At 48.9% G+C, this 144179-nt stretch overlaps 3 protein-coding genes across 6 annotated transcripts; 2 read left to right on the top strand and 1 right to left on the bottom strand.

Moving 5' to 3' along the window:
• Positions 1 to 61363: 61363 nt before the first annotated feature.
• LOC142589815 (uncharacterized) lies at positions 61364 to 63069 on the top strand. Its single transcript, XM_075701393.1, has one exon. It carries the CDS (start codon positions 61531 to 61533, stop codon positions 62812 to 62814), a length of 1284 nt encoding a protein of 427 aa, XP_075557508.1. The 5' UTR covers positions 61364 to 61530; the 3' UTR covers positions 62815 to 63069.
• Positions 63070 to 67954: 4885 nt separating this feature from the next.
• LOC142589813 (transmembrane protein 130) lies at positions 67955 to 110224 on the top strand. Of its 4 annotated transcripts, none has more exons than XM_075701391.1 (9): positions 67955 to 68249; positions 77873 to 78160; positions 80461 to 80615; positions 85579 to 85741; positions 89646 to 89730; positions 90797 to 91014; positions 102487 to 102608; positions 104698 to 104892; positions 106546 to 110224. In XM_075701391.1, exons 1-9 carry the CDS (start codon positions 68141 to 68143, stop codon positions 106546 to 106548), a joined length of 1338 nt encoding a protein of 445 aa, XP_075557506.1. In that variant the 5' UTR covers positions 67955 to 68140; the 3' UTR covers positions 106549 to 110224. The 4 variants fall into 4 exon arrangements, with proteins under 4 accessions (XP_075557506.1, XP_075557505.1, XP_075557504.1 ...); XM_075701390.1 differs by having other exon boundaries at positions 104698 to 104927; XM_075701389.1 differs by lacking the exons at positions 102487 to 102608; positions 104698 to 104892; positions 106546 to 110224 and adding an exon at positions 94090 to 97444.
• A 5034-nt stretch (positions 110225 to 115258) lies between these two features.
• On the bottom strand, positions 115259 to 139062 carry LOC142591319 (uncharacterized). The gene is made up of 11 exons (XM_075703646.1): positions 138928 to 139062; positions 136701 to 137072; positions 135403 to 135720; positions 134761 to 134914; positions 134130 to 134219; positions 133555 to 133799; positions 132631 to 132709; positions 131507 to 131748; positions 129188 to 129415; positions 123599 to 123742; positions 115259 to 115924 (listed from the first exon to the last, which is right to left on the bottom strand). The coding sequence occupies exons 1-11, from the start codon at positions 139060 to 139062 to the stop codon at positions 115571 to 115573; spliced, it is 2361 nt and encodes a 786-aa protein (XP_075559761.1). The 3' UTR covers positions 115259 to 115570.
• Between the last annotated feature and the right edge of the window lie 5117 nt (positions 139063 to 144179).

Raw genomic sequence — 144179 nt, 5'->3', positions numbered from 1 at the left:
GCGTGCACCACCTCATACTAACGTTTGCTGAGGCAGAGCCACCACGAGACACAGCGTTACGTTAGTTGCATAGACGTGCCGAGGTTTATTAGGGTCTTCGAGTGATAGCCGTAAACACAGCGGCAGCACCGATAGCTCAGCTGGACGGGCGAATTGGCCGCGCGACATGCGATGGCGACGGCTCTTTGTAGCTTGCCAATCTTCTGGCTCCGAGACACGCGATGACGATGGAACTGTCTAGTACCGTTCTTTCTCCTTACTGCTGCTGCAAACACCTCCGCCAGGTTTCCGCGAGCTGACCTCTTTAAAGCGTGCACCACCGCATACTAACGCTTGCTGAGGCAGAACCATCTTTGCTAGACGTGCCCAGGTTTCTTAGGGTCGTCGAGTGATAGCCGGAAACACAGCGCCAGCACCGATAGGTCAGCTGGGCGGGCGAACTGGCCGCACGACATGCGATGGCGACGGTTCTTTGTATCTTGCCGATCTTCTTCTGGCTCCGAGACACGCGATGACGATTAAACTGTCTAGTACGGTTCTTCTTCTTTACAGCTGCAGCAAACACCTCCCCAAGAACGTTCCTCAAGCGAACCTCTGTAAAGCGTGCACCACCACATACTAACGTTTGCTAAGGCAGAACCATCTTTGCTAGACGTGCCGAGGTTTATTAGGTTCGTCGAGTGATCGCCGGAAACACAGCGGCAGCACCGATAGCTCAGCTGGACGGGCGAACTGGCCGCGCGACATACGATGGCGCCGGCTCTTTGTAGCATGCCGATCTTCTTCGGGATTCTAGACACGAGATGACAATGGAACTGACTAGTACCGTTCTTCCTCCTTACAGCTGCTGCAAACACCTCCGCAAAGTTTCCTCGAGCTGACCTCTGTAAAGCGTGCACCACCGCATACTAACGTTTGCTGAGGCAGAGCCATCTTTGCTAGACGTGCCGAGGTTTATTAGGGTCGTCGAGTGATGGCCGGAAACACAGCGGCAGCACCAATAGCTCAGTTGGACGGGCGAACTGGCCACGCGAAATGCGATGGCGACGGCTCTCTGTAGCATGCCGATCTTCTGGCTCCGAGACACGCGATGACGATGGAACTGTCTAGTACCGTTATTCCTCCTTACTGCTGCTGCAAACACCTCCGCCAGGTTTCCGCGAGCTGACCTCTTTAAAGCGTGCACCACCGCATACTAACGCTTGCTGAGGCAGAACCATCTTTGCTAGACGTGCCGAGGTTTATTAGAGTCGTCGAGTGATAGCCGGAAACACAGCGGCAACACCAATAGCTCAGCTGGACAAGCGAACTGGCCACGCGAAATGCGATGGCGACGGCTCTTTGTAGCATGCCGATCTTCTGGGTTCGAGACACGCGAAGACAATGGAACTGTCTAGTACTGTTCTTCCTCCTTACAGCTGCTGCAAACACCTCCGCAATGTTTCCTCGAGCTGACCTCTGTAAAGCGTGCACCACGGCATACTAACGCTAGCTGAGGCAGAACCATCTTTGCTAGACGTGCCGAGGTTTATTAGGGTCGTCGAGTGATAGCCGGAAACACAGCGGCAGCACCAATATCTCAGCTAGACGGGCGAACTGGCCACGCGAAATGCGATGGCGACGGCTCTTTGTAGCATGCCGATCTTCTGCATTCGAGACACGCGATGACGATGGAACTGTCTAGTACCCTTCTTCTTCCTTACAGCTGCTGCAAACACCTCCCCAAAAAGGTTCCTCAAGCGGACAACTGTAAAGGGTGCACCACCTCATACTAACGTTTGCTGAGGCAGAGCCATGAGAAGACACAGGGCTCCGTTAGTTGCATAGAGGTACCGAGGTTTATTAGGGACGTCGAGTAATAGCCGGAAACGCAGCGGCAGCACCAATAGCTCAGCTGGACGGGCGAACTGGCCACGCGAAATGCAATGGCGACGGCTTTTTGTAGCATGCCGATCTTCTGGCTCCGAGACACGCGATGACGATGTAACTGTCTAGTACCGTTCTTCTTCCTTACAGCTGCAACAAACACCTCCCCAAAAAGGTTCCACAAACGGACAACTATCAAGCGTGCACCACCTCATACTAACGTTTGCTGAGGCAGAGCCATCACGAGACACAGCGCTACGTTAGTTGCATAGACGTGCCGAGGTTTATTAGGGTCTTCGAGTGATAGCCGTAAACACAGCGGCAGCACCGATAGCTCAGCTGGACGGGCGAACTGGCCGCGCGACATGCGATGGCGACGGTTCTTTGTAGCTTGCCGATCTTCTTCTGGCTCCGAGATACGCGATGACGATTAAAGTGTCTAGTACCGTTCTTCTTCTTTACAGCTGCTGCAAACACCTCCTCAAGAAGGTTCCTCAAGCGAACCTCTGTAAAGCGTGCACCACCGCATACTAATGTTTGCTGATGCAGAGCCATCTTTGCTAGACGTGCGGAGGTTTATTCGGGTCGTCGAGTGATAGCCGGAAACACAGCGGCAGCACCAATATCACAGGTGGAGGGGCGAACTGGCCACGCGAAATGCGATGGCGACGGCTCTTTGTAGCATGCCGATCTTCTGGCTCCGAGACCCGCGATGACGATAATACTGTCTAGTACCGTTCTTCCTACTTCCTGCTGCTGCAAACACCTCCGCAAAGTTTCCTCGAGCTAACGTCTGTAAAGCGTGCACCACCGCATACTAACATTTGCTGAGGCAGAGCCATCTTTGCTAGACGTGCCGATGTTTGTTAGGGTCGTCGAGTGATAGCCGGAAACACAGCGGCAGCACCAATAGCTCAGCTGGACGGGCGAACTGGCCACGCGAAATGCGATGGCGACGGCTCTTTGTAGCATGCCGATCTTCTTCTGGCTCCGAGACGCGCGATGACGATGTAACTGTCTAGTACCGTTCTTCTTCCTTACAGCTGCTACAAACACCTCCCAAAAAGGTTCCACAAACGGACAACTATAAAGCGTGCACCACCTCATACTAACGTTTGCTGAGGCAGAGTCATCACGAGACATAGCGTTACGTTAGTTGCATAGACGTGCCGAGGTTTATTACGGTCTTCGAGTGATAGCCGTAAACACAGCGGCAGCACGGATAGCTCAGCTGGACGGGCGAACTGGCCGCGCGACATGCGATGGCGACGGCTGTTTGTAGCTTGCCGATCTTCTTCTGGCTCCGAGACACGCGATGACGATGGAACTGTCTAGTACCGTTCTTCTTCCATACAGCTGCTGCAAACGCCTCCCCAAGAAGGTTCCTCAAGCGAACCTCTGTAAAGCGTGCACCACCGCATACTAACGTTTGCTGAGGCAGAACCATCTTTGCTAGACGTGCCGAGGTTTCTTAGGGTCGTCAAGTGATAGACGGATACACAGCGGCAGCACCGATAGCTCAGCTGGACGGGCGAACTGGCCGCGCGACATCCGATGGCGACGGCTCTTTGTAGCTTGCCGATCTTCTTCTGGCTCCGAGACACGCGATGACGATGGAACTGTCTAGTACCGTTCTTCTTCTTTACAGCTGCTGCAAACACCTCCTCAAGAAGGTTCCTCAAGCGAACCTCTGTAAAGCGTGCACCACCGCATACTAATGTTTGCTGAGGCAGAGCCATCTTTGCTAGACGTGCCGAGGTTTATTCGGGTCGTCGAGTGATAGCCGGAAACACAGCGGCAGCACCAATATCACAGGTGGAGGGGCGAACTGGCCACGCGAAATGCGATGGCGACGGCTCTTTGTAGCATGCCGATCTTCTGGCTCCGAGACCCGCGATGACGATAATACTGTCTAGTACCGATCTTCCTCCTTACAGCTGCTGCAAACACCTCCGCAAAGTTTCCTCGAGCTGACCTCTGTAAAGCGTGCACCACCGCATACTAACGTTTGCTGAGGCAGAGCCATCTTTGCTAGACGTGCCGAAATTTATTAGAGTCGTCGAGTGATAGCCGGAAACACAGTGGCAGCACCAATAGCTCAGTTGGACGGGCGAACAGGCCACGCGAAATGCGATGGCGAGGGCTCTTTGTAGCATGCCGATCTTCTTCTGGATTGGAGACACGCGATGACAATGGAACTGTCTATTACCGTTCTTCCTCCTTACAACTGCTGCAAACCCCTCCGCAATGTTTCCTCGAGCTGCCCTCTGTAAAGCGTGCACCACCGCATACTAACATTTGCTGAGGCAGAGCCATCTTTGCTAGACGGGTCCAGGTTTATTAGGGTCGTCGAGTGATAGCCGGAAACACAGCGGCAGCACCAATAGCTCAGCTGGAGGGGTGAACTGGCCACGCGAAATGCGATGGCGACGGCTCTTTGTAGCATGCCGATCTTCTGGCTCCGAGACCCGCGATGACGATGGAACTGTCTAGTACCGTTCTACCTACTTCCTGCTGCTGCAAACACCTCCGCAAAGTTTCCTCGCGCTGACCTCTGTGAAGCGTGCACCACCGCATACTAACATTTGCTGAGGCAGACCCATCTTTGCTAGACGTGCCGATGTTAATTAGGGTTGTGATAGCCGGAAACACAGCGGCAGCACCACTAGCTCAGCTGGACGGGCGAACGGGCCACGCGAAATGCGATGGTGACGGCTCTTTGTAGCATGCCGATCTTCTTCTGGATTCGAGACACGCGATGACATTGGAACTGTCTTGTACCGTTCTTCCTCCTTACAGCTGCTGCAAACACCTCCGCAATGTTTCCTCGAGCTGGCCTCTGTAAAGCGTGCACCACCGCATACTAACATTTGCTGAGGCAGAGCCATCTTTGCTAGACGTGCCGATGTTTATTAGGGTCGTCGAGTGATAGCCGCAAACACAGCGGCAGCACCACTAGCTCAGCTGGACGGGCAAACTGGTCACGCGAAATGCGATGGCGACGGCTCTTTGTAGCATGCCGATCTTCTGGATTCGAGACACGCGATGACGATGTAACTGTCTAGTACCGTTCTTCTTCCTTACAGCTGCTACAAACACCTCCCCAAAAAGGTTCCACGAACGGACAACTATAAAGCGTGCACCACCTCATACTAACGTTTGCTGAGGCAGAGCCATCACGAGACACAGCGCTACGTTAGTTGCATAGACGTGCCGAGGTTTATTAGGGTCTTCGAGTGATAGCCGTAAACACAGCGGCAGCACCGATAGCTCAGCTGGACGGGCGAACTGGCCGCGCGACATGCGACGGCGACGGATCTTTGTAGCTTGGCGATCTTCTTCTGGCTCCGAGACGCGCGATGACGATGTAACTGTCTAGTACCGTTCTTCTTCCTTACAGCTGCTACAAACACCTCCCCAAAAAGGTTCCGCAAACGGACAACTATAAAGCGTGCACCACCTCATACTAACGTTTGCTGAGGCAGAGCCATCACGAGACACAGCGTTACGTTAGTTGCATAGACGTGCCGAGGTTTATTAGGCTCTTCGAGTGATAGCCGTAAACACAGCGGCAGCACCGATAGCTCAGCTGGACGGGCGAATTGGCCGCGCGACATGCGATGGCGACGGCTCTTTGTAGCTTGTCAATCTTCTGGCTCCGAGACACGCGATTACGGTGGAACTGTCTAGTACCGTTCTTCTTCATTACAGCTGCTGCAAACGCCTCCCGAAGGTGTTTCCTCAAGCGAACCTCTGTAAAGCGTGCACCACCGCATACTAACGTTTGCTGTGGCAGAACCATCTTTGCTAGACGTGCCCAGGTGTCTTAGGGTCGTCGAGTGATAGCCGGAAACACAGCGCCAGCACCGATAGCTCAGCTGGGCGGACGAACTGGCCGCACGACATGTGATGGCGACGGTTCTTTGTATCTTGCTGATCTTCTTCTGGCTCCGAGACACGCGATGACGATTAAACTGTCTAGTACCGTTCTTCTTCTTTACAGCTGCTGCAAACACCTCCCCAAGAACGTTCCTCAAGCGAACCTCTGTAAAGCGTGCACCACCACATACTAACGTTTGCTAAGGCAGAACCATCTTTGCTAGACGTGCCGAGGTTTATTAGGTTCGTCGAGTGATCTCCGGAAACACAGCGGCAGCACCGATAGCTCAGCTGGACGGGCGGACTGGCCGCGCGACATACGATGGCGACGGCTCTTTGTAGCATGCCGATCTTCTTCGGGATTCTAGACACGAGATGACAATGGAACTGTCTAGTACCGTTCTTCCTCCTTACAGCTGCTGCAAACACCTCCGCCAAGTTTCCTCGAGCTGACCTCTGTAAAGCGTGCAGAACCGCATACTGGCATTTGCTGAGGCAGAACCATATTTGCTAGACGTGCCGAGGTTTATTAGGGTCGTCGAGTGATAGCCGGAAACACAGCGCCAGCACCAATAGCTCAGCTAGACGGGCGAACTGGCCACGCGAAATGTGATGGCGACGGCTCTTTGTAGCATGCCGATCTTCTTCGGGATTCTAGACACGAGATGACAATGGAACTGTCTAGTACCGTTCTTCCTCCTTACAGCTGCTGCAAACACCTCCGCAAAGTTTCCTCGAGCTGACCTCTGTAAAGCGTGCACCACCGCATACTAACGTTTGCTGAGGCAGAGCCATCTTTGCTAGACGTGCCGAGGTTTATTGGGGTCGTCGAGTGATGGCCGGAAACACAGCGGCAGCACCAATAGCTCAGTTGGACGGGCGAACTGGCCACGCGAAATGCGATGGCGACGGCTCTTTGTAGCATGCCGATCTTCTGGCTCCGAGACACGCGATGACAATGGAACTGTCTAGTACCGTTCTTCCTCCTTACTGCTGCTGCAAACATGTCCGCCAGGTTTCCTCGAGCTGACCTCTTTAAAGCGTGCACCACCGCATACTAACGCTTGCTGAGGCAGAACCATCTTTGCTAGACGTGCCGAGGTTTATTAGAGTCGTCGAGTGATAGCCGGAAACACAGCGGCAGCACCAATAGCTCAGCTGGACGGGCGAACTGGCCACGCGAAATGCGATGGCGACGGCTCTTTGTAGCATGCCGATCTTCTTCGGGATTCTAGACACGAGATGACAATGGAACTGTCTAGTACCGTTCTTCCTCCTTACAGCTGCTGCAAACACCTCCGCAGTTTCCTCGAGCTGACCTCTGTAAAGCGTGCACCACCGCATACTAACATTTGCTGAGGCAGAGCCATCTTTGCTAGACGTGCCGAGGTTTATTAGGGTCGTCGAGTGATAGCCGGAAACACAGCGGCAGCACCAATAGCTCAGCTGGACGGGCGAACTGGCTGCGCGAAATGCGATGGCGACGGCTCTTTGTAGCATGCCGATCTTCTGGCTCCGAGACACGCGATGACGATGGAACTGTCTAGTACCGTTCTTCCCCCTTACTGCTGCTGCAGACACCTCCGCCAGGTTTCCTCGAGCTGACCACTTCAAAGCGTGCACCACCCCATACTAACGCTTGCTGAGGCAGAACTATCTTTGCTAGAAGGCCTCGGTTTATTACGGTCGTCGAGTGATAGCCGGAAACACAGCGGCAGCACCCATAGCTCAGCTGGACGGGCAAACTGGCCACGCGAAATGCGATGGCGACGGCGCTTTGTAGTATGCTGATCTTCTTCTGGGTTCGAGACACGCGAAGACAATGGAACTGTCTAGTACCGTTCTTCCTCCTTACTGTTGCTGCAAACACCTCCGCAAAGTTTCCTCGAGCTGACCTCTGTAAAGCGTGCACCACGGCATACTAACGCTTGCTGAGGCAGAACCATCTTTGCTAGACGTGCCGAGGTTTATTGGGGTCGTCGAGTGATAGCCGGAAACAAAGCGGCAGCACCAATAGCTCAGCTGGATGGACGAACTGGCCACGCGAAATGCGAGGGTGACGGCTCCCTTTAGCATGCCGATCTTCTTCTGGATTCGAGACACGCTATGACAATGGAACTGTCTAGTACCGTTCTTCCTCCTTACAGCTGCTGCAAACACCTCCGCAATGGTTTCTCGAGCTGACCTCTGTAAAGCGTGCACCACCGCATACTTATATTTGCTGAGGCAGAGCCATCTTTGCTAGACGTGCCGATGTTTATTAGGGTCGTCGAGTGATAGCCGGAAACACAGCGGCAGCACCAATATCTCAGCTGGACGGGCGAACTGGCCACGCGAAATGCGATGGCGACGGCTCTTTGTAGCATGCCGATCTTCTGCATTCGAGACATGCGATGACGATGGAACTGTCTAGTACCCTTCTTCTTCCTTACAGCTGCTGCAAACACCTCCCCAAAAAGGTTCCTCAAGCGGACAACTGTAAAGGGTGCACCACCTCATAATAACGTTTGCTGAGGCAGAGCCATGAGAAGACACAGGGCTCCGTTAGTTGCATAGAGGTACCGAGGTTTATTAGGGACGTCGAGTGATAGCCGGAAACACAGGGGCAGCACCAATAGCTCAGCTGGACGGGCGAACTGGCCACGCGAAATGCAATGGCGACGGCTTTTTGTAGCATGCCGATCTTCTGGCTCCGAGACACGCGATGACGATGTAACTGTCTAGTACCGTTCTTCTTCCTTACAGCTGCTACAAACACCTCCCCAAAAAGGTTCCACAAACGGACAACTATGAAGCGTGCACCACCTCATACTAACGTTTGCTGAGGCAGAGCCATCACGAGACACAGCGCTACGTTAGTTGCATAGACGTGCCGAGGTTTATTAGGGTCTTCGAGTGATAGCCGTAAACACAGCGGCAGCACCGATAGCTCAGCTGGACGGGCGAACTGGCCGCGCGACATGCGACGGAGACGGCTCTTTTAGCTTGCCGATCTTCTTCTGGCTCCGAGACGCGCGATGACGATGTAACTGTCTAGTACCACTCTTCTTCCTTACAGCTGCTACAAACACCTCCCCAAAAAGGTTCCACAAACGGACCACTATAAAGCGTGCACCACCTCATACTAACGTTTGCTGAGGCAGAGCCATCACGAGACACAGCGTTACGTTAGTTGCATAGACGTGCCGAGGTTTATTAGGGTCTTCGAGTGATAGCCGTAAACACAGCGGCAGCACCGATAGCTCAGCTGGACGGGCGAACTGGCCGCACGACATGCGATGGCGACGGTTCTTTGTAGCTTGCCGATCTTCTTCTGGCTCCGAGATACGCGATGACGATTAAACTGTCTAGTACCGTTCTTCTTCTTTACAGCTGCTGCAAACACCTCCTCAAGAAGGTTCCTCAAGCGAACCTCTGTAAAGCGTGCACCACCGCATACTAATGTTTGCTGAGGCAGAGCCATCTTTGCTAGACGTGCCGAGGTTTATTCGGGTCGTCGAGTGATAGCCGGAAACACAGCGGCAGCACCAATATCACAGGTGGAGGGGCGAACTGGCCACGCGAAATGCGATGGCGACGGCTCTTTGTAGCATGCCGATCTTCTGGCTCCGAGACCCGCGATGACGATAATACTGTCTAGTACCGTTCTACCTACTTCCTGCTGCTGCTAACACCTCCGCAAAGTTTCCTCGAGCTAACGTCTGTAAAGCGTGCACCACCGCATACTAACATTTGCTGAGGCAGAGCCATCTTTGCTAGACGTGCCGAGGTTTATTAGGGTCGTCGAGTGATAGCCGGAAACACAGCGGCAGCACCAATAGCTCAGCTGGACGGGCGAACTGGCCACGTGAAATGCGATGGCGACGGCTCTTTGTAGCATGCCGATCTTCTGCATTCGAGACACGCGATGACGATGGAACTGTCTAGTACCCTTCTTCTTCCTTACAGATGCTGCAAACACCTCCCCAAAAAGGTTCCTCAAGCGGACAACTGTAAAGGGTGCACCACCTCATACTAACGTTTGCTGAGGCAGAGCCATGAGAAGACACAGGGCTCCGTTAGTTGCATAGAGGTACCGAGGTTTATTAGGGACATCGAGTAATAGCCGGAAACACAGCGGCAGCACCAATAGCTCAGCTGGACGGGCGAACTGGCCACGCGAAATGCAATGGCGACGGCTTTTTGTAGCATGCCGATCTTCTGGCTCCGAGACACGCGATGACGATGTAACTGTCTAGTACCGTTCTTCTTCCTTACAGCTGCTACAAACACCTCCCCAAAAAGGTTCCACAAACGGACAACTATGAAGCGTGCACCACCTCATACTAACGTTTGCTGAGGCAGAGTCATCACGAGACATAGCGTTACGTTAGTTGCATAGACGTGCCGAGGTTTATTAGGGTCTTCGAGTGATAGCCGTAAACACAGCGGCAGCACCAATATCACAGGTGGAGGGGCGAACTGGCCACGCGAAATGCGATGACGACGGCTCTTTGTAGCATGCCGAACTTCTGGCTCCGAGACCCGCGATGACGATAATACTGTCTAGTACCGTTCTACCGACTTCCTGCTGCTGCAAACACCTCCGCAAAGTTTCTTCGAGCTAACGTCTGTAAAGCGTGCACCACCGCATACTAACATTTGCTGAGGCAGAGCCATCTTTGCTAGACGTGCCGATGTTTATTAGGGTCGTCGAGTGATAGCCGGAAACACAGCGGCAGCACCAATAGCTCAGCTGGACGGGCGAACTGGCCGCGCGACATACGATGGCGACGGCTCTTTGTAGCATGCCGATCTTCTTCGGGATTCTAGACACGAGATGACAATGGAACTGTCTAGTACCGTTCTTCCTCCTTACAGCTGCTGCAAACACCTCCGCAAAGTTTCCTCGAGCTGACCTCTGTAAAGCGTGCACAACCGCATACTGGCATTTGCTGAGGCAGAACCATATTTGCTAGACGTGCCGAGGTTTATTAGGGTCGTAGAGTGATAGCCGGAAACACAGCGGCAGCATCGATAGCTCAGCTGGATATGCGAACTGGCCGCGCGACATACCGACGGCTCTTTGTAGCATGCCGATCTTCTTCTGGCTCCGAGACGCGCGATGACGATGTAAATGTCTAGTACCGTTCTTCCTTACAGCTGCTACAAACACCTCCCAAAAAGGTTCCACAAACGGACAACTATAAAGCGTGCACCACCTCATACTAACGTTTGCTGAGGCAGAGTCATCACGAGACATAGCGTTACGTTAGTTGCATAGACGTGCCGAGGTTTATTAGGGTCTTCGAGTGATAGCCGTAAACACAGCGGCAGCACGGATAGCTCAGCTGGACGGGCGAACTGGCCGCGCGACATGCGATGGCGACGGCTCTTTGTAGCTTGCCGATCTTCTTCTGGCTCCGAGACACGCGATGACGATGGAACTGTCTAGTACCGTTCTTCTTCCTTACAGCTGCTGCAAACGCCTCCCCAAGAAGGTTCCTCAAGCGAACCTCTGTAAAGCGTGCACCACCGCATACTAACGTTTGCTGAGGCAGAACCATCTTTGCTAGACGTGCCGAGGTTTCTTAGGGTCGTCAAGTGATAGACGGATACACAGCGGCAGTACCGATAGCTCAGCTGGACGGGCGAACTGGCCGCGCGACATGCGATGGCGACGGCTCTTTGTAGCTTGCCGATCTTCTTCTGGCTCCGAGACACGCGATGACGATGGAACTGTCTAGTACCGTTCTTCTTCCTTACAGCTGCTGCAAACGCCTCCCCAAGAACGTTCCTCAAGCGAACCTCTGTAAAGCGTGCACCACCGCATACTAACATTTGTGAGGCAGAGCCATATTTGCTAGACGTGCCGAGGTTTATTAGGGTCGTCGAGTGATGGCCGGAAACACAGCGGCAGCACCAATAGCTCAGTTGGACGGGCGAACTGGCCACGCGAAATGCGATGGCGAGGACTCTTTGTAGCATGCCGATCTTCTTCTGGTTTCGAGACACGCGAAGACAAGCGAACTGTCTAGTACCGTTCTTCTTCCTTACTGTTGCTGCAAACACCTCCTCCAGGTTTCCTCGAGCTGACCTCTGTAAAGCGTGCACCACCGCATACTAACGCTTGCTGAGGCAGAACCATCTTTGCTAGACGTGCCGAGGTTTATTAGGGTCGTCGAGTGATAGCCGGAAACACAACGGCAGCGCGAATAGCTCAGCTGGACGGGCGAACTGGCCACGCGAAATGCGATGGTGACGGCTCTTTGTAGCATGCCGAACTTCTGGATTCGAGACACGCGATGACGATGGAACTGTCTAGTACCCTTCTTCTTCCTTACAGCTGCTGCAAACACCTCCCCAAAAAGGTTCCACAAACGGACAACTATAAAGCGTGCACCACCTCATACTAACGTTTGCTGAGGCAGATCCATCACGAGACACAGCGCTACGTTAGTTGCATAGACATGCCGAGGTTTATTAGGGTCTTCGAGTGATAGCCGTAAACACAGCGGCAGCACCGATAGCTCAGCTGGACGAGCGAACTGGCCGCGCGACATACGATGGCGACGGCTTTTTGTAGCATGCCGATCTTCTTCTGGCTCCGAGACACGCGATGACGATGTAACTGTCTAGTACCGTTCTTCTTCCTTACAGCTGCTACAAACACCTCCCCAAAAAGGTTCCACAAACGGACAACTATAAAGCGTGCACCACCTCATACTAACGTTTGCTGAGGCAGATCCATCACGAGACACAGCGCTACGTTAGTTGCATAGACATGCCGAGGTTTATTAGGGTCTTCGAGTGATAGCCGTAAACACAGCGGCAGCACCGATAGCTCAGCTGGACGAGCGAACTGGCCGCGCGACATTCGATGGCGACGGCTCTTTGTAGCTTGCCGATCTTCTTCTGGCTCCGAGACACGAGATGACGATGGAACTGTCTAGTACCGTTCTTCTTCCTTACAGCTGCTGCAAACGCCTCCCGAAGAAGGTTCCTCAAGCGAACCTCTGTAAAGCGTGCACCACCGCATACTAACGTTTGCTGAGGCAGAACCATCTTTGCTAGACGTGCCCAGGTTTCTTAGGGTCGTCGAGTGATAGCCGAAACACAGCGCCAGCACCGATAGCTCAGCTGGGCGGACGAACTGGCCGCGCCAAATGTGATGCTCTTTGTGGCATGCCGATCTTCTTCTGGATTCTAGACACGAGATGACAATGGAACTGTCTAGTACCGATCTTCCTCCTTACAGCTGCTGCAAACACCTCCGCAAAGTTTCCTCGAGCTGACCTCTGTAAAGCGTGCACCACCGCATACTAACGTTTGCTGAGGCAGAGCCATCTTTGCTAGACGTGCCGAGGTTTATTAGAGTCGTCGAGTGATAGCCGGAAACACAGCGGCAGCACCAATAGCTCAGCTGCACGGGCGAACTGGCCACGCGAAATGCGATGGCGACGGCTCTTTGTAGCATGCCGATCTTCTGACTCCGAGACCCGCGATGACGATGGAACTGTCTAGTACCGTTCTACCTACTTCCTGCTGCTGCAAACACCTCCGCAAAGTTTCCTCGAGCTGACCTCTGTAAAGCGTGCACCACCGCATACTAACATTTACTGAGACAGAGCCATCTTTGCTAGACGTGCCGAGGTTTATTAGAGTCGTCGAGTGATAGCCGGAAACACAGCGGCAGCACCAATAGCTCAGTTGGACGGGCGAACAGGCCACGCGAAATGCGATGGCGAGGGCTCTTTGTAGCATGCCGATCTTCTTCTGGATTGGAGACACGCGATGACAATGGAACTGTCTATTACCGTTCTTCCTCCTTACAACTGCTGCAAACCCCTCCGCAATGTTTCCTCGAGCTGCCCTCTGTAAAGCGTGCACCACCGCATACTAACATTTGCTGAGGCAGAGCCATCTTTGCTAGACGGGCCTAGGTTTATTAGGGTCGTCGAGTGATAGCCGGAAACACAGCGGCAGCACCAATAGCTCAGCTGGAGGGGCGAACTGGCCACGCGAAATGCGATGGCGACGGCTCTTTGTAGCATGCCGATCTTCTGGCTCCTAGACCCGCGATGACGATGGAACTGTCTAGTACCGTTCTACCTACTTCCTGCTGCTGCAAACACCTCCGCAAAGTTTCCTCGCGCTGACCTCTGTGAAGCGTGCACCACCGCATACTAACATTTGCTGAGGCAGACCCATCTTTGCTAGACGTGCCGAGGTTAATTAGGGTTGTGATAGCCGGAAACACAGCGGCAGCACCAATAGCTCAGCTGGACGGGCGAACGGGCCACGCGAAATGCGATGGTGACGGCTCTTTGTAGCATGCCGATCTTCTTCTGGATTCGAGACACGCGATGACATTGGAACTGTCTAGTACCGTTCTTCCTCCTTACAGCTGCTGCAAACACCTCCGCAATGTTTCCTCGAGCTGGCCTCTGTAAAGCGTGCACCACCGCATACTAACATTTGCTGAGGCAGAGCAATCTTTGCTAGACGTGCCGATGTTTATTAGGGTCGTCGAGTGATAGCCGCAAACACAGCGGCAGCACCAATAGCTCAGCTGGACGGGCAAACTGGTCACGCGAAATGCGATGGCGACGGCTCTTTGTAGCATGCCGATCTTCTGGATTCGAGACACGCGATGACAATGTAACTGTCTAGTACCGTTCTTCTTCCTTACAGCTGCTACAAACACCTCCCCAAAAAGGTTCCACAAACGGACAACTATAAAGCGTGCACCACCTCATACTAACGTTTGCTGAGGCAGAGCCATCACGAGACACAGCGTTACGTTAGTTGCATAGACGTGCCGAGGTTTATTAGGCTCTTCGAGTGATAGCCGTAAACACAGCGGCAGCACCGATAGCTCAGCTGGACGGGCGAATTGGCCGCGCGACATGCGATGGCGACGGCTCTTTGTAACTTGCCAATCTTCTGGCTCCGAGACACGCGATGACGATGGAACTGTCTAGTACCGTTCTTCTTCATTACAGCTGCTGCAAACGCCTCCCGAAGATGGTTCCTCAAGCGAACCTCTGTAAAGCGTGCACCACCGCATACTAACGTTTGCTGAGGCAGAACCATCTTTGCTAGACGTGCCCAGGTGTCTTAGGGTCGTCGAGTGATAGCCGGAAACACAGCGCCAGCACCGATAGCTCAGCTGGGCGGACGAACTGGCCGCACGAGATGTGATGGCGACGGTTCTTTGTATCTTGCTGATCTTCTTCTGGCTCCGAGACACGCGATGACGATTAAACTGTCTAGTACCTTTCTTCTTCTTTACAGCTGCCGCAAACACCTCCCCAAGAACGTTCCTCAAGCGAACCTCTGTAAAGCGTGCACCACCACATACTAACGTTTGCTAAGGCAGAACCATCTTTGCTAGACGTGCCGAGGTTTATTAGGTTCGTCGAGTGATCGCCGGAAACACAGCGGCAGCACCGATAGCTCAGCTGGACGGGCGGACTGGCCGCGCGACATACGATGGCGACGGCTCTTTGTAGCATGCCGATCTTCTTCTGGCTCCGAGACACGCGATGACGATGTAACTGTCTAATACCGTTCTTCTTCCTTACAGCTGCTACAAACACCTCCCCAAAAAGGTTCCACAAACGGACAACTATAAAGCGTGCACCACCTCATACTAACGTTTGCTGAGGCAGATCCATCACGAGACACAGCGCTACGTTAGTTGCATAGACATGCCGAGGTTTATTAGGGTCTTCGAGTGATAGCCGTAAACACAGCGGCAGCACCGATAGCTCAGCTGGACGGGCGAACTGGCCGCGCGACATGCGATGGCGACGGCTCTTTGTAGCTTGCCGATCTTCTTCTGGCTCCGAGACACGCGATGACGATGTAACTGTCTAGTACCGTTCTTCTTCCTTACAGCTGCTACAAACACCTCCCCAAAAAGGTTCCACAAACGGACAACTATAAAGCGTGCACCACCTCATACTAACGTTTGCTGAGGCAGATCCATCACGAGACACAGCGCTACGTTAGTTGCATAGACATGCCGAGGTTTATTAGGGTCTTCGAGTGATAGCCGTAAACACAGCGGCAGCACCGATAGCTCAGCTGGACGGGCGAACTGGCCGCGCGACATGCGATGGCGACGGCTCTTTGTAGCTTGCCGATCTTCTTCTGGCTCCGAGACACGCGATGACGATGGAACTGTCTAGTACCGTTCTTCTTCATTACAGCTGCTGCAAACGCCTCCCGAAGATGGTTCCTCAAGCGAACCTCTGTAAAGCGTGCACCACCGCATACTAACGTTTGCTGAGGCAGAACCATCTTTGCTAGACGTGCCCAGGTGTCTTAGGGTCGTCGAGTGATAGCCGGAAACACAGCGCCAGCACCGATAGCTCAGCTGGGCGGACGAACTGGCCGCACGACATGTGATGGCGACGGTTCTTTGTATCTTGCTGATCTTCTTCTGGCTCCGAGACACGCGATGACGATTAAACTGTCTAGTACTGTTCTTCTTCTTTACAGCTGCTGCAAACACCTCCCCAAGAACGTTCCTCAAGCGAACCTCTGTAAAGCGTGCACCACCACATACTAACGTTTGCTAAGGCAGAACCATCTTTGCTAGACGTGCCGAGGTTTATTAGGTTCGTCGAGTGATCACCGGAAACACAGCGGCAGCACCGATAGCTCAGCTGGACGGGCGGACTGGCCACGCGACATACGATGGCGACGGCTTTTTGTAGCATGCCGATCTTCTTCTGGCTCCGAGACACGCGATGACGATGTAACTGTCTAGTGCCCTTCTTCTTCCTTACAGCTGCTGCAAACACCTCCCCAAAAAGGTTCCTCAAGCGGACAACTGTAAAGCGTGCACCACCTCATACTAACGTTTGCTGAGGCAGACCCATGAGAAGACACAGGGCTCCGTTAGCTGCATAGAGGTACCGAGGTTTATTAGGGACGTCGAGTGATAGCCGGAAACACAGCGGCAGCACCGATAGCTCAGCTGGACGGGCGAACTGGCCGCGCGACATGCGATGGCGACGGCTCTTTGTAGCTTGCCGATCTTCTTCTGGCTCCGAGACACGCGATGACGATGGAACTGTCTAGTACCGTTCTCCTTCCTTACAGCTGCTGCAAACGCCTCCGCAAGAAGGTTCCTCAAGCGAACCTCTGTAAAGCGTGCACCACCGCATACTAACGTTTGCTTAGGCAGAACCATCTTTGCTAGACGTGCCGAGGTTTCTTAGGGTCGTCGAGTGATGGACGGATACACAGCGGCAGCACCGATAGTTCAGCTGGACGGGCGAACTGGCCACGCGACATGCGATGGCGACGGCTCTTTGTAGCTTGCCGATCTTCTTCTGGCTCCGAGACACGCGATGACGATGGAACTGTCTAGTACCGTTCTTCTTCCTTACAGCTGCTGCAAACGCCTCCCGAAGAAGGTTCCTCAAGCGAACCTCTGTAAAGCGTGCACCACCGCATACTAACGTTTGCTGAGGCAGAACCATCTTTGCTAGACGTGCCCAGGTTTCTTAGGGTCGTCGAGTGATAGCCGGAACACAGCGCCAGCACCGATAGCTCAGCTGGGCGGACGAACTGGCCGCGCCAAATGTGATGCTCTTTGTGGCATGCCGATCTTCTTCTGGATTCTAGACACGAGATGACAATGGAACTGTCTAGTACCGATCTTCCTCCTTACAGCTGCTACAAACACCTCCGCAAAGTTTCCTCGAGCTGACCTCTGTAAAGCGTGCACCACCGCATACTAACGTTTGCTGAGGCAGAGCCATCTTTGCTAGACGTGCCGAGGTTTATTAGAGTCGTCGAGTGATAGCCGAAAACACAGCGCCAGCACCAATAGCTCAGCTAGACGGGCGAACTGGCCACGTGAAATGTGATGGCGACGGCTCTTTGTAGCATGCCGATCTTCTTCGGGATTCTAGACACGAGATGACAATGGAACTGTCTAGTACTGTTCTTCCTCCTTACAGCTGCTGCAAACACCTCCGCAAAGTTTCCTCGAGCTGACCTCTGTAAAGCGTGCACCACCGCATACTAACGTTTGCTGAGGCAGAGCCATCTTTGCTAGACGTGCCGAGGTTTATTAGGGTCGTCGAGTGATGGCCGGAAACACAGCGGCAGCACCAATAGCTCAGTTGGACGGGCGAACTGGCCACGCGAAATGCGATGGCGACGGCTCTTTGTAGCATGCCGATCTTCTGGCTCCGAGACACGCGATGACGATGGAACTGTCTAGTACCGTTCTTCCTCCTTACTGCTGCTGCAAACATGTCCGCCAGGTTTCCTCGAGCTGACCTCTTTAAAGCGTGCACCACCGCATACTAACGCTTGCTGAGGCAGAACCATCTTTGCTAGACGTGCCGAGGTTTATTAGAGTCGTCGAGTGATAGCCGGAAACACAGCGGCAGCACCAATAGCTCAGCTGGACGGGCGAACTGGCCACGCGAAATGCGATGGCGACGGCTCTTTGTAGCATGCCGATCTTCTTCGGGATTCTAGACACGAGATGACAATGGAACTGTCTAGTACCGTTCTTCCTCCTTACAGCTGCTGCAAACACCTCCGCAAAGTTTCCTCGAGCTGACCTCTGTAAAGCGTGCACCACCGCATACTAACATTTACTGAGGCAGAGCCATCTTTGCTAGCCGTGCCGAGGTTTATTAGGGTCGTCGAGTGATAGCCGGAAACACAGCGGCAGCACCAATAGCTCAGCTGGACGGGCGAACTGGCCGCGCGAAATGCGATGGCGACGGCTCTTTGTAGCATGCCGATCTTCTGGCTCCGAGACACGCAATGACGATGGAACTGTCTAGTACCGTTCTTCCCCCTTACTGCTGCTGCAAACACCTCCGCCAGGTTTCCTCGAGCTGACCACATTAAAGCGTGCACCACCCCATACTAACGCTTGCTGAGGCAGAACTATCTTTGCTAGACGGCCCCGGTTTATTACGGTCGTCGAGTGATAGCCGGAAACACAGTGGCAGCACCCATAGCTCAGCTGGACGGGCAAACTGGCCACGCGAAATGCGATGGCGACGGCGCTTTGTAGCATGCTGATCTTCTGGGTTCGAGACACGCGAAGACAATGGAACTGTCTAGTACCTTTCTTCCTCCTTACTGTTGCTGCAAACACCTCCGCAAAGTTTCCTCGAGCTGACCTCTGTAAAGCGTGCACCACGGCATACTAACGCTTGCTGAGGCAGAACCATCTTTGCTAGACGTGCCGAGGTTTATTAGGGTCGTCGAGTGATAGCCGGAAACAAAGCGGCAGCACCAATAGCTCAGCTGGACGGGCGAACTGGCCACGCGAAATGCGATGGCGACGGCTCTTTGTAGCATGCCGATCTTCTTCGGGATTCTAGACACGAGATGACAATGGAACTGTCTAGTACCGTTCTTCCTCCTTACAGCTGCTGCAAACACCTCCGCAAAGTTTCCTCGAGCTGACCTCTGTAAAGCGTGCACCACCGCATACTAACATTTGCTGAGGCAGAGCCATCTTTGCTAGACGTGCCGAGGTTTATTAGGGTCGTCGAGTGATAGCCGGAAACACAGCGGCAGCACCAATAGCTCAGCTGGACGGGCGAACTGGCCGCGCGAAATGCGATGGCGACGGCTCTTTGTAGCATGCCGATCTTCTGGCTCCGAGACACGCGATGACGATGGAACTGTCTAGTACCGTTCTTCCCCCTTACTGCTGCTGCAAACACCTCCGCCAGGTTTCCTCGAGCTGACCACTTTAAAGCGTGCACCACCCCATACCAACGCTTGTTGAGGCAGAACTATCTTTGCTAGACGGCCCCGGTTTATTACGGTCGTCGAGTGATAGCCGGAAACACAGCGGCAGCACCCATAGCTCAGCTGGACGGGCAAACTGGCCACGCGTAATGCGATGGCGACGGCGCTTTGTAGCATACCGATCTTCTGCATTCGAGACATGCGATGACGATGGAACTGTCTAGTACCCTTCTTCTTCCTTACAGCTGCTGCAAACACCTCCCCAAAAAGGTTCCTCAAGCGGACAACTGTAAAGGGTGCACCACCTCATAATAACGTTTGCTGAGGCAGAGCCATGAGAAGACACAGGGCTCCGTTAGTTGCATAGAGGTACCGAGGTTTATTAGGGACGTCGAGTGATAGCCGGAAACACAGCGGCAGCACCAATAGCTCAGCTGGACGGGCGAACTGGCCACGCGAAATGCAATGGCGACGGCTTTTTGTAGCATGCCGATCTTCTGGCTCCGAGACACGCGATGACGATGTAACTGTCTAGTACCGTTCTTCTTCCTTACAGCTGCTACAAACACCTCCCCAAAAAGGTTCCACAAACGGACAACTATGAAGCGTGCACCACCTCATACTAACGTTTGCTGAGGCAGAGCCGTCACGAGACACAGCGCTACGTTAGTTGCATAGACGTGCCGAGGTTTATTAGGGTCTTCGAGTGATAGCCGTAAACACAGCGGCAGCACCGATAGCTCAGCTGGACGGGCGAACTGGCCGCGCGACATGCGACGGAGACGGCTCTTTTAGCTTGCCGATCTTCTTCTGGCTCCGAGACACGCGATGACGATTAAACTGTCTAGTACTGTTCTTCTTCTTTACAGCTGCTGCAAACACCTCCCCAAGAACGTTCCTCAAGCGAACCTCTGTAAAGCGTGCACCACCACATACTAACGTTTGCTAAGGCAGAACCATCTTTGCTAGACGTGCCGAGGTTTATTAGGTTCGTCGAGTGATCACCGGAAACACAGCGGCCGCACCGATAGCTCAGCTGGACGGGCGGACTGGCCACGCGACATACGATGGCGACGGCTTTTTGTAGCATGCCGATCTTCTTCTGGCTCCGAGACACGCGATGACGATGTAACTGTCTAGTGCCCTTCTTCTTCCTTACAGCTGCTGCAAACACCTCCCCAAAAAGGTTCCTCAAGCGGACAACTGTAAAGCGTGCACCACCTCATACTAACGTTTGCTGAGGCAGACCCATGAGAAGACACAGGGCTCCGTTAGCTGCATAGAGGTACCGAGGTTTATTAGGGACGTCGAGTGATAGCCGGAAACACAGCGGCAGCACCGATAGCTCAGCTGGACGGGCGAACTGGCCGCGCGACATGCGATGGCGACGGCTCTTTGTAGCTTGCCGATCTTCTTCTGGCTCCGAGACACGCGATGACGATGGAACTGTCTAGTACCGTTCTCCTTCCTTACAGCTGCTGCAAACGCCTCCGCAAGAAGGTTCCTCAAGCGAACCTCTGTAAAGCGTGCACCACCGCATACTAACGTTTGCTTAGGCAGAACCATCTTTGCTAGACGTGCCGAGGTTTCTTAGGGTCGTCGAGTGATGGACGGATACACAGCGGCAGCACCGATAGTTCAGCTGGACGGGCGAACTGGCCACGCGACATGCGATGGCGACGGCTCTTTGTAGCTTGCCGATCTTCTTCTGGCTCCGAGACACGCGATGACGATGGAACTGTCTAGTACCGTTCTTCTTCCTTACAGCTGCTGCAAACGCCTCCCGAAGAAGGTTCCTCAAGCGAACCTCTGTAAAGCGTGCACCACCGCATACTAACGTTTGCTGAGGCAGAACCATCTTTGCTAGACGTGCCCAGGTTTCTTAGGGTCGTCGAGTGATAGCCGGAACACAGCGCCAGCACCGATAGCTCAGCTGGGCGGACGAACTGGCCGCGCCAAATGTGATGCTCTTTGTGGCATGCCGATCTTCTTCTGGATTCTAGACACGAGATGACAATGGAACTGTCTAGTACCGATCTTCCTCCTTACAGCTGCTACAAACACCTCCGCAAAGTTTCCTCGAGCTGACCTCTGTAAAGCGTGCACCACCGCATACTAACGTTTGCTGAGGCAGAGCCATCTTTGCTAGACGTGCCGAGGTTTATTAGAGTCGTCGAGTGATAGCCGGAAACACAGCGGCAGCACCAATAGCTCAGCTGGACGGGCGAACTGGCCACGCGAAATGCGATGGCGACGGCTCTTTGTAGCATGCCGATCTTCTTCGGGATTCTAGACACGAGATGACAATGGAACTGTCTAGTACCGTTCTTCCTCCTTACAGCTGCTGCAAACACCTCCGCCAAGTTTCCTCGAGCTGACCTCTGTAAAGCGTGCAGAACCGCATACTGGCATTTGCTGAGGCAGAACCATATTTTGCTAGACGTGCCGAGGTTTATTAGGGTCGTCGAGTGATAGCCGAAAACACAGCGCCAGCACCAATAGCTCAGCTAGACGGGCGAACTGGCCACGTGAAATGTGATGGCGACGGCTCTTTGTAGCATGCCGATCTTCTTCGGGATTCTAGACACGAGATGACAATGGAACTGTCTAGTACTGTTCTTCCTCCTTACAGCTGCTGCAAACACCTCCGCAAAGTTTCCTCGAGCTGACCTCTGTAAAGCGTGCACCACCGCATACTAACGTTTGCTGAGGCAGAGCCATCTTTGCTAGACGTGCCGAGGTTTATTAGGGTCGTCGAGTGATGGCCGGAAACACAGCGGCAGCACCAATAGCTCAGTTGGACGGGCGAACTGGCCACGCGAAATGCGATGGCGACGGCTCTTTGTAGCATGCCGATCTTCTGGCTCCGAGACACGCGATGACGATGGAACTGTCTAGTACCGTTCTTCCTCCTTACTGCTGCTGCAAACATGTCCGCCAGGTTTCCTCGAGCTGACCTCTTTAAAGCGTGCACCACCGAATACTAACGCTTGCTGAGGCAGAACCATCTTTGCTAGACGTGCCGAGGTTTATTAGAGTCGTCGAGTGATAGCCGGAAACACAGCGGCAGCACCAATAGCTCAGCTGGACGGGCGAACTGGCCACGCGAAATGCGATGGCGACGGCTCTTTGTAGCATGCCGATCTTCTTCGGGATTCTAGACACGAGATGACAATGGAACTGTCTAGTACCGTTCTTCCTCCTTACAGCTGCTGCAAACACCTCCGCAAAGTTTCCTCGAGCTGACCTCTGTAAAGCGTGCACCACCGCATACTAACATTTACTGAGGCAGAGCCATCTTTGCTAGACGTGCCGAGGTTTATTAGGGTCGTCGAGTGATAGCCGGAAACACAGCGGCAGCACCAATAGCTCAGCTGGACGGGCGAACTGGCCGCGCGAAATGCGATGGCGACGGCTCTTTGTAGCATGCCGATCTTCTGGCTCCGAGACACGCAATGACGATGGAACTGTCTAGTACCGTTCTTCCCCCTTACTGCTGCTGCAAACACCTCCGCCAGGTTTCCTCGAGCTGACCACTTTAAAGCGTGCACCACCCCATACTAACGCTTGCTGAGGCAGAACTATCTTTGCTAGACGGCCCCGGTTTATTACGGTCGTCGAGTGATAGCCGGAAACACAGTGGCAGCACCCATAGCTCAGCTGGACGGGCAAACTGGCCACGCGAAATGCGATGGCGACGGCGCTTTGTAGCATGCTGATCTTCTGGGTTCGAGACACGCGAAGACAATGGAACTGTCTAGTACCTTTCTTCCTCCTTACTGTTGCTGCAAACACCTCCGCAAAGTTTCCTCGAGCTGACCTCTGTAAAGCGTGCACCACGGCATACTAACGCTTGCTGAGGCAGAACCATCTTTGCTAGACGTGCCGAGGTTTATTAGGGTCGTCGAGTGATAGCCGGAAACAAAGCGGCAGCACCAATAGCTCAGCTGGACGGGCGAACTGGCCACGCGAAATGCGATGGCGACGGCTCTTTGTAGCATGCCGAGCTTCTTCGGGATTCTAGACACGAGATGACAATGGAACTGTCTAGTACCGTTCTTCCTCCTTACAGCTGCTGCAAACACCTCCGCAAAGTTTCCTCGAGCTGACCTCTGTAAAGCGTGCACCACCGCATACTAACATTTGCTGAGGCAGAGCCATCTTTGCTAGACGTGCCGAGGTTTATTAGGGTCGTCGAGTGATAGCCGGAAACACAGCGGCAGCACCAATAGCTCAGCTGGACGGGCGAACTGGCCGCGCGAAATGCGATGGCGACGGCTCTTTGTAGCATGCCGATCTTCTGGCTCCGAGACACGCGATGACGATGGAACTGTCTAGTACCGTTCTTCCCCCTTACTGCTGCTGCAAACACCTCCGCCAGGTTTCCTCGAGCTGACCACTTTAAAGCGTGCACCACCCCATACCAACGCTTGTTGAGGCAGAACTATCTTTGCTAGACGGCCCCGGTTTATTACGGTCGTCGAGTGATAGCCGGAAACACAGCGGCAGCACCCATAGCTCAGCTGGACGGGCAAACTGGCCACGCGTAATGCGATGGCGACGGCGCTTTGTAGCATACCGATCTTCTGCATTCGAGACATGCGATGACGATGGAACTGTCTAGTACCCTTCTTCTTCCTTACAGCTGCTGCAAACACCTCCCCAAAAAGGTTCCTCAAGCGGACAACTGTAAAGGGTGCACCACCTCATAATAACGTTTGCTGAGGCAGAGCCATGAGAAGACACAGGGCTCCGTTAGTTGCATAGAGGTACCGAGGTTTATTAGGGACGTCGAGTGATAGCCGGAAACACAGCGGCAGCACCAATAGCTCAGCTGGACGGGCGAACTGGCCACGCGAAATGCAATGGCGACGGCTTTTTGTAGCATGCCGATCTTCTGGCTCCGAGACACGCGATGACGATGTAACTGTCTAGTACCGTTCTTCTTCCTTACAGCTGCTACAAACACCTCCCCAAAAAGGTTCCACAAACGGACAACTATGAAGCGTGCACCACCTCATACTAACGTTTGCTGAGGCAGAGCCGTCACGAGACACAGCGCTACGTTAGTTGCATAGACGTGCCGAGGTTTATTAGGGTCTTCGAGTGATAGCCGTAAACACAGCGGCAGCACCGATAGCTCAGCTGGACGGGCGAACTGGCCGCGCGACATGCGACGGAGACGGCTCTTTTAGCTTGCCGATCTTCTTCTGGCTCCGAGACGCGCGATGACGATGTAACTGTCTAGTACCGCTCTTCTTCCTTACAGCTGCTACAAACACCTCCCCAAAAAGGTTCCACAAACGGACCACTATAAAGCGTGCACCACCTCATACTAACGTTTGCTGAGGCAGAGCCATCACGAGACACAGCGTTACGTTAGTTGCATAGACGTGCCGAGGTTTATTAGGGTCTTCGAGTGATAGCCGTAAACACAGCGGCAGCACCGATAGCTCAGCTGGACGGGCGAACTGGCCGCACGACATGCGATGGCGACGGCTCTTTGTAGCTTGCCGATCTTCTTCTGGCTCCGAGACACGCGATGACGATGGAACTGTCTAGTACCGTTCTCCTTCCTTACAGCTGCTGCAAACGCCTCAGCAAGAAGGTTCCTCAAGCGAACCTCTGTAAAGCGTGCACCACCGCATACTAACGTTTGCTTAGGCAGAACCATCTTTGCTAGACGTGCCGAGGTTTCTTAGGGTCGTCGAGTGATGGACGGATACACAGCGGCAGCACCGATAGTTCAGCTGGACGGGCGAACTGGCCACGCGACATGCGATGGCGACGGCTCTTTGTAGCTTGCCGATCTTCTTCTGGCTCCGAGACACGCGATGACGATGGAACTGTCTAGTACCGTTCTTCTTCTTTACAGCTGCTGCAAACGCCTCCCCAAGAACGTTCCTCAAGCGAACCTCTGTAAAGCGTGCACCACCGCATACTAATGTTTGCTGAGGCAGAGCCATCTTTGCTAGACGTGCCGAGGTTTATTCGGGTCGTCGAGTGATAGCCGGAAACACAGCGGCAGCACCAATATCACAGGTGGAGGGGCGAACTGGCCACGCGAAATGCGATGGCGACGGCTCTTTGTAGCATGCCGATCTTCTGGCTCCGAGACCAGCGATGACGATAATACTGTCTAGTACCCTTCTTCCTTACAGCTGCTGCAAACACCTCCCCAAAAAGGTTCCTCAAGCGGACAACTGTAAAGCGTGCACCACCTCATACTAACGTTTGCTGAGGCAGAGCCATGAGAAGACACAGGGCTCCATTAGTTGCATAGAGGTACAGAGGTTTATTAGGGACGTAGAGTGATAGCCGGAAACACAGCGGCAGCATCGATAGCTCAGCTGGATATGCGAACTGGCCGCGCGACATACGATGGCGACGGCTCTTTGTAGCATGCCGATCTTCTTCTGGCTCCGAGACGCGCGATGACGATGTAACTGTCTAGTACCATTCTTCTTCCTTACAGCTGCTACAAACACCTCCCAAAAAGGTTCCAGAAACGGACAACTATAAAGCGTGCACCACCCCATACTAACGTTTGCTGAGGCAGAGCCATCACGAGACATAGCGTTACGTTAGCTGCATAGACGTGCCGAGGTTTATTAGGGTCTTCGAGTGATAGCCGTAAACACAGCGGCAGCACCGATAGCTCAGCTGGACGGGCGAACTGGCCGCGCGACATGCGATGGCGACGGCTCTTTGTAGCTTGCCGATCTTCTTCTGGCTCCGAGACACGCGATGACGATGGAACTGTCTAGTACCGTTCTCCTTCCTTACAGCTGCTGCAAACGCCTCAGCAAGAAGGTTCCTCAAGCGAACCTCTGTAAAGCGTGCACCACCGCATACTAACGTTTGCTTAGGCAGAACCATCTTTGCTAGACGTGCCGAGGTTTCTTAGGGTCGTCGAGTGATGGACGGATACACAGCGGCAGCACCGATAGTTCAGCTGGACGGGCGAACTGGCCACGCGACATGCGATGGCGACGGCTCTTTGTAGCTTGCCGATCTTCTTCTGGCTCCGAGACACGCGATGACGATGGAACTGTCTAGTACCGTTCTTCTTCTTTACAGCTGCTGCAAACGCCTCCCCAAGAACGTTCCTCAAGCGAACCTCTGTAAAGCGTGCACCACCGCATACTAACATTTGTGAGGCAGAGCCATATTTGCTAGACGTGCCGAGGTTTATTAGGGTCGTCGAGTGATGGCCGGAAACACAGCGGCAGCACCAATAGCTCAGTTGGACGGGCGAACTGGCCACGCGAAATGCAATGGCGAGGACTCTTTGTAGCATGCCGATCGTCTTCTGGGTTCGAGACACGCGAAGACAATGGAACTGTCTACTACCGTTCTTCCTCCTTACTGTTGCTGCAAACACCTCCTCCAGGTTTCCTCGAGCTGACCTCTGTAAAGCGTGCACAACCGCATACTAACGCTTGCTGAGGCAGAACCATCTTTGCTAGACGTGCCGAGGTTTATTAGGGTCGTCGAGTGATAGCCGGAAACACAGCGGCAGCACCAACAGCTCTGTTGGACGGGCGAACTGGCCACGCGAAATGCGATGGCGACGGCTCTTTGTAGCATGCCGATCTTCTTCTGGATTGGAGACACGCGATGACAATGGAACTGTCTAGCACCGTTCTTCCTCCTTGCAGCTGCTGCAAACACCTCCGCAAAGTTTCCTCGAGCTGACCTCTGTAAAGCGTGCACCACCGCATACTAACATTTGCTGAGGCAGAGCCATCTTTGCTAGACGTGCCGAGGTTTATTATGGTCGTCGAGTGATAGCCGGAAACACAGCGGCAGCACCAATAGCTCAGCTGGACGGGCGAACTGGCCACGCGAAATGCTATGGCGACGGCTCTTTGTAGCATGCCGAACTTCTGGATTCGAGACACGCGATGACGATGGAACTGTCTAGTACCCTTCTTCTTCCTTACAGCTGCTGCAAACACCTCCCCAAAAAGGTTCCTGAAGCGGACACCTGTAAAGCGTGCACCACCTCATACTAACGTTGGCTGAGGCAGAGCCATGAGAAGACACAGGGCTCCGTTAGTTGCATAGAGGTACCGAGGTTTATTAGGGACGTCGAGTGATAGCCGGAAACACAGCGGCACCACCGATAGCTCAGCTGGATGGGCGAACTGGCCACGCGACATACGATGGCGACGGCTTTTTGTAGCATGCCGATCTTCTTCTGGCTCCGAGACACGCGATGACGATGTAACTGTCTAGTACCGTTCTTCTTCCTTACAGCTGCTACAAACACCTCCCCAAAAAGGTTCCACAAACGGACAACTATAAAGCGTGCACCACTTCATACTAACGTTTGCTGAGGCAGATCCATCACGAGACACAGCGCTACGTTAGTTGCATAGACGTGCCGAGGTTTATTAGGGTCTTCGAGTGATAGCCGTAAACACAGCGGCAGCACCGATAGCTCAGCTGGACGGGCGAACTGGCCGCGCGACATGCGACGGCGACGGCTCTTTGTAGCTTGCCGATCTTCTTCTGGCTCCGAGACGCGCGATGACGATGTAACTGTCTAGTACCGTTCTTCTTCCTTACAGCTGCTACAAACACCTCCCCAAAAAGGTTCCACAAACGGACAACTATAAAGCGTGCACCACCTCATATTAACGTTTGCTAAGGCAGAGCCATCACGAGACACAGCGTTACGTTAGTTGCATAGACGTGCCGAGGTTTATTAGGGTCTTCGAGTGATAGCCCTAAACACAGCGGCAGCACCGATAGCTGAGCTGGACGGGCGAACTGGCCGCGCGACATGCGATGGCGACGGCTCTTTGTAGCTTGCCGATCTTCTTCTGGCTCCGAGACACGCGATGACGATGGAACTGTCTAGTACCGTTCTTCTTCCTTACAGCTGCTGCAAACACCTCCGCAAAGTTTCCTCGAGCTGACCTCTATAAAGCGTGCACCACCGCATACTAACGTTTGCTGAGGCAGAGCCATCTTTGCTAGACGTGCCGAGGTTTATTAGAGTCGTCGAGTGATAGCCGGAAACACAGCGGCAGCACCAATAGCTCACCTTGACGGGCGAACTGGCCACGCGAAATGCGATGGTGACGGCTCTTTGTAGCATGCCGATCTTCTGGCTCCGAGACACGCGATGACGATGGAACTTTCTAGTACCGTTTTTCCTCCTTACTGCTGCTGCAAACACCTCCGCCAGGTTTCCTCGAGCTGACCTCTTTAAAGCGTGCACCACCGCATACTAACGCTTGCTGAGGCAGAACCTTCTTTGCTAGACGTGCCGAGGTTTATTAGAGTCGTCGAGTGATAGCCGGAAACACAGCGGCAGCACCAATAGCTCAGCTGCACGGGCGAACTGGCCACGCGAAATGCGATGGCGACGGCTCTTTGTAGCATGCCGATCTTCTTCTGGATTCGAGACACGCTGTGACAATGGAACTGTCTAGTACCGTTCTTTCTCCTTACAGCTGCTGCAAACACCTCCGCAATGTTTCCTCGAGCAGACCTCTGTAAAGCGTGCACCACCGCATACTAACATTTGCTGAGGCAGAGCCATCTTTGCTATACGTGCCGATATTTATTAGGGTCGTCGAGTGATAGCCGGAAACACAGCGGCAGCACCAATAGCTCAGCTGGACGGGCGAACTGGCCACGCGAAATGCGATTGCGACGGCTCTTTGTAGCATGCCGAGCTTCTTCTGGCTCCGAGACACGCGATGACGATGTAACTGTCTAGTACCGTGCTTCTTCCTTACAGCTGCTACAAACACCTCCCCAAAAAGGTTCCTCAAGCGGACAACTGTAAAGCGTGCACCACCTCATGCTAACGTTTGCTGAGGCAGAGCCATGAGAAGACACAGGGCTCCGTTAGTTGCATAGAGGTTCCGAGGTTTATTAGGGACGTCGAGTGATAGCCGGAAACACAGCGGCAGCACCGATAGCTCAGCTGGATGGGCGAACTGTCCGCGCGACATACGATGGCGACGGCTCTTTGTAGCATGCCGATCTTCTTCTGGCTCCGAGACACGCGATGACGATGTAACTGTCTAGTACCGTGCTTCTTCCTTACAGCTGCTACAAACACCTCCCCAAAAAGGTTCCACAAACGCACAACTATAAAGCCTGCACCACCTCATACTAACGTTTGCTAAGGCAGAGCCATCACGAGACACAGCGCTACGTTAGTTGCATAGACGTGCCGAGGTTTATTAGGGTCGTCGAGTGATAGCCGGAAACACAGCGACAGCACCGATTGCTCAGCTGGACGGGCGAACTGGCCGCACGACATGCGATGGCGACGGCTCTTTGTAGCTTGCCGATCTTCTTCTGGCTCCGAGACACGCGATGACGATGGAACTGTCTAGTACCGTTCTTCTTCCTTACAGCTGCTGCAAACACCTCCGCAAAGTTTCCTCGAGCTGACCTCTATAAAGCGTGCACCACCGCATACTAACGTTTGCTGAGGCAGAGCCATCTTTGCTAGACGTGCCGAGGTTTATTAGAGTCGTCGAGTGATAGCCGGAAACACAGCGGCAGCACCAATAGCTCACCTTGACGGGCGAACTGGCCACGCGAAATGCGATGGTGACGGCTCTTTGTAGCATGCCGATCTTCTGGCTCCGAGACACGCGATGACGATGGAACTGTCTAGTACCGTTTTTCCTCCTTACTGCTGCTGCAAACACCTCCGCCAGGTTTCCTCGAGCTGACCTCTTTAAAGCGTGCACCACCGCATACTAACGCTTGCTGAGGCAGAACCATCTTTGCTAGACGTGCCGAGGTTTATTAGAGTCGTCGAGTGATAGCCGGAAACACAGCGGCAGCACCAATAGCTCAGCTGCACGGGCGAACTGGCCACGCGAAATGCGATGGCGACGGCTCTTTGTAGCATGCCGAGCTTCTGACTCCGAGACCCGCGATGACGATGGAACTGTCTAGTACCGTTCTACCTACTTCCTGCTGCTGCAAACACCTCCGCAAAGTTTCCTCGAGCTGACCTCTGTAAAGCGTGCACCACCGCATACTAACATTTACTGAGGCAGAGCCATCTTTGCTAGACGTGCCGAGGTTTATTAGGGTCGTCGAGTGATAGCCGGAAACACAGCGGCAGCACCAATAGCTCAGCTGGACGGGCGAACTGGCCACGCGAAATGCGATGGTGACGGCTCTTTGTAGCATGCCGATCTTCTTCTGGATTCGAGACACGCTGTGACAATGGAACTGTCTAGTACCGTTCTTTCTCCTTACAGCTGCTGCAAACACCTCCGCAATGTTTCCTCGAGCAGACCTCTGTAAAGCGTGCACCACCGCATACTAACATTTGCTGAGGCAGAGCCATCTTTGCTATACGTGCTGATATTTATTAGGGTCGTCGAGTGATAGCCGGAAACACAGCGGCAGCACCAATAGCTCAGCTGGACGGGCGAACTGGCCACGCGAAATGCGATTGCGACGGCTCTTTGTAGCATGCCGAGCTTCTTCTGGCTCCGAGACACGCGATGACGATGTAACTGTCTAGTACCGTGCTTCTTCCTTACAGCTGCTGCAAACGCCTCCCGAAGAATGTTCCTCAAGCGAACCTCTGTAAAGCGTGCACCACCGCATACTAACGTTTGCTGAGGCAGAGCCATCTTTGCTAGACGTGCCGAGGTTTATTAGAGTCGTCGAGTGATAGCCGGAAACACAGCGACAGCACCGATTGCTCAGCTGGACGGGCGAACTGGCCGCACGACATGCGATGGCGACGGCTCTTTGTAGCTTGCCGATCTTCTTCTGGCTCCGAGACACGCGATGACGATGTAACTGTCTAGTACCGTTCTTCTTCCTTACAGCTGCTACAAACACCTCCCCAAAAAGGTTCCACAAACGGACAACTGTAAAGCGTGCACCACCTCATACTAACGTTTGCTGAGGCAGAGCCATGAGAAGACACAGGGCTCCGTTAGCTGCATAGAGGTACCGAGGTTTATTAGGGACGTCGAGTGATAGCCGGAAACACAGCGGCAGCACCGATAGCTCAGCTGGACGGGCGAACTGGCCGCGCGACATGCGATGGCGACGGCTCTTTGTAGCTTGCCGATCTTCTTCTGGCTCCGAGACACGCGATGACGATGCAACTGTCTAGTACCGTTCTTCTTCCTTACAGCTGCTGCAAACACCTCCGCAAAGTTTCCTCGAGCTGACCTCTATAAAGCGTGCACCACCGCATACTAACGTTTGCTGAGGCAGAGCCATCTTTGCTAGACGTGCCGAGGTTTATTAGAGTCGTCGAGTGATAGCCGGAAACACAGCGGCAGCACCAATAGCTCACCTTGACGGGCGAACTGGCCACGCGAAATGCGATGGTGACGGCTCTTTGTAGCATGCCGATCTTCTGGCTCCGAGACACGCGATGACGATGGAACTGTCTAGTACCGTTTTTCCTCCTTACTGCTGCTGCAAACACCTCCGCCAGGTTTCCTCGAGCTGACCTCTTTAAAGCGTGCACCACCGCATACTAACGCTTGCTGAGGCAGAACCATCTTTGCTAGACGTGCCGAGGTTTATTAGAGTCGTCGAGTGATAGCCGGAAACACAGCGGCAGCACCAATAGCTCAGCTGCACGGGCGAACTGGCTACGCGAAATGCTATGGCGACGGCTCTTTGTAGCATGCCGATCTTCTGACTCCGAGACCCGCGATGACGATGGAACTGTCTAGTACCGTTCTACCTACTTCCTGCTGCTGCAAACACCTCCGCAAGGTTTCCTCGAGCTGACCTCTGTAAAGCGTGCACCACCGCATACTAACGCTTGCTGAGGCAGAACCACCTTTGCTAGACGTGCCGAGGTTTATTAGGGTCGTCGAGTGATAGCCGGAAACACAGCGGCAGCACCAATAGCTCTGTTGGACGGGCGAACTGGCCACGCGGAATGCGATGGCGACGGCTCTTTGTAGCTTGCCGATCTTCTTCTGGCTCCGAGACACGCGATGACGATGCAACTGTCTAGTACCGTTCTTCTTCCTTACAGCTGCTGCAAACACCTCCGCAAAGTTTCCTCGAGCTGACCTCTATAAAGCGTGCACCACCGCATACTAACGTTTGCTGAGGCAGAGCCATCTTTGCTAGACGTGCCGAGGTTTATTAGAGTCGTCGAGTGATAGCCGGAAACACAGCGGCAGCATCAATAGCTCACCTTGACGGGCGAACTGGCCACGCGAAATGCGATGGTGACGGCTCTTTGTAGCATGCCGATCTTCTGGCTCCGAGACACGCGATGACGATGGAACTGTCTAGTACCGTTTTTCCTCCTTACTGCTGCTGCAAACACCTCCGCCAGGTTTCCTCGAGCTGACCTCTTTAAAGCGTGCACCACCGCATACTAACGCTTGCTGAGGCAGAACCATCTTTGCTAGACGTGCCGAGGTTTATTAGAGTCGTCGAGTGATAGCCGGAAACACAGCGGCAGCACCAATAGCTCAGCTGCACGGGCGAACTGGCTACGCGAAATGCTATGGCGACGGCTCTTTGTAGCATGCCGATCTTCTGACTCCGAGACCCGCGATGACGATGGAACTGTCTAGTACCGTTCTACCTACTTCCTGCTGCTGCAAACACCTCCGCAACGTTTCCTCGAGCTGACCTCTGTAAAGCGTGCACCACCGCATACTAACGCTTGCTGAGGCAGAACCACCTTTGCTAGACGTGCCGAGGTTTATTAGGGTCGTCGAGTGATAGCCGGAAACACAGCGGCAGCACCAATAGCTCTGTTGGACGGGCGAACTGGCCACGCGGAATGCGATGGCGACGGCTCTTTGTAGCATGCCGATCTTCTTCTGGATTCGAGACACGCGATGACGATGGAACTGTCTAGTGCCCTTCTTCTTCCTTACAGCTGCTGCAAACACCTCCCCAAAAAGGTTCCTCAAGCGGGCAACTGTAAAGCGTGCACCACCTCATATTACCTTTGCTGAGGCAGAGCCATGAGAAGACACAGGGCTCCGTTAGCTGCATAGAGGTACCGAGGTTTATTAGGGACGTCGAGTGATAGCCGGAAACACAGCGGCAGCACCGATAGCTCAGCTGGATGGGCGAACTGGCCACGCGACATACGATGGCGACGGCTCTTTGTAGCATGCCGATCTTCTTCTGGCTCCGAGACACGCGATGACGATGCAGCTGTCTAGTACCGTTCTTCTTCCTTACAGCTGCTACAAACACCTCCCCAAAAAGGTTCCACAAACGGACAACTATAAAGCGTGCACCAACTCATACTAACGTTTGCTGAGGCAGATCCATCACGAGACACAGCGCTACGTTAGTTGCATAGACGTGCCGAGGTTTATTAGGGTCTTCGAGTGATAGCCGTAAACACAGCGGCAGCACCGATAGCTCAGCTGGACGGGCGAACTGGCCGCGCGACATGCGACGGCGACGGCTCTTTGTAGCTTGCCGATCTTCTTCTGGCTCCGAGACGCGCGATGACGATGTAACTGTCTAGTACCGTTCTTCTTCCTTAGAGCTGCTACAAACACCTCCCCAAAAAGGTTCCACAAACGGACAACTATAAAGCGTGCTCCACCTCATACTAACGTTTGCTGAGGCAGAGCCATCATGAGACACAGCGTTACGTTAGTTGCATAGATGTGCCGAGGTTTATTAGGGTCTTCGAGTGATAGCCGTAAACACAGAGGCAGCACCGATAGCTCAGCTGGACGGGCGAACTGGCCGCGCGACATGCGATGGCGACGGCTCTTTGTAGCTTGCCGAACTTCTTCTGCCTCCGAGACACGCGATGACGATGGAACGGTCTAGTACGGTTCTTCCTTACAGCTGCTGCAAACGCCTCCCGAAGAATGTTCCACAAGCGAACCTCTGTAAAGCGTGCACCACCGCATACTAACGTTTGCTGAGGCAGAACCATCCTTGCTAGACGTGCCGAGGTTTCTTAGGGTCGTCGAGTGATAGCCGGAAACACAGCGCCAGCACCGATAGCTCAGCTGGGCGGACGAAGTGGCCGCACGACATGCGATGGCGACGGTTCTTTGTATCTTGCCGATCTTCTTCTGGCTCCGAGACACGCGATGACGATTAAACTGTTTAGTACCGTTCTTCTTCTTTACAGCTGCTGCAAACACCTCCCCAAGAACGTTCCTCAAGCGAACCTCTGTAAAGCGTGCACCACCGCATACTAACGTTTGCTAAGGCAGAACCATGTTTGCTTGACGTGCCGAGGTTTATTAGGTTCGTCGAGTGATCGCCGGAAACACAGCGGATGCACCGATAGCTCAGCTGGACGGGCGAACTGGCCGCGCGACATACGATGGCGACGGCTCTTTGTAGCATGCCGATCTGCTCGCTCCGAGACACGCGATGACGATGGAACTGTCTAGTACCGTTCTTCCTCCTTACAGCTGCTGCAAACACCTCCGCAAAGTTTCCTCGAGCTGGCCTCTGTAAAGCGTGCACAACCGCATACTGGCATTTGCTGAGGCAGAACCATATTTGCTAGACGTGCCGAGGTTTATTAGGGTCGTCGAGTGATAGCCGGAAACACAGCACCAGCACCAATAGCTCAGCTGGACGGGCGAACTGGCCACTCGAAATGGGATGCTCTTTGTAGCATGCCGATCTTCTTCTGGATTCTAGACACGAGATGACAATGGAACTGTCTAGTACCGTTCTTCCTCCTTACAGCTGCTGCAAACACCTCCGCAAAGTTTCCTCGAGCTGACTTCTGTAAAGCGTGCACCACCGCATACTAACGTTTGCTGAGACAGAGCCATCCTTGCTAGACGTGCCGAGGTTTATTAGAGTCGTCGAGTGATAGCCGGAAACACAGCAGCAGCACCAATAGCTCAGCTGGACGGACGAACTGGCCACGCGAAATGCGATGGCGACGGCTCTTTGTAACATGCCGATCTTCTGGCTCCGAGACACGCGATGACGATGGAACTGTCTAGTGCCGTTCTTCCTCCTTACTGCTGCTGCAAACACCTCCGCCAGGTTTCCTCGAGCTGACCTCTTTAAAGCGTGCACCACCGCATACTAACGCTTGCTGAGGCAGAGCCATCTTTACTAGACGTGCCGAGGTTTTATTGCGAAGCAATACTACTTTAGGTCCCACTTCAGCCCGTTGCGTGGCGAGGCGGTGGTAGGTACCACTGACCTTTAGCGTGACCTAGAGTGACGTCACACCAGCTGTGTAAAAACGGGACCCCATCTCACGCCGTAGCGAGGCGAGGCGATAGCCACCAACGGCGGCCTAACTCCCGCTCCTCTCACCAGGGGCGCTACAGTCACTATTGCTTCGCAATCACCAAGCTTAACCAAGCTAAGCCACGGCCGTTGTTTTAGGGTCATCGAGTGATAGCCGGGAACCCAGCGGCAGCACCGATAGCTTAGCTGGAAGGGCGAACTGGCCGCGCGAAATGCGATGGCGACGGCTCTTTGTAGCATGCCGAGCTTCTTCCGGCTCCGAGACACGCGATGATGATGGAACTGTCTAGTACCGTTCTTCTTCCTTACAGCTGCTGCAAACGCCTCCCCAAGAAGGTTCCTCAAGCGAACCTCTGTAAAGCGTGCACCACCGCATACTAACGTTTGCTGAGGCAGAACCATCTTTGCTAGACGTGCCGAGGTTTCTTTGGGTCGTCGAGTGATAGCCGGAAACACAGCGGCAGCACCAATAGCTCTGTTGGACGGGCGAACTGGCCACGCGGAATGCGATGGCGACGGCTCTTTGTAGCATGCCGATGTTCTTCTGGATTCGAGACACGCGATGACGATGGAACTGTCTAGTGCCCTTCTTCTTCCTTACAGCTGCTGCAAACACCTCCCCAAAAAGGTTCCTCAAGCGGACAACTGTAAAGCGTGCACCACCTCATACTAACGTTTGCTGAGGCAGAGCCATGAGAAGACACAGGGCTCCGTTAGCTGCATAGAGGTACCGAGGTTTATTAGGGACGTCGAGTGATAGCCGGAAACACAGCGGCAGCACCGATAGCTCAGCTGGATGGGCGAACTGGCCACGCGACATGCGATGGCGACGGCTCTTTGTAGCTTGCCGAACTTCTTCTGGCTCCGAGACACGCGATGACGATGGAACGGTCTAGTACCGTTCTTCCTTACAGCTGCTGCAAACGCCTCCCGAAGAATGTTCCTCAAGCGAACCTCTGTAAAGCGTGCACCACCGCATACTAACGTTTGCTGAGGCAGAACCATCTTTGCTAGACGTGCCGAGGTTTCTTAGGGTCGTCGAGTGATAGCCGGAAACACAGCGCCAGCACCGATAGCTCAGCTGGGCGGACGAAGTGGCCGCACGACATGCGATGGCGACGGTTCTTTGTATCTTGCCGATCTTCTTCTGGCTCCGAGACACGCGATGACGATTAAACTGTTTAGTACCGTTCTTCTTCTTTACAGCTGCTGCAAACACCCCCCCAAGAACGTTCCTCAAGCGAACCTCTGTAAAGCGTGCACCACCGCATACTAACGTTTGCTAAGGCAGAACCATGTTTGCTTGACGTGCCGAGGTTTATTAGGTTCGTCGAGTGATCGCCGGAAACACAGCGGAAGCACCGATAGCTCAGCTGGACGGGCGAACTGGCCGCGCGACATACGATGGCGACGGCTCTTTGTAGCATGCCGATCTGCTCGCTCCGAGACACGCGATGACGATGGAACTGTCTAGTACCGTTCTTCCTCCTTACAGCTGCTGCAAACACCTCCGCAAAGTTTCCTCGAGCTGGCCTCTGTAAAGCGTGCACAACCGCATACTGGCATTTGCTGAGGCAGAGCCATCTTTACTAGACGTGCCGAGGTTTTATTGCGAAGCAATACTACTTTAGGTCGCACTTCAGCCCGTTGCGTGGCGAGGCGGTGGTAGGCACCACTGACCTTTAGCGTGACCTAGAGTGACGTCACACCAGCTGTGTAAAAACGGGACCCCATCTCACGCCGTCGAGAGGCGAGGCGATAGCCACCAACGGCGGCCTAACTCCCGCTCCTCTCACCAGGGGCGCTACAGTCACTATTGCTTCGCAGTCACCAAGCTTAACCAAGCTAAGCCACGGCCGTTGTTTTAGGATCATCGAGTGATAGCCGGGAACACAGCGGCAGCACCGATAGCTTAGCTGGAAGGGCGAGCTGGCCGCGCGACATGCGAGGGCGACGGCTCTTTGTAGCATGCCGATGTTCTTCTGGCTCCGAGACGCGCGATGACGATGGAACTGTCTAGTACCGATCTTCTTCCTTACAGCTGCTGCAAACGCCTCCCGAAGAAGGTTCCTCAAGCGAACCTCTGTAAAGCGTGCACCACCGCATACTAACGTTTGCTGAGGCAGAACCATCTTTGATTGACGTGCCGAGGTTTATTAGGGTCGTCGAGTGATAGCCGGAAACACAGCGACAGCACCGATTGCTCATCTGGACGGGCGAACTGGCCGCACGACATGCGATGGCGACGGCTCTTTGTAGCTTGCCGATCTTCTTCTGGCTCCGAGACACGCGATGACGATGTAACTGTCTAGTGCCGTTCTTCTTCCTTACAGCTGCTGCAAACATCTCCCCAAAAAGGTTCCACAAGCGGACAACTGTAAAGCGTGCACCACCTCATACTAACGTTTGCTGAGGCAGAGCCATGACGAGACACAGCGCTCCGTTAGTTGCATAGACGTGCCGATGTTTATCAGGGTCTTCGAGTGATAGCCGGAAACACAGGGGCAGCACCGATAGCTCAGCTGGACGGGCGAACTGGCCGCGCGACATGCGAGGGCGACGGCTCTTTGTAGCATGCCGATCTTCTTCTGGCTCCGAGACACGGGATGACGATGGAACTGTCTAGTACCGTTCTTCTTCCTTACAGCTGCTGCAAACGCTTCCCCAAGAAGGTTCCTCAAGCGAACCTCTGTAAAGCGTGCACCACCGCATACTAACGTTTGCTGAGGCAGAGCCATCTTTGATAGACGTTCCGAGGTTTATTAGGGTCCTCGAGTGATAGCCGGAAACACAGCGGCATCAACGATATCTCAGCTGGATGAGCGAACTGGCCGCACGACATGCGATTGTGACGGCTCTTTGTAGCATGCCGATCTTCTTCTGGCTCCGAGACGCGCGATGACGATCGAACTCTCTAGTGCCGTTCTTCTTGCTTACAGCTGCTGCAAACGCCTCCCCAAGAAGGTTCCTCAAGCGAAAATCTGTAAAGCGTGCACCACCGCATACTAACGTTTGCTGAGGCAGAGCCATCTTTGATAGACGTTCCGAGGTTTATTAGGGTCCTCGAGTGATAGCCGGAAACACAGGGGCAGCACCGATAGCTCAGCTGGACGGGCGAACTGGCCGCGCGACATGCGAGGGCGACGGCTCTTTGTAGCATGCCGATGTTCTTCTGGCTCCGAGACGCGCGATGACGATCGAACTCTCTAGTGCCGTTCTTCTTGCTTACAGCTGCTGCAAACGCTTCCCCAAGAAGGTTCCTCAAGCGAACCTCTGTAAAGCGTGCACCACCGCATACTAACGTTTGCAGAGGCAGAGCCATCTTTGATAGACGTTCCGAGGTTTATTAGGGTCCTCGAGTGATAGCCGGAAACACAGCGGCATCAACGATATCTCAGCTGGATGAGCGAACTGGCCGCACGACATGCGATTGTGACGGCTCTTTGTAGCATGCCGATCTTCTTCTGGCTCCGAGACGCGCGATGACGATCGAACTCTCTAGTGCCGTTCTTCTTGCTTACAGCTGCTGCAAACGCCTCCCCAAGAAGGTTCCTCAAGCGAAAATCTGTAAAGCGTGCACCACCGCATACTAACGTTTGCAGAGGCAGAACCATCTTTGATAGACGTGCCGAGGTTTATTAGGGTCCTCGAGTGATAGCCGGAAACACAGGGGCAGCACCGATAGCTCAGCTGGACGGGCGAACTGGCCGCGCGACATGCGAGGGCGACGGCTCTTTGTAGCATGCCGATGTTCTTCTGGCTCCGAGACGCGCGATGACGATCGAACTCTCTAGTGCCGTTCTTCTTGCTTACAGCTGCTGCAAACGCTTCCCCAAGAAGGTTCCTCAAGCGAACCTCTGTAAAGCGTGCACCACCGCATACTAACGTTTGCTGAGGCAGAGCCATCTTTGATAGACGTTCCGAGGTTTATTAGGGTCCTCGAGTGATAGCCGGAAACACAGCGGCATCAACGATATCTCAGCTGGATGAGCGAACTGGCCGCACGACATGCGATTGTGACGGCTCTTTGTAGCATGCCGATCTTCTTCTGGCTCCGAGACGCGCGATGACGATCGAACTCTCTAGTGCCGTTCTTCTTGCTTACAGCTGCTGCAAACGCCTCCCCAAGAAGGTTCCTCAAGCGAAAATCTGTAAAGCGTGCACCACCGCATACTAACGTTTGCAGAGGCAGAACCATCTTTGATAGACGTGCCGAGGTTTTTTAGGGTCGTCGAGTGATAGCCGGAAATACAGCGGAAGCACCGATAGCTATAAATATGCTGCACTTAATAACAGTGGACGCACAATAATCTTATTTCCTTCATCTCTGGCGCCAAAGCTTCACCGGCAGTTCGTGCCCCGCGCATCTTTCTTCACGACTTTCCGTGCCAATTTACTTTGATGGAACGGTGGTAGTACAAATTAAAGATGAAAGGAATGCCATTTGGCCGGCCAAGCGTTGTGGATTAGCGCGTAACTGGTGGTCCATCAAATAACCAAAATGGTTGCTAAATCTGTAAGACAACTGCATGCAGGCGAAGGCGGCGGAAGTTTAGACGTAACTGTAAATAAATCAGGTAATCAGCAGGCATGTAGGTTTCCTTCATGGTGAATAGCGCTTAAGTGAAGATGTCGACAGCAAGGCCTTTGTCCAATCAGGGGTCTTGTAATATGTTATTGAAGATGACTGCAATGGTCGTTCCATCTCTATAAAAAAACAAAAAAAAATACGCGCTGTCTGCCTCGATCATAAGGCGGGCTGCTAAAGGAGCAAGGACGTATTCGCTGTGAGCTTCCATGGCGGACGCTAGGATTCCTCGCAAACGTATAGGTCATCCTCATAACCCCACTCTTTAGAGAGCAGCCATGCGCATGAATGCTTCCTAGAACAAAGCTTCTAACACGTGGGATGACGGGCTATAAAAATCAATAAAATAATGCCCTCGTCTTCGAGTGTGCACGTTCTGAATAGTATTTACACGCATGAATTCGTGGTTGATTTCCTTCATCACCTGACGTAGCGCTCTGTACTCTTTCCGGAATCTAGATGGACGTGAAGTACCTACCACCTGGAATGGGAAGTCAAAAACAACATCTCCCTACCAATGGCCATCTCATTTGAATTAGGAAGGAACATCGCCAACTAAGACGATCGCAAGTGGGAGAATGACACAGGATGGCGCTTGTCCTGTGTCGTTCTCCCCACTTGTGATCGTTTCAGTTGGCGCTCTTCCTTCCTAATTCAAGTATAGATCATCTAGCCCAAATGAATGTTGGCCATCTCATTCACTATGCAAGCCCGCCTTTACAAGCCGGCAAAGCCAGGCGATGGACCTCTGGCTTACGAGGCCTACCAAGAGTGCCAGAATGTCTCCGGCGACAGCGACGCACCCCCAGCCACGGTAAGCTGAGTGACACAGTTGCAACCCCCTTCTCACGATACACCATATGAGTGTGTATTATGCAAGTTAGGTTAGGTTAGGTTAGGTTAGGTTCTGAGTGGGATTCTTATTTAATTACCAAACCACTTTGCACCTGCTGTGGTTGATCGGTCTATGGTCGAACTTTCTGAATGTGCGGCGCAGCAAGAACTCGGAGCATAGTGTTCCAGTATGTGCTTTTACAGAAGACAACGAAGAGAACAAATGCACAATTACCGGCTGCGACGACGCGATGTTACACAGTCCTCTCCACTCTGGTGGTGACGTTGGTTGTTCCAACGTTCTATGACATGCGGCGCGGTGTGGTCTTTATTATAACAATGTGATAGCAATGTCATGTATATATTCACCATTGTTCAAACAACGCGCATGAAATTTCTGAAACATTGTCAAGATGCGACTACAAAGTGATTTTTTGGAATTGCGTTATTGGAGAGAAACGCACTTAAAATGATTCGACGCAGCAATCTGACGAGTTATTATGCAAATTAGGCTGATTAACGTTCTCATTCGAATGAGCGACATGGTTGACTCCAATGCAAGACCTGAAAACCGTTATCCGGGCAGTTTATGACTTCTGTCTAGACATGACAGATGTTGACGCTGGTAATTTCTGCAGCGTAAATAAATTCCGGCAAAAGTCGTCTTGAAACCGATATTGATCTGCCGGAGAGCGCAACCATCGCTGTCTTTAGCACACTCACACGAGTCACATGAGTGCCTCACCATCGCGCGCACGTAGTAGGTGTCGTGATCAAGCCGCAATCACGCTGTCTTCATGGCGTGGCACTGAATTAGTGCGAGGTCATAGTGGCAGTCCTAGGCTGAGCAAGCACAAACTCAGGACAAGCGATGGCACTGTGATGCTGCCTGCTTTACGGACAGACAGACCAGATCAGCTCAGTGTAATAAACAAAAAGATTGATTGATTGATTGATTGATTTATTGATTGATTTATTGATTGATTGATTGATTGGTTGATTGATTATGTATATGTTTTGTGTTGTGTGCACGTGAGGACAACTGAAAATCTGGCTATTTGTCCTAGGGTTGCAGTCCCCTATCGAAGATGCTCTGAAACATGCGCTTGGGACCCAGCAACTATTGGGTTCTTGCGCACTTCGTTGTCCTCATTGTTAATAATAATCATAACAACAACCGCCAGAGACCGTGGGATCTGCATTTAACCTTTTCTTTACAATATCTGGCGAGGATGAAAAATAACGGTCGTATATACTTTGCAGTTCAAGCTACGCCAATGAACGCAATATCCAAAATTCGTAAACTAAATCCATCAATGTATCAAACGGGGAGTAAAACGATGTTGCGTACTTTGCATTTGACTATGTCGATCCTTTCTGAAGCCGACATTGAAATTCAAAATCTTCAATAAACACTATTATTCGCAAACCTTGCGTGTTCAACGTTTGCTCATTCCAGATGCTCAAAACAGACGCCCTTTTGCAAATTGATGTAACTGTGTGGTCAGAAAACTTGGACGTTTAGTAAAAGTAGCTTCTCTTCGGCACTGCAACTTCTAATCGCAGCTTTGCGGAGGCTCTTACGACGCAGATTTCCGTGATCTGAGCCGTGAGGCAGCCGTGATGACGGTCAACACTGCTAAGGAACGCTCGGCTACATTTGAGACTGACGGAACACTAAAAGAAAAGGTAAGCAGCCACTGGGATATTCTCAGAGGTCAGTTAGTTGATGGTCATTGTAGAGCTTCTTACCATTCCTACAATCTTACAAACGCAGCTACTGCCTTAGACAACCAGGAGTCACCTAACGAAAGTAAGAGAAATAGAGACGACAAATTGATTGCAAAGGATGGAAACAAGAAAATTTATAGATTTTTACAATGGCGCCATGGAAGAAATCAGAAAAGAGAATTTCTGCGATGTCACAAACGCTAATTTTGCTATTTTAAGCCGTATTTGGCAGTCTGTGGACAAAACCATACGATAGCAAATATTCTCAACAAGGTGAGCCAGGCGGTTTCGTGTAGAACATATCCGAAGGCTGCTCAGGACGCTGTAATGGAATGCCAAGATAAGCACGCAGCCAAAAGCGTAGGAAACGCCCGCCTTTTAGAAGCGTTGCCGTTCAAAGCTGATGAAAGCGTTAGCTGATCAGCAGTGGATAAACTAAAGTCGTTTAGATTATGGAAGGAAAACAAAAAAAAAATTCGAGGGCACCTGAGCACTTCTTTATGAGTTGGGAATGCCAAAGCGTTAATGTCGTACTTAACGCCGCTGTGCGGGCCATCGAGTTTTCCGCTGCGAGTAATGTACCATAGCGGTACGTGCTGCTCGGGCCAGCAAGCAGCAGCAGCAGCAGCGGGCGGTGTCAACGCCGCATACCACCGACACGGCGACGCGTGGCGGAGAAGCCCTCTCTTCTCACGCAACACCTGCGCGCTACTGCAGGTGTTCGCTTTCGCCCGTTCTGCTCCGTCGAGGCGCGCTCGTGACGTAGGCGTCGCATCCAATGGGAATCTTGGTGCCGTTTCGCTGCTACAGGCGCCGCCGGCTTTTTCGCTCAATGGTCCATTTGACGCTTTCGCACCAAAAGGCTAGGAGGTGATGAAGTCGTTGCTGTTGCAGACGTGGCTATAGTTCTAAAATAAAGCAGACATAGGCGAAGTGCTGCACTGCAATAGACATAGTAAAACTCCATTAGCTCAAGCATACTTCGTGACTATGGAACGCTGTGCCTTGTTTCAGTTAACGGGGATGCTACTAGAATGATACATCGTCACCATCCATAGAAATGTTTCTCGGACGTAAAGATGCATTTGGCGACTGCGGTTCCGCCTCTCAAAGTGCAAGAACTTTCGCGAAAACAGCATCTAATTTTTTTTTGGTTTCTTTATTCATACGTAACAACACGTTTTATTAAACATAAGCGTGCTTTACTACATAATAAGACGTCTTTATAAAACGTAAGTGCGTTCGCCGGGCTTTAGGGTTAGGTAAACGAGGAGAGTACCGACGTGCCGCTAATGAAGTGACGACAACGTGCGCGCTAACAGTTTGCGAGTTTAAACTGTAATAAACTGTACGCCTCCCTTTCCTAGGATGATTGTTCTGGAGTATTTTTAGACGAGGTATTATGGAAAATATATCAATGGAGGGCAAAGGATTTTCTCTTGATATCATTGTGCGAAAGAGTATCAGACAACACCGCGCCAGGCAGACAGAGCCGGAGACCAAGGACCCCAGCCACGTAAACTCTGTGTCATAGCATTTCATACATTTACTAGGAGGAACTGTGGCCCTAGTGTCTACGGGAGCTGCAAGCAGTGCTGTTCACAGTCAGCATTCGAATGATGGTTAGTTCATGGCCTTGCCTAAATTTCGTGCTTCAGGCTTTAAACGGCTGCGTGACTTTGCAAACTGATCACTTGATACAGTGCACTGCGTTATATAAATACATTAATAAACAATTAAAATTATCCGACTGCAGAAGTTCAATTGGGACCTCCAGTACAGAAGCCTGATATTGAAACCATCACGCCACGGCGCATGTGTCGACTAGCGGGTGTTCGGCGATATACACAGTGCATTGAGATGCTTGGCGCGTTTCGATGGGGCTACCTCGACAAGTGGAACCGCAGAAATTAGTAGCCATTATGCATATTCGCAGAGCCTTAGTGCCTTGTGCGATTAGAAAAAAGAGGACAGCTTTGAAATTTAGGCCAATAAAGGCAGATAAAACGCAGTAAACGAAGCCACAAGTATACGTCTGAAGCCACAAACACGATCGTCAGACAAATCTATGTACTACCCATCATTCCCATGGTGACTGAACAATCACAGTGCATGAAGTCCCTCTGGTGGCATCGCAGAACGACCTCCACTGGGGTACTGCGGAAACCAATTAAAGCCAAGTTTCCTTAGCAAACGGCATTACGGTCTTCGCTGACTATGGCGGCGTTGGTGGCGGCATTGAAAATTTACTGAGTTTAGTGTATTTGGAAAAATTAAAATGCAGTTTAGTCCTTCTTCAATGATAAATAATTAGGTACGCCCTGTCAAAGCCCACGATGTCACAAGTGAGTTGGTGCGGAAGCTTGAGAGCGGTGGCACGACGCGTTTTTTTCTTCAAATTTTGCTTCCTTTCTGACTTGAGCCTCATCTTTTGGCAAGAGTCGATCGTCATTTCGCTATTCCGTTATCGTAATTTATTAAAACAGCATGATGTTCTTCTAAACCCCCATAGTGTTGTAATAGTCTGTCTGTAAGTTACCTTGCATTGTTTCCTTTTTATGGCATATGCTCAAGCTCTTCTTTTTCCAAAACACGTGCACTTCGAAAGCGTTTTCAGTCATGTTATTTCATAATTAGCACGTGAAAACTTTATTTACGCGCGCAAACTAAGCAATATATATGCATTTGTCATTGACTCAAACGGTGCAGTATGAAAAAAAGAAGATTCTTTAGTTTTCCCTGCTTAAAAATCAAACCTTCAGCGAGCGATATTTCGAAAACGTGGTATTTAAACGCTGACAAAGTGCTGCCGTTTATGTAGTATAGTACAAGGACCGAATCAACGCGGCCTTACTACACCGAAGGAGAGTTTCCACCTATGTAGCAAAAAACAAAGAGAGCAGTAAGCACCACTTTCGAGTGCTATAACACTGCAGCCACGTATGCAGTAAAAGGAAACTAAGTGAACTAAGAAACTAAGTCAATGGAAACTAAGCGAACGCGGTTCTTTCGCCCGACTCACTTTGAAAACGCAAGTATTGCCACCTGCGAGCTTTGCTTTGGTTGATCTGAGCTCGTCCGAAGCCGTTAATCAGTATCGCGTTGGCGAAGTAGGCTCGTCCATAACGCTTAAGGGGCTGGCTACGTGTGTCTCTAAAATTCCTGACATCACACCGCCGCTGCCGGCTTAGCCGCGAAATTCAAACAACTGAAACTCTCTATTTGTCCCGTTACGTGGCACTTTTAAGAGCAACGCGAACACTGGCGACTCGTCTTTTGGGGCAGAACATAACCGCTTGCAATTTGTAATTAAATACGACGTTGTCGAGAGTCAATGTACACCTTAAATGGAGCATACTTTCAATCTGCTTGCGTCCAAACAGAGTGATCGAAAGTACTCTGTTTGGGTTGTACGACAACACTACGCTCTTAAAAACAAGTTTGCGCCCTTTGGTGCTTATTTTTTCCCACAACAATAATCGTCGTCTATCTCTCCCGCACTTCCTTTCTTTAACGCTGTGCGCCCGGTACTTCCAGGTCAGGGACGGCCTGCGCTTTTTCGGCGTGACTTAGCATTCTCGACAGGAAAGTAGCGCGCAGTTTTGAAGAAAGGAAACGCAAGCAACGCAGATTACGATTATCGTTGTGAGAAAACATAAGCCCCAAAGGGTGCAAACTTTTTTAAGAGTGTAGAAAATGGAGATAAATAAACGACCAACGGTTACAATACCAAAAAAGGAGTCTCCAGCGTTCTCTTCCTTATTTTCTAAGAGTGCGCTTGTAGAGAAGCTGTTTTACTACGAAAAATTGCACGTAGAGAGTCTCCAAAGCATATTCACCAGTCCAAGCAGATCTTTAGAGTATAAGATGGGTCATAGTGAGGCTACCTGTTGCGCACACACGTGTTATACACAGCCTTTCAAACCGAAGTCACCGGTGGGAAAGCCGAAGCCGTCCCAATCCCTGCTGTACGTCGCCTTGACGAAGTGCAAGTCTTTAGATGTGATTGTTTCTTGTTCAGGCATCCGCATCCGATCTGCAAACTTTATCACGCTGGAGCTAGCAGGGTCTCTATTTATTCACGATGCCGTGATCCTTTATAGAATCGTATGAAGATGCCATGTCTTGATACCCCAGTGACACCTGCCTCATTAAAGGTGTGCAGGGCGAGGGAGGCGTATCCCAACATTTCATTCGGCATCGCAGTCTATGACGTAGACTATGACGTGGCTGACAGCGCGTACCCTCCGCTGCGCATTCGAGCTGGCGACTTCATGCGCGTCGAAACGCTGAAGATGTTGCGCGATTTCATGCGTGACAAGTTCACGAACGCCAGCAGCTTAGCAGACTGCCTGCGAGTGTCTTAGCGGTGGGCTGTCGGGCCACAATGCAGTGGCAGTGTGTGGATTCTGTTCAGGACCCTTGTTGGTGCCACGGTCTTGTAAATAAAAAAAATGTGCCTGGAACTGGCACGAGTACGCAAGTGACCTCGATTCTGCACACGGCAGCTGTGTCATTGAAACATTAAAAGCATTCCACATTATAACTTATTCTGGCGTCGATAGGTGTTCGGGGTGCTTTTCCCGATTTTTTCGTAGCGTGTGTCTTCCAGGTTGCTCTCGTGTTTCATGTAATAGTTGTGTAATAAATAAGGTAACCCACCGTAGAAGTAAACGTTTAAAAGCAAGACATCGGAGCCGAAACATTGCTTGTTTCTCATAAAGTCGCATTTTAAAGCGAAAGCTTTACTCGCCGCGAACTTGCGATTTCGCCGTGGCGGTGCTCCGAGGAGGCACATTACGTCACAACGCGCGCCTCGCCGCGGATATTTCTCTCTCTCTCTCTCTCGCTCCCTAGTCACTACTGCGCATGCGCCACTAGTAGCACCGAGCCACAGGTGTTCCGCCGCTGCGCAGCGTCGCGCCTTTCCGCCGCCGCCGTTTGGTATGACGTCACACCGCGTTCCTCGTCGTTGCGCCCGCCTCCGCTCGCTTCGCCAGCTGCGTCGCATGCCTGATAACACGTAGGAGTATTGAAAAGGAGAGCTCGCATGCGCCGCAACCACAGTTGAGGCGGCGGTATGGACGGGGGCAACTCTGATAAGCAGGAGGAGGCCTGGAATCGTCATCGGAACGAGATGAAGAGGAAACAAATCGCCCAGGAAACAGACGAACGACTGGCTAAACGCCGCAACATAGCTAGACAACCAGACTAACCTGGACTTGGAATCAAAATTAACCAAAGCTAACCATGGTATGCCTTAGCTTTCGCTACGTATATTCTGGCACAGCCGAACTAAGCCACTGCCATTTTTTTTGTTTTCGGTGCCCGTGTTGTCTACGCAGTTATGTCATTACCATCTTCGACCAGACGTGTTTTCATCAAAGTATAAGTTTTATTGTCAAATTTTGTTAAGAGACAAGCGTATATGTTTTGGATGTTGTTAAGGAGCCGTCTTAGGAGGTACAAGCCTTAGCCCGGTCATAGCGACATGTTCAACTGTAAGTTTATGCCGCAGGACTAGCCAGTTGTATGCCCCACTAAAGTCTCCGCTAGTGTATGTCTTTCACTGCCTGGTGTGACGTAGTGTTGCTGATATTGGTTTCGTGAGGCACGGTACACTAGCCACAAGGGAGATAATTGTTGTCTTTGTTGCTGTTGTTTGTCAGGGTCGTCGCCATCAACAAGCTAAGTCAACGGTTACGATCGACGTTGTCATCTATAACGTAGAAAATGTGAGAGCGACAAAAAAAAAATTTTGTGGACGCTTAAGCTTGGCCTTTTAAGAGTGGAACGCGATACCATTCAAAGATCCCTGGCTGCCTCTCACGGTTCCCGACAACTGCAGCTTATGTAACCGTAATGTTTGCTCGGAAGCCTTGCCGGCGAACGCCATGCAAAAAACCGAGCTTTCTGTTAGAAACGCGGCCACATGCGTGGGCCGATCCTGGGCATTGTGCCCAGCTGCGCCAAGAACATTACGTCATTTTCAGGTTTCTGTTATTGTTTCGCCCTTTTAATATTTCAGTCTGAGAAAATTTAACATAAAAGCCATGCGCTGCCGGTATTTTATTTCATGATCGACGTTTCTTTGTGGGCTATCATACTCAAAATTCCGATAAATAACTTTGCCAAGAATGAACGGCAACGTATGAGCAAGTATGAACGGCAACGTATGAGACTAATTCAGGAGGATCTCAATAACATAAATGAGTGGTGTCGTGCATGGCGCATGGAATTAAACATTAGAAAGTGTAAGACTATGAGGATTTCTCGTACTAACGTCATCTGCCCCACCTATACGCTAAATAACATCCCACTAGAATGTGTAACGTCATATCGATACTTGGGGGTTCACATTGCCAGCAATCTATCCTGGAAAACTCACATTGATCACATAACATCTAAGGCCACTCGCACGCTGGGATACTTTCGTCGAAAATTTTCTCAAGCACCATCATCACTAAAACTCTTATTGTACACAACTTACATTCGCCCACAACTAGAGTACGCGTCATCAGTATGGGACCCCGGTTATGACACCCTCATAGACTCTCTAGAGGCAATACAAAATCGATCAGCCCGTTTCATTCTCACCAACTACCAAAGAACTGCGAGTGTCACTAACATGAAAGCTCTCCTTCACCTCCCGCTGTTATCAACCCGTAGAAAACTATCTCGCATATGTCTTTTCCATAAAATCTACTACCATAACACATATTTACGCTCTATCTTTGTCCAACCCCCACCATACATTTCATCTCGCATAGACCACCGCCAAAAGGTAAACATTCCGCACTGCAACACCGTCGGCTTTTCATACTCATTTCTTCCCCAAACGAGCAAAGATTGGAATAATTTACCCGCATTACTTACAAGCATTATTGACACCAATAACTTTAAAAGCACACTTCAAAGCTTCATGTTATAAATAATTGTTGCGTTTGCTTGTTCTGTATAATAACTGCTTTTATGCCATTGTTTTACATTATTGCTTGTATTTTTATATCGTATGTTCTTTCCTTTCTTTATTTTGTTCCGCCATGTATTTTTGCCACGCTCACAAGTTTCTATTTACCATTCTTGTTTTTTATACGATGTTTTTTGCCATGTTGTTTGCCTTCCCTCCTTATTTTGTGATTGCCTCTGTATTTACTTACTTTGCCCCTCCCCTCTGCAATGTACAACCGTACCTTGAGGGTATGATAAATAAATAAATAAATAAATAAAAAAAAACTTTAGTTACAGAATGGTGTGGCAATATAACCCGCATATACCGCATGTCACATAGCAAGGCGTGGCATATACATATACCTAACTACAGAGGGCAATTTTCCTTCATGGGACGCCGACACCCACAGGCGACACCGGACGCCGACACCGGATGCCGACGCCGGATTTTATGCGGCACGGGGCCCTTAACCCTATCGCGTTAAAATGTAAATTCAAAAAGAAAGTAAGCAAGCATGATACACGTCAGCAGGGCAATGAATTGGTTTCAATAGTGTAGCCGCCACAGCCGTGACCTAGTTGTAGTAGAGCACCCGCCTCGACTGCCAGAGGTCATGTATTCGATTGGAACTGCCGCCGGACACCCACGGGTTCGTATGGGCACAAGCGTACTCCAGCAACACCAGCTAGATTTTAGTATCTAGGTGGTGTTGACTCCAGCCTGGCGTTCGGCTTCCTTCAGGGATCATGCGCCTAAAAGAGGAAGGAGCCTGCGCCCCGATTTCCCGTCGAAACTGTTGTGAGCCCCAAAAGAATTGATCCACCATCTAGACCCCGCGAAAGTGGATGGCCAGCGAAGCTGTTAGAAAACCACTCAAATGCCGTCTGTGGGGATATGAATTGTTTTATTGTTCTGTCTAGTCTTAGCCCGACACCGTTGTTGAGCATTACAATTTTGCACTCTTCGACGCTCATCGTATTCACGCTGCTCTTCTGGAGTCTTAACATTGCGTGGCCTTTCCATAGCTGTTTTGCAATAACTGAATGAGTTGCTAGGCAGGTCTCCCTTTCACATATGAAGTTTGGTGACGTCGCTCACTGGTTCGTATGCTGCTATTGTGCCTTTCTCATAGGAGCAGCTTATGCAACCGTAATCTTTACCGAGAAGCACACGCGGGGAGAAGGACCAGACAGACAGACAGACAGACAGACAGACAGACAGACAGACAGACAGACAGACAGACAGACAGACAGACAGACAGACAGACAGACAGACAGACAGACAGACAGACAGACAGACAGACAGACAGACAGACAGACAGACAGACAGACAGACAGACAGACAGACAGACAGACAGACAGACAGACAGACAGACAGACAGACAGACAGACAGACAGACAGACAGACAGACAGACAGACAGACAGACAGACAGACAGACAGACAGACAGACAGACAGACAGACAGACAGACAGACAGACAGACAGACAGACAGACAGACAGACAGACAGACAGACAGACAGACAGACAGACAGGCAGGCAGGCAGGCAGGCAGGCAGGCAGGCAGGCAGGCAGGCAGGCAGGCAGGCAGGCAGGCAGGCAGGCAGGCAGGCAGGCAGGCAGGCAGGCAGGCAGGCAGGCAGGCAGGCAGGCAGGCAGGCAGGCAGGCAGGCAGGCAGGCAGGCAGGCAGGCAGGCAGGCAGGCAGGCAGGCAGGCAGGCAGGCAGGCAGGCAGGCAGGCAGGCAGGCAGGCAGGCAGGCAGGCAGGCAGGCAGGCAGGCAGGCAGGCAGGCAGGCAGGCAGGCAGGCAGGCAGGCAGGCAGGCAGGCAGGCAGGCAGGCAGGCAGGCAGGCAGGCAGGCAGGCAGGCAGGCAGGCAGGCAGGCAGGCAGGCAGGCAGGCAGGCAGGCAGGCAGGCAGGCAGGCAGGCAGGCAGGCAGGCAGGCAGGCAGGCAGGCAGGCAGGCAGGCAGGCAGGCAGGCAGGCAGGCAGGCAGGCAGGCAGGCAGGCAGGCAGGCAGGCAGGCAGGCAGGCAGGCAGGCAGGCAGGCAGGCAGGCAGGCAGGCAGGCAGGCAGGCAGGCAGGCAGGCAGGCAGGCAGGCAGGCAGGCAGGCAGGCAGGCAGGCAGGCAGGCAGGCAGGCAGGCAGGCAGGCAGGCAGGCAGGCAGGCAGGCAGGCAGGCAGGCAGGCAGGCAGGCAGGCAGGCAGGCAGGCAGGCAGGCAGGCAGGCAGGCAGGCAGGCAGGCAGGCAGGCAGGCAGGCAGGCAGGCAGGCAGGCAGGCAGGCAGGCAGGCAGGCAGGCAGGCAGGCAGGCAGGCAGGCAGGCAGGCAGGCAGGCAGGCAGGCAGGCAGGCAGGCAGGCAGGCAGGCAGGCAGGCAGGCAGGCAGGCAGGCAGGCAGGCAGGCAGGCAGGCAGGCAGGCAGGCAGGCAGGCAGGCAGGCAGGCAGGCAGGCAGGCAGGCAGGCAGGCAGGCAGGCAGGCAGGCAGGCAGGCAGGCAGGCAGGCAGGCAGGCAGGCAGGCAGGCAGGCAGGCAGGCAGGCAGGCAGGCAGGCAGGCAGGCAGGCAGGCAGGCAGGCAGGCAGGCAGGCAGGCAGGCAGGCAGGCAGGCAGGCAGGCAGGCAGGCAGGCAGGCAGGCAGGCAGGCAGGCAGGCAGGCAGGCAGGCAGGCAGGCAGGCAGGCAGGCAGGCAGGCAGGCAGGCAGGCAGGCAGGCAGGCAGGCAGGCAGGCAGGCAGGCAGGCAGGCAGGCAGGCAGGCAGGCAGGCAGGCAGGCAGGCAGGCAGGCAGGCAGGCAGGCAGGCAGGCAGGCAGGCAGGCAGGCAGGCAGGCAGGCAGGCAGGCAGGCAGGCAGGCAGGCAGGCAGGCAGGCAGGCAGGCAGGCAGGCAGGCAGGCAGGCAGGCAGGCAGGCAGGCAGGCAGGCAGGCAGGCAGGCAGGCAGGCAGGCAGGCAGGCAGGCAGGCAGGCAGGCAGGCAGGCAGGCAGGCAGGCAGGCAGGCAGGCAGGCAGGCAGGCAGGCAGGCAGGCAGGCAGGCAGGCAGGCAGGCAGGCAGGCAGGCAGGCAGGCAGGCAGGCAGGCAGGCAGGCAGGCAGGCAGGCAGGCAGGCAGGCAGGCAGGCAGGCAGGCAGGCAGGCAGGCAGGCAGGCAGGCAGGCAGGCAGGCAGGCAGGCAGGCAGGCAGGCAGGCAGGCAGGCAGGCAGGCAGGCAGGCAGGCAGGCAGGCAGGCAGGCAGGCAGGCAGGCAGGCAGGCAGGCAGGCAGGCAGGCAGGCAGGCAGGCAGGCAGGCAGGCAGGCAGGCAGGCAGGCAGGCAGGCAGGCAGGCAGGCAGGCAGGCAGGCAGGCAGGCAGGCAGGCAGGCAGGCAGGCAGGCAGGCAGGCAGGCAGGCAGGCAGGCAGGCAGGCAGGCAGGCAGGCAGGCAGGCAGGCAGGCAGGCAGGCAGGCAGGCAGGCAGGCAGGCAGGCAGGCAGGCAGGCAGGCAGGCAGGCAGGCAGGCAGGCAGGCAGGCAGGCAGGCAGGCAGGCAGGCAGGCAGGCAGGCAGGCAGGCAGGCAGGCAGGCAGGCAGGCAGGCAGGCAGGCAGGCAGGCAGGCAGGCAGGCAGGCAGGCAGGCAGGCAGGCAGGCAGGCAGGCAGGCAGGCAGGCAGGCAGGCAGGCAGGCAGGCAGGCAGGCAGGCAGGCAGGCAGGCAGGCAGGCAGGCAGGCAGGCAGGCAGGCAGGCAGGCAGGCAGGCAGGCAGGCAGGCAGGCAGGCAGGCAGGCAGGCAGGCAGGCAGGCAGGCAGGCAGGCAGGCAGGCAGGCAGGCAGGCAGGCAGGCAGGCAGGCAGGCAGGCAGGCAGGCAGGCAGGCAGGCAGGCAGGCAGGCAGGCAGGCAGGCAGGCAGGCAGGCAGGCAGGCAGGCAGGCAGGCAGGCAGGCAGGCAGGCAGGCAGGCAGGCAGGCAGGCAGGCAGGCAGGCAGGCAGGCAGGCAGGCAGGCAGGCAGGCAGGCAGGCAGGCAGGCAGGCAGGCAGGCAGGCAGGCAGGCAGGCAGGCAGGCAGGCAGGCAGGCAGGCAGGCAGGCAGGCAGGCAGGCAGGCAGGCAGGCAGGCAGGCAGGCAGGCAGGCAGGCAGGCAGGCAGGCAGGCAGGCAGGCAGGCAGGCAGGCAGGCAGGCAGGCAGGCAGGCAGGCAGGCAGGCAGGCAGGCAGGCAGGCAGGCAGGCAGGCAGGCAGGCAGGCAGGCAGGCAGGCAGGCAGGCAGGCAGGCAGGCAGGCAGGCAGGCAGGCAGGCAGGCAGGCAGGCAGGCAGGCAGGCAGGCAGGCAGGCAGGCAGGCAGGCAGGCAGGCAGGCAGGCAGGCAGGCAGGCAGGCAGGCAGGCAGGCAGGCAGGCAGGCAGGCAGGCAGGCAGGCAGGCAGGCAGGCAGGCAGGCAGGCAGGCAGGCAGGCAGGCAGGCAGGCAGGCAGGCAGGCAGGCAGGCAGGCAGGCAGGCAGGCAGGCAGGCAGGCAGGCAGGCAGGCAGGCAGGCAGGCAGGCAGGCAGGCAGGCAGGCAGGCAGGCAGGCAGGCAGGCAGGCAGGCAGGCAGGCAGGCAGGCAGGCAGGCAGGCAGGCAGGCAGGCAGGCAGGCAGGCAGGCAGGCAGGCAGGCAGGCAGGCAGGCAGGCAGGCAGGCAGGCAGGCAGGCAGGCAGGCAGGCAGGCAGGCAGGCAGGCAGGCAGGCAGGCAGGCAGGCAGGCAGGCAGGCAGGCAGGCAGGCAGGCAGGCAGGCAGGCAGGCAGGCAGGCAGGCAGGCAGGCAGGCAGGCAGGCAGGCAGGCAGGCAGGCAGGCAGGCAGGCAGGCAGGCAGGCAGGCAGGCAGGCAGGCAGGCAGGCAGGCAGGCAGGCAGGCAGGCAGGCAGGCAGGCAGGCAGGCAGGCAGGCAGGCAGGCAGGCAGGCAGGCAGGCAGGCAGGCAGGCAGGCAGGCAGGCAGGCAGGCAGGCAGGCAGGCAGGCAGGCAGGCAGGCAGGCAGGCAGGCAGGCAGGCAGGCAGGCAGGCAGGCAGGCAGGCAGGCAGGCAGGCAGGCAGGCAGGCAGGCAGGCAGGCAGGCAGGCAGGCAGGCAGGCAGGCAGGCAGGCAGGCAGGCAGGCAGGCAGGCAGGCAGGCAGGCAGGCAGGCAGGCAGGCAGGCAGGCAGGCAGGCAGGCAGGCAGGCAGGCAGGCAGGCAGGCAGGCAGGCAGGCAGGCAGGCAGGCAGGCAGGCAGGCAGGCAGGCAGGCAGGCAGGCAGGCAGGCAGGCAGGCAGGCAGGCAGGCAGGCAGGCAGGCAGGCAGGCAGGCAGGCAGGCAGGCAGGCAGGCAGGCAGGCAGGCAGGCAGGCAGGCAGGCAGGCAGGCAGGCAGGCAGGCAGGCAGGCAGGCAGGCAGGCAGGCAGGCAGGCAGGCAGGCAGGCAGGCAGGCAGGCAGGCAGGCAGGCAGGCAGGCAGGCAGGCAGGCAGGCAGGCAGGCAGGCAGGCAGGCAGGCAGGCAGGCAGGCAGGCAGGCAGGCAGGCAGGCAGGCAGGCAGGCAGGCAGGCAGGCAGGCAGGCAGGCAGGCAGGCAGGCAGGCAGGCAGGCAGGCAGGCAGGCAGGCAGGCAGGCAGGCAGGCAGGCAGGCAGGCAGGCAGGCAGGCAGGCAGGCAGGCAGGCAGGCAGGCAGGCAGGCAGGCAGGCAGGCAGGCAGGCAGGCAGGCAGGCAGGCAGGCAGGCAGGCAGGCAGGCAGGCAGGCAGGCAGGCAGGCAGGCAGGCAGGCAGGCAGGCAGGCAGGCAGGCAGGCAGGCAGGCAGGCAGGCAGGCAGGCAGGCAGGCAGGCAGGCAGGCAGGCAGGCAGGCAGGCAGGCAGGCAGGCAGGCAGGCAGGCAGGCAGGCAGGCAGGCAGGCAGGCAGGCAGGCAGGCAGGCAGGCAGGCAGGCAGGCAGGCAGGCAGGCAGGCAGGCAGGCAGGCAGGCAGGCAGGCAGGCAGGCAGGCAGGCAGGCAGGCAGGCAGGCAGGCAGGCAGGCAGGCAGGCAGGCAGGCAGGCAGGCAGGCAGGCAGGCAGGCAGGCAGGCAGGCAGGCAGGCAGGCAGGCAGGCAGGCAGGCAGGCAGGCAGGCAGGCAGGCAGGCAGGCAGGCAGGCAGGCAGGCAGGCAGGCAGGCAGGCAGGCAGGCAGGCAGGCAGGCAGGCAGGCAGGCAGGCAGGCAGGCAGGCAGGCAGGCAGGCAGGCAGGCAGGCAGGCAGGCAGGCAGGCAGGCAGGCAGGCAGGCAGGCAGGCAGGCAGGCAGGCAGGCAGGCAGGCAGGCAGGCAGGCAGGCAGGCAGGCAGGCAGGCAGGCAGGCAGGCAGGCAGGCAGGCAGGCAGGCAGGCAGGCAGGCAGGCAGGCAGGCAGGCAGGCAGGCAGGCAGGCAGGCAGGCAGGCAGGCAGGCAGGCAGGCAGGCAGGCAGGCAGGCAGGCAGGCAGGCAGGCAGGCAGGCAGGCAGGCAGGCAGGCAGGCAGGCAGGCAGGCAGGCAGGCAGGCAGGCAGGCAGGCAGGCAGGCAGGCAGGCAGGCAGGCAGGCAGGCAGGCAGGCAGGCAGGCAGGCAGGCAGGCAGGCAGGCAGGCAGGCAGGCAGGCAGGCAGGCAGGCAGGCAGGCAGGCAGGCAGGCAGGCAGGCAGGCAGGCAGGCAGGCAGGCAGGCAGGCAGGCAGGCAGGCAGGCAGGCAGGCAGGCAGGCAGGCAGGCAGGCAGGCAGGCAGGCAGGCAGGCAGGCAGGCAGGCAGGCAGGCAGGCAGGCAGGCAGGCAGGCAGGCAGGCAGGCAGGCAGGCAGGCAGGCAGGCAGGCAGGCAGGCAGGCAGGCAGGCAGGCAGGCAGGCAGGCAGGCAGGCAGGCAGGCAGGCAGGCAGGCAGGCAGGCAGGCAGGCAGGCAGGCAGGCAGGCAGGCAGGCAGGCAGGCAGGCAGGCAGGCAGGCAGGCAGGCAGGCAGGCAGGCAGGCAGGCAGGCAGGCAGGCAGGCAGGCAGGCAGGCAGGCAGGCAGGCAGGCAGGCAGGCAGGCAGGCAGGCAGGCAGGCAGGCAGGCAGGCAGGCAGGCAGGCAGGCAGGCAGGCAGGCAGGCAGGCAGGCAGGCAGGCAGGCAGGCAGGCAGGCAGGCAGGCAGGCAGGCAGGCAGGCAGGCAGGCAGGCAGGCAGGCAGGCAGGCAGGCAGGCAGGCAGGCAGGCAGGCAGGCAGGCAGGCAGGCAGGCAGGCAGGCAGGCAGGCAGGCAGGCAGGCAGGCAGGCAGGCAGGCAGGCAGGCAGGCAGGCAAAGAGAGAGAGAGAGAGAGAACTTTATTAATCGTCCTGAGGAACCGCGTTAGGGTACCACCCTTTTCAGGGAGTCCCCGTAGCCGTCGCGGGCCACACCCACGTCGGAGTCGGAAGATCGTGGTCCTCCGCTCTGTCGCAGGCCATCTGGACAGCCCGTAGTTACTCTGAGAGGTCGCCGCTTTTAAGGGCTGCCTCCCAGTCGGTTAGAGAACGTGCCTCGCCTTGTTTTCAAGCGCCTTATCATCCATCATGCGGTTTTGACGCTTGTTTCGTGCTTTTCATTATTGAAATCAATACTGAGCTGTGGGTTTATGCCTGATTCGAAAGGAGATATGCACTTTTTCCTTATTTTTTTTTTTTGCTGACGGACACGAAAAATTCCGACAAGCTAGAGGCTAACAGCTTGCCTGTAAAACAAAATCCGAGGACACGTAAGCACCTTTTACGAGCTGTGAATACCAAAGTATGATGATGATGATCTAGTGGCGTCCCCTTTTAAACGTGGCAGGGACAAATGGTCGCCTAGCCTGCTTGATTTAATCAAGTATGCTATACGTGTTTTCTACCTAGCATTTTTGTATACATCTTAATCTTCCTTTATTTTCCTTCAAAATCTACCTTGTACCTCCAGCTATATTCGGTCGAATCAATATCTCCCCTACGTTCTTTACCACTGAATGTCTCTTGCTTGTCTCAACTGCTGAGCGATTGACGCTTCCGTCCACTTTAAACTCAAGCGCTTCTGGAAGGTGTGCGTTACATACGGTTCTCGCTGTATTAGGATGGGCTATGTGGTCTCCGAATCTTTGCTGCAGCATAGACCATGCCTCATCTTGTTCCGAATATTTGCTTCGGTATGTTTTAATCCCTAGGCGACCGGCTCGAGCCTCAAATATCAAGGCTCTGCCCTTTGTGTTATCGTACAGATTTTCCCTTCTAATTTCTTTCTTCTCATTTTTGTACATATCAATGGTCCTTTTTGTTTCCATTCTTTGCATCCAATTAACTGTCTCTGTTTCTGTCATTTTCTTTCTGATGACTCCACGTTGTCTATCTGTAGGTTAAATTACCCTGTACTTGGTTGCCAACTTTCTTGACTTCTTCCTCCATTCTGTGTCCACTCTTGTCAAGTACAGATACTTGCGGGCTTTAGCTGCGCATTTATTTTCATCCATGTTTCTGGGTCTTTCTTCAGAAATAATTTTGCTCTGTGCTTCTCTGGCTTAAATATAGGTACAACCGAAGTCACCCTTCGCTGGCTCATTGGTGGTTTTACCATGGGCTACCAAAGCCAACCGTCCTACCAATCTTTGATTAAGTTCCAACCCCACAAGATATCCCATTTCAAGCATAGCATGGCATTTTCGAACGTTAGCGCTCGTATCATTACTCCTTTCCAGATTCCACGCACCACCTCATATTTATTGTGGCCCCAAGGTGTTCTGTGTTTCATTATAGCAGCATTCCGCATCCCCTTTATTTTCAGATTCTCTTGGTGGGTGCGTGAGTCTTTCTTTCTTTTATGTATACACCGAGGTATTTATATTGCTTGACTATGGGTATGACTTGCTGATGAATCGACGCCACGTAATAATTCGTCTATTCATTAAACATCATAATTCCCGATTTCTCAGTGATAATCTCGTGGCCTAGTTTTGTAGCCGTGTTTCCGCAGATGTTTGCAATTTTCTGTAAATCACTTTTATTGTCCGCTAGTAGCACTATGTCGGCCGCGTACGCCAGTCCAGAGAGCTTCTGTTGCACCATTTGTCCATTACGCTGTAGGAAATATCAAAACCTTATTCGCTGTTTCCCATTCGTCTTTCTATGCCCTTAACATAAAGCGCGAACAACAATGGAGACAGAGGACATCCTTGCTTCAGTACTTGGTGAGCTCCCACCACTTCATTACCTTTTCGACCTTCCCATACAACTTGTACTCGGTTGTCTCTATATATCTCCCTCAGCAGCTACACGAAATCGTCCTTCATGCTTTCGTGCTTAAGAATATCCCATAACAATAACCTGTCTACGTTGTCACAGGTTCCCTTAATATCGAGAAATGCCATCGATAAAGGTCTATTCTGAGCTACTGAAATCTCTGTACACTGAGTTAGTACAAACATATTGTCCTCTAAGGGCCTGCCTGGCTTGAACCCGTTCTGCAGCTCCCCCAGCGCATCATTTTTCTCCACCCACTTCGACAGTTCAGCTTTCATTGCTTGCATTACCATTCTGTATACCACCGACGTCACTGTAACAGGCCTGTACGAGCACGTCTTATCCTTATCACCTTTGCCATTAATGTCCAATTGAACGCCTCTGAGCGGTCCTTCGAGTTATGAACTCGCGGGCAAGCGAGCGCATTGAGACGCTTGACGCGTTTTTATTTGGCCGTAGGCACTGTTAGAACGCAGGCGACATTTTGCGCGGCCGAGGAACGCTCGGATAACACGGGCTTGCGAAGGCTAGAGCGACGTGGCGTCGCGCCGATGCCCTCTCCCCTCACGCTACACGTGGCGCGTTAACCCGGTAGCCAGCTGTGCCCTTTCACCCTCTCTCTTTTCCGTCGAGGCCCGAGCCAGCAAGCGCGAGCCAGCGTCACGTGGCACGCTCGTGGCGTGGCGTCGCAGCCATTGGGACGTTAGGTGCCGTTTCGCTGTTACAGACGCCGCCGGCTTTTTCGCTCAATGAGCCTTTTGACGCTTTCGCATCAAAGTATAGCTGCCACATTGCAGAGAAAGTATTTCTCTGAGATGAACGCAAGAAAACAGGTTGCAAAAGACTGCACTGCAGCAACACTTGAACGCATGCGCAATTTTCCTGCGTGCATAGCACGCGTCCCGACAGCCTGTTGGGAACGTGGCGAATTTACAGTTTTACGTTACATTTATTTAACACGCGCAAGCTTAATACGCTTGAGGTAGGTGTGTTGAGTGATAGTAATAGAGAAATCACGTGATTCAATTTATTGAGCGATATTAACGGAGAAACCACGTGATTCAAATTTGTGCTAAGGACTCCCGTCCTATGAGGTACCATTATTATACTGAGAGGTTTGTTGCAGCCACGATTACCTCTGCGGTTGAGAAATAAGCTACAGTTTGGTTTAAATTACCAGCCATAAGGATATTGAGACCAGCGTAGAGGATCAAGCAAGACGAAGTTTCTCAAGAAGTGGATACGAAATGATCAGCTGGGGTCGAATAAGGGATCTGTCTAGCTCCCAAGACAACCGTCATTCGAAACTGTTGATCAGTGTAGAGCACAGCATTCTTCGAAACCGACAGCTCCAATCAAATTATGCTTTTACTCTGCAGCACAGGGCTCTTACGTTCCAGCTTGGAGTGGCAGAGGCGATGCTGCAAAAGATAAACACATACAAATCGTGTATATATACGTTTTATAGACATTTTTGTTGGTATTAGTTGTTTGACGTAGTAGTTCTGCGGAAAACCGCAAAGTGGAGAGAAGAAATGAATAAAGGCAAAATCAGACATCCACCCGTTCGTAGCAATTGCTACAAAAGAAACCCATACGTGTTCCTCGAAAGAAAGGCTCAGAGTTGTAGAAAAATTCGTCCTGGTCCGGGACTCGAACTCAAGGACCACCACCTTTCCGGGGCAGCCGCTCTACCATCTGAGCTAACCAGGCTTTTTTTTTTCTTTCATGGTATTTATTACACTAGCAACAACCCGATATTCACCAGTTGTGCATAGTCAGAGAATGGAGAGCACAATGATAGCCTCTCAGAGAAAAGGCATCGTTCATACTGTGGGTAGAAATGTGGTTTCACTTTAGAAGGGTGGTAAGGATAGGCACCTCACCAAAATGGGGTACCAGTCCGGCTGGGTATCAAGTTCATCATAAACCTGCTTTAGGTGTAGTGTCAGCTAACCAGGCGGCTAGGAGATGGCAGGGCGAAGTCGAATTTGTCGACAACACGAAGCAAATGCAAGTGTTTGATAACTGAATATAAATTGTCAAGTTACCATAACATAGTATTAAGTTTTACTTGCCAAAACCACGATCTGATTATGAGGCACGCCGTAGTGAGGGGCTCCGGAATAATTTGGACCACATGGGGTTACCTGGGGTTCTAAAGTGCTCCTCAATCTAAGTACACGGGTGTTTTTCGCATTTCGCCCCCATCGAAATGTAGCCGCCGTGGCTGTGACTTAAAGAAAAAAATTGGAAGGCATCAGATCAGTTACTGTTAAAATATTTAGAAATAAAGCGCATTTGGGTTCGCAAATTGAAGAGGTGCGTAAAGTAACTTTTTTTTTACATTAGCAGTCGCTCCTAGCGCCATCGTCCTTTCCGCGTGTTCCACGTGTCACTCGCAGCTCGTGGAGCGTTTAGCGCTGACATTCTTTTTGTTTTTCTCCTCCGCCACGCACTCACGCCGATCGAAGGCTTCGTGAAGATAATCGGGCATTCATTTCTGCCTCAACCAACAATACCTCTCGTCGACGCGAACACAGCCGAAGAGGGGTCCTCTAAACATGACCGGAAAGGGCGACACTCCTCAGGCGACAGCGGCCGACGCCTTCACGAAGCTCCACAGATATCTAGAGCCGGTGCGCTGCCAGCCCACGCTAGGCGAGAACGACCTCATCGAGCCCAGCCCACGCCAGGCGGAGCTGGCAAGTCGCGTCTGCGTCCAAGACTGCGTCGTGGCGCTCGGCGCTCCGGAAACGCGAAGTCAGCTCTGCGTCACGTTCCTGCTGTCTCTGAAGCCGTCTCGCGCCGCCATTGTCGGCGAGAAGATTTGCGAGGACGGAGACTTTCTCGACTACCTGAGACTCTTCCTGCCTCTCCAAGTCCGCGTGGTGTCTTCCGCGACGGCCTGGTCCCGGGAGGACTTCCGAGATGCGTATCTCATCCTGGAGACGGACGTCCTCTGGACTCTGCTGAAGGATGGCGCGCTCCGGGCATCCGACATCGACGCCCTGGTTCTCAGAGACTTCGAGCGCTACCTTGACGCGGGCCACGCCTACCGCAAGATCCTGTCTCGTTTCCAGCAGCTCACGGAAGTCGCTTCTACGCGGCTTCTAGCGCTCGCTGACGGTCTGTGCGCCGGGAACCTCGAAGGTCTCGAATCGGACCTGCGGTGCCTGAGGACGCCACTGGGACTGACCTGTCGCCTCGGCACTCCCGCCGCGCCCTACGCCAAGGAGGTGGCGGTAGAACTGTGTCCCCTCGAGGTTGACTGGCGATCGGGCGACGACGACTGGAAATGGGCCATGGACGCCGTGTCCTACTCGGAGTGCCCCGAAGTCCGGAACGTCGGTAGGACCCTGGACGAGTGGGGCATCTCCGTGGCGTACGGCGAGGCCCTGAAGACTTTCGCGGCCACGCCAAGCAGCGAGTTGCGGGAATTTCTGCTGCTGAGCCGGATGGCGCTGACGCCCCTGAAGGGCTGCGCCGTCCTCAACTGCGTCCAGGGCAGAACGCTAGCCCTGACTAACACGGCGACCTCGATGCGCGACCTGGATAAGTGGCTGCGCGAAGAGGGCTCCGTGACGGTCATCGAGGACCCCGACGAGGTCGCCTTGGCATGGGTGGTGGTTCTGGTGGCGACGACGGCCGACATGCCGACGCTGAGGCGCTACTGCTGGGACGCCGTCGTCCTGTGCGACTTGCCCTTCGGCGTTTCGTGCGACGCACTCTTCGCGAACGCGGACCGCAAGGTGGCACTCGCCACGGAACGCGAGTGGCAGCGCTGGACGGAGCTGCTCGACCTACACGACGAGCTGGATAAGCTACTGCTTCGCGTGAACAAGTGATCCATGCTCCAATAAGAAAATATGTTTAACGTTCGCAGTTTTTGAACCGTGCTGATGTTTTGACTTATCTGTTATTCCTACAGTCGCTGACACTTGTCACGTCCAGTGCCGAAGTCATATCAACGAGGTTACAGCATGCTATTCTTTTTCTGTCCGTTCTGTAACACAGTTTATTGATGCTAATCTTACAAACAACACTCACAGAATTGTTCCTCTTAATGTGCAAGTAAAAAGAGAGTCCATATAGGTACCAAGGATGCTGTGAGGGCTCTGTTTCTTTTTTTTTTTGCATCCGCGGTTTACGCCGCCATGTCAGGCGATGAGGTAATTTCCATTGCATCCGTAAGTCTGCGGCGAACCCCGAGGTAACCTCTCCTGCCATATTATGGCTGATAGAGTCCATAGGCTGATAACTATGCAATAAAATCTATTGCGCGTGCCTAAGCCACCTTTCATTTTTATATCTAATCTGTAGCCAAATACAAGCGGGACGCGTTCCCCTCAAAAGTTCGTTACACTACAGACGCTCGTCCGCTATAACAAAAAACACCGCGTGAGAGCACCCCGTGCAGCCTCCAAGCGGGAGCGTAATGACGCTAATATCGTTCAGATAAAGTTCGTATAAGACGAAAAATTGGCTTAAGTAATCACGCGTCGATGATTATCGTACCAAGGCTGGTGTGGCGCATGATCTTCTCGGTTCTGCTGCTCCCTCCCTCTGAAGTGGAACGCTAATAAAACCGCCCGGTCGGGTTGACGTTGTGTCAGACTCTGCAGCCAGTCCCCCTATAAAGTGTGTCGGTAAGCCAAGAATGATTCGGCGAGGCCCGAATGATTCGGCGAGGCCCGAATTATCTTCTGATACGGCTTGCGCCGCATCAGAAGATAATTGCCAGCCTTGTTCGCTGTATTTTCTTTTATTATTACTTTAGATGTAGCAATGTAGCCTTCGTTATGCAAGATGCTCTCCCAGAGCCCATTATTCGTTACCCGGGGTTAGAGCAACGAATGGAAATGCAAGGATAATATAACTACAAGCGCTTCACATGCACGAACACGTCGTGGGAACATAAAGATTATATATATACGGGCACCAGCACTGAAAGCGCAGTCCAGCACCTGAGGTGGTCACGCATCACACATCACTGAACTGGTCCACAGAAGTGCTTTCGTGTTTAAATATATAAAGCGCCCATGTTTGTCGATTACCCTGATTGCCAAAAGGACAATGCGGCCGCGACATCAATGTACGTCGAAAAATGTGGTGGTGTTTATATACTTCAGTAATAAAAATAATATAAATAATCACATGCATTTAACATTTTCTTCGATAATAATGCTATTGTAGACACATGCATAACAATCCGAGCGCCCCAATACTATCCCAGCGCCCCACCAACTAAGTGTGAATGGTCCTGTACAATCCTAAAAGACAGGATCGTCTTGGTGGCTAGCGACAACAGTTTCACTAGTGACGTCGGAAGGATATGCGATACTGCGAGTGCTTCCTCAAGAGACAGGAGAGCGATAACGATGATCGTAAGGCGGTAATCGAAAGCGAGGAGTTGTGAACGCCAGAGACGACGGCAGAAAAAACAAATTAACACGTCTCATTGTTTACACGTTGACATGCTTGTCGCGCAAAGGCTAGAGTCGCGCATGCGTGGTTCAGTATACTGTGCACTACTGATACTGCTCTCCATGCAATACTAACACCATCCGGTGTACCGGCGTTGTCAGTTCCCGGCCAGAGCACAGGGGTGAATCTCCGCATGGCTGCCATTGGCTATTTTCAAGCAGACGCTCTTTCGACGCTAGCGCCAAGGTCCCCTTCAGTTACGGCCCTAACAGCAGGGCGATGCAGAAGCAAAATGGCGGCGCACACGATTGTTTACGTTGTCATGGCAACAAGAACAGCAGCCGCGCGGCACCTCCTCTCCCAAACGTCTTTCTTTTTTTTTATTATGCCGACCCGCTCCGCTCCTTTTCCCCTTTCCCCCAGACCGCTCGGGCCGCTTACTTTTTTTTTGTTTTTACCTGTACGCGGCGCGTAGTTCTTTTTTTATCAGGCGCGCGTGCTACAGCGCAGCACGCGCCAACTCGCAAGCAATGCGCGCGCTACGCCGCGCACTGGCATTGCTTGCGAGCTGGCGCGTGGTGCGCCGTGGGCTATGCGTTGGCACGCACGCAGTCTTGCCCATACGTATATTATACCAGCATGTGCCGGGACATAAAAAAAGTTCCACTTCCAACACAACAAATCATTGGTTTCGCTTTATTGACTTCGTTTCCGAAAACAAAGATTTTTCCTAATAACGTGGTGTGATACACGCTAAAAAAATGAGCAAAAGTGAAAGGTGCGTGACATAGAAGAGTACTAAACACAAAACTTCACCAGACGGTGAAATAACAAAAAAAAGCGCTAGAAAACGCGAAGGCCGTTTCATGTACACACGCATAAAATACAAGATTTTTATATAATTAAGGCCCTCAAGGCCGAAATGTAGACGAGCTTCTGATATATGCACTAAGATATTGCACAAAACTGTACGACGTGTAGTTGGCGACGGGCCGGCAAGGCCGCACGGCGCGCGCGCGGGGACAGTCGAAGGTGAGGGAGTTACGAGGGAGGGCGAGGGGAGAGGAGTTAGGGGGGAAGGGCTCGGCCATCCGGATCGGCGCGCGTGCGCGCGACGATCTACGAGGCCATGCAAGGGAAACGGATTTTCGGCTTCGCCCTCCTCATAGGTGGCGCCAATTACCTCTGCCACCTCGAGTTACTCAATATGCTACCAAAGGTTGCATATACAGTAACTCTACTGCCACCGAAACCGGGGAGTTTCCCACCGCGGGCCAGAGTACGTTGGCGATGCGTACTGAAAGTTTACAAAATATTTCGTGCGAAGCGAGGCGCAGCCTCGCTTCGTTGCCTGGGACGCTCACGCTAGGACATACTTGATTGAAGCGAAGTTCTTAATTGTTTCTCGAAATACCGTTCGTTAGACACTCGATCCTCTCTGCCGGACAGTTTGTGTAATTTGGCCATACTAATCGAAGCGCGTGAGTACCATTCGCTGCCGCTAACTTGCGGTTTCTCGAAATCGCTGCTACATTCGGAATGCTCTTACGAACTTGAATGAGTGAAGCTTACAGCGACAGCTCATCGGCGATATTTGCGTCCGGTCATGTTGAGCACGGAGCACGTCGAACCTAACCAAAATTACTTCCATCAGTACGTGAGTGGCGACGGGGAAGCGGTAGGACATTCTTTATTTCCTCGGCAGCGCTCGGCCAGCAGCACGCATTTGCGCCGTCATGCGACGAGAGCCGACCTTGTGCACCGAACGCGCGCTTGAGAGCAGCACGATACCACGGCACAAGCGCCCCGTCACGTGTTCTTTTTTTTTTTTTTCGTATTTCGCGGGCTTTCTTTGCAACCCGGAAAAAAGGACTACGTGAGACGTATCATACAGGAAACAACTCGACCGGTGGTTTCTGAAGGTGCTCTACAAATCTGCGTATCATACTTGGAACCATCGCCAGTAATTAAAAAAGTTTGGTAACTAAGCCTAATGAATGAGTGAGTTACGGGGAAAACAAAAAGAAAATTGCCTGAGTTACTATAGGCTGTTGCGAATTGTATGCCTTGGCTTCAATTCGCTTCCGACACGCCTTTCATTTTTAAATTCTTCATTCAAGGTACGTCGGACACCCTGTATATTCCTTTAAAAGGCGTCGTACTTGAACCCTTGAATGGCCTTAGACCTTCCACGCATTGAACTTTAAGCACACTCTCTGCCTGAGAAACCATACATTTCGGCGCAAATCTACAGTGCTTCAAGAATCTCAATGGGGCTACTGACTGCCTGCTTGCTCGATCGCTTTTCACGTCTTCCACAATGTCTTCGGACTCGTAACGTTCAATGTTATTTCGTATGCACAGTACGGTGTACTTTCGCTAAGACCAACTCGGTAAACCGAGTTCGTGCATATAACGAAGAACATTTGAACGTTTGTTTCGTTTTCCATAGACTCAGTGAAAAAAAAAATATCCGCTTGAGACGAACCGCTATTCGGCAAACATTCGGAGTGACCGCCACCGATCTCGAAGGCTACGGTGCCTCGATGCACCGCGCCCGGGGGCGCGCGCATCAAGGCACCCTACAGGAGTCCTGCAGCGCACATCGCCCGTGGACAGAGGTGAAAACAAGAGGAGGAAACAAAAAGATGGTGATATTTCGCTTCGTGAACGTGGGTGACGCGCAGGCGTGTGGGTGCTATAGCGCATACGACGCTGTCGGCACTCGGTGCGCCTAAACCGTCCGCATCGCAGATCGTATTCAAGACAGGGCTCTCGCGGCCGCGCCATACGCAGCATCAACCGGAGTAGAACGCACTCTTGTAAACATTCGCTTACCAACTAAATTAACTAGCATGGTGTCAGCGCGCACAGGCAAACATGAACACATCACACCCATTGACAGCGAACGCTCGCTGTCAAAACGATGGCGTGAGGAATCGCGGCAGCAGCAGCGAGCGCTGTCTGTCGCTTCAATGCAAACTGTGCAGCGAGAACAGCAGCGAGCGGCAGCAGCAGCGAGCGCTGTCTGTCGCTTCAGTGCAAACTGCAGCGAGAACACAGCGCATGCAAAGCCAATAGCCGTCGGCCCACCTGGACTGTGGCCCCAAAGCAGATCGCGTTCAAGATAAAGCCCGCGCGTGCGCGGCCAATGTACAACACTCCTCTTCCCCTCTCAGTGCCATGCGCGACCGAAGACGGTGCGCTTGGATTTGCACCCAGGTTTGGATCCTAGGGCCCGGTTGGGCCACTGGCCGGCCGCGTATGGTGCTCTGGTATGCAGGCAGGCTTCCGTGTGCCGGTGCCATACCGGTGTGACTACCGGTGTTCAAGTAGTTCAAGCCGGTCCCCCAAACCAAACTCTATGCCCCAAAAGGCCCACGCGCTAGCGATGCCAGCACCGTGTCCGTTTTGCTGCGCATATCTTAGAGGCTTCACTCACTCAATGGCTCAACTTACAGCCTCCAGGATTGCTGATAACGTAACGAAGGAAATCTCGGAAGCCATGCACGAAGTATCTAACCGTACTCAACCGCAACGCACGTGCAGTCTGGTAACAGTGGGCGCATGCACGCAGAGGTGGACACGGACACGAATGACTGCTGCGTGCACGAAAGTGCGGAGATTTACGGAAACATGCTACCGCGGCGTAGTTTAACAACGACAAAGTGCCCATGTTAGCCAAAGGGAGCTGGGCGAGCTACGCGGTAAACTTGGAACGCGTGCAGGTTTGCCTGTCCCCGTGAAATGAGTGACTCCGGAGCGTCTGTGCGGCCGTCGTTGGAGCAACGGCGGCGGCTACTGTTGTCAACCGCGACGTTTCTGTGGGTGTTGTCAGCGGCTGCGGAAGCACTTGGTAAGCCAACTGCGCCTGCTTCTTTCTTTAATTACATCTCCCGCAGTGGTCGGATACGCTCCGACGTCACCACGGCTCGGACGCGCCGCGATCCCGTTCTTTCCGCAGCGTGTATGCCGTCAGAGGAGTCAACAACCCACGTAAACAAGGCGCTCCTGGTTGTTTCTGAATTGTTTCCCCTCTGCGTTGCGCTAGACATTCCACCTTTGACATGTTCACTTCTTCGGCTTTCATCTCGTTCGCATTTAGCTGTAAGTTCGACGGACAAGCGAGCGTCCGCGGGTCTTCTCACCCACCCTAAACTACTTGCTTTGTTTATGACGCTCGTGCCTCTGCGGTAACAAGCTCCGAGCTGGAGAGGAACCAGATGTTGTGTAGCACGATTGTGCTGTGTGATTCGGGCTCGTAAGTACGAGCGAGGCACTGTCGCCCCCCCCCCCTCCCTCTCTTTTTGTGTTTTGTTTCGTAGGCCACGCACGCCGCTTTTATATTAAAAGCGTCTTGAGCTCTTTTCAGGCTGAGCGGTTGTCTCAGCGCAGTGAATGCATGCGGTTCGGAATGCAGCTTGCATTCGAGCTTGCAATGGGTCTCCGTGATACAGCGGCATCGGGCGCACACTTTGTAAGCAGCAGAGAGCATACCTGCACGCGCCTTGAGTGACATCTGACAAGACGCACGCTAGGAGGCGTCGGGCTGGTTGAGTCAGAAGAAAGGCGCATCGTCCTCTGATACGGTTGTCTGGCTTAGAATATTGCTGATAACGAATTGGAGCGTGCGAGGGAGTCCAGATGAATGCCAAATTAAACTGTGCAGCGAAATTCGAGTAGCGGACCAACTGCCAGATTACTTCGTGCCCTCGTAACACATCAGCCCCTGTCCATTCTCTCTGAATTTCAGCCCATTGTCGTCTCCTCTACTTCAAGTTGCAAATTTCACTTCAATCATCATAAGCTATCCTGTTGGTCTAGCTGTCACGTCATTTCAGCTGCTGCGGCAACATTGGTTTGAGAACATGCCCGCATACAGGGCTGGCCTGCGTGGGCATTATCATGTCGTATTTGAATATGTCTGTGCGACGCGGGCAGAAAAGCTTGCCATTTGTAAAGCTGCTATGAGTAGTATGGCACATAAAATGGACCACATCATTAGCAGGGCTTTATACTACTGACTGTTCTTACTCTTATCTGCTTGTTGACTTGTGGAGCTGAGATAACTTGGCTAACACAAAAGACCGATAAAACAAAGATGGCCTTTTGGAAACTGGGTGCTTAATACAAGTAGCTTTATCATTATCTTTATCAGCTTGTCACAGCTTCTGCCAACTAGCTTGTGTGCTCTGCAAACTAGGTATCTGCTTGGCTTTTGTTATGATGAGAGATGCGAAAGGTTGTGGTAAGCACTGGCATTATGAGAACCATCATACTTATCCGTTTAGTCTGTGTGACGGATACCTGCAACAATCAAAACAAAAACAATGAAGCGGGATAGGCAAATGAGGCAGTGCACCTTTAGGAAATGAAGTGACCTATAATCAACTAAATTTTTAGTGTGGTGTGCATATTGGTAGCAATTAGGAATGTTTGCTGCGTTCGCAGCAGTGTTTTGGCAGTTTGCCACCTTTACTCTTCATGCCAACTCGGAAATGTGTGTGCAGTAGTAATCGTAAGGTTTTGGACAGTAGTGTCTAGCCCCTTGCTGCAAAGTGGGTAGCTACTTCATGCTAGTCATCAGTGTTGCATACACTACTTCTTATGCAAAGTATTTGTTAGCACATCTGTTTATTTCACTGCTTCAGCATCATATGTAGGCAATGAGGAGCATGGCCATGGGAAGTTTTACACCCGAAATGTTGTTAGTCAGTCCTTCATACATTCTTATTAATTTCACATTACCATTCTTTCAGAAATAAAAAAAATATTTCCTGCCTTCTGCACAAAACTCAGACAAACCTCTGGACCAAAACTCCAAGGCGGTCATTGCCAGAACCAACTTGGGACATTTTCTCATTGGCCATGACAGCTGTAGTAGATGGATAAGCTCACATCAGTATACAAAAGAATAGACAGCATTTCAATGGTTAGGAAAGTATGTTGTGTAAGGGCTACATATCTGAACTTGAAACATCTGGCAGTTGTTCAGTGGCAGATGAATTAGCCAATTGAAGTGTGCTAATTCCTAAGTAGTCACTTATACTGCGAAAGAGACCAGGGACTTGATGATGCAAATTCTTTGCCTGTGATTTGATCGTCCGTTGTGTCCCGTGGCCGATCTGTTTGAAAACAGCGACCTAAGTGATGTGTGAGCCAGAGCCAAAGTATGAAAATATTGAAATTGTAAAGGAATTCACGTATCCTTCTCTCTGATGCAGAACAGATCAAATGGCGTGGATAGAGTATGTGAATTTGTGTGCAATGTGCGAATTTGTGTCACCCCTAGTGGACAGAGCGTGATTGTGTAAGTGTGGTACTAACTATTGCCTTAGTTCATCTGTAGAGAATGTATTCAGCTCTGGGAAATCACTCTAGGTGTTCCTCTCGTCATGAAACTTTGGTCATGCTAAACCTGTCTGCACCACATTACTGTACTCAAATCTAGGCCGGCCTCGATTCTAAGCTGAACCCCCGCTTCGGAAGGATAGAAAAAGAAAGTAAACTTTTTTTCGAATGCGAGCCCACTAAAAAAATGTAAACGTCAACAGCCACAGTAAGCAAGCTTCATTTATAATCAACATACAGCACCAGCTACGCACTAGGGAGACAGAAGTGGCAGACGTGCGACGCTGCTTCGGGAGGAGCCTCTCCTACGTTCTTGACTTCTCACGGACTACAGTTCATTTCAAGAAGCAACGTATATTACGAAGGCTTCTCCAGAACTATGCTGGTTTTATGCTAGGATCATGGTTGCAGTGGCGGGGCGATGAGGAAATTTCGGGCCATGCGACAGCGATGCGAGCCCGAATCCCCCTGTAGGCCTGGTTGCACCCACTCGAATCAATGGCTTTCCTTCCACTGTGACAGCTGTGCCTCCTATTTTTGCCATTGACCTCCACATGCTTCAACATGTTCTTTTCGTTTTATTCTCCTTGCGAAGTACCCATCTGTTACTTCTCCATGGCCAAGTGCTTAGTCATACCTACCGTGCTGGTGCAATGGCTGTGGCATTACACTGTAGGACAGGACATCAAGCATTCTATTTGCAACAACGGTAGCCTCATTCTGATAGTGTGCAGAATGTGAAAATGCTCATGTGCTGCTTTGGGTGCACATTAAAGGGACAGTGAACGAAAACATTAAGTCGAGCTAGATAAAAAAAAATAGGCTTCTTTGAAAACGAATTTGTCATTTGTAGCGAGAACAAAAGTTTTGCAAGTGAAAAAGAGGACAACCAATGTGGCGCCGTCCACTTTGGACTATGGCACCGCCTCTCGTGTGACATCAGTAGCAGTAGTGGTTTAATGTGGGGAAATGACACTTATTTCTGCAGGCCAATAGGGAGCACGGCGCAGGGGAAGGGGAAGTGGAAAAAAAAGATGAGAGGAAGGGAAGCACTGGCTATTCACAAAGAGCAGCAGAGAGAGAGGTGACGTAGCGATTGATTCGTAGCGCATTCCCTCACAATAGGCTTCTGCTGCGATAAGCGTTTTGTAGAGCCTGCGCCTCCAGACCTTTGCGTTTAAGGGCATTTACGGGGCATTTGTGCTGCTGACATTTGTACTTTTCCGTATATTTTAATCAACTCGAATCATATCTCTTGTTTCATAGCACACTTCACTAGGCATTGTCATCATTTTAGCACATATATATTTTACTCACTTTACAGCAACAATTTTTAGGCCTCTATACAGCCACACTACATTTATAATTTCACGGTTCGACATTAATTACATAATCAACTGCATTAGCCCATTGATTGGTGCTCTTTGGCCATCATTGGCCATTGTGTCATAAAATCCTATATATCATCATCATTGTCACATAGCAATTACTCCAACCTGTCCATTTTGGTGTGGGTGATTTAAATAGAGGAGCCACAGTGGGACCTTTGGTAGCAGTTTTCTGCGCAGCAAAGTCCTATGTTGCCTCACAGAAAACAGTAATAGGCTACTAGATCAATATATCCATCTAACTTGATATTTTACTCTAGTGTCCCCCTCGTGGGCAACATTAATGCGCCTCTATAAGGAATGCCTTCACTGCGGTGCCCCTCATAACCGGATGTGGAGTTTATGGATGTTTTAAAGCCTATAGATAAAATTTTGCTTAATGATCTGCACTTTCTTTCCTTCAGACATAAACTTAACTGATACTGTTCAGAATTTTCTTAAAATGTGAAAATTTTATGTGCATCTGAATGACATAAATCAGGGAAAAATAAAAAAAAGTTCTCGCAGGAATTTTTGTCTGAAATAAATGTTTTTCTCATGAACTGCCAATGAGCTTGAATTTGTTAAACACACTAGGTGGTTCATCATATTTCTTAATTCACAGTCATCATGGTGTGAAATATGGCCGCAGATTATGTGGATACCATACTTTTGTGGAAACCCCAAAGCAGGTTATTGCATTAGCCAGCAGGCTCCAAAAATAGAGCACGGAGGTTTAACCTAGGTACGATGCAATACATGATGGACATTTGTGAAATTTCAGGAAGAGCCATATATTTCTGCCACACGAAGTCGATAAATGATGTATTTGCCATTGCTGACACTTGCATCTCTGAAAAAAAAGAATGTATGTATGTATGTACGTATGTATGTGTGCGTGTGCGTATAATATATATATATATATATAATTTTTGATGTTGGCTGTATTGTGTAAAACACAGTGATCCCTACAGGAATTGTAGTACCAGAAAGTGTTAATCACCACATCCGGTTATTTTTCCTTGCTTTGGAGTGTACGCGTTGATTGCAAATTTGCCTTCAGCACAGATAATATGGCTTCACCTTCACCTAGCTTCAATAAATGCTTGGCAGATAGAACTAGAAGTTTCTCCTGTCGCAAAGGAATCTGAAACTTTTGTGTTCCATAGGCTGAGGGCGACAGCTGTTTGTGCAGACGCCTGCCGTGTCCTCCGCATGGCATTCTCTTCTTTTGCCTTTGTGCAAGGCACTACTCTGCTTCATGGCAGCCTTGGCGTAGAATGCTGGAAATAATTTGTCGACCAAGAAAAGAAAAAAGAAAAGCGATATATTGCTGCGGCGCAAGTAGCAAAGAAAGAAAAAAATGGGAAGGGACTACGGGCCATCTTTTCCCATTGTATTGTGATGACGGTGACAGAGAGAGCGTGGGGGACATGTACAGTGAGTAACGGCAACTTGCAAAGAGTTAGGGCTCTTTTTCGTGGCTTCATTTTCCACTTTGTTTGCCTAGCTGTTGCCACACACCGTCATTCATGCCTTGTTTAAGTATGCTCCAAGTGTGTGACGCTTCTGTTATTGTACTGTGTGGAAGCATCAAGAGACTAGTAGTGCTCAAGCTGCTAAGAAATCTCCTTGTCTGATAGAAAGAACAGGACGTGGATGATGCAAGTTATCTGCGCACAGTTTTATTTCGTATCATTTGTCACACTATATGGCTGATCCCCCTGTAATGACGGCAGCACAAGCAAGGTGCGAGTTGATGACACAGAAAATATTGTAATCTTAAAGCCATTGTTGTTATGCCAACCCAGTGCACGTTTGAGAAGAGCAGACTAAATCGAAAAAAATTCATTGCTATTCAAATAAAAATGTGTGAGGTGAAACAATGGTTCGTAATTAGTGGTGCTTAGTGGAGCAGTATGATCTTGTAAATGTAATAGTAATGATTACCTCTATTCATCTGCAAAGGATATATTCACCTCCATACAATCACTCTAGCCATTCCTATAATCTAATTCATTTTCTGTTTCACAGGCTTAGCTGTTGCCTCACTCAGTTATTCATGTTTTCTTAGTATGGAGGAAGTATGTGTGTGATGCTCCTGTGTGGAATGACTGTGAAGTGTATCACTGTCAATGACCTCTTGATTCCTGGTTTAACCACATTTTTGCTTGTTTCAGGCAGTGGTTGCAAGATGAAAACTGTGATAGCTTTGAGTGCAAGGCTCATTCGCTGCTAACGAAAAGCGATATTGTGTGTCACTTTATTGCAGAGAATGTTACCAGCAATTCTTGGTAACATTCTTCGCATCAAGAAGACATCACATTCGACAAATAATTCAGAGTGTCGATTTGTGTTAATGCTAATTAGCTTCTTGTATGAGGAGGTCCTAAAAACTTACCTACTTGTAACCATACCTGACATACCTACTTGTAACAAATGTTTTAATTCTGATCATGTAAGAGGGGATAATCTATGACAAAGCAATATGGGGGTAGGGTTATGAGTATGGCCTGGGGCACTTTCGATTGCTGTCGATCCCGATGGGGATTGAATTCCTCGAACGTGATTGGCTTCCTTGTGCAAGTGGCAGAAGGGAGTCAATCTCACTTGTAAAATTTCATCTCGAGCAAGCTTGATTGCAATCGAAAGTGTTTCATGTGACTGGAATATTAGTAAACACTTTTTGTGTGCACATATGTGTGTGTGATGTCTCTATCGTGTTTCCAGAAGAAAATAGATGTATGGACCACTGTTAATGGAAGTGCCTACTAAGTGTCCGACTACCAATTGCAACCGAATTATGGCACGTACGCATGCAGACTATTTTTAGCATAAACATGTTTGCTCAATGCTTCCTAGCAGCCATCTTTTCTTAGAGCGCAGCACTTAGACACCTGTTCCTGCATTTTGGGTCTGCATGAGCCCTTGGCGTCCTACCTCGGTGTAACCGAGCGAACAAGCACAGCGAAAGATGAAAGAGCGAATGCCGAGCCCAGCAGGGGATGAAAGACACTGATAGCAAGGAGCTGCGAGGAAGAAAGCTGGAGGAGGAGGGTGTGGTGAAAGTGCGAGAAGAAAAGCGTATTGCGGCAGTGACCGCTACGGGATGGCGCCAGAGCAGCGCGCAGTTGTCTGTCCACTGATGGCATGTGGTGAGCGTGTTGGCTGATACCACAAAGCGCTACATGAACGAAGGTCTGTCTGCGGTGGTGCTGTGAATCGTCCCCATGCGTCATCCGTGCGCTGTCTCTTGCAATCTCCCGATTAGCAAGGCAGTCACGCCACATTGCACTCCATTTGTAATGTGCCGCACAAAACAGATTGCCCACGCCAGCCATTATATCACGAATTGAAAACACGTATAGAGCAGCACTCATATTTAGCATTAGGGAGTATTCAGCTATTCAAAATACCTTAGAGGGCCCAGATGGGCATTGAGTAAGGGGGACAAGAAACAGCATAAATAGTAAAGGAACGAGTACCAATGACAGCATATCTTAATCGTCAGTGAATTTTTCGCTCAGCAAAGTACAAGTGTTTCAATTATGTTGGCTTTATTGCCATCTTGGTGATATCTATAAGAGTGGACCAGTACTCTACATTTATTATAAAAAACTTAACAATATTCGGTCATAATTTGTGACCATGAGAGGCAAACTCCTGCTGTTTGCCATTGTCCTGTGCTGTGCATTGTAGGCCACTTTACATGCTTCAATTTCTGTTGTAATGCAAGTTGATTATCTTTAATGACAGTGTTAGAGTAACTTACGACTCTTAAAGGGACACTAAAGGTTACCAGAAAGTCAAGTTAAAGTGATAAAGCAATGCTCTAGAACGTCTAAGGCGTCAATATAATCACGGACAGAGCTTTAGCAACCGAGAAATTAAGGTAAATGCATGACACGATTTGAGACCCCCCAGCGACATTCCGGTACTAGCCCGATGATGAAAGCACTCCTCATCATAATTTATGTCACTAGTACTCAACTACTCATATTAGATAGTTCATTTCATTAGATTATAAGACAGAAGAAAATGCTACTTGTCTACTTCTATTCGATTCTAAGAAAAAATAACATTTTGACATTACCCTTGAGTAGTATGGGTGATAGAAAGGTTTCGTTTTCGTTTGACTCTGCGCGCTCGACTTTGTGCCGCGCGCGCTTTGGAGTTTCAGATGTTTCTTTATCTCGTCGGGCTGCGGTTGTCTTGCTGGCTTGTGAAACTTGCATTTGGAACAAGCAGCAAGAATTCCACGTTCATGTGATGTCGTGGGATGCGCGAACAGTCCGCAGAACTTGGCCAAGGGCAGTTGCAGCGGTGAATCCAATGTTACTTTTCACTGTGTGCCAACGAGTGAACCTCTCCGTTCGAAGTGATTAAGTGCTGTACCTCTGCCACAGCGCGCTGGCAAAGAGCCGAAAAATTGCGTAGTGTGCTCGCTGCACTTTCGTCCAGAGGATTACGAGTTCAACGCCGACTTACTGAAGTCGCGTGAAGTGCCTTTCAAAGCAGGCCGTCGTCGTAGTAGTAGTATGCAACGACGCCGGCAGCGCGAGCCCTCAACAGCAGGTCACGTTCATCAGTGCTTAAATTACTCAACTCGAGCCCAGCATCTCGAGCTAATGTGTCGTTGTCAGGGTCATCCATTGTAACGAGTGTCGAAGTTGGCATCATAAAATAAAGAACCAGCTTATCATCGTGCGCTTTCCCTTCCGCTAGCCACCATATAGTTCCGCTTTCGTGCTGCTGTCGGCTCTGTCTAGGCTCTTTCTGGCTGCGCATTTGCGTTTTGCGCAGAAAAGCCGTAGCGCCGTCTGCGGGAGCCGTTTTACTCACCGACGGCGCGTCACCATGAGACCATGACGTCAATACTCCTCGATAGGAGGGCGGGTGATTTGAACTGCGTTAGAGGTACGCAGACGCGTCAGAACGCATTTTCTCTTAAAATAAGTCTCTTCTTCGCATGAAACAAGCATTTCGAGGTTTCTGGGATGGTATTTCAACAGTCCACGTTGACTTAATATTAACCTTTAGTGTCCCTTTAAACGATGACTACAATCAGGGAAAAACAAGAAGTGAAGCGACAGCATCCATTTTGGGGTTTATATTTCACAGCACTGCTTGTATTGCTTGGCAGGTGCTATGGCAGGATTTAAGAGGGAGGCTTTATTTGTTTGCATGATGACTTTTTTCCCCATTGTGCACTGAATAAAGCGTGTGCATTTAAAGGATGCAGCTATGGTATAACTGTTATGCCTTAAGGGCAATTAAAGCAGTTTATAGGGTTCAGCTATGCACATGATAGAAATTCTACAGGTAAAATGTCAAGAGCACTAAGTGCAAATCATGTACTTGGTGTCTACAAGAAAGACAGAAAAGTGCTTGCTATGATAAGGAGTCGTCGTTGTGATTCATATATGTATGCTGTCACTACAATGGCGTACAGTGGGTCACTGGCGAAAAGTAAGCTGTTAGGAATTAAATTTCGAGCATAAAATGCACATAGGTGTCACATTACAAGCTCTAGCCAAGTTTTGACTGCATTGTGTTGTTACTTCTCACTGACCTTGCCGGTTTTGTCAGATAACAGAGCGAATTTCACACCATGTTGGGAATTTAGTCCCGGAACTTCTGACTTGGAGATTGATGTGGTACCTACTATGTGGTGCGAGCTCATCAAAGCCTCTGGGCATTTCAAGCCCCCACACATTGGTGCTCTGTTGCGATAGATCTCGGTACTCTGTTTTCATTGCAGATGTGAATGTCACAAACGACGGGCCCGCCATCCTGGACTCGACAATTACCTTCCGGGCACAGTTGGTTGGTGGCGAGTTCCCCACGCTCTACTATGTCTTCCGCCACAACGTGCCGTCGGCAGCGGAGCCAGAGATGATCACCAATGGAACAGAGGCTGTGCTGCCTATGACGTTTCTTGCCTATAGACACCCACCGGGAGAGTACATGATGACTGTATCTGTGCTGAAGGAGTACTTCTTCACGAAGCACAAGATTGCCGAGGGGTCCTGCAAGTTCCTGCTTACTCGTGAGTATAACTGCAAGGTATTTGTCTTCTGTGCACTGTGCTGCTGCTGCCTGATGTTATCGCTGTTGAGTTTCGCAAAAGCTTGTGTTCTTTAGCTATGCATGTAACACATGACTGGAGTAACCATCAGGCTAGAAAAAAAAAGAACTGAGAGGCCCAGTTTTTGTTAGTCAATCAATATCAATCAATATATTTAGTTAATATCAAGCAAAAAGATTATGAAGCCAAGAAAAATATGGGGAATATTATTTGTAGTTTTGATTGAAGTGTAGAAATGATAAGCAAAAGGAAAACGAAACTGGATGTAAAAACAACTTGCTGTTGGTGAGAGCCAAATCCACAACCTCCACATTACATGGAGGTTATGGGTTTTGGAATGTAGCAGTGATGTTTTTTTTCTATTTCTTTTTGCACTTGGTCAGTGGTCAGAGCGATGTCCCACCCGTGTGTTATCAGTGGGATCAGCCAGTCATGAACGGTAGATGATAAGAGTTGCATAGAATTGAGCGGAAAGCATATAGGCATTGTCTGTACTATTTCTTTTTTAACATTGCTGTTTAAGAAATTGCAAACGTCTTGTCTCAGTAAAGATTGCCACACTCTCTTCTAGTCTTACGTAATATACGTACCTGATGAACAAGATTATCAATATTGTGTGATATCATCTTGCACATGCTTGATCTAAAGGGCCCCTCACCAGGCCCCATAGCAAATTTCAGTTATATGCCGAAAGTTGTTACATGTCCTCTAGGGAGTATTCTGCCGCAAAAATTTTTCAAATCTGCTCATTAGTAGCCCAGATAGAAATATTTTAGTGCTGCGAACCCATGATTTCAGAAGGTGAGCTCCACTGCATAGAGACACTCTCTCCACTCGCCCCGTCTAGCCTCCATAAGTGAAATTCCTTCCTTGCATTCTCCTATACCGGACTTTGAAGATTGCATGACGCATATGTCACGGGCCCCCGCCTTCATTTTTCTTTTCTCACTTTTTTTTTGGGGGGGGGGGGCACTGCGCATTTTTACTAACAGCGTTGCGCACGAGCTGTTGTGATGGTCTGGTTTCGCGCAGCGCATGATTTTGCACACTGTGCACAAGGGCACATGTATAATTCAGTGCTACACGAATACTGAGGCAGAACAAGTGGGTCGCAGAGCATGATCACGCTCTGGAACACGGTATAAAATGGCATAGTTTAGGTACCTGTGCATGTGACTGCATGACTGTTGGAACAAGTAAACGAAGCGGAAGTACATCTCTCTTGCTTCGATGCCAAATAAAACAAAAAACACGCAGACATTCCGTTTGCATGTTTTATTATTTCTCTAAACTTCAATTCGTCAATTCGAGTAACAGATCACCCAAATAACAGGTGTTGCCTTGAATAATTCTCGGTCACGTGTCACCACGAGTGACGCCGCACTGCGGACCCGAGTATGTGGGTGCAGGCACACTAGTACGCCACTGTCTGGCTTGGAGCGCTGTCACCGCGAGTGAAAGGGAAAACAGCATTCGGATTGAAATTTCATACCTTTCTGTGGTGTGTTGCAAGGTAATTCTTTGCAAACACGATCGTTAGCATGCATTGTATGCTCTGCGCTTGCAGCTCAAGATGGCCAGACCTGGTGAGGGGCCTTTTAAGTACTTATGTGCTTGTAACTGATTGTAGTGATACTTAATGACTTTTATTATCATGTACCCTTTTGGATAATGTGCCTCCGTTTTTGTAACTTCTATACTGCAGTAGGTTACTCCATCTCACAGCCTCCTTCTTGATTTTGGATGTACTTACATTGGTATATGTAGTATGCATCTATATTGTATTACATGGCTTTTGCACAGTGTGGTTAATGGTCTTGGTTGGAAACTTTCTTGAGACTCACTACTGCTTTAATTACTGTTCATTGTTATTATGTTTTCATTGCTGTTGCATACACTTCCGGACTTTTGACAGGATTACAGGTGTTCTGCATAGATTTGGAGATGTTGAGGCTAATCTGATTTGAGCCAGAAGAATCGCTGAAGCTTGCTTATTTGTTTTTATTTTACATTGCAGTGTTTGTTTACAGAAGAGAAGTGTTAAGCATTCACAACTACAGTTCAGCTTGGATATGTTGAATTTTGTTGTAATGTTGTTGAATGTTGTTTGGAAGTGCTCGTGAAATAGTTGGGCATATTTTCTGTTTGCTGTGCGGACATGTTACCTAATTTAAACATCTGTGCATCTATAGTTTCCTGGGATCGGGACATGTGACTGTGGGCAGGTCCAACCCTTGGGTCATTTAATCCTTCTGTCGTAGGGGACATTGTGGGCAAAATTGTGGCCTCCCAAGACGGCCACGTCCTGCCAGACGACCAGACCATCGTGTCCACGAACCGAACGACAAACTTCACGTTCGCGCTGCATGATCCCAGTGGCTATTTCACCAACTCGTCCAACAGCTTGTCCTGGAAGGTGAGAGTGCTCGTAAGGCCGAAATAGGCCGATACCCTTTGGTGACTCAAGCCCATGCAGTTGCTCAGTGGTAGTGGTTTTCTACTGCCAAGCTGAAGGTCATGGGCGTGGTCCCCAACCGTGGCAGCCACATTCATGTGGGGCTAGAATGCAAAAGCACTTGTGCAGTGAAATGGACACTAAAGAGAAACAATAAATCAGTTTAGGCTAATGAAGAAATGCTTGAAAACTCTATTCTTGTTAATTCTGCGATAATAGATTATTACAAAAGAAAATGAAGCTCAAAGTTCACCTTTCCTAATTTCGTGTCGGAACTCCTGTCACATCACGGATTTTCAACGTATTTTGTTCTATTTGGGCATCGTTGGCTTAGTAATAGTTGGTGAAACTTGCCGAGTTCAATTTTTATCACTTTTAGAACACAATGTAGTCCATTTTTATCGATAAGAAATTAACTGGGCCCTAGAAGGAACTGTCAAAATCATTGACGCCACAGCAAGCTGGTGCGTGAACTTCGAAGTCGCGGTGCCACTTGACTTTAGTGTTTTTGCATCTTTTCTGGCTTACCAAGTCTCTTGTCGTGATAAGAGTGGCTTTTTTGGTATTGAAACGAGTAATTTGGTAATACAGATGTTTTTTTTTTTCTTTAGTGGCCCTTTAAACTTAGATGCATGTTAAAGAACCTCAGGTGGTCACAATCTACCTGAAGTCAGTTGAGTGTTTGTGTAAATCTATCGCTTACTCGATCTGGGTGCTACTGACGTACTCCCACGAGCCGATATAAAGACTTTTTGTTCGACCTTTGGAAACTGTGTGATTGTCATGGGGATAAGTGCGAAAGGAAATGTGCCACTCATGCCACCCGGTGCAAGAAAACACAACCACGTGCGGCTATCTTGTACACTGTAGTACAGCAAAGGAATGAGACACCGTAAACTGAACCACAAGGTCAGGGATAGTCTTCAGGTTTGGCACATCATAGGTGCCAAAATTTGAAGTAGTGGCATGTACATGAGCATCCAAAATCAAATTTGAACTGCACACCACGGTGACGTTCAATAGGCACAACATTGCGGGCATGCCCCGCTGTGCCGTAGCCTTCGCAGTGCATGACATTGAAGAAAAAGCGGGAGCGCCGCGAAGGGGTTCAAAGGCGATCTTTGATTGCCAATAACTCCGCTTCTGCTTAACACAGTGAAGTAACTTTTGCTGCAAAGTGTTTCTGCAATAGTCTATTTTAACTTCAAGTGCATTTCCTGACTTCAGTAAAAAGTGTGTCTGGGCCCCGTTAAAAGTGCAATGCCTTTTGGACATTCTGAAAAAAGAAAAATGACTGTTATCCTCGTCCCACTCGTACAATGCTACTTGCAATGTTGCGCATCACCATGTCAAGAAGGCATACTTAAAGCGCCTTTCACCACATCTAGACATCTTGAGCTTACAAGAGCAGTGCATACAATGTGCGTGAACGATTGTGTCTTCTAAGTATTGCCTATGTGCCATGGAAAGAGCTTCAATTTCAAAACAAACGGCTTTTACCCTTCTCCTCGTTGGTTTCGTACTCCCAACCGGAGAGTCGATGTCAGTCGTACAAGTGCACCTAAGTACATGGCAGTGCTGTGACGTCACTTGCAGAGACACGTGACTGTGAGAATTGCTCAAGGCAACATCTGTTATTTGTTTAATCTGTTGCTTCTATAGACCAAGTAAAGCGTGGAGAAATATTAAAGCATACAAAGCGAATGTCTGCATGTTTTTGTTTTATTTCCTGTCATAGCTAGAGATATGTAGTTTCGTCTCATCGGCTCGTTCCAACGTCATGCAGTTGCATGCGCAGAGAACAAAGCTATGTCATTTTCTACCGTGTTCCTTGATCAAGCTCTTTCATCCTCTCGTGCCTTCCTCGATGCTCGTGATTGTGGCTATGACTTATAGCACTAATCAGGCATTCTCGTGCAGAGCATGCAAAATCATCCGCAGCTCGAAATGAGACAAATGCAACCGATCACGCATGAGACCGTTGCCAGAAGTGCGCCACTCAGCAGAAACACACGAGAGAGAGAGAGAGAGAGAGAAACAAAGAAGGCAGGGCCCATGATGTATCTGACATGCGGTCCTCCGGCTCTGTTATAGGAGAATGCAGGGAAAGAATTTCGCTTGCGTAGGCTAGACAGGGCAAGTGGAAAGACTGCCTACATTGGGGACAATGCTCGCCCACTTAATGCACCACTTTACTTTAACGCTCTTTAACTGGAAATAAGAAAGAAATTACTCACTGACGCAAGGAAAGGTTAGCAGAAGCGCACAAAATACAATTTCAGGTGGTACATTAATGTATCCAAGCAAAGTAACTCTCTCTGCTCGAGTTTGTGGTTACGTAACGGTACGTAGATTGGTTGACCTGTTTCACCATCAACGGGCCACCACATTACATTTTAGAGTGTGGCTCTTAGGCACCCATCCCTGTGTTGAGTGTCGACATGTCTCCGCGTTGTCCCTTGCACCTGAGCGAATAAGCACAGCGAAAGATGAAAGCGAACGTGAAGTGCAGCGGTACATGAATGCAGAGTGCACAAGGAGGAAAGTGGAAGAGGAGGCTACAGATGTCATCTGCACTTACCAGGGCGGGCCAGGGTGGTGTGAGGTGGGGAGGGCTATTATGCACGTCCATAGCGTCTGCTGCTAAATTCATTCCATGGTACCAGTGTGCGTGACGGGGATCACTGCTCTTTCAAGAGAAGTAGGCTAGTGGCTGCGAGTAAGGCTGGATGTGATGCTCCCTTGGGTGTTGCCAGTGCCGACACTGGTGGCACGATTTCCTCTTCGAAGGGCTTCTCTCGTCGTTGGTGGTGTGAGAAGAAAAGCGTAATGCTGCGCAAGGTGGGCTGTGCGGCAATGATGGCTGCGATATGGCACCAGAGTAGAGCACGTCATCTGTATAGAAAGAAAGCGCGCTTACTCACAGCATTATATTCCTAATATAAATTGTGCACCTATATAATTATCATGCAAAACATTGACACGCAAAATGAAAACACATATGGACCTGCGCTCCAATTTCGCATTAGGGAGTATTGTAATCGTCAGTGAATTTCTTGTACCACTTTCAGAACAAGATTAAGAATAGATTCCCTTGCTTATGAGATGCAAGCATGCTTGTTTCCATCAAAGTGGTCCAGAATGATCTCATTCCTACCACAATTCAAAGACATGTTCTGAGCAGGGACGCTCTTCTTTAAGTTATCTAAGGTGCATGTCCCTGCTTCTGCTCTCATACTTATCTGTAATTTTTTCTTGTGTTTGTGTGCTCATTACAAGGAGAACGAAAAGCTAGCACCCTTCCATGCTGCTTCATATGCGACAAAGAAGCTGATAGTCACATGCATGTGGTAGTTTAAAATCAGGCATTCCTCAGCAAAAGTCGTGTATGATAGTAACTTCGTTAATTCAACAGCTCCCATAATTTTGAAAATCTGATAATGGGGACTCCTGCTCTGGTACCGGCAGACGTAGGCAGTATTTAACGTCATTGAACTCTCTTTAATTTGGACTTCTGGCCACACATTGGTTAATTTGGACAAACGTTCGAGCGTGGCGAGCTCGGAGCACTGCAAATGTGCAGTGTAAAAGAACAAAAGCGGCGCGAGGGTCAAGCCGAAACCAAGTGGCAGAGTCCACATTGCTAATCTGGGAATGTGGTGCCGCTGCGCATGAGACCGCGTGGGACCTTTACATCTGCATAGTCGCCATCCGTGATCGTGCCGATCGCGACTATGGTTTCGTCCGTAGTGGTTGTGGCAAGCAGTAGTTTCGTTTTCACTGAGAGCGCATTGGGCCATGCACCTACAGGATTGCACGGTCACCATGCATCGGTGATTGCATCAGTAGTGACCGTGGCTTCGTTCGCAGCGGCTACGGTGAGCAGTAGTTTCGTTTGGACTCGGTGCAATGCATAGGCGATACCGCAGCCCGCAGGCTGGCATCAAATCTGTCGGCTACGTTGTGAAAGACGGACCATCTGTTGCCGGCCAGCTCACTGGCAGACAAATAATGGGGTTGTGCGCACGGTAGCAAAAAGCATGTGCCGGATGAAGAAATGGGTTTACTGCTTTTGTGCAAAGTACGAACAGGATTTCCTATTTCATTTGATAAATGAAATAGTGTTGATGTACTGAGCATTTATTTATTGTTCTTTTGGTACCCTTGATAATTTGACATCCAATTAATTCGAAACTTCTTTCTCGGTCCCGTGAAATCCAAATTAACGAGGTTTTACTGTACCACTGTAAACACTGTATGGCTCTATTAATTGGCAAGGCTCGTAGTAAACCACCATTTACGTCATGCAGAATGTTAATTTGTATGGACTTAACCACCAGAAGAGCTAGCTAAGGTGCAGTTATTGAAGCAAATCCCAAAATCTTTGTTGGGTCATTCTGAATTTGTTCACAGTGCATTTCGATGTCAGATTATTGTAAGAAGGAGGTGATACAATCCAAACTTTGTTTACTCATGAAGTGATGCCTCGAAAAGTGTTGCCTCTGCATCCAGGGTGGCTGAGGAAGACATTAATAGAATACTATATTTGAAACACAGCTCACATGGAAAATCTTGTACTGAAACTTTTTTGTTGCCACAGCCATTAGCCATAGAAGAACACCTTAGAAACTTGACGAGTGCAGAGAGATGGTTCTTTTCTTGAAAACTTCGCAGGCTTTGCATGTGATGTTTGGTTTTAGTGAAAGGCCATACACAGTATTGGCCTTCCTGTGCATATCTGTTGATGTTCTGAGTAACAGTATTAAAATTTTGCTCAGTTCAAGTTTCAGATTTAAAAGAGAAAAGGAAAAAAAAAAGGTCAGTGGTGTCAACAAGTTGTAGCATAAGTTGCCTCCACGACTTCGTTGCTTGACACATCTTCGTGTTGTCGCCTGTTTCATGGAGTTCTCATCCATTGTTCCAGCTGGACTATGGCCTGTCTCACTATGCTGAGTACTACACCATAAACTTCACCGACACGAGCGTCCACACCGTGAACCTTATCGTGGTGGCCCTTGTAACCAGGCCAAATGCCACGTCTCCGCAGGTCAAGCTCGGCTCCTTCTCACGCAACATTGCTCCCAAAGGTAGGCCTTTGCCGTGCACCTTTGTGGCAGAGCCTTGGCTTATGTGCATCAGAAGGGCTTTAAAATATATATGAATGGAATTTGTTAGATTACACACACTGCAAGGAGCAAAAATACAATGAAATAGCAAGAGAGCAGTGACACGGGCATGTTACCACTAGGTTATTTTAAAACCATTTTTATCATCATCATTTTAATGTAGTAGCATTATTCAAGGCACTTACCAGCATCTTTAAAATTCAATAGCATTTAAATAGCACACTCACCGGCATTTCTTAAATTCAATAGCATTATACAGGAGCCTCGCGAGCCTTTGTTGTTGTTAACAGAAAAGTTAAGGGCTGAAATGATTCTCCCCGAGTGGACACTTCAAAACTTCTCGCCAAAATACCTACCCTGTCTGAAGAAGCTTCTGATCCAGGTTGAATTAGGGAGATGCAGACATAAGCTTGTGGAAGCTGCAAAAACAGACAATGCATTTCTTGAGCCACTCGGGCCTTGGTGCGTGTTGGCATCTCGGGCTGTAACAATTCAGCACTTCAGCTAGAATTGAATCTGCCACATTTTTTAGTAACGTTGGGTCATACGTTTCCCCACTTAGTACAGCGAAACCTCGTTAAACTGCATTTGGCCGGAGCTCGGAAAAAGTACGTACTAAATGGTAGTATACTGCGTAACTGAAATAGCATGAGATCAGCCCACTTACCTGTCAAAAACGGAACTTGGAGAGAGTGCGATGAAAGGGGAAGAAACATGCAGTATTTGTTCACTTCGCGTGACAAAAGTGTTATTTTCGTTTGATACCGCGGTGGCCTAGCAGCCACGACAGCGGCCTCAAACTTACTGAAGCTGCGAGCCAGCTTTTCAGCCAGCCCCCTCTTCTCGGCAAACACTGGCATGGCAGATTCCTTGTTGGCGTTGCATGTTGCAAGTCGCGGGGCGCCTTCTCCATTGCGGGGTGCTGTTCTCATCGCGACGATTGCATTCATGAGGCTGACGTAATGTGCAGCTTCTGCCACTGTCGGGCCTGAATCGCCCATGCTGTTGCTTTCCGTGTCGCCCTTATCACAGTCACTAGTCGACATATCGGCAACATCAGAGGCAACGATGGCGAAAAGTTGAACCTCGTAGCCGACATCTCTTCGCGGTCACAGCAGCGCTGCCGAGCAACTTCTTTGCATTCCAAATTCCACACACCGTAGTCAACAGTAGATCCCTGTCACGTGTCAGCGCCGACTTCTTTGTGTCACGTTCGACAGCACGAGCAATGCCTAATTTTTCTTCTATGCTGAACACCCAGCGTCTTTTTTATCCGAGCTTCGGCATGATGCGAGTCTGCACAACGTCGCAATGCTCTCTGGCACGATGCCAAAATGATGTTGATGTTGATGTGGCTTCAAGTGCAAACGCACAGGGCGCTTGGTCTGATCTCTGAGGCTTGTTGTTCTGCCAGGCTGCCCGATGAAGACGACACACCGCCATGCTTGCACGACGGAAAGTGGAAACACTACGTGTTAACCAATATGTATGCAATAAGCTGATGCGGTTTATGCGGATACAAAACACATTATGTTCAAGGGCCACTGAGTCGGTGATTTTACTTGACTACTTTTAAAACGAAACTACTGTTTAAGCGGATATGGTTTCACGAGGTTTTACTGTACGTACTTTGGCGAATTATTTTTCTTCCACAATGTATAAATGAGGTTTTGCTGTATGTTGTTACACCTAGTAAAGCTGGTAGTCGTGTGTTGCCTTGTTATCGCTATCAATGCTTTGCCTTTCAAGTGAAAATTCTACATTTTTACTTGTAGAACAAATACTAGGAACAATGCATTACACACCTATCGAAATTCTGGACACTATAACAGATCTTTGTTGATTTTTTGAACATGGATCGCACGTGCAACGTCACAAATTTACAACAAACATGGCGGCCGTGAATACGATCGAACCCGACTATATCGAACCAAATTACATTGAATTATTCTGTATATCGAACAATTTCTGAACACAATGTAGTTATAATAAGTGTATATAGCAAGAATTATGCTTACATAGAAAAAAAATAGCAGTGACTCCTGATATGTCGAACGTCAAGCAGTGCGAAAGTGCCCCCAGAATTTGGCTTTCCCTCACAGTGGCCGGGAAACCCGGCAGCACTGCTCCATCCACGCGCTCTCCGTACTGTGGCCGTGCCGCATCAGGCGAGTCAGCGACACCCCCTGCAAAAAATGATCCTGACCCACCTGCAGCGTTGCTCAGACAGCTAATCAGAAGCTCTTGTGCCATTGTGACGCAAAATGATGCAAGTCTGAGCTGCCTCGCTGCTTTTCTCGTTCATTGTGTTTGTGCCTTGTGGGCATTCTCCAGTAGTGCTGCCGTGATGGCTAGTACAAAGCGGCACAATTCGCCTTTCGCCGTGAAGCTCGAAATCGTAAAACGAGTCGAACGCGGTAAGAAGTCAGGTGTCACCGCAGCGTCAAGATTTCGAAGAACACTCTCAGCATGTTCTTGAAGAATAAGGAGGAGATAAGGGCTAAAGTGGACAAATAACCAAGTTCCCGTAATGCCCGATGTGTATGCACAGCCATGTATAAGATGTCGAGGCAGCCGTGTACAAGTGGTTCATCCGAAATTGCTTCAGACGCGCATGCTTCCACGTGTCCGGTGATGACTAAATATTCTGATGAGTGCGATGAAGCTGTCGCTGGTGTTGCCGAAGTTTGGAGTGAGTTGTCAGAGTTTCTGGAAGCCGTTGCCAAATCAATGGTCGATGAGTTTGTGAGTGCGGATGATGGTGTCATGACCTCGGGAGAGCACGAAAACGAAGACTACATTTCTGACATCGTACCGAGCCCAAGTGAAAGTGGGCACAAAGAGGAAAGCAGCGGCGATCCTTTGCCCACTTCCTCCAAGGTGATTGGTGCACTCTCACTAGTCCGGTGCTTCTGCGCGAGTGTGGAAGGTTGTGGCCTCGGCTGCTCCGACTCTTTAGACAATGTGGAGAAATGCGTCCAAAAATGCGGGCAGCGAAATTGCCCAAGCAGAAGAAAATACAGGACTATTTCGTATGAAACTGAGCTAGTTTCATCAATAATGTGATTTTATAAATGGTGTGTGGTTTTACGACGTCATATTCTTTTGCAGGCTTACATCAAATTAGGTCCTATATCGAACTGACAGGCGTTTTTGTGCGAGTTTGATATAGTCGGCTTAGAATGTAACAGGTTGTCAACCGTTGCCTCCCTTTCATGCAATTTTAAAGCTTTCTTTTTTTGCGGTGTGCGACTGGTTTTCATGCTGCATTAGTCAGACTGTGTGAAGTGTGGTCCACTGATGGTGGCGTCTGACAGCCTGAGACAATATCAGTCGCGACAGTAGAGTATCCGGATGCTAAGGCTTTGCTTCATATCATCGATTTGAAGACACTGTCTATGTGGCATGAAGCCATAACTTTGCTCGCTGACTCTTAAATGCAACAAATTTAAATTTATCTGCCATTGAAATTTTTTTATTTTTTTGATTGCCTGATAATTTGAAGAGTTTAACGGGCCTTTTCATGTAAGAAAAAATGCGGTGGTGATTCCACTTATACGCATAAAAGGTCTAATTGAATTATAACTAAATTTTGATCTAACAAAGTAAGATGCTAATAGTACTTACTGACTTTGTTATGTTGAGGTATAAGTGTATATTCTTATAATGAATATTGGATATAATGAAGCTACTTTTGTGTTGGGTGGGACTTGCTTTATTGAGGTTCGAATGTACTGTTCTCTATTTGGTGATTTTTGAGTTTCTTGTGCTCAAGAAAGCATTAAGCGTCTATCTGACTTGTAATCACTGGAAACTGATAATGAGAAGGCGAACAATTCTTTTCTGTTCCCATTTTGCCTGCCAGACCCCATAACAGGTGTCAGCGTCCAAGGGAACGTCTGGCTTCGCCGTGGTGATGTCGTCTCGCTCCAGGTGTCGTGCAACGGCAGGTATGCGAGCAAAGCTTATCTACATGCTCTGTGGTTTAGCTTTTAAAAGCCAAACTTTTCTTTGCCAACCTCGCTAGGCTTCGTGACCGTATGTGCTGCGGCCTAGCTATTCTCTTGCCGAATACGCCACCCAGTCACGGCGGCCAAAGCGCGCCTCTGCGTTTCTTGCGCCACCGCCAGATGGTGCTCGCATCTGTGGCAGCGGCAGCCGTGTGGCTGAAAGAAAAAAAAGCAAACAGAAAGCTTGCCTTCACGCATCCGCAGCAGCAGCGGCAGCGGCAGCATTGCGTTAGCTCTCTACACGCCTGCGTAAAGCCTTCTTTGTCACTTTGTGCAGACATTCAGTAAATTCAAATTCGTGTTTCGACTCTCAGTGCACTCCCACAAAGCTCCGCTGCATATAGATTCAAATTTGTAGCATCTGCTGCATTGTTTTCTTGTGTTGCTTCGGAACAGTCTTGTTCTGTTTGCTTTTGAAATCGTTTCGTTTCTCACGGCCATGAACATCTGAGCCAGTCTCAAAAGATTGGCTCGCAAATGTCGTGCTGCCATTGGGCGGATTAGTGGACGGTACAAGAATCCTTTGCGAATTAAAGGTTCAGGAAGCTGCTACCAAGCTCGTTATTTTTATCTTTCTGCTGTGTCTTTTCACTCTTCTTAGGATCTATGGTTTGGAGTAACGGAGTCATTGAAATAAAAACTTAGACATGCTAGCTATGATGGCACTTACCTCCACATTACTTCCATGGCATTGGAACAGAGCATGTTCAATGGTTTCTTTGCCATTGTACACGCTATGCAGAAGTTATTCTCTTCAATGGGGATAACCCTTATAACTACCTTGAGGGTGATGGTATTTATTGGCTTCCCCGTTGAAAGGGGACAATGACAGTCACCTAGCCTGCTTTATTTAATCAGGTTTGACTATATCTTTGACTATCCGGTCTTTTGCCTATGCGATCTCAACTTCAACTTTCCTATTTGAAAGCTCTGTCACTATATTGTACCATTTTCTACACTTCAGTGTCTCCACCTAACTTTCAAAGCCTTGAACTTTTCTTGACAGTGCCCCCTACAACTACTGCTGGAAGTATCTGCCGGGCAATGCGACCAGCAACTCGACAGCAAACCTGACCTGCGATGAGCCGATTTCGACCAACCAGTGCCAGTTCCCGCTGGTGCACTACTTCCCGCAGGACGGCTCGCACTTTATTGCCATCCTCGTGAGCAACATTGTCCAGCAGAAGCCGTACATCAAGAACATTGAGGTGCACATCTACGACGGTGAGCACATGGGCTTTGCGATTGTAGTTTGTCTTGTTTATCTTTTATTCATTCCACTTTGCGAAGGACTAAAAGCGAAAGCAAGCCTCAGTGTTGCTAAACCTCAACATGGTTTTGTGCAACCGTCCTACACGCCATCCAAGAAGAAAAGCACTGGTGTGGTTTCAGTACAGTTATGATAGTTCTGAATGGCATTAGTAGTAGGGATTGCTTATAGATGTCCATAGTGAAGCTTCTGTAACCCTGTCAGTCACAACTTGGTGAATGCAGACTTGCCATTTCAAGGCCAGTCGTCAGCATGGTGCTCAGAACTTTGTAAAACAAATCGTCCCTGTCACAACAAAACACGGAACAGCACCTTCTTGTCAGGCTCAGGTGAGTACTACAATTCCAAGAGCCTTACCAAGAGCCTCCAGACCAAGTATTGAGTTGTAGAATGGACAACAAACCAATATCGTAGTGTATTTCCGATGCAGATTATGAAGTGCTGAGCTGTTTGCATTGGAAAACTGCGTCTGTCATTGGCATACTTAGTCCCGCAATAAAAAGCATTCTTGAAAATTGGTGGCACATTGTAAATCACAATGGACTGCTGTAACTACGTGAAAGAAAGTTATTGGGAGGGGGTGGAGAGCAAGTTGCTATTAATTGTGATAGTGAGCAAAACGTGAACAAGGTGAATGCAGGAGCCAACGTTTCGACAAGTGGACTTGTCTTCAAGAAGCCTTGAAGAAGACAACTCCACTTGTCGAAACGTTGGCTCCTGCATTCACCTTGTTCACGTGTTGCTCATCGTCTTGAATTTCCATCTCCTGCATTCCCCGTGTTTTCCATATTGTGATGTATGATTTCTGCAATAGAACTTTATGTTGAATAATTTTGTCGTTCAACACAAACATCTGCAATTACAAAAAGAAAAGCGCAATGAATTTTGCTGTTGCAAGTGTATAGCCATTGTCTCAGCTGAGATCACAGTGGTTTAAGCGTCAACCTGCTTCAGTGCCACATTTTCTCTGCCGGGGACGTAGGGAACTAGGAACTAGGGATTTGCAAATATTCAAGGTTACAAATGATAGTGGAATATAGACCCTGGTATTTGATTCGTATTCAAATCGATAATTTACCATATTTGAAATTCTCAAACATTTATTTCTGTTTGGAACCAGGGAATACGATGCTTATTGGAGACTAAAGGGAAAAAGGTTAACGCAGGTAAGGCCCATACTGAGTGATTATGCTGCAAGCAAGCAAAAGTTGTGGTGAGGGGCTCTAGTTCCCGAGAGAATGCACGAGGCAGAAAACTTTGACTAATTAGAGTCCAGTCATGCAGTAAGAATGCCCTGCTTTTAAGCAACCTGTATACCAATTTGTTGTCTTTATTGCTGCAAACCATTTTATTGTTTAACCAGTTTCTACATGTTTGCATCCCATTTTAAGCAGTGTGCACTGCTGTAGTGTTGCACTTGTCTCCTCGAATGAATGCAACACTGTGATGTGTTCCTTTGATAACATGTTCTCCCTGTGTTGCATCTGGTAACTGATAACAGATAACTGAAGGCACCTGTTCCACATTTACAAGCTTCTCCGGCGACTGGGCATACAGTTGCTAATGGCATTACTTCCGTTTATGAAATAATGTTAATAAGTTCAATTTCTTGCCAAATGGACACCACACAAACATTGTTTCATTTTGTGTAGGAATGAAAAAAAAATATTTCATGTTCGGTTCAGTGTTTCAAGGTAATTTTTCTTGAATATTTGTATTCAATTAGGAAATTTCACTACGCAACCACCCCTGCTAGAAAGTTGCCGCGTACCATTTCAGCTTCAAGCGTGTGTGTACATACGCATGTGCAGTCATGTGAATGTAGGAAGTCACGCCTGATTACTGCGAAATAGGCATGACATGGTTTGCATGCAGCAAGTAAAGTTCGAAGGGCATTTGTTCTTTCGTGTATCATTTTGTAGGCTTAGGTCAGCACTTGACCCAATATTAAATTTGTGAACTCCTGCTTCCTTGTGACTTCTTAGAGCTTGCTTGAAACCCGAATGTTTGTACATGCTTTTATTAACAGCACAGTTTCATGACATCCCAATGAGCACACCTTGTAGTGGCTGGCCTTACTGAATCGTAGAACTCGTAGCACTGCTGACTACGGGCTTTTGATTTTGACTTTGCAGCTATGCATGCTTGCTTGTTGAATCGTTCTTGATTTGTTCCTGCTTTGCTTGGTTTGGTGGCTGGCGAATTTTGTTTCTCTGGTTCAGTTATGGTTTCGCTAAAGCAGTTCTGGCTTTGCTCGGTGCTATTGATTTCTCCCCTTTGTAAGCGTGCTTTGTAGCTGTTGCTTTCCATACTTGGCAATGGCCTTTGAGTGTTTGTAGTGCTCGGTGTTGGTGCTTGCATTCTCTGCATTGAAATAGTTCATTTCACATTAGTGTACCGTCACTCTGGGCAATGTCTTACTGGAAAAATATTGGGTAAGGCCTTCTATATTGTCAGCCTCCTGGATTATCCAAAACAGCACCATCATCTCTTTGAGTCTTATTTTATTTACTGAACAGCTAGTTTAATTAGCCATGCAATAGGCTTCATTTTGCCATTATGTTTTTGCCTAAATCTGGCTTCTCGGTCAGCTTGAATGAGGTAGGAGTAGCAAGCCGCCTCTGCTTTTTCATTGCGCTTGTGTTTTGTCAGTCTGCTGCATCTCCTCAGCTGCATGGGTAAGTTCCAATCCACTCTCATTGCCTACTTTGAAACTGGGTTCTGTCTTGGCTTGATAATGACAGAATCTGGGAGCATGCTTGCATCCCTTTGCGTCGTCTGCTGCTTCCTTCTGTTTGCTGTGAACATTGTTGTTTGCCACATGTAGTGGCCGGTATTGGTGATGGTTCCTTACGCTTCCTCACGCCTTATTCGTGTCAACTTGCCTCTCGTTTTTTGCTCTCCATGCTACTTTCTCACCGTTTGTCTGCTCTCCATTGCGGAGTCGCAGCAATGGAAGTGCCTGCAGAGAGAACCATCGGTTGGCTGGACCCTGTCCGCCTCTCGCCTTTTCTCTCGCACTGTCGCAGTCCCTCGGAGCAGCCTGCTGTCCACCATCATCCTGCCAATCGTGTGCTCACTCCTGGCGTTCGTCATCCTGGTCACGGGCTTAGCGTACCACATCCACACGCGCAACCGGCTCCATGTCGAGGTTGCCGACTTTGACTTTCAGCGACCCAACTTGGAACTCACAGAGAAAACCTTCTGGGAGCACCTGCTCGGCGCATGGAGGGACGCATTCCCATCCTGGAGCAAGCAGCCCCACGACGTCGACAGCACCGGCGAGGGAGACGGTCTGACGGCGTCCGAGAATGACCACCGCTACCGGGACAACACAAAGTCTCCCGAAAGCCCGCTGCCGAGAAGTCCCAGCAACGGAATGGACCCTGTGGCGCCATCTGCTTCCACTGAAAAGAGTGTTGTGGACAATTCTGATTGGACGGCGAGCAGAGCCGAGAGATAATGAGTGTGGCGGTGCTTAGCTGCAGAAGACAAGAGCAATGTGTTGAGATGGTTGTCAGTTTTGCCGCTGTCTCTTAGGGCAGCAGGTTTTGCTGTGAATGGATGAATGGTCGGTGTGTTTATGGACATTGGCAGTCAGTTTTAGTGACTTGTTTTTATGCATTGGTCGCAAGAGGAAAGGGACAGCTTCAGGCTGTCAGTGCTGGTGACCGCCCATTAAGTTAGGGCTTGCTGGAAATATTGAATGCCTTAAGGAAGCAAAAGTGTAGAAGCACAGCTGCCCGTTATCGACAGTTGCTATAGCTGTTGTGCCTGTCGCGGTTTGCTGTGAAGTTCCAAGACCTCCGACGCCTTGAGTGCGGGGATGTGATGCAGTATCATGCAGTAGGTATTGAGATTAACCAAATTCAACGTGGATCTGATAGAGACCCATGTCGTCCATCACAAACCTCGCTCTTGCTGGGTTGGAATCCAGAAGCGCTCTTCGTTTCACATACCTGATCTCGGTGTACCATTGGCAACTCTGTGGCAGCAGACAAATAATCATCTTATCAGTTTCAAAGCACTGTGAGCAGAAGCTGAGTTAAACTTGTTTTGGGCTTATAATGTGTCTTCAGTTTGTTAGGCCTTGTGTGGAAGATGACGTATTGTGGTGCGTTGTCATGGGCAGATTACACTGCAGTGAAGACAATTAACAGTTCCTGATTGCAAACAGTAGTTTCATGGCTTTTTATTCCTTTTCTGGGGGCACGGAGTAATTATGTTTATTATCCGAAGCAACGCTTCAGCAACATTATTATCCGAAGCAACACTTCAGTTATTTCTAAGCTTCAGTTTTGGAGAATGCTTTTACCCCCCCTTTACCCAAGAAGCAAATACATTATAAACAGTTGCCACTCAAGCCTTTTCAGAAAACCTCAGCTAACCTTACGTACTGCAAAAATGATTGGTTCTAGCTTCAGCCTTATCGTTGTTCCTAGGGCGTAGCATGGCGTTGTTGAACAAGTGCAAGTTTCTTGGCACTCTGCTGTTCGTGTGTTATTAACGAATTTATGATCCCGAGCACTGGAGGTTGCAGCAAATTGGATCGCATGCAATCAGACCCTTGTAATGCAGTAAGTGATCATTCTTGCACATGCTTACTAAATTTTTGTGTAATCTATGTACTGTAGGGCACAGTTGACATCCTCTAAGGTGGCTGGAATGGTATAACGGTATAGAAGGTGCAAAACGGTTGTTACAATGATTGGGCTATCACGATGTGGGAGTCATTGCTGGACATTTTTATGCTTGTCAATTGCTGCATCTGCTGTTGTGGTGCATTGCTCTTGGAGTACATTTGGTGAGAGCACGCTTCTTACTGTGGAGGATGATTGGATGCAATGGTGATTCCAGAAAAACTCGTTGCTTTCATTTGTGCTATAACGATGCATCAGATAAGGGAGTGCTATATGCAAGGGCCGTGGAATTCCTCTGGTCTTCTGTTCTGACTAGCGTGCTGACAGTACCTTCTGGAGGCAGCTTGAGCAGTGATTTGGGAAGGAGAGAAAAGTCCTGAAATTAGGCTAGACATCGCAACTGAGTGTTGTGATGCTCCGCGCGTTTTGAACTTGTCACAGCGTATCAACACCAACATATATATTTGGTGACATGGCAGTGTTTCACAGCTGGGTGCTGTGCTTCCCTTCATATTTACCACACTCTGTTTTGGCTCATGCATTCTGGTGATGGTGCACATTCATGTGATAGCCCAACCTGGTGAGAGTGCATTCTATTCTTGCCTAATTTTGCACATGCTATCATGGCAGGTGCTGTGGCACTTAACCTGACTTAAGAGAAACCACTGCGTTGGGAAACTGTGTAAGACTCCAGTGCAGTAAAAGTAAGCTGGTACTTGCAGCGTGTTGTATTTCACATCGACGTACACAATATGAAGTTGCCGCAAGACTTAGTGCGTTGACATTCCTATGCTCATTAGCGAAGATGGCTAGTTCCATTGTTAAGTTCTTTGGCTAGCAGCATGTATACATGGGTGAGGAATGAGCAGGCCTGCTAAAAGTGAAAAACACTGTTTTAACAAAAATCTTGATTGTGTTTTCAAGCTTGCTTGTCAAGTTTTTGTCACCAACATGACCTTGGGAAACGTAGTTCACTGCTCCATGTGAACCTGTCTATGCTAGCTCAAGCATTTCATGGCTGAAAGCAACAACCTGCTGAAATGCTGCGATACAGAAATGTGATTGCAACGAGATTTGGCATTTACATCACTCGTGTAGTGCAAAATTTCTTTTGTGCTCAAAGAGCTCTCTGTACTAAAGTGTATTGCTTGAAACATGAGTGAAAGTGAAGATGGCCTGATGTGTCTTCAAAGCATCACCACTTGTTCTTGCCACTGTCTAGAAACACCTTCCCTCACATGCAGTGTGCGGTTGTAAAAGGTTTCAGGTTGTCGTCTTGATTTTCATGGTTCCAGAACACTGATGTCTGACAGCACGAACTTGGACAAAGGAGGGTGAAAGAGGCATCAAACGGAGACAAGTGCTGACATCCAGCGGATGCTAATTTCTGAAAAGAGCAAACATATAAGCGGTGTGCACATGCACGAGTGATTTCACACTGACCTTTGCCTATATCAGTGACAAAACACAAACGCTCGACTACAGTCATTGTTAAGGAGCGGGTGCAACTTTTCTTGAGCATATCATATATGATAGCTCCTTGGTTGGCAAGTCTATTGAAGGTTTTCTTACTGCATTTTTCTCTTCGATTGCCACTGCTTTTATTATAAGTCTGGTCTGAGCATGTGCGTGCCTAGCAATAACTGTGGTGTCATTGAAGAGAGGGGTGCAACCTTGTCCAGAGTGCAGTTGTACCCTTTTCTTCTATGACAGCACAGTTATTGCTAGGCATGCACATAATCATACCAGACTTATGATAGAACCAGTGGCAATTGAAGAGAAAAATTCAGTAAGCAAACCTTCAATACACTGCCAACCAAGGAGCTATCATATTTGGCATGCACAAGAAAAGCTACACCCACTCCTTAATAATGACTGCAGTCGAGCGTTTGTGTTTTGTCATTATATATGGGCAAAGGTTAGTATGAAATCGCTTGCACGCTTATATGTTTGCGCTTGTCAGAAATTAAAATCACTTGGAAGTCAGTGCTTGTCTTCGTTTGTTGCCTCTTTCGCCCTCCTTTGTCTAAGTTTGCGCTGTCGAACATCATGGGTCAACACTAACTAGCCAGTTCGCATACCTTGCTCGACAACCTTGCCTGGTTTGAAGAAGGTTGCCCAGCATGACACGTATGTTCAGTTGCGTGGTTGATAATAGGAACCTGTAGGGTAATATTATGAACAGCACGTCTCTGCATTGTCATTTGCAGTTTTGAGCAGTGTACACTGATTTACTCTATCTGTGGTCATTGCTCTGTATTAAACAAGCAAACCGTTTGCCACTGTAACAGCTGAGCTCAGGCTCATGGAAATTTTGACATTAAATAATAACACCCATGTGCTGCTAATAGCCGTCTTATGAGGGGTGCGTTGGAAAAAGATATTCTTTGATCAATAGTCATCACTTCGAACAGAACATCTCAGAAGATGTCTTATCCCCTTCTTTAATCAGTAATATTGCAGTTTATGGAATACTGGAAACAGGAGACACAGAAGTCCGTGATTATGATGATGATTACTGGCATCCTCATTAAATACAGGTGGTGACAAATAATCGCCTAGCGAATGAGAGCTACTTAGGTATTACCACTTCGAAAGCTATCATTATAGCTTTCTCTGCTCTACCTTGCAATATGGCCCATGTCTCTGAAAGCACCACTGGTGGTGCTCTCTTGTTACACTGATGTGAACTAGGGCACACTGAACTACAATGGCGACGATCATATTCTACCTATCAGCTGATGCAGAGGTGTTGGCAGTAACAAACATTGGCGTGTAGTGGGTTTATTTTTCTTTCTTCCCCTTCTGCAAAAATAGTGATGCAACGCAAAAGTATTTCTAATGCGTTGTGGTTGAAGAAAGCATCACAAGATGTAACTACCAATGATGCTGCTGCTATCGACGTCTCTTGTGTTCGAGTGTTACTGTATTGAATTTATGGACAGGTTAATACTTTTCAATGTTCTACTGTGTAAGAGCATTGATGCTTACCTTGCCAGAAAATGGGAAGCTTCCTTCACTCTGCATAGCCGTAGAGCTGATGTGATGTGTGGTTGTGTAACATAGTGGTTAACCCAAATGCTCTCGCAGATTTCCTCGTTATTACCAGTAGGTTGAATGCCTGTCAATTTGAGAGCAGTGTTTAACTGCATTGATTACTCCATTTGCACCGTGCTTTATCATGACAAAATCTTGGGGGCCTTCTTGAAGATTTTACTTAGATCGATTTAACCCTAAAGTGCTTTCCTTTAATGGACACATGCCTCAGCCTAAAGCCCTATACTTTGATCTTACTAAGAGAGGCCGGCTACTTGTTGGGCTGAGCTGAACTTTGAGACTGCGAGCTGTTTTAGACACTCTGTGTGACCATCGTGAGTAGTGTGATGTTCCTGTGCTATTGCAAGGAAGTGCTTTTTAGTAATGAGTGAAGCGATCAGCTTAACTGCTGAATGAGACTGTAGTAGGGTACAGTGCATGCAAATATTTTGATGCAGTCCTATGCAGGAGGTGCTCCTAGGAACACTTGTGATACATCTTGACGACAAAGTGTACTGTGTGTGTGAGTGCGCCTACATTTCGAATATATATATTTCTTTCTTTGGTTCCCATTGTCCTTTCGAACGTTTGCATAACCTCCCAGCATTGCTCACGGGGCCTTTGTTGTTCCTTATTATTTATGTGGCCTAGTCTTACTGGAGAGCGGTTTTGCCTTCTCAGCCAATAAAACATACCTAGGTGATGAACGAGTGCTTGCACTGTCTTTGTTCTGTACTGAACGTTGCAGAGGGGCAGTAAATGTTGAACTTCAATGTCCCCCACTATACTCGGTGACAACCTAAACATTCAGTGTAAGCTTCGGCTACATAATCGCACCCTGAACTGTATGCCTCCGCACTCCACACCAAGGTGCCTGAGTGATGCTGATGCTGATAGTGAAAGAAGCTCTCTTCCTTGTGATCTCACGGAAGTGAGCAGACATAATTTATAATTGTCTAGCGCATATATACAAATTCTATCTGAGTTGGTCAGTGTTGCGTCTGCCGCTGCACTCTTAGGTGGTCACAGTAGTGGAACAACTGCGCCAAGAGAAATCCTTTGCGCCAGCTTGCTCCAAAACAGAATTGTTGCTTAAAATTGTGCCACCTCAAGCATAAAAATAGAGACTTTTAGCGTATCCGCTATTCCGGCAAACCGGGGTGGTTTGGGCGGATTACCGGATGGTCGGGGGCGTAAACATGAGTGGCCGGAGCGGTGCAGCCGCCTGGTGTTGTAGAGCTCAATCAGACACAGAGCTAAAATTGCAGTAACCTACTTTATTCTGCTTCGCTGCTGCTGCAAATTTTCGGCAGCGGCGTAATTGTGTTCACAATTATGCCGCTGTCGAAAGCTTACACCCCAGCTAAGAAGGATATAGTAATTGGCTCTGGTGTTTAGGTGGTTGAGATTTGCACCACCAGCTGGTGCCATCAATCTGGCCGCTCACGTTTACACCCCAGACCATCCGGTAATCCGCCCAAACCGCCCCGGTTTGCCAGAATAGCGGACACGCTAAATGTCTCTAATGAATGTCTTCTTCCGTTGATACTACCCTAGTAGAAAAACAAAGCCAAATCTGAAACACATCATCATTATCATCATCATTCTCTTGGAGGTTAATGAAGTGGTCATAGCCACGGATTTAGCTGATGCCATTGCCCTTTTTCGCCCTTTCGCCCTTTTTCTGTCTCTCTCTCCGGGGGATGTTCCAATGCACTACCGCTGTATTGTCGTGCCATTTGTGCTGCATTTCGGTAATCCTCATACCTGCATGGCACACACAGCTTGTTGAAGAAGGGTTTCGCCTCGAAAAAAACCTTGGATAACGTCTGGTTGCACATTGTTTAGAGTGCCGGATTTACTAGATTCTAACGTGCTCTGGATTGTAACACGCACCCATTTTCTGTGACCAGAAAAAGGAAAAAAGGAAAAAGCCCTCAATAGTAATGCCCATCTGTTTGCCATGACCTACCTTTACAATACCACGCCTCATTGTTTCATACAGAAGTACGACTTTCTCTCATTTGGAAAATCAGATTTACTCCCGATACACTAAAGTTGCGATAAATAAAAAAAAGTTGCAGTTCTGCCCGAAAGGCAAAGCATCAGTTGCGATCACAAATTAGTGGACAGCTATACGAAAGCTAAGGATAGTAGATTTATCGGCCATGTATACGTTTAAACATTTGCTTACTAACTAAATTAACAAGCACTGTATCACACGCACGCAAGCAAACATCGACACGTTTCACTCAACGACCGCGGAAACTCTTTATCAAAATGCTGGAGTGAGGAAGTACGGTAGCAGAAGCGAGTGAATTGACCGTTGTGCGGCCTCTTGCTTCAATGCAATATAAGCGACGAGTACACAGCGCGGTGTTCCTAGATGCATAGGCTCTTGTCTCCATCGCAGATCGCTTTCGAGATAGGGGCTGCGTGGCCACACCGTACGCAGCTACCGCCGAAGTAGAACGCCTCTCCTGTTTGCGCCATTCCCGTAAATTTCGGGAACTCCATATGCCCGTGATTTGGCCCCATTTTCGTCTGTCTCCCCACACGTAATCGCCTTGCTTTTAATTGCGGCATCGTTATGTCTTCGCAGTCGGCACTTCCATGCTGATAGAGCAAACGCAGAAAACAGGAAGACGGTTGTGGACTAACCTAAGCACACGTATTACAGCGCACGGAGAAGCTACAGCAGCTATGCTCGAAATACGTACGATGTGGCCGTATTGAAATGCTGATGGTGATATGGTAATGCAGATTCAGGGTTGAACTCGATTCTAATGCGCACGCAATTTTTGGGCCCATTTCATCGGGAAAAAAGTGTGCATTAGATTCGAGTAAATACGGTAGTTGTCGCTTTAAAAACATCTTGTAATACTTGTCATCAACTGCTGACATAATTTGCTTATTATTAGGAATCTACTTTGCAACTCTGTACATTTGGAAAAGGGTGGGGGGGGGGGGGGGTGAATGAAACTACATTTACTAGGGTTTCACAGTGTTCAGACAGCGCAGGGAAGCAGTAAGGCAGGCATAAATGTGAACTAGCCTGCAAGCAATTGTTTAGGCAAACTTGGGCCCTTTAAATCTCCCACAAACATCAGTCTGTGCTTTGACATTCAGATTTGACTGGTTTGTCTTTCTAGAAAAAAACTGCCATGATTGGTGGATATGAGTTGCATACTATTGGGCGCACAACTGGTGGGACAGCGTAACTCGGATTGCAGTGACATCATTGCAGTGACCTAATTGATAGAGGTTAAATGGTGCATATCGGAGCCGAAACAGCGTTTAAGAATGGCACAAAGCAACAACTTGACGACAAAGTGCTGATCTTCAACTGACATATATTACATGTTGCGCATGGAATGCAAGTACACTCGAAAATGCGGAAGGAAATGTGGACAAGGTGATCGCATGCAATCTCATGTAAAGAACCGATTACCTAGCTGTGCACGTGGGCTGACATGTAAAGATATTACTTATTTATCCAAATGATTTGGTGGAGATGCTAACACATGCTGTACCTCTTTGTTTTGCTATCCTGTATGCTTTATAGATTGAGATAACTTTCTGACAGCAGTGACTGCACGAAACAGAAAGACCTGTGACACTGTGTTGGGCTGAGTTCCAGTCATTACAGGGACTTTGTTTACAACATCGTAGCTTTTAAAGCATCTGACTTCTGAGCCACCTTGCGCACATAGTCGCTGTGACGTGACCTTCTGCATTCCTGCGACGCAGTGTCCCAGCAGCAGCAGCTGTCTACCATCGTGGTGCCCATTGTGTGCTCAGTGTTTGCCCTGGTGATTGTGGCCTTGGGCCTTGCCTACCACATGCACACTAGGAACCAGCTGCGCATCGAGGTGGGTGTGCAGGATTTTTCTGGCATTGTAAATGGCACAGCTCTGGCTTAGGAGTAGCTTGGCTTAGGAGAAGGACAGAAAGCTGAGTATACTAGTCTGGTACTGATTTACATGGATGGGCATGCATTCACAAAAGACAACTGTTTATGCACGACACTCCCCCTTTGGGCAAGATATTTGGAGGCTGACTTATGAACATGCTACAGTTATTACTGATATATATGCAAATAACCTCAGTCACAGGGTGCACTTCTTTGTCCTTATGTCTGAGCAGAACTACATTGTCTGCAAATTTTGGAGTACACTTGCAGTTGTGAGAGTGTAACGGAATGTCAGATGGTGTTTCATTGGTCAACAAACGTTTATGCCGAGTCAACCCGGGTTTATGCCACGCCATGTCTGTTTCACACTGATTCCAAGGCTTCGTCCATTGTGCTCGTGTGGTGTGTGAGCCTTTGTACATCCTCATGGGAGCAACAAATGTTTCAGGAATGAAAGGTCTGAGAAAGAACTAAAATTTTGGATGAACCATCTGGCCAAGATAAAGTGGGGAGCACATTGCAGTAGAGCGCTTCGAAGTTTCCAGTTTTGTGAAAAGACTGGGCGCTTTGTCATGGTGGCCCATAAACTTTTGTTCCTAATGTTACAGATGCGTGAAATCTGAGTAGTTCTGTAAAAACCAGCTATCGAAAAAAAAAAGCAGAACGCCAGGAGTTTGCTAAACAGTGCTCTCCAAGAATCCTGTATTGATTGGGCATAGTTTGTTGTTTTAGTATATCTATTTTCATCTTGCATACGGGCTTGTAGTCTTGTGGAAATTATTATATGGCTGGGCCTAGCAAACCATTTCTCACTAGGAAAATGAGAAGCAGCAATTTGAAATAAATCAGTCTTCCACAGTGACTGCGGATACGATAGATGATGCTAGCATCTACTTCGACACATGGAGGCATGTTATTGTGTACCTGTGGGATAGGTCTTATTAGGTGTAGGTCTGGCAGTATAGGAAGCTGACTGGGCTGTGTGTGTATGTTGACATGGGTACTTGTTTATCTCTCTTGGTTGACCGCTTTTCACCAGCTAACAAGTGCTAAACGTCATCGCTCAGTGCGGGACGTGCCTCCATGTATTGAAAGTTTCTTGAATTATACCGATATTTCTATCCGTTGTCTATTGTCACCAAAGCTTGTGTAATCTGATTGTATGCACAGCACGAATTGTGTAGTGTAGTACTTTCAGGAAGACATGTGGGTACCAGCGATTACTCTGGAACCTTTGAATACTCGTGTATAAAAGCCAATGCGCTTGATCCACAGATCGTATTTTCAATGGTCACCGACTGTGTTCACTGCTATTGTTGTACCTTGAGTATAGCCTGTTTTTCATGGGCACAGGTTTGCCCAGTAAAGAGTTCTATTTTTCATTCACAGTTTTTTCTGCTGTGTCCTTGACCGTCGCTACTACATGACAGTATATGTAGTTTGCTTTGTTGTTATGCTTATAGGCATTTGATGCTATAAGTGAACCAATGTAATGAATGTAGTAGTTCTAGATGTAGCATTTATTAAGTAGATGGTTTGTTTATAAAATGAATATGAAAAGCAACAGCCTGCTTCGTGCCAGTGACTCAAACTGTGTAGATTTTAAGCTGCTACCTGAACAGCAGATAGTAGGATGAGGAGTGGATGAGAGATAGTGTTAAGAGTGATAAACTCAGTAGACGTTGAAGCGAAATGGGATAGAAAGGAAGCAAGACTAAATTATTCACAAAACTGTGAGTATGTAAATGTTCAAATTAGTTCACATGTATAGGATACAATTTGCATGTTCTTGGGCAAATGAAAGTATGCTTGAAATGTGGGATATCAAGCAGTCTTGTCATTGGTGTGAGTTTGGCAAGTGAACAACACTGGGACCAAATATTCAGCCTCCCAGTTGTGATTTCATCTGCTGATGAGAACTGGTTTTCTGCAGTGGAGCAACTGCAAAGCCACTTCCAAAAGAGCGATTAGTGACAACTTTTAATCTTCCCATAGAAATCTTGGTGCACCATCTTTGCCACTCCGATCTTTCTGTTGTCCACATCTAGGTTGCCGACTTCGATTTCAACGAACCGCGTACGGATGACCTGGTGGAGAAGACGTTTGCTGACCGCCTACGCAGCGCCCTCTTGCAAGCCCTACTGGGTGCCACCGACAACGATGCGGAGGCCGAGTCTAACATGTCGCCAACAGCTTCCAGCATTCGCCACCCTGTCGCCGCCAGCCGAGAGGAACTGCATCTGGTCAGGAGATCTTACGGCACTATCGCGTGACTCAGGTACAGGCGTGCAGGTGAATGCTGGGTTAGACAGAGCTTTTCCAGCCATTGAGAGAGAGATTCCAGGTGATTGGCAGGGCCAGGCAGCCTTCCATTTAATCGAGAATGAGGGTGGCTGGGCACCATTTCGGGATCGAAATTTGTATGGAAGGAACTTTGAGAAGAAAGAGAGGAGAATACCTCAGTCCAATGCCAACATTTGAACAGGTGGACTTTGTCAAGGCAACAGAGCGAGCGAGAGCGCCTGGGTAGGTTGTGTAATGTGGATGTATGTCAGGAGAGGATGTGCAAGGTTTTAGTGGAACAGTGGCATGAGGAATGCTTCCTGGAGGTGAGGCTGTTAGTAGAACTGCTAAGAAGTGGGGAGTTCTCGTACCTGTAGCTCCTGTTTTCACTTCTTCTCTTTCCTAGCATCCAACCCACACTAACCATTGAGCTCCCATCACCTTGGGGAGAGAGAGGAGCTTCATTGAATTCCACCAAGAATGGCGATTACTAGCCCAGACAGAAACAAGTTGCGTGGTCAGAACATTGGTGCTGGGCATTTTTTTCCCCTCATTTTTCTAAACTCCGGTGGGCACCCTCTCTTATCTTTGTACCGGTTTCCGCATTATCCCCAGAGCCCTTCCTGCCACCTTCTTTTCCCCCAATATGGTTGTAACCACTTCCTATCACAAGCCTTCTTTTTTCATGTGTTTTTAGCATTCAGTGCAGCACTGAGGAAAACTGGTTGCCTGGTTGGTGCTGAATACTGTACACTTGATACATCTATTAACCAGTGCCTCCTCTGAGCACTGACAATGTATTGCGCAATTGGCTGTAGCGGGGACACAAAATGCTACTTGCACCCAAGTTACTGTACCGATTTGACGTAATCTCCAGACAATCAGCAAGATGATCATCTGCTGAACCTCCCCCTTTGCTCTGTAGAACTGTGCGTCTTGTCTCATAATTAAGGGATCCTTAAACAGGCTTGGACTGCATGCCAAGAGCAGAGAAGGATTCACATGCGTGCCATGCATTTAAAGCCAATACAAGCTCAATACACTTGCTGAATCCACACTGTTATTTGCACGAAGTGGATCACGTGATTTTTGTGATAGCACAGAACGAGCCCAGAATGCTCCTGCAGGAAGCATGTACTGTTGTTCTCGGAAGTGCGAAGTGAACTCATGCAAAGTGATCACCAAAGATCAGCTTATTCTTAGCTAGTTCAGAAAGTGCTGGCAAATCAGACTTACAACAGTATTTCTTTGTGCTTTCAAATACACTCACACGCACACTTTGCTCTTGGCACTTATCCTCACATCTACACCTGCCTAGCTTCCACAGGCCTCGTGGAGGAGAGCATATTGCCACATGCTACTAGAAGGCGATGGTGTTGACCCGTGGATTTAGTGGGATGTGCCGATAAGCGGCCACTGCTGATCTGATTACGATGACGTGCCTGACTTGATGTTGGCTAGCTTCCATGTTGGCCAGTGCCTGCTACCCTTGTAAATACACTCTGTAAATAGTTTCGCTACTGTGCTTTCATGTGACATTTATTTGCAGATGTAGGAATATATTTGAAGTCCAACGTCATTGTGACACTTTATTTTCTTGCTATACTGTGCAGTGAACCAACAATCCACGACAGTTGCACTTGTACGAGGCCCTGGGGCGGAGTCGCCTCAGACCTACCACAGAGAACCATAGCGCCGATGCCAACCAACGACTCCAGAGGTTTTGGAGCAACTGTCAGAGAAAGGAGAGGAGACGTGATCCAGACCTGTTCTAGGGTCCTGGAGCGTGCGGTCCATGCTGTTTGCATGGAGGTCATATGGGGGGGGGGGGAAGTGCAGGAAAACTTACGTCACAGATGGGCATGGTGACCGTCACCCTCTGCTCAACTTGCTCCTGATAATGAGGGATGTACTGATCTGGCAGCCGCTGCACCAGTACTATAAGTACACTGAAACAAAAAGTGATATTTGGAAAGAAAAGAAACGTTCAGTGTTATGACTTATGCCTTTCAGAAATCTACCTGAGCTTTGCACATTTCAACCAGACACTATAAGTTAAAAAGGATATTAACAAAAAAATTAAATGTATTTGTGCAATTACTTGAAGTGTATGTTTCAGAATCGAATTTGCTGGTTCGTTTTGAAGCACATTCGAACAGCTAGTACCTGTTACTTTAATGGTTCGACACGGATGCATACTGTCAGATAAGATTAACTTATAGATGAAATTTAATGTCTAAAATTAATATAGAGTCTATTAGACACCATAGCAGAGGTTGTGCGGCTTAATTTTGACCCCTTTTGTTCTTTAACATGCATTCAAGACTTGGTACACGAGCATTTTGGTATTTTGCCCTGTGGGAATGCAGCTGCTGCGGCTGAAAATCAAACTATTGAACTCTGCTAAACAGCAGAATGCCGTATCCGTTGAGCCACTACATCGGCTTGCCAAGATGGCAACGAAACAAATTAAATTGTGTTTTTGGTGCGGTATGATTTCATATTGATACGTACATCCACTGAAGAAGGTCAGAACAGTCATTCCGACATAATTACGACGTAGACACTTGTGCGCTAGTTACTAACTAGACTGGCAAGCTTTGCAATCCGTTGCGTAAATACTACATTGTGTACTGATTTCAATGTAATCAACGCTTCATTCAAATAACAAAATGAATGCCCACTGTATGAAATTGACAACTCCTGCTAGCATGGTGAAACAGTTGTGTCCCAGCGCAATTGCTTTCATTTTTAGACGCACCTCTTTTAAACCAGCCAGCACTGCAGTTGCCGCTTGAAGTGCCTTGGAATATCTAAAATACACTCTTAGCATGAGAAGCCAACAAACAAAGACACCAAGGAAAGCATAGGGGAAATGACTTGTACTTACTAACTGAATTAAGCAAATGATAAATTAACGGCAATGAAAGTGGATGAAAAAATAACTTTCCGCAGGTGGGGAACTATGCTATGTTTTCCTTGGGGTCTTTATTTTGTTGGCTTCTCATGATATGATTAATAAAAATCGGGACCCACGGTGAACCTCCTTTCTTCTCATAAAATACTCTTGAAGTATATTTATCGCATTTTATTTGTTATTATTGACACCATAGCTTTTGCTGACAGTAACTTTTTGGTCATCGCAAGCATTTGTGATTCATCAGCAACAGCTCCTGGGGTCTACTATCGAACCTTGATATAACCACCACGGATATAACGAATTATTGGATATACTGAAGCAAATGAAAAAAATCATTGCACGGTGTAACAGATGTATGTTTATAAGGAATATTTGATATAACGAAGCCATTTTTCTGTTGGATGCGAATTCATTATAACGAGGTGTGACTTTACTTGCTATAGGATGTTTGAGTGCGATGTGCAAACGCTCATTTCGCAGCATTTTGTCATTTATTGTGAGCAGCTGCATTTAGAGGTTGTGTGCCTTTTGAAGCTCTGTTTTGAAGCTCTGCTGTTTGTCCCAAAAAGTGTTATTCCCTGAGGGCCACATTTGTGATCAGAGCATATGCTGATGTGTATGCACTGCAAGAGTACGGATGTCTATGTGGCAGGGAAACCTCCTTGGTTTTCAAGAAACCCCACAACCCTAGGGAAAAAAGCGTTAGAACTGCTGTAGTCTTGCCTACCTGTAGCTGTAGTTTTTCCTACCACAGCTGAAGTAAGGAGTATGTATAAGTACAGTCCATATTGTAAAATACAAACTATATTAAGTATTCGCGACCAGTTAAACATTTCCACTTCAGAAGTAAGAGTCTAAACATGTATGCTAATGTATGTAAATGTATGCAAATGTATGCAAATGTGAGGGATGAATCTACTTTTGTTTGAATTGAAAGTCTATGTGCAACTCTGTGATGCTGTTGACAAAAGTCAAGTTGGTTGCTGTTTCCAAGTGGTTTCAGTGTTGTTGTTTTTTTTTTCATTTATATTTTTCTTCGCACTGTGAATGGACTGCCTGCTTGTAAAAGGAAGCAGCATGTTCATTGTTGCATCATTGAGTGCTTTAGCTGCGGCAACTGGCAACATTGCAGCAGGGGATAAAGGCGCCTAGGGAGGGGTGCGGCTGTGCATGCATGTATGTTGCTGGTGTTTAGGGAACACCATAATATCACCATAACAGATAATGGGGAACCAAACTGCAACCTTTTATGCCGGCGTCCCCTGCTGCAGCTGGTTACGTTGCAGCAGTGGATAAAAGACATTGAAATGGGGGGGGGGGGTTGTGGATGTATAGCACTCATTTATATTGTTGGTGTTCTTGGACGTAACTTAGTCAGAAACTTACTGATTAATGTAGAACCCAGCTTGCAAAATTGATTATTTTCGGGTGGGGGGGGGGGTCATTTCCTGCTGCAACTGGTAATGTAGCAGGATATGAGAGGAATTAGAGGGGCAGGTTCAACCATTGGTTTTGGTGCTCATTAGAAATTCCATGATTTCATCCTAGAGGTTCTTGGGCACTGTGGAACTCAGTTCCAGGTGACTTGCAATCCATAGCTGGTGTGGATGGATTGTCATTGTTTTTGTTGTGCTACTCCACTTTGGCAGACAAGCCAAGCTCACTAGTCTGAACCTGTGATCAAAATAAGCCAGTTGGTTGGACAACCATTGTATGTGCTTTGCTTGCATTATACTTTCCAGGAATTTGCATGTTGTTGTTTGTCCACAATACTGGTATCATTTCTGTTGAAGGATGTTCGTTCCAAACTTGTATCAAGTTTGTCAGATCACTTCCTGATTAATGTGTGCCTTTCACTTGCAGTCGGTGGCCTTGAAATGACCTCTAGTGTGCAGGATGGCATGTCTCATATTATTGACATTTGAAAAGCCCTTGTATCGTGGCTGCCAAGGGTTATGTGCACAATAGTGGCAGGCAGCTGATGGTTGGCCGAATATGAGCTCTCCTGTAGAGTTTAGTTTGTACAGATACATTGTTAAGACATCACACACAAGTATATGTGTGACGACTGATTATCGATACTTCTTTTTGGACGAGTTGGTTCATATTGAAACATATGGGTAACAGTGCAAATAGACGACCACAAGAAGGGAGACACGTACACACAAGCGCTTGATCAGGAGACTTGATCATTGCATTTGTGATTGTTGCAAGTTGTTGGCACATGGGTGTCACGGTGTTGGGCGTCTACTTGCAGGTAAAGCTATATTAAATGGGGTGTTCAAATAGTGAAACTTGCTAACCAAATTGAATGACCTTTGAATATTGAATGCAAGGTATTTTCATTTATAAATAAAGTGAAACATAAAGGTTGTGTGAAGTCTGTCTGGGGGTGAAAAAAAAGGCCTTTTTGCATCATTTTATAACTGTAAAGTTGCTCAAAAATGGACGTGTAGTCAAGTAAGGAAAAAGTGAGAAACAGCTGAATGGCAGTCACATCTGGATGAAACACAGGAACAGCCAGTCACCAAGCGCACGTAGAGGGTTGCGATTGTCGCAAGGGCTAAGGGAAGTACGATAGCACTTTGCATTGTTTTAAAGCAATAGAAGAATGGCGACATTGTGAAAATTATAAGTTTCTTTGCCTAAATTGAGGAACAGTTTTCTAAGGTGCTTAAAGACAAGACATCCTTATTGACTGACTAGAAATAATTCAGGAGAAGTCAGCTGCATCGTGCGCTTCCTCTGCAACCGGTGCCTTTGTGCTGCAACAGTAGTTGCCCTGCAATAGGATAATTCGGAATGTTCCACACTTGCATCTATGTTTACGTTTATCCCTGTAGTCCTCAATAACAGTTGTTATTCTTTATATTTGGACATGAGCGAAATGTTCTATAACTCCAGGTAGTGAATTCTCGAATTTAACACAAATCGAATAGCAAAAACTATTCAATTCACATTTGATATTTGGAATATGTTTGCACCCCTAATTTTAAATATGCGGAGTTTGCTGAGGGAATTAAATTCTTAAGCTTTGTTTAGAGGCAAGAAAGAGAGGAACAGAAAATTGAGCTTGAAAGCAATGCACTGTTTAAGCTTGTCTAATCAAATAATTACAATGATATATAGTTTGGCATCATGTCCCTTGAAGTGTACAGTTCCTACACGCTTAGCGAAGTTGAAACAATGCATCTGTAGGATCTCTAAAATCAGGCCCACTGTCTCTTGAGGTTCACTCATGTGAGTGTGGCCTTATTAAACGAAAATGAGCTCCTAATAGATAGAATATTACCGGACAAATTATCTTGACATCGTGTTGGATTGCTGGCTATCTCATTCCATTGCTTTACGTAATAGCTGCAGATCTAATTTTACTGTCGGCTGATATGCAGTGCCTAGAAGAGTGTGCCTTGCCCAATTTCTTTCTTTTTTCAAGCTCAAGTATAGACTAGCCGGTGTGTATCCATGTTTTTAAAAAGCAGCACGAAAGACGCTGAGAAAGAATAAGATGATGTCATCATATTCTGGCTCTTTGTGTGCATATTCTGCACGGCTTCTTAAAACATGGACAATGTTTTCTCTCTCTTACACCTAGCTATCTGAGTGTGGCTCTTTTTTTACATGCTGTTGCAGCACCCTTTCTACTGTGTTTCAAGTTTAAGGTTTTAACATATACGGTGTACTTGTGAACCTATAGAAGCGTAGTTGTTATTGCATTGTGTATATTTTACGTGCCCGGGAACATTCAGTCATACGTAATTTAATATGTGGCACAAGCACAAATACAATCGTCCCAAAGACACCTGACAATATGTCACACCTTTTTGCATCTGTTTCAGTTTTGTGAGAGTACGATTGCTATATTGCCTGTGTGCTCTTCCTTGTTTTGTTGGCTGTTTTGCTGGTAGATTCTTTTAAAAAGAGCATCTAGCCAGCACAGCACGCAAGACTTATTTACCGGTAATGGAGATTATGGGAAAACACATACTGATTGAAGTATGAGGGCTGCGGAGGACAATCCTGAATCTTCGCGTGCTGCAGAAATTTTCCCACAGGCCCTGACAACGTTTACGTCCAAGTGAAATGTGGAGTGCAACCTTTCAGGTTGTGTAAGCACTGTTATACACAAAAAATGTGGTATTATGCATTTATTTTATTTTAATATGATAGTTATTAATGTTTACACTCCTGTTTACTTGATGAATTTTATATGTATGTATGGCTTTTCATTGACTTTTAGAGGATGCAGTTTTTTGCCGGGATCATTCACATATCGCAAGACACTGTATATTTGAAATGTAGTATACATTTGTAATGTTTTTGTTTATGCATTGCGCTTTACATACAATGCAAGTTTTAATGTTTTAGCACAGTTTCAAATTGCTGTAATAGTTACCTGTTTATTGCCTACATTGCTATGCTAAAGAGAGCACATGAATTACAAAGTAGCGCATGTGTTTATTTTTTAATTTATTATAACTATTCTTTTTTTTTTGCTGTAAGAAATTAATTTTTTGGCTGAGGTTCAGGCATATATTTCCCAATAATTGCCATGTATCCCTTGCTTTTTAGCAACAGATACTGTGCCAAGGACACCCACCCCAGCAGCTCAGTTTTGTCTGTGCTTGCTGTACTTTGGAATAAGTTAAGCTTGTAGCTAAAGTGGGCATTTTCTAAATCTGGCCACCCCTCCCGCGAGTGTGTGAAGCATGTCACTCGCAGATTCAATTCGCTTCACACTGGTCTCGCCAACACCTTCAGCAACGTTTGTCAACCGTTTTCAAGGATACCACATCCGGTGTGGTGCACTTACCGGTTCGTGTGATGTTTTATATATCCGGAGCACTTCGTTTTGTCCTGCCTGTGAGGCACCACGGTGCCGGGTGTAGTTACGTTCGGCTAGTGGCAAACCATAGCTTACATGTTCCTACTTCTGTACAACTTGTGCGTCCTGTTGGAAGCGATGGTTTCGTTTCCACATGTGTAAATGAGTCATGAGAGAGGGTAGAAATATCTTGAATGGAACCTCTGTGTTATACGTCCCATTTCGGTTTCTGAAAACCGTACGACTCCTGTAGGGTTCACTTATAGTGCAGACACGTTTAAAAGCATAGCATTGACTCTTTACCAACCAACCTGTTACTTTTGTGAGATGTGAATAAATGTTTGGCTACTTCTCTATAAAACAGTTTGGATGAGGCCTTGATCTACTTGGAAGTACTATTAAATATCCTCAGGAAGACTGATGTTTTAACATCTTAGGCCTCCTGCTGTACGTGGCATTGCTGAGATAGGTTTGGCTAAGTTGCCTACTATTTCTATAGAAGGCCGGCGTTGGAGAAAAATGTTCAGTGGAACCTGTATTAGTAAATTGTGCTTCTTGAATAGTCAGGCAGCCACTTTCACTGGTAAGTCATAAAGAGTCAGTGTAATGAAAGGCAGATAGTGATGTTGCCCTGACATTGAGTTCGTACATATATTTATTTGAGCTGTGAGCAGAAGGCGAGGGACTGTGCACTGCTCGCGTCGCAATGTAGCAGTTCCATAGCAGAAGAAAAAAATACTAGGCAAGAGCATCGCAGAACGATCTTGAAATTTAGTCGTTAAAAATATATATGAAAGGCGCCTGGTAAATAGTCTCGGACCACGCATGTAGTAATTTCTCATTGCAGAGTGCACAAAGTATGGGAGAGAGTGGAGCAGGTGGCCTGCAGGGTCGCTAGTGACTATGTTATATTTAAAGGACCAGTGACCATGGCAAGCCTATTTCCCAAGAGTTGACGTGCAGATATGCCCCGGATAGAGGAAGGGGTGGCGTCGGAGGATGTCGGCTTGCGGTGGCAAGCTGCGCGACGTTCATGCTTCCTTCCTCCCAGTTTTATTCCTTCCTCCAACCTAGCCAGACGTTGATGCTACTGCCATATTGTCAAATTTGCCATCTTGTGATCTCTGGTTGTCTCGCAGGCTAGCTACCCCATTTGATTGGCTCAAAGCACCAACATGGCAGAATTAGAAGTCGAGGTCATGGTGATGTCTGGTTTCTTTTAGCGCTGTTCCAAAACATGTAACACCAACTATACTCGCGGAATACTTTCTGTGTCTGTGAAGGGAAAGCTACCGGCGTGTGGCTGTTGCACATATGTTACCGCACCAAGTAGTCTGGCAGTACTGACAGAGCTTTCGTTGCTCTGAACAGACGCTGAATCAACGCAGCTTCTACATGCGCCGGTTTCACATTTGCAGACACACGGAAGGGAAAAGTTGCAAAATAAGTAAACTTTTACATTCGGTGGTGTGTTCCGTCTTATTTAACTGTTGCTAACAAGGTGCTTATGTTTTCTCTACCCCAGCCTTACCTTACGTGGATTAAACCGGCGGGCTCTTTTCGGAAACGCTCTCACATGCGCGCTTTGCCTCCGTAGCTTTCCCTTCATAGCCACAGAAAGTTGTTTGCGAGTATAGCGCACCTAGCCGCATTAATGACGTCATGGAATTCGACAGCATGTACTTGAGTATCGAAGTCGTACTTATCCAGTTATGAGAACTTGCGTCCAAATTACCCACCTCTGAGGTGATGCCTTGAAGTCGATGACATCACGCCAACGTGATTGAGCTGGCGGTCGGGGCGCAAAATTAAAAAACCTGGAAGCTTTTTCGACAGCTTGAGGTGACATTGTGGACTTCATGGTCCATTGCGCTCTGGTGAGCTTTTTTTTAATCAGTGGAGGACTACATTGGACTCTAAAGGAATCCAAGACAGAACCCAGGAAGTTTCCAGAACTTTTTGTGTCAGATGTGGTAAAAATGAGAAAATAAGTATGTCTGCGGTTGAAATAAAGTTTTCGTATCCATCACCATGACCGTAGTCGCGCAAACACTCACTTATGCTAGTGTTTGCAAACATGCTTATGCTTTCCCTGGTCTTATTGTCAGTTGACTTCCTGTGGTTGCAACTAAAAAAAAATTAAACGCAGTTTAGGTGGAACATCGATTGCGTAGCAAATTAGTAACTGACAGCTATGCAAAGTAAGGATACTAACTTTATCAACCCTATTAACCCGTAAACATTCGCTTACTAGCTACATTATCAAGCATGGTGTTGTGCGCAAGCATGAACACATCTCACTCGATGACTGCGGAAACTCGTGTTAAGACGCTGGAGTGAGGAAGCGTGGCAGCAGCAGCGAGCGAATTGACTGTGCTGCTTCTCGCTTCAACGCAAACTAACAGCAAAAACGGCGCGCATGAAGCTATCCGCACTCTGCTCTCATCACATATCTCTTTCAAGATAGGGCCCGCGCGGTCCCATCATGCGCAGCAGCCGCTGGAGTAGACTGCCAGCCCCCTCCAACCCCTCCCCATAGTGCCTTGTGCGCTTCCCAAATTCCTCCCTTGCGCACGCGACATTGAGCCGCCATCGTCAGCGCACTCTCGCATATACGGCACGCGACGATATCGCCTTTGGACTTGATACGGAACATGACGGCGACGGCGGAAGTGCGCCTGGAGTGTCCACATAGTTGCTATAGCAACTATAGTTTATTCTTATCTATTATTAAAATCCGTCACTCCTCGCCGACGTACTGGCCTGGAATTCCAGTAATCACCATTGCAAACATTGCAAAAATGTGACCCCAAAGTGTGTAAATCTTCAGTGGCCCTTGAAGCGAGAAACAGCTTGAGCAGCATGTACATCATTGATTTTCTTTAATAGCGGCTTACAAGTAGCGGCATTCGTTCGGAACGCTCTTGCTGGAGGCCTGACCGCAGGGAGTGTCGATGAAGCGTTTTCGCGTCCTGTACACGACCATACATCTCTGGTCAGCCGGACTGATGGCTGTACCGTGGTCGCCGCCCATGGCACAGCTCAGAGCGCAATGCATGACGAAAAAAAGCTGCTTGCTCGAGAGCCGCACTCCCGGCAGCGCCCTCGTCTGGCCGCTCTCGGTAGCTTTGGAGTGCCGAGCTCTCTGGAACACCAGGTAGGCTATCCTGGAGCCTAGGACGTCGTGAAGGCGCACCCCGTTGGCGATGTCACTTTCGTTGAGCCTGCTCTGCTGCCAAGTGCCACTCTGCACAGCAGAAGAAGAATAAGTGTATTTTTAAAAGTATATACCAGAGGTTAAAAGAACGAACTAGCGGTATGTGCATACTGCCGCACCGTTTCAGAGAGTGCAATGATCATCGTCCCCCAGGGGCGTAGCCAGTGGGGGGGGGGGGGGGGGCTTATGGGGCTTCAGCCCCTCCCCCCGCCCCGAAATTTTTTCGTGCTGTGATGCACCACCGCCCAAAACAACCCCCGGCGCCGGAAATCATTCTGGATTTTCTCTAGAATGTAGTTGTTACGCTCAAAAGACATTTCGGCGCGAAGATTGTGAACTCGGGCTGAAATTCGTGGCAACGCCCATGCACCTTGAGTCACATGACGCAAAGAACCCCATCTGAGCACAAAGTTTCAAGGGAGCTTTTATAGCGAGCGGGCTCGTCGCGGCATCTCGCAGAGGCCGCGGAATGTACGGAGCGCATGGATTTCAATACCGAAACTTTATGGGCATAAAGATCACAAAGTTTGGATGCGAAAGGCGCATTGACATTTCCAAAGTCGGGCTTTACATTTTCAATTCCGTATCTTTGTGGGTTTAATGTTCTTATAAACATTTGACGCCAAAGCTGCATTGACTTTTCTAAAGTCGTACATCGGACCATACAACGAAACAAGCCAAATCAACACACTATCATACAAGTTGACAGAGCACGCATCGAGGTCCGATGAGACTAAGCGTCGTGATTGTTCATTTTTGCCATCATGTCAAAGAAAATATCAACCTTTTTTCATCTGTGCGCCAAAGCATTCATGCCAAGGCACTAAAGCCAGCAAAGGTAACTGCGTTCTTATTTATTTTTTCTACTGTGACTTTTATTCGCGAGGACCACATTGAACCTCTTCAATTTTCTTGTTCTCGCTACCCGCGGGTTGCCAGAGCCAGCCAGAGGTCATGCGTTTTTCACGTGTTGCCCTGAAGACCACGCGGCGCACTGCGGTGCGCGTTCGTTTTTGTCTGGACGAGTGGATTTTAGCTTCAGAGAGGTTTTGACGCTTTCTGGCTAGCAGACGTCTACGGAAAGGATTTTATCTCGCCAGTGTAGGATAAAGAGCAGCATGCATATGGTTCTTTGTGGACCAAGCGTCTCACGTTTTCTTCGATTTCCTTAGGTAGCTACATTAGGTGCCCCAAGTAGGCATTCGATTGTAGCCAACATGCTTTCCTTTGCGTTTCTTCATTTCGGTGCCCCCCCCCCCCCCCACACACACAAACAAATAGACATTGTTGCGGCGCAGTGAATTGTCGCATGCTTAAAGTTCGATTTTTTTACTACTTTTGCGAAAAGTAATGGGCCATGGCACTCTTCACTTGCCGGATACTCTGATTATATTATTGCGATAGCAATTGTATGGACACTCAAGGCGCATTCTTGTCGTCGCCGTCATCTTCCGTATGAACTCTGAGTGTGATAACATCGTCAGCGCGCGCCGCATGCTGTATGTGCGAGTGAAAGCGTAGAGGGGGGAGAGGTGAGCCGACGATGGTGGCTCAGTCTTATGCGCGCAAAGGAGAAAAGCGGGAAGCAAGCGCGCCGCCTTCCGTCGCGAACGATGCATCGGGGGAGCGGAAGGAGTGGGGGGGGGGGGCTGCCTTAGATTTCTGTTATCTGTGAGTCTGTGATTGCGTAACATGCTAATTTGCCTTGTTTGACGCATTATAAAGGGTGTTTTAGCTAAATTTAACCGGAGTTAAAGAATATGCCGATGCACTCTAAGACGACGCGACCAAATGCATATTGCTCACTTTTGTATGCAGTTTGTCACGCTATATTTGTATTTTATTTAATTGGATAATTAGTCAAAATTAAGTAACTTCTGAAGCAACGAAGTTAGGAAAAAATTTCCAATTAGAAAGTTGCAGCGCGGTTTGCAAAACGTCCGAATAAACAGTTTCTGTCTATCTATCTATTAAGTATTAGTGTTTTTCAGATCACTGCGGATGCCCGCGAAATACAAAAAACATAACGTGACATGCCCGCTTGCGCGTCGTGATTGCAGTGCTCCCAAGCGTTCAGCGCACAAACAGCCATAGGTGCGCTACCGCTTGAAAAGCGACAGGGCAGCGACGCAAGCGTTGGCTGTTCGATTTAAGCTAGCAACCGTTATCTCCTGCGCTGCGTAAAGTTACTGACGGACGGGGTGAGGGTGGTGGTGGGAGGTGGTACTTCCAGACAGCAATAAGACTATAGTGCATCGGCTGTTAAAGCGCGAGCAATTTCGTGATGCCTTTTTCCAACGAGGAAAAAGCAGACATGATCGTTGCCTTAGCAGCTGTATATAGGTGGACAGAGACGGCAGGCTGCAAGAATATTTCGAAGCTGGCACCCGGGCACGCGACCAAGCCCGATGACAATATTCAACACCTATGAGTCGCTGAAGCAAACCGGCAGCTTCACAAGAAAGAGGCAGCGAGTTTCAGTCGTAAATAATGAGGTTTGCTCCGACGTTTTGTCTGTCATGGCGGCTAATCCACACGCTAGCACGCGCAGCGTGAGCGCACAGCTCAGTGTGTCCCACTGAACTGCGTGGATGATATTGAAAACAGCTGGACTGCACCCTTATCACCTGCAGTTGCAGCAATGGCTGGAGTCAAGGGATATTCAAAAGAGATTCGATTTTGCGAATGGGATTTTGATTCAGGAGGAGCAGGATTCTCACTTCCTCACCAGAGTATCCGGACTGACGACGAGAACTTTTCCCGAAATCGCCAATTAAATATCCACAGCGCATACTATTGGAGTGAGCAGAATCCCCACTGGCTGGGAAGATCCCGCCACCAATATCAGGGGTCTTTTAACGTTTGGTGCGGAATATATGACAGCACAGTCATTGGCCTAGTGTTTTTTAACAACACTCTGACCGGCAAGAGGTATGTGAGTTCTTCAAAGGGCCAGTTGAAGACCTGCTGCAACGTACAACTAGCCCGGCTTGACGCAATGTGGTATCAGCGCGACGGGGCGCCAGCCCACAGCTGCAGTCAAGCACGAGCATGGCTTGATGTTACCTTCTCAGGGCAACGGTTAGGGAGAAATGGGCCTGTCCTGTGGCCGGCAAGGTCACCCGACCTCAACCCTCTTGACCTTTTCTTGTGGGGTTATATTAAGGAGCACGTATACACGACGGAAACGACGACTCCAGAAGCGTTACAGGAGAATATAACTGAAGTCTGCCACAGCATTTCACCGACGGTGCTCAAGGCAGCGACAGCAAGCGTTCTCAGAAGATCCCAGTGTTGTACTGCTGCAGAAGGTGACCTCTTCGAGCGCTTGCTGTGAAAGTGCATGAAAAATAAACCTAAATTCCGTGAAAGACTGCGTCTCGTCATTTAGGATACTCTTATTATACCATTTTCAGCCATCTGAAAACAGTTTTTTTTTTATTTAGGGATGTTCAATTTGCTTACAGCTATCACGAAATGACGGACCTGTTGCTTCCAGCAGCACAAGCGATAACGGCTGCGTCTGCTTACCGCTATAACGAACTTTCGCGGGGGGAGCACATCACCGGTGTAAATGGCACTGTCAACGCCTACGTGGTTGCCCTGTCGTCTTTCGCACGGCAGCGCACCTATGGCTGTTAGTGCGCGGAACGTAGGGGAGCAGTGCAATCACGACGCGCAACGGGCATGCCACTTGGTGTTTTCTATTTCCCCGGGCATCATCAGTAAGCTGAAATACACTAATGCTTATCTTTATGCATACAAAGACAGAAACTGTTTATTTGGACGTTTTGCGAACCGTCCTGCCATTTTCTTAATGGAATTATTTTTCTAGCTTCGTTACTTCAGAAGTTGGTTTAATAATTTTGACTAAAAACCTAGTTAAGCGAAAATACAAAAAATAGCGTGACACACTACGTACAAAAGTGAGCAACATGCACTTGGTCGCGTCGTCTTAGAGTGCGTCGGCATATTTTAAACTCAATCTGAAGTTAGCTGAAGCACCTTGTATACAGTTACTATTGCTTAGATAAGTAGATTTATTGGATACTTAAAGTATAGTTAAATATCTTGCTGAGAGGTTTTGTGTATACATACAGCGAGCTTTGCTTCCAGAGAGCACGTTTTGGTTCGTATCAAGCTTTATCTTCGCAGTTGTGCATGTCATTGTACTTAGAATTTCCAACGTATAGTTTGCAGAACTGCTGCTTTTTATATGTGATCTCTGTTGCGACTACGATTTCGGTGCACTTGCAGTAGACGACCGCTGACAACTGCTCCTGCGCAGTGCATTGGAACGAAGGACAGCGTCACAGAGAATTTTCCCTGGCAGTTGCAGATGTACAAAAATGTAAACAAGGTTCTTGAATGACAAATTTTCATTAAAACATTTGTAGTCAACTTGTTCATTTCACGGCCTTTACATTTATCATGTCAGCGGCATGAACTGCTTTTCTGGTTTCGTACAGATGTAGTTCTAAAGTTCGTGTGATATCTTCTTTATTATTCAATAGACAAAAAGCATGGAACCATTGATATCAGTTATTTCTGGCACAATCTTTGGGACACAAGAATATATTCTTTTATAAAAATATACATATTTTCCTAGTCTTGACAGTGCGTAGCGTCCAAGAGCTCGTTTGCAGCATCTTTGGCAATGGCAATGCAGTACGTTATTATTCATGTATTTGATCCCTCGACAAATTCTGTGAGGAGGCGGAGCTCCAACGTGAGCCCCCCCCTCCCCCCCCCCCCCGAGCGAAATTTCTGGCCTGGCCAGTTGCTATACCTGCAGGGAGGTTGTCGAGAAGTGTACATTACATTTTCGTGATTGGAATGTTCATGATGCAAAGCGAAACGGCGCAACAGACAATAAGACGCGTGAGGTCGCGTGTTCCATTCTCGGCCGCTGAAGGTTCATTCCTTGAAACACAAAATACTTCTTGTATTAAATTTAGACGCATGTGTTGTCGAAAGAATGACTGCAGAAGAGATTTATCCGGAGTCCACAACTAGGACCTCTCGCCTCGCCAAAGTTTGCTTTGAACGTCCAGTGATTCAAAGCATGGGTGAATGAAAAAGATTGGGAGGGTGCACGAGGTTGGGCCACGACCTACTGTATAAAAGGTCGACCCCTTATACAGTAGGTCGTGGGTTCAGCAGCTAGCCCCGGCAAGGCAACTTCTGATATCGCTTCTACCTCCGTTCGGGACATAGCTGCACGTTAGCTGTCGGGAAGTATAGGCCACCTAAAGTATGTATTTGAATCAGGGTAGCTGGATCTCGCTGCAGTCAGGCGTCGTGATCTGCTCTACTCTCGTAGTCTCCGTGCGCTCGGCGACTGGAAATTACCGCGTGACTATCGTGTGGTGCGGGCCTATTTTCCATGTGCCTTTCATTTTACACTTTTAATGACTACGCTTCAAATATGTCACGCGACGCCTCCCTCCTAGTCTTCCTTGTTTCCTACATATCATAAGAAGCCAACAAACAATGACCCCAAGGACAACGTAGGGGAAATTACTTGTGCTTAATAAATGAAATAAAGAAATGATAAATTTAGGAAATTAAAGTGGATGAAAGTGGATAAAGTGGATTTCATCCACTTTATTTTCCTATAATTTATCATTTCTTTATTTTATTTATTAAGCACAAGTAATTTCCTCTATGTTGTCCTTGGTGTCATTGTTTGTTGGCTTCTTATGATATGACTAATAAAAATCGGGACCCTCTGTTAACCCCCTCTCCTCCTTTGTTTCCTACGTGCGTGTTTTAGATGAATTTGACGTTCTTGGGGCAGTACTGGTCACGCTTTATTTTTCTGAATCCTCTAGCAACCATGTTTTTCAGAGCATGAAGGCCAGAATTGTTTGAGCGCAATGCATAATGAATGCGAATTGTTGCGCTTGTGGCGCTAAGCGTTGTCGAAGAGGATGAGATTGCAAAATCGCAACACCGTTTGACGGCACATGGAACGAATAGCAAATCCCAGGCTGGCTGAACCGCCATTAAAATCCATCGATGGCTACCTTTTCAAACTAGCGACATTTTGCTCCTCTCCCTTACAGCCAGTGTCGTCTACCACGTCCTTAAGTGACTTCGGTTCGCGGGCGGCCGTTTCTACATCGAAAAATAACGGAGAGGGGGGGGGAGCGGCAAGGGGAGTGGCGGAACCCAATTCACCATGACATAGGTAATGCGTTCGCATTAAATCAATATGGCGACACAACGTGTTGTCGCCATCCAAACGAATTATGTATGAGGCGTGTACTACAGCGGGGCTCCTCTTTCGCGCTACCCTAAGACACTCGATGCCATGAAGCATCGCTTCCGTGATGCCTGCACATGGCCTCCGAGATGCATGGAGCACCAGTGCGTGTGAACGCTGATGAACGCGTCATATGGCGAACGGGCTCCTCTCGCGCTTCCTTCTGGACGCGCTGCACCATCTAGAAGCGCTGCTGCGATGTCCGCGCGTGGCTTCTGCGACAAGAAGCGCGCCGAGCGGGTGCCTACGAAGCTATTGGCTATTGGCTATTCGGCCAATGTCCACGTAGTGGACATGTCCATGTCTGCTGCTGAAGTTCTGATTGGCTTGGCTGGGGCACGCGTCAGAAGGAGGCAGGCGCTCCCAGCTAACAAGCACCTGAGCAGCAGACGAAATGGACATGTCCACTATAGGTGGACACTTGCAGAATAGCCTCCCTGGAGGAAACCTTGTGACCTGGGTTCGATTCAGCGGAGCATTAGAGAAATTTAAGAGATCTTTTTCATCGTTGTAGAGTGGCATATTACCCAGTGGTCCAACTCGGCGTGAAAGAGTTCCTTCGAACAGCGGGGCCTACCCAGTCCTGCACCTACAGTGACTCTCGTTGGCGTGAAAGAGGTTCGTTGAAGAGCGGCATGTGTGGACACATTGGCACATACTCGGGGACCATGTTACCTCTGCAGCGCAGCAGTCCTATGCGTTAACCATTCGACCACTGTCTACCCAGTGAGCTAGGTGGCGGGAAAACCGTTATATGCCAACATAAATACATAGAATAGATACGTATATACATAGATAGCCCCCGGAAAGTGCGAGAACCATCCTAATCATCCTAAGAATGCTAGCGCATTAAACATGAAAAGAGGCGCTGGAAGAAGCCCTACATGGTGCTGCTACAACCGAGGATCAGTTTTTGTGCTAGCAGTGGTCGGCGAAGTTCGTGTCCGATACGATCTCGCGGGATAATTTTCGGCGATCTCAATTTGCAACACCTTGTTAGCTTGACCGTGCACTTGGTCATCAACAGTGTCAAATCATGTTAGGAATAACATGGCGGACGGAAACAGCTACCAGCTGAAAATCCAGAGCCGACGAATATCATGCGTCGGCGGCACTGTAACCGTTTTCTCTACGTCACCTTTTAAGAATAATCGTACAGAGACGTTTATTATGAAATGACTTGTACTGTTTGTTGTATATATTATTTAACCCCCCCCCCCCCCCCCCCACTGTAATGCTACACTGGCGCTTTGGGTTCTGTAATAAATAAATAAATAAATAAATAAATAAATAAACCGCGTCGGCTCCGGCAGGTACTATATATTGGCATGTGGTTCCCCAAATTTTGGGGGAACGTCTATGACTTGGTACAACTAGGCGCACGGGGAATCGTTTACTAGAATACTTAATCTGTGCATGTACTGCGTTAGGCTTACCTTGTTGTACCCAGCGTAGAGGCAATACACGCTGCTGCCGTTCGCGTGGTCACCTTCATCCCAGAATCTCCGCAAGCGCTCGTCGATAGCTGGATCAGTGCGCCGCCGTTCGATGAGCTCGTGTGCCAGGGCTTGGGCGATGACCTGGATCGGGCAGAGGCAGTTCCGTAAGCGTATACAGGAGAATGCCGATAACTTCAGTGATAGCTAACGGCGCGGTGCATGAAACAGTGGTCACGTGACCGGTCCTTAACGCAGCATAACCGTAGCATCGCAGACCACGAGTCGCCGGTGAACAAAAAAAAAAGAAAAATTCCGGCGCCAGGAACCATCCCAGCATGACTGTCGACGTTAATGACAGCAGTGCAGCGTCTCTGTGTAGCCGCGGCCGAAACGCATCATCTGTGACCGTATAATTCGCGTGCTGCAGCCGGACTCCTCTCTTTCGCTTCCCTCTGGACACTCTTCGATACCTATTGGCGACGCAGCATGTTTTGCGCGTCCAACACACGTTCAAATTTGAATGTGCGTTCAGGCAAGTGTGTATGAGTACGTATGACGCTCGTTCGATTCCGCGCAGCACCGGAAGAAACGAAGTTTTTATTTTTTGTTTTTTGTCATGGAAGAGGCGGCACATGCCTAGTTTAGAAAATCAACTGACCGAAGTTAGCGTCAAAGAAGTTCACTGAAGAGCGCGGCACATATCCGGTTGTGTCTACCCACTGGCACACACGCAGCGACCCAAGTAGCCAGCGACCCAAGAGGGCGTGAAAGGAAAACGGTTAGATACCGGCGCAGATGTAGGAAAGTGCTTGGGTGTATCGTGGTCAACAGAGGATTGATTGGGACGTGCTTGGCAAACTAGCTTGAGCTCAGCTTGCAGTGGAGGCTAACATTGACTTTACTTAGGCAGATTGCCAAGCCGCAATGGCTTGGCAAACTTCCCACGTTGGGTCTACCACACTGTTGCCAGCATGGCCAATGTTGCGCCTTGCATGGCCCGACGTGAATTCCTAAATGAGCGATCTGACGGATGGTTTGAGCTAAACGAAAAGAAGGCTTTTGCGCAAACACTTGGACATTTCATGTCATACGGATCGAGTGCTATGGGGGCAACGACCATTTTCACATTAACCTTAAAGTGAAGATTTGTTTGCCTGCCTTCCCGGAGTTTGTAGCTTTCTGTCTATTTCCTGCCAAGTAGGCTCGGGGGTGTTGTAACTCAAGTTGTCGCTACAAAAAAAAAAAAAGAAAAAAAAAGAAAAGAAAGAAAGGGAGAAAGTGTCCGACATGAAACGTAGTCCACAGGCACAATGTGGTCGAATGCTGTATGATCATCAAGCAACAGAAGCAAGCTTCTAACACACTCTTATGGTTCAGCTTCACCACTCTGCTCGTGGCAGCTAGCGCTTTATGATTGGAACGCACACTGGCGCAGTGAAAACACGCGAACGCATCAAAAGGCGCTTCTATAAGTCCTCTCGACTCGTTCATTGGCCAAGATTGGCTCTAACGTAGCCAATCTTGGCATGTTTGTACGTCTATAGAATAGTAATAAAAAGAAAAAAAATCGCAAGGGGGAGAGAAGCAACCTTTGTCTAAGACGGCACCTGGCTGATACCACATGGTGCACCCCATGTGCTCCAAGCACCACACGGGGCTTTAAAGTTTAACAGTTTTTCGCTTGTGACAACTAGCATCTTGATATGACTGAAACGCTCATTGATGTTTAAAAACGTGCGGACGCGTCTAAAAGCCACGGAGCAATAAACACTTCTTTCTCCGTGCTACAAGCGAACCGTGATGAATTATAACCGTTGTCGCTCTTCGGTATGTACGCTGTAAACAAATTTACACCGTTATGGACCCTTAGCGTAAATTACTTTACAGTGTAGCATCTACGACTTTGATAAAATATTTACGCTCATTTTTCCTAGAATATGATAAGTTTTGCACGACTGTTGGCCGAAAGAATACTTCGCTTGCACCCGTTCCCACAATGCGGCAGATTCCCCAACGGTATTCGACACGGGGTCGTGGTGAAAGCCGATGGCGGCCTTAGTGCAAGCGTTGTTTTAGGGGTGGCGACATGCCTTTGACGGAGTATCTGCCGCCACAAATTAAATTAGAGGGTGAAAGATGTTTCCGCCAAAATTTAGTGACATGGGATACAAGATGGTGAGGTACCACCGAGACAGGCCACATTCTTTTTGCCTCAATTTGCATCTGTCACAAAAGTCCAGCCGCCGACTAGGGGTGTGTGAATAATAACTTTCGGGAACAAATTGAATACCAGTCGAATAACGTGCCGAAGTTAATTGGATCGAGTCGAGTACTTTTTGAATTATCAGCAGCCATTATCGCCGGGGATAATGCTACATGCATATTGCGTGTTTCTTTTGGACGATGCGCGCGGGTGCCTCGACAAAGAAGAACTGCTCCTGGGTCTCGAGCTGTCGGCTGAACTGGCCAGCGCTGCAGTTCTAGTTTTTTTTTTTTTTGTAAATATGCAGTGTCGATAGTCTTCAGCGTTTGATCCTTCGTTCGCGTAACATCACTGTAAATCGCGTGAAATAAACAAGGACGAAAGAAAGACGTGACACACACAGGCGCTGTAAGCCTCACGATGTCTTACCAACAAGCCCAAATCACTGCATTACTGTAAACCCATCTTCACATTCTAGCATATTCACAACGTTAGCAAGTTTCTGTTTGATAACACATTATTATCTGTTTATTCCAAGCGCAAGTAGAGCAATAGGCGCAAATGAGCGGTTTCTTCGCTTACTCAGGACTTATAGGTGAGTACGCATATTGACGGTTTAGCCGCAGAAGTCTGATTCCCTAAGCGACGCAGCTTGCTCCAACTACGTCTCGCGTTCTATATGTCAATATGGTCACCCGGATTGAATATGTCGTGCACGTGATCCAATTTTACGCTTGATCCCGCACAGTTGGCGATGTGAAATATTCGAAAATTATAGTGAATGTTGAATTCGAGGACCTAATCGAGTAGAAGAATGTTCGATTAGTTATTCGAAGGTTTCGAGTATTGGCACACACATATACCACTAACCACTTCCAACGTGAACGGGCGAAAGATGCAAAGAATGTTTTTCCCTTTAAAAGGCAACATATAGGCTATGTTAAAGGCACCTACATGTTTCCCTTTTATAAAACTAACTTTAGACAGGTTTATTTAATTGCATGCAAACATCGGCACACATCACGCGTAACAAAAAGAATAAAGCGCCGCTACTAAGCTTGAGGTAGCCCAGACCAACTAGCCTGCTTAGGGCACAAATTGGCGGCATGCTCCACACATACGTTCTGCCTCTTCGAGGAGCGAAGTGTAACTGACTGTGGTCTGGAGCGGAGCGGATTGATTACTGCGAAGTTTACGAATATAGAGTTTCGACATAATAATCTATTGTCCTAAACTGATTTTGAATTTCTCTTTAATGTTATTGCAAAGAATGCCGAGGGTGGTCAAGATTATTCGGGATGCTGATCCCACTAGGTTATTTCTCCTAACCCATTGTTGACTTTCGTGACCTCAGAACGACACTAGTTTCTCACTTAAAGAAGAGATGTGTGCTGAGAATAAAGCGTACGTAGTTTCGGTTTTCGTGTACGCGCCGCGAACGCAACTTCTATTCGCACTGCGTCAGCGGTGAATTCGTGACTCCACAAAACTAGCGGTTGCGAATTTTAGGCTACCAAGTTTCTCATAGGAAAAAAAAAACAAACTATTTTGTCGAGTATTAAAGTACCGGGACACGGGAGCTTTTAACGTGGGAAAACATACAGCACAAACACGCTGCATACATCGGGCTTTCGCATATGTACGTTGTTCGTGCGTTTCGTCGAAAAATTTATTTATTGAAAGGTGTTCAGAAGAACCAAGCAAGATAAATGCCAGCTGAAGGGCCGCATGCAGCGTGATACCTTTTAAGTTTTACGTAATTTTTTAAAAAAGATCACCTGTGGCAGACAGCACAATTCTTGTCAATAAGCTGAATTATTCGAAGAGGCGCATACTACACTAGCACAGGAAATGGCGTTATTCTGGAAATTTATTCCAACTGTACACGCCTTGCGAACTCGCAGGATACAATTCGTAAATTGCAATATGAGGCGTAAGGTAACTAATCCAACCGATTGTTAGCGGATTTTTGTTGATTTGTTGAATATGCGTTTCAATTGTATATTGAACTGTCTTGGCTAATGATAATAATAGCAATAATTGAAGATGTATTTCAATGTCATTTTTTTAACTTTCGTGCAGAACACTCTGTTGAATTTGGAAAAGTAATGGGTAGCACGGGTGATGTTGATACAATAACTCTGTGGCACAATTTTGTTATACACATTTAGGTGTTCTATCTACTGCCTGCTTGGCCGACAAGCGCAATGTGCTTAGACCAATCAAATGAATGCCATCTTTACTAAATGTATTTCTTGAAAGACAAATTGAAAAAGAGAATGGAATTTCTCGTTTCAAGTAATGTGCGTCTCTGAAATCCAACTAAATGACTAGAATTATGTCATCGATCTGCAACAGGCAATTTTTTAGAAATTCCATCAAACGTAGAAATGATCCCCCCGTATATTTACAAGCTATTGCAAAACATCTCCATCTGCTAGTGAACGCGCTTAATTTTGCCGGCTATTCAAGATGGTGAAACCGGGAGTCTCGCGTGTAGGACCCGTGTGCGTGAACGTTAAGAGGAAGCTGTAGCCCGGGTGCTCATGTATAAATGCATGTAAAAGGAGAATTCGTTTTTCTCGGCAACCACTGCACCAAATCTGGCGAAATTTGTTGCATGTAAAAGAAAAAGTAAAATCTAGTGTTTGTTGGTGTCGAATTTTTTATTTATGTCGTAAATTTTTTATTAAATATTGGCAAAAATCGAAAATTGTCAGAAAACGAAACTATCAAGTTTACAACTCTGTTACTCCGCAATGAAAAAATGATACCACAATTCTGTGAATTGCATCTGATAGTGCATGTAAAGCGGACAAAATTGGTATGTTACTCAAAAATATAAAAAAAAAATTAGTAATATATGAATACAGCTTTTGCAGAACCCTTGTAGACAACGTAACAAATTCACGTTTTATATAGAATGACATATTGAATTTCTATGTTTTCAATGATCTAATGGGTGCTGTTTACAGAACCGCGATATCTGTTCTTGGTGTAGAGCTATTAATTTGTAAACTTCGTGCTAATATTTTTTCCAAACTCGCGAATTCTTCAAAATCTTTTTAACAAAACTCAGGCTCTAAATCGAAATTACGCTTCCTACAGTCACTAGAATTTAAATTTATCTCTCAAATGAAACAGATCTTATTAAAATTGGTCCAGCGGCTATCTAAGAAAAATGTTTTTTTTTTTGCGTTTTACATGTATTTGAATAGGGCGCGTCGGTGTTCGGCCGGAGCTGAAGCTTCCTTGACATAAAAATTGTAACAGCGCAAACACATGCAACCACAAAGTACCAAGGACGAGACACAAGCGCTGACTATGCACCAACTCGCCCGGAAAGAAGTTTTAATGAAGCTTCCTCTTAAGTGGGCCTATACCTGTCCGAGTGCGGCGAAGTTGTACGCTGGCGGGGCCCCGGCGTCGTAGTAGGGAGGCCGGAAAAAGGCCGCCGGCGAGTCCACGTTGACCACCGACGCCATGGCGGGGAGCAGCGCCTGTGCCAGCGGTGGCAGGGCGTGCCACGCTCGAAGACGTCGCAGCCAGAGTTGTGGGAAGCTGCGGGCCGCCACGGCGTCGCCTCGCTGATCTGGCGTCCCAGCAGTGCTCTGCGGAACGCCAGGTGAGGGTGGTCAAAGTTCACTAATGTCGAGCCAAAAGTTAGATCGCACATCGTAGCGACTACGTAGACCAACAAGTCAAAAGAAAAAAAAACGCGTAATAAACTCCACCTTATCTTGAAACGGGAAGTAAGCTTTCACGGGAAGTTAGCACGGCATCCATAGAAAAACAGCGTGAGTTTTGAAGCCAAGCCTTCTTTCAATATCGGCAAATTTTGAATGGGAAAGCTGTTTCTTGCACGTCGTATCGTCACTTTTGAATCCATACGTCGCGAGTAACCGTCGCTCAGAAGTGCACTCCGTGTTCTCTCTCGCAGTGCTCGCGATTGTACGCATTATTTTCCCGAACTTCGCCTTTCTGGCTTCAAACGGGTCTTGCACTTTCGCATGTCGATCGTTTTCAACAAATTGTGGCTTAATAAATCCAAGAATTATCATTGATTATACATGTGCATAAATGCTTATTGCTGTCACGCCTTTAGAACAAAGATGTTTTCTTACAAATTAAGAAAGCGAACATGAAGCGTAATGCATAATTCACAACATTGACATGAGCGGCAAACACGAAGATTAGCTGAATCCACGTACCCATCACGCCCATAATATAGGTGAACTATCGGAACGCCAGAGTTTCTTCCATGGTACACCTAATGTTCCACCACAGGTATTCACGTCAAAGAAAAGAAAAGTATTTTATGTCCACTGACGGATGGCCACTCCTAGCGATCTCTGTACCCCTGTCTTGTGCTAGCTGATTCAAACTTGCGCCTGCGAATTTCCTAATTTCATCACCCCACCTAATTTTCTGCTTCCTCGATTGTGCTTCCTCCCCTTGGAACACATTCTGTAACTCTAATAAAGGGAAAATCAGGCATTCATCCGGTCACAGCAATTGCTACAAAGGAAACCCATACGGGTTCCTCGAATGAAAAAGCCTCATAGTTGAAGAAAAATTCGTCCTGGTCCGGGACTCGAACCCAGCACCACCGCCTTTCCGGGGCAGCCGCGCTACCATCTGAGCTAACCAGGCGGCTAGCAGATGGCAGGGTGAAGTCGAATTTGTTGACAACACGAAGCAAAGGCAAGTGTTTAACGTAGTAGTTCTGCGGAAACCCGCAAGGTGGAGAGAAGTAATGAATAAAGGGAAAATCAGACATCCACCCGTTCATAGCAATTGCTACAAAGGAAACCCATACGGGTTCATCGAAAGAAAAGCCTCACAGTGGAAGAAAAATTTGTCTAGTGGTCCATCTGTTATCTGCCCTGCGCATTACATGGACTGCCCAGCTCCATCCTTCTCTTTTTATTTATTTGAACTTCAACGGCCCCAAGACCGGACCTTACATGAGGGGGAAATGTCAAATGTCTCTCTTAATGTGAACTAGAATATCGGCTATCGCCGTTTGCTCTCTGATCCACGCCGCTCTATTCCTGTCTCTTAACGTTACGCCTAAAATTCTTCTTTCTGTCGCTCTTTGCGCAGTCCTTAACTTGTTCTCGGGCTTTTTTGTTAACCTTCAAGTTTCTGCACCATATGTAAGCACCGGTAGAATGCAGTGATTGTACAATTATTGTACATTTTTCTTTTCAACGACAGTGGTAAGCTTACACTCAGGATTTTGTAATGCGTGCCGCATGCACTCCAACCCATTTTTATTCTTCTGTAAATTTCCCTCTCATGATCAGGGTCCCCTGCAAGTAATTGACCTAGATAAACTTATTCCTGCACATAATTTAGAGGCTCATTGGCGCTCACGAATTTTTGTTCCCTTGCCAGGCTATAGAACATTATCCTTGCATATAATCTGCATATAATATTCAACCCTACTCTTACACGTTCTCTGATAGGGTTGGTTGTTAGATTTGTTGCAATTCGTCCGCAATGTTGCTGAACAGCACAATGGCATCTGGAAATCGAAGGTTGTTGAGATATTCGCCATTGATCTTTACTCCTAAGCCTTCCAAGTCTAATAACACACACGCAGATATATATATATATATATATATATATATATATATATATATATATATATATATATATATATATATATATATATATATGAGTGACAAAGTCCGAACCGTGCTGGCAACCACGAGTGCTGCGACCCGTTCGGGATCAGAACCCTCTGCCGCCGACTTCGGGAACAGTACTACTCCTGGCTTTGCGGGGGCCGTTGAACCTTGCGCCGATGAGGGTCTGATGGTTGCCATGACATCGCCGAACTTTGCTCCGTCCCTGAAGATGACGGCCACGGCGTCCTGGAACTCGGCCATGAATCGCGCCACGTCCGACATGGTCTCAGCGGACACGGCGTTCTGGCCTGCACCGTCAAGACGTGCGCGCCGTGCATAAAGGCGAGGCGCTGCTGTAATGAAGGAGCTTCCAGCTGTTCGTGTTTGTTGTGAAAACAGCGGCACGTGATACACGCGGACACAAAAAAAAAGCAAATACAGCGCATGTACGTGCTTTCGCCCTTTCCCCTCCTCCATTACGCTCCCGGGTGCAGTATTACGTAAACGATTCTTTCAGCTCCATTGTGTTAACTTCCTATCGCCCGTCGCAGCGAATGGCCGATGAGCTCTTAATATCGTTCGAAAATAGGTTCCGCCAACTAAATGGAACACATTTGTAAAAGAATTTCCATTTAGTGGAACAGCCGATGACGCAAGCGTAGCGTGCATGCTAGCCAGTGACGACGGAAGAAAAATAATAGGAAATGGTTATAATCTTCACACAATACAACCCCAGGTTACTCGTCAGTAAATCTTGAACTTTAGTTGTTTTTTGCCTATGCTAAGAAAGAACGCTTTAGGCCAACGAGTATTAGAAAGTCTGGTACGAGTGCTTCTGGTGCGTACAAAGCTTTTTAGAAGCTACTCTGTATACCTGAAGAACATTCCTCATGAACAACATCGAGGTTGGCTGCCCTGCACTGGGGGAAGAGAGATGGGCAATAGAAAGAAGGGAGAGAAAGAGAGAGAAGGGGGTAGAGAGACGTACACGGACGTCCATAGAGAGCCATAGGCACTCGCACAAACGAGACGTTCTTAGAAAGCACAAAAGTGCCTTCTGTTCACTCAGAAGACGACGTTCTAGTTTTCTGCGCCTATAGACTCCGTGCGTGAGTCTGCATGAATGGCGTCTATGCATGAATGCATGAATGACGGAGCCTGTAGATTTTAGCATTTTGCATAAAGCTCACCTTCAAGCATGTCGAGGGCCCTGTACGGCACACCACTGACTTTTTCTACCATGCGCTGGCACTTATCCTCTGGTGTCGGCTACAAGAAAAGGAAACACATAGCAATGCCTGTTAATACCGTTCACGTAAGACAACGTTGAGGAAATTATCAATTATAAGATTAGAAAGCGGGAGTATTGTAACTCTTTCGGAGCAAGAGCATAAAGTCAATTGCGCACTGCCTCTGTTCTGTCGGGCATCCTCATCCGATAGCACCAGTAGTAGTTTATTAAACGTCTACGAGACGGCTTTCAGAGTCTCTTTATACCCCTTTATGGCGGTGCGTTAGCTTGGGTTCAAAGCCACTGTACTTCTCTAGATATCCGAAATTGTTTAAAGAAAATAGTCACGGCCGTTTTAGAAATCTCGGTAAAACCTCTAGCAGACGTCTATATAAGGCTAATGTGACTGCTAAGACATCCTGACCATCTCGAGGCGATACCTTGCAGCTGTTAAGTATAGATGTAAGTGTGTTCAGTAGACAAGCGTATGCGGTTTGAAGAAACTTCAGCAATGACTGGCGATCATGGCATAACAGTTCTCCTGACGGATTCCTAAGCTGATGCGTTCCGCGGTGGCGTCCTACACTTCCAATATATACGTCGCCAAACCTGCTTAAGTATGAACATCGCTCGTCCATACGTTCTGCGCCCCTCATCTTGGGTATATCACATCGAGGTGCAGCCGTCATTTTCTTTTTATGAGTGCGCTGAGTTCTCTTCCTAGCCTGTAGAGGGCAGCACTGAACGGTTCCCACTTTTTATGGTATTTCTTTAAGTAGCAGATATTTTTTACAGTTCTAAAAAGGAATTTTGAGAGTTTTTTCTCATTGGCTGACCATATACTGTATTAGAGAGATGGCATCGACCACTCGGTGCCACTAACCATGGCCACATTGCCTTCCGGGAGTTCCTCGTTCGCGCGTGTCCTGTTGAGAGCCGCCAGGACGTCCGCCTTGGGTCCAACCAGGTAGCGAAGGACGTGCCAAGCCAGCACCAGCCGCTTGCTCAGCCTGTCGCCAGGCTGCGACAAGTACGCCACCATGGCAAGTGCTTGCTTGTCCGCGGTGACGTGCTCGTAGGAAGCGTGCTTCGAGCCTCCGAACAGGGACAGCAGCTCTTTCCACCGGTCTGCAGGAACAGTCGGGAGCGAGCCAGATCGCGAGATCATATTCTCGCAAATAATAACTACATCCCGCAGGACCACTGTGTGCTTAGCCCACGTTCAAGTGTCCCCACTTGCGTGCGCCGTTCGCAGTCGGAGCAAGTTAAACGTTATCGCGTACGCGGGCAGAGCTCAAGTCGTTTGGCAGCCCTAGTCTGGAACTGTCCAAGTTGTCGACGGCATGGCGACGTCAACCAGAGGTAGCTATATAGTTATGACGAACTGAACAAAGCACACTCGCCGACGTGCAAGCTCTGCCCCCCAAAAAAGCTGGTCTGAAAACGTCAAGAACTAACCGGATGTGACGCCGGTGCTGTCGGACAGGCTTGCGATGCTCATTTTGACCGCCTCAGTGGATTCCTCTGTGTCGTTCACAAACTCTGAAACTGAACGCCGCAAAAGATACGAATGGGTGTTTGCGCGCAAGTATCGAATCCATTCCAAGATGCGCAATTCATTATCAATGACTGCAAACGCTTTGCAATTTAACCGGATAAATTACACCCAGACCATATATCACGAAATTTAGCCCTAATTCGTCATTGTAAAGTCACAAGTTTCAAAGCATTCTATCGTATTGCAGCATCTTTGGCGCAGAAGATGTCCTCAAAACTTTCTGCCTTGAGTCTGTGGTTCCTTTAGAATACAGTCGGAAAGTTCTTCCATACCGGGAGGTAATCAACTATATACGAGCAGACCCTGCACAAATATGTGACGTCACGTCTAGCTGCCTAGTGCTGGAGCTTCGGGACGGCCTCAGCGCACGTCTTGAACAAGAACACTCGAGTTTAAAGTAAGGAGTAAAGCCGAACACTTCAGGAATTATTAAAACAACCTACTTTGCCTCGTTAGTCAGCCCATACGAAGGGCTGTAGAGTACCTCTCGAAATCCTGCGTATGTTGGTTTTACATGTAGTGAAAACTCACTTTCATCATCGGAATCCATGAGCTGCTCTGTTATGGTATTATTTTTCACAAGAGCGTATTCGTGGAGGAAAGACCGGTAGAACTCTTCCATATCATCTTCTCCCATTGTTCGCGAGGCGGTGATGAATTCATTCACTTCTGGGTTTAGCGTGATCTGTAGAGGAAAATACAAAGGCGGTATCTCTATCATTCTCTCTGTCTAGTTGCAACGAAATGCGCCACAATTAAATGTCGCTAAGTGGCAGTGAGTCTGCAGATTATGCTGTAGCAGAGTCAAGAAACGCATTCTGGATTACTCGTGACCTCCCGCACACTTGCCCACTATAAATGTTTGTAAAAGTGAAATCACATCAGCAAAAGCGTTAATGATCCTTAGGTGCATTGCAATATCAGGGATCTCAAATGCTTTTCTGCATATGAGACTTGCAAGCTTACTATCCTAGAGTCACTAGGATTGACATTCGTCACACAAATTGAACAAATTTCATTCAAATAGGTCCAGCATTTCTCTGAAAAAATAATTCCTGCGTTTTAGAAGTACTTGCTTGACACGTGATGGTAAAGCGCTCGAAGAGCAACTAAAACATCGAAACGGACGACGGATCAAGATATTGCTTCGTTTGCTTTCCAATCACCACTCACATCGACAACAAATGGCGCCGAGGGGTCGCCGATGACGTCGTACTTGCGGGAGAAGGCCACCGGTGCGTCGACACCGTACCCGAGCGAGAGCTCCACCATGCGCTGCAAGGGGTCCTCCGACGGGTCGTCCGCCATCTGACGTAGGTCGAGGTTGAAGCGAGACAGGAAAGAGAGAACGTCCAGCACGCCCTCGTTCGGATTGCGCGAGTATCCTGCGCAGGACTTCATGAGTTCATCGCCGTCCGCCCCAACGGGCCCGTAGTTCTCCAGTTCGTTGGCGGAGTCGTTTTGTCTGGTTCCTTCCGTGACCGCCGAGCGCTTCACACGTGATGTGACGTGGGAGTACATTTTCCGGCCAAGAGAGAGAGAGATGAAAAAAAAAAAGAAACGTTACTTAAAGATGTCAGCAAGACGAGTGTCCAGTTTCTCATATTACTAGTGCGTAGAGCATGCAAGAAAAGGAAGAAATAGGGCGAAGCGCTGCACGACAGTGTGGTCTAACAATCAAGACAGTGAGTTGTTGTCTATGGATTAGGGTTGACGGCTTGCGTTGAAAGAGTTGCTGGTGCCAGTTACTGTTGGATAATTTTAGTCCTACCCTAATGTGTTACGGAATGCCGGAAGATTTCGCGAAGGCAGCAGCAGTGCTGGTAATGCCATATTGTGGCATTGTACACACCAAAAAGCTTTAGGAACGCTTTTTTTTTGCGGTGTGCCACTGTTTTCGCAGAGAGAGAGAGAAAAGATGCGCTAAGCTCCGTTGACGTCGCTACCAACGGCTCAGTTGGCACCAGCAAGTAGGTGAAAAGTGGTCGCTATAGTATATAGTTGTGCGTACTCTAGTTCACACCAGCATCACGAAATAATGGTTGCATCAGCTTCGCCGTGCACGACTTTGTCACTGGTGTTCTGCGTTCTGATACTCCGGAATATGTAATACCTTTACGGACAGGTTAAACTTCTCTATATCTTCTGCGAAGGAGATATGCCGGCGTACTTCTTTGTTCTGTCATTTGTGTGCCTCTCTTTGTTGCTGTTCGCGCGTGGGCTCCCAAGATTGTTCGCAGTTGCAATCTCGGAGACCACGTGCGTACAAGCGAAGGCAGAGGCGAGAACAGGGGGCGCATCGCTTTTTTCGCCTCTAGAGATACTGTGCATTTGGTAGCATATACACCAACTCTACTCGTTTAGTTCTTTCCTTTGTCTACATCAGTTGTCGCTGCATGCGCTTGCAGTGGACAACTAGCACAACGGAATGTGGCAGTTCGCCCAACTTTGAGCGAGAAATGTCACCATACCTCAGCAGAGTCCGAATGGAAGCTGGGAAACGTGACCGAAGAGTCACAAACGAAAGTGTTCCGCTTCTTGCAAGGGTCCGCCTGGCTGACCACCGTTTCGACGAACCAGTCCTTTAGTTGTCGGCACAGGGAGGTGTTGCATTCGGCAGCAGGGCCACTTTCCGTGGAAACCCCTCGAGGCGCTTCGAAGCCTCCGTCGTCGCCTTCCTCCAGCTCCGCCTGTCCATCCGCTGTCGTTGGCCACTCCGCTGTCGTCACTGCTTCTGTCGGTGACGTGACCCGGAGAACGGCTGCGCGCGCCCTATGCTTCACTGCAGCGGACTCCTCCAGGGCTGCTCGGCCCCTCGGAGCATTGGGGCATCTTGTCTGCGGCTGCGTTAGGGGACAGGGTAATCGCTCGGCTACTTTTTCGGTTTAACCATCTTTTGAGCGCGTGAAAAGACACAAAATGAAGAATCCTGAAGGTCAGTCAAGTTAGCGAATAGTTTTTTGACGAAGTGCAGGTTAGGGCTGGTTGGTTGGAAATGATTACATTGACCGCGTTAATGTAGAAGCTGAACAACAACAACAACAGAAAGGGATGAAAACAGGGCGCCGATGTCGCATTGATTGCGGAACAACTTCTATAGAAAAAATACAGGAAATAATACAAAAACCATATATCAGCGGTGTGAACGAAATCTACGTGAGCAGTGCACGCACGCATACAAGCGTGCGCACACACAACACATATGGAGCTCCTGCTATCAATGAAGAAAAAAAAATAATTCAATTCTCTTCAAAGCAGTCGAAGGTATGCTGCAGAAATTGTGCAGATTTCATGCCGTTGTTATCAATCTGTTATAAATCATGCGAGAGCAATTGGCCTAGACCTACACGTCACCTATATAGCAGACAGTCGACACTGTTGAACCCTCTGCGAGCAAGAAAGGCTTTCTTGAAAAATCAATCAATCAATCAATCAATCAATCAATCAATCAATCAATCAATCAATCAATCAATCAATCAATCAATCAATCAATCAATCAATCAATTAATCAATCAATCAATCAATCAATCAGTTTTATTGTTAATCAAATTAATACAGAAACAGTTGTACACACGAAGGGGTCCCAAAGTAGAAACTGCAGATGGTACCTCTACGATGACTTGCAGATCAAGAAATTAAGCGACGCTAACGATGCGTTCGTGAAATAATTAATGAGCAGATGAAAGAGGAAATAAGTATACTGATGTCATACATAAGTACATAATAAGAACAAGTTAGAAAAAATAAAAGACAGGGTTATAAAGAATACAAAAAAAACCGACACAAACTACCAAAACATGTATAACGTATCATCACGATGGAGTGAGATAACTTATTTCGTAGACTTCCATTAAGCAAGAGATGTTGGCAAGTCCAATTCCTTAACTGCATTAGTCTCCATAGATTTACAATCTGGCTGCTGGCGTAGAATTCATATTTTTTGCGAATGCCTTATTTACACATATTTTGGAAGAGCAGCAATGTCGTGGCTTAGATAAGCGTGTATGGTCACAAAACCAATGCCTTTCGGCTCTTTAATGGCAGATCAAGTCGATGATTATTCACCCAAAAAGCGATTTGTACGAAACAGGCTCACAAAATGACAGTAAGAAATAAATACGTATATATTTTTTCTACTTTTCTAAGCAGTGCGATACTCGCCTGTTCTCGTTTCTGAGGCGGACTTGAGTCGTGGCGTCCAAAGGGGCCACCCATACGTGATGCCTTGAATGACTTGGGCTTTGCCGTCTGTCGACAAAAAAAAAACTATGAAATAAACTGGATATCACGGCGCCGGCTAACTAGTTTAGGAGCAAAGATAGAAGTACGCTATTACCGAATCTGGTAATAACGAACAAGGTTATGCGCTCAAAATAGCTCGATATATCGGGTAATTCGATGTACCCAAACTCGCCTACAAATAATATTTCTGACGCGTTCCTTATATACGATTCTGTTAGCTTCACTGGATCGCAGGAACGCCCACAGCGTTCCTGCAAAGACTAACCCGAAGACCAGGGCTGAATTTACTGATCATTAGTGAGCCCCCATACCTGAACTTTCATGATAATTTATGCTTTCGGTATTTGTGACGCCATATCCTAAGTTATCTGGGTAATGCCCTTCGTCGAAGAAATAGAAGACACTCTATACAATGCTATTTGAGAGGTTGAAAGCGTCGAGTCCTCGTCACCCTACCATTCTTTTGTTCCATCCGCTGATGAGGACTATAACCATGACGAAGCAAGCAATGAAGATGAAGGAGACGAAGACTTCCTTCCAGTGAGTCCGCACCTTGGACTGATACTGCCGCCACAGCTGCTGGTTGGCCATGCTAAACGTGCGATTTGGTCGTGTCAGATAGTCCCCCGAACAAAAAAAAAAAAGTAACAGAAATGTATGCAGTGCGCGAAAATTATGTACAATGTTATCTACAAGACATAAGAACTGTCAATCAATAGAGAGCGTAGACGTATAGCAGACATATTTATTTATTTATTTATTTATTTATTTATAGATTTATGAATACTGCGGTTTTAAACGCAATAACATTGCTGGTGGGTATACATATTTGTACAGAAACATGTTCACACAGAAATGAAATACCTTGGGGCAAAGGCTTCAGCAACACGTATATGTAGCATAAGCTAGTTCACCAACCTCATCATGTGCAAGACCGTAAGATAATATTAACTTCAGTACAGGATTTACAAGCACCGAATATGGCTTAGCACGCACACAAAAATAAGATCACTCATTATTGAATATGCGCCTCAAGCACTAATAATGAATTCTGAGTTACTACACTGTCGGCAAGGTTGTTCCAGTCAGCTGTGGTTCTAAGAAAATAGGAATATTTGTAGGAATATGTAGCAATAGGAATATCTTTTAGACAATTATTCCCGGTTAGACTTTATTTTGCTCGCTCTTATGCATATAATGTAATGCCAATAAGCGTATCATATTTCACCACTTTTCGCACTATTTTACAATCTGAAATCTACAACATTGTAGACCACCTGTAGAAACTGACAGTTTGCGCTATGTAGGGACTAAATATCTCAGCTCCTTGGAACTGTTTAAACCAGTGAAAGCCTTACCCCAGCTGCAACCTTATGCGTAGTTACGTAGCTACACCATGAATGCATTGCCAGAGAGTTAAGCTGTACATTTTCAGCTGAGATGAATCTGCAAATCAAGTGCCTCATTGCAGTTTAGATAAGTTGCTTCGCTGAAAGATTCAAAACGAGCCATATACATGGTACTCCGAACCAGGTGTGGGCGATATATTCAATGGATCTTCCGCTTTTAAAAGAAATGGTTGTCAGACAATAAAGCCAATATAAGCCCAACATTTTCCGTAACATTCGTATATAAAACGGATATACCTGCATAAACGAGGATTCTGCAAGATTTTGTCATATCGCAGCCATAATTGCTGGCAGAGGACTAGCGATTTATTGCTTTCAATGGCGGACCGTTGAGTAGGCATCCTTTGTAAAAATAAATGGTGTCCAATTTGGGCCTTGTGCTGCTTATTTATTTTTTTATTTTAATACCTTCAGGGCCCATAGGGTGTCACAGAAAGGAGTGGTAACAATAAACAGAAAGAGAAAAGACAAGGCAAATATTAGGTAACATATTCAAGGACATTGTTAAGGTCGCTGGGGTCCGTAATAGATACAATGGAGGTGTGCTTGTGGTTCGAATCATTACAAGCTTGAGAAACGAAAGAATGAAGGTGTCGGTTATTGTGGCTAGGAGGAACAAACACTTTATAATGATGGTCAATACAAAATGATATGAATGAAGGGTGGGAAAGTAATTCTTGATTGTAATAATAATAATAATAATAATAATAATAATAATAATAATAATAATAATAATAATAATAATAATAATAATAATAATAATAATAATAATAATAATAAAGGTGTCATCAGGAGTTGCGCAGTGCCGGTTGTATCATGCAGTGCCGGTGAAATTTGTGGCTGTGGGAAGCTCTGAATGCCGAGTTCAAGAATTTGCTTCCAAGATTTCCAGCAGTGCGGATTTACGTTTTACGATGCGCGTGATGACTTCATTTCTTTCGACAAAGGGTGTACGTAACTGTGTCGCATAAAGCTTGCGTAAACTATGTACCGTTGGCAATGTGTATTACCTGATTGAAGCCTCTGACGGTGAACGGGACCTGGGAATGAAACGACAGAGATAATAACTATATTGTTTTTGATAATGAGCTGTGAATCACAGGTTTTGCATTTCGGAACTGGGTATTAGCGGTTCGTGAGAGCTAAACCAGGGCAGTAACCATGTTTAAGCTCTCTTTCCTTAAATTTAGAGCAATGTCACAGTATAAACCACTGCGCATGGAGGACGCCTTCGTTTATTGCATTATCACAACTAAATTAGCAGGCAATACAATCAACGCGATGGTGGCAGTAATCCTTGAAGGAAAGATTCATGGAGCACAATTACACAATTAACAAATTAGTGAAGCATCTACGTTGTTCGCCCGTCTAGAGTCGGCGTGGTCCTCTGAAGTGACACTGCAATGCCTTGGCGTTTATGATAACTCTCTATGTCTTGCACTGCTGAAAAGACTTCTTGGAAAGCTAGTGAATAATCTGTCCACAAAGTAAATGCTCACAACAGCAAAAAACTGTTAAACTTCGCTGCTTAGGCTTTTGGAATAATGCCTTTCTACTGGTGTGAGATTCAAATTCGACATCCACAAATGAGTTATGCTTAAACTGCTTGCCAGAGCAGATGTCAGGCACTCTAATGGTGGAGATATTATTGCAGAAGGCAAACGGTGAATTGCGCACCGCACTTACGAATAGAAGAAAAGCCTTGTGTGTTTGGCCTCACACTCACTTTTCAAGCAATTGGAATCATAGCAATAGTATAGCTGATCCGACCATCTTAAACGTTCCTCAAGAATAGCATTGTGCTTAATTTCGAATGTTAGGAAAGCACTAGGTTTAAAGGCTGGTTCTAAAACATAATTGCTTACCAATGAACAGCAGAATAAGATACAGCCTTTCAGCAATACAGTTCGCAATGCTACTTGCGGCAGAGGTAATTTTTTTACTTGGCGGCTGCGTGTGCAGCCGAGTGCCGTTTATGAAGCTGTTTTTGTCAGCCTCCAAGGTCTCAATCCATCTACGAAATTCCTGCGGGTAGGCGTGGCAGCCTTTCGCATCTGGCGGCAACGAAACGATGAAGCGCACTCTTACCTTAGCAACACCACGGATGGCGAGCGAGACCTAAAAAAGCCAGACATGTTCGCTGCAGACGTTTTTTTCAAATGTCCGTACACGTGACTGTAGACAGTAGGGCGCGCGGAAGACGTGGCCCAACAATGGCTTGGAACGAAGGTGAACTGATGATGATGAATAATATGGTCGTACCCTTTGCAGCAAAGATGATGCCAACTGATGATGATTATTGTGGTCATATACGCCATGTACTCCCTTCAGGAGGTGAACTAGGAATCGGGAGACAGCCGTTAGATTTGTCGTTAATGAAATTATGTATTTTTTCTGGAGAATTTGTGCTGTTTTCAATGAACCTTTCTCTGAGAAACAGGCGAGCACTGTGAATGAGTCTTGCAAGCGAGGGAAACTGACGGCCGGCAAGAAATTTACAGAAAAACTAAGCACAATAACATAAAGGAAAGATAAAAAGAATGAATGCGCAATTTAAAATTCCAGCATCAGGCTAAATTGCCAAACAGATATCGAGGAATAACACATAAGTGACTTGTATTCACGCTGAGAACACGTAGATTCTAAATCGCTCACCATTTCTTGGTCAGCCTTATTAGCACGTGCAACCATGCAGTTGACCGCAAGGTTATGTCAGAAAAGTATTGCGCAAGTGTAAGAATAGGGCGCCGCATAAGACAATGGCCGATCTCATAAGTGCAGTCTACCAACTGATCATTTTCTAGATTGCGCATTTCTTGTTTTCTTGCTTGGTGCTGATTTGTTTCATTCATGCGGCAACTTCATAGGATAATCTTGAGCCAACTAGCGTCCTCCAGAAGTGATGCTCAGGTTAAATGCATGTTGTGTGGGATAGCCAAGCTTAGAATGAGTACCTAGACAAAATGTCACAGTAACGTAGGTAAATATGATGACAGGGGACGCGCACAATGGGTGTCGGAACATGCGAGTGAAGCAAGCTCACAGAAAGCAGACCGATCTACACTGAGTGCTCTTGCTTGAAGAACGAAATAGTCGGCATAGACTTTAATGAAATCTGAAGCCGCGAGCCATATTATACTACAAAGCATGCTACTTCGTAAAATTGACAGAAAGGATAAAAACAGGGATAGGAAAGGTCGTCAGAAGGAGAAATTAGACAAAAAATAAAGGCACACGTAATCAAGGATCAAGTGATGTCAGGAATGCTGCATCCACTCGCTCAAATTTTAATGTACGTCCACAGCTCGCACGTCGCTGAAAGTGTGTACAGAAAAAAGGGCTGCGACAAGTGCTCGTTAAGATGTTTATTTCGCTTCACAAGTTCCGTATATGCCACTGTTATCAAGACCTGACCTTCAAATTTACGGCCCTATCTCCGACAAGAGGGCAGGGGCTGCATTGTTATACTGTGCAGTGCGATGCTTGCCACTGTCTATAAGTCGTGAAGTACAACTTTTTGGCACAGTCCACTAGCCTATAGGAGCATGACCCCGTCGCCGTTACGTCTAGTGTGCGGTCGGTAAAATAAATCCTACCGTCCGTGGGAGCGTCGCTTGTGTTTCGTAAGCTTACCCTTTGTGCTGTCAACTAGAGGAAGAGGACGACGCAGCACGTTTCGACATACGACAACAGTGTCCAAAATGTGACAGCAGCACGTAATTCTGTCGTCCCATTACGACGAAACAGAAGTATTCAACCCAAACAACTCGTATACATCAACTACACTGCCAACCTGTACTATGGAGTTCTCAGACGCTTCGTGAGTCTCGGAGAACTGGTTTACCATTGCCCGAAGATTTTGCAAGCATTTCAGGGAAAATATGCTGGGCATCTCATTCGCTATAGCCGAGCTTCGCTATTTCCGAGCCTAACACCTTTTTTTTTTACTTTTACGCGTGACGCGTTTTCCGGTATGTTGCGCTACCGACGCCGGCGTCCAGGTGGGCCTTCCGACAGCCTGATATTTGGTTGCATAGCTGCAGCTGTTCGTCATGGTGCATCTGCAGAGTCACCGTCCATCGAGACCTTCTCACAGACACCCTGGCCGCTTTAGGGTTCCGGCGCAGGCTGTGCGCTGCTGGCTGTTATCGTGCTGACTTCCGATACTGCTAGCGCACGAGAAGGGTCCCAAAATTCTCGAACAGCTTCGCTGTAAAAGAAACTTATTTACACTGTGTTTAAGTTCAATGAAAACTCAAGCTATATAGCAGCATAAATGCACATTTATTACCTACATTG

This window comes from Dermacentor variabilis, chromosome 8 (genome assembly GCF_050947875.1).
Source record: "Dermacentor variabilis isolate Ectoservices chromosome 8, ASM5094787v1, whole genome shotgun sequence".
NCBI classification, from domain to species: domain Eukaryota; kingdom Metazoa; phylum Arthropoda; class Arachnida; order Ixodida; family Ixodidae; genus Dermacentor; species Dermacentor variabilis.
This window is presented reverse-complemented; position numbering and strand designations above follow the sequence as displayed.

Coding starts and splice junctions, on each gene's coding strand:
- LOC142589813 (XM_075701389.1), top strand. CDS start 68,141: ATGAGTGACTCCGGAGCGTCTGTGCGGCCGTCGTTGGAGCAACGGCGG. Junction 68,250..77,872: donor AGCGGCTGCGGAAGCACTTG/GTAAGCCAACTG, acceptor TTTTCATTGCAG/ATGTGAATGTCACAAACGAC. Junction 78,161..80,460: donor CTGCAAGTTCCTGCTTACTC/GTGAGTATAACT, acceptor CTTCTGTCGTAG/GGGACATTGTGGGCAAAATT.
- LOC142591319 (XM_075703646.1), bottom strand. CDS start 139,062: ATGGCCAACCAGCAGCTGTGGCGGCAGTATCAGTCCAAGGTGCGGACT. Junction 132,710..133,554: donor CGGAAGGCAATGTGGCCATG/GTTAGTGGCACC, acceptor CTTTTCTTGTAG/CCGACACCAGAGGATAAGTG. Junction 131,749..132,630: donor GGCCCTCGACATGCTTGAAG/GTGAGCTTTATG, acceptor TTGACGGTGCAG/GCCAGAACGCCGTGTCCGCT.
- LOC142589815 (XM_075701393.1), top strand. CDS start 61,531: ATGACCGGAAAGGGCGACACTCCTCAGGCGACAGCGGCCGACGCCTTC.